The sequence below is a fragment of the Suncus etruscus genome, chromosome 3 (assembly GCF_024139225.1).
Source record: "Suncus etruscus isolate mSunEtr1 chromosome 3, mSunEtr1.pri.cur, whole genome shotgun sequence".
Classification (NCBI taxonomy): Eukaryota; Metazoa; Chordata; class Mammalia; order Eulipotyphla; family Soricidae; genus Suncus; species Suncus etruscus.
In genome coordinates this window covers 64,063,864-64,208,042 of record NC_064850.1, presented here as the reverse complement: position 1 = coordinate 64,208,042, position 144,179 = coordinate 64,063,864, and the positions used below count along the sequence as shown (strand labels likewise).

General features: G+C 43.7%; 2 protein-coding genes and 1 non-coding gene across 3 annotated transcripts in view; 2 read left to right on the top strand and 1 right to left on the bottom strand.

Moving 5' to 3' along the window:
- DDX59 (DEAD-box helicase 59) overlaps positions 1 to 12,571 on the top strand; it is a 205,875-nt gene extending 193,304 nt beyond the window's left edge. The window contains exons 5-9 of the mRNA XM_049770633.1: positions 1,684 to 1,773; positions 5,839 to 6,090; positions 7,968 to 8,120; positions 8,611 to 8,739; positions 12,156 to 12,571. Of these exons, the coding sequence (XP_049626590.1) occupies positions 1,684 to 1,773; positions 5,839 to 6,090; positions 7,968 to 8,120; positions 8,611 to 8,739; positions 12,156 to 12,419 (888 nt within the window). The 3' untranslated portion in view covers positions 12,420 to 12,571. The remainder of the gene's footprint in view (positions 1 to 1,683; positions 1,774 to 5,838; positions 6,091 to 7,967; positions 8,121 to 8,610; positions 8,740 to 12,155) is intronic.
- Positions 12,572 to 31,683: 19,112 nt separating this feature from the next.
- LOC126005331 (small nucleolar RNA U13) lies at positions 31,684 to 31,788 on the bottom strand. The gene has a single exon (XR_007494465.1). It is a non-coding gene; the product is annotated as a small nucleolar RNA U13 (small nucleolar RNA).
- A 10,546-nt stretch (positions 31,789 to 42,334) lies between these two features.
- Positions 42,335 to 92,888, top strand: KIF14 (kinesin family member 14). Its single transcript, XM_049770786.1, has 29 exons — positions 42,335 to 43,359; positions 45,093 to 45,347; positions 47,138 to 47,225; positions 49,334 to 49,432; positions 50,642 to 50,694; positions 52,085 to 52,115; positions 53,154 to 53,261; positions 54,841 to 54,957; positions 55,159 to 55,274; positions 55,638 to 55,810; positions 57,250 to 57,397; positions 58,368 to 58,431; positions 60,991 to 61,175; positions 63,717 to 63,819; positions 64,563 to 64,723; positions 67,001 to 67,148; positions 69,007 to 69,159; positions 74,374 to 74,500; positions 76,291 to 76,384; positions 77,140 to 77,272; positions 80,084 to 80,184; positions 84,143 to 84,237; positions 84,383 to 84,607; positions 84,820 to 85,001; positions 87,564 to 87,719; positions 88,395 to 88,517; positions 90,339 to 90,413; positions 91,771 to 91,909; positions 92,482 to 92,888. The coding sequence occupies exons 1-29, from the start codon at positions 42,335 to 42,337 to the stop codon at positions 92,841 to 92,843; spliced, it is 4,839 nt and encodes a 1,612-aa protein (XP_049626743.1). The 3' UTR covers positions 92,844 to 92,888.
- Positions 92,889 to 144,179: the final 51,291 nt, after the last annotated feature.

Below are 144,179 nucleotides of genomic sequence, written 5' to 3'. Positions count from 1 at the left end.
GCAAGCACATTATGAGCTGCTAAGAGCCTCAAGCAGCTGTGGATGTCATTTGTGTCCAACATCTTCATTGAAAAAGAAACAGCCCAACTAGGAAGGAATTAGCAGGAGTTTGTAGAGCTGACTCTGGTCATATGGGCCCATCCTAGGTAGTTCAGCCTTGGGGATTCTCCCCGCAACTTCTCCCACTCACCAGCCTCAGTGGCCTCCCTAGTTTTATCTCTTCTTTTTGCTCGATCCCCTGCTCTGGACCCAGGTTTTTCTTTCTAAACTTTGGATTTGTTTCTGTTCTGTGAGTTCGCTGAGAGCTGAGACTTATCAAACACCAAGTACCTGACAGTGTCTGGCATAGATTAACCACTCACAAGTGTAGAACTAGAGGTGAGAGTTGGGCCCGGAGAGATAGCACAGCAGTGCTTGCCTTGCAAGCAGCCGATCCAGAACCTAAGGTGGTTGGTTCGAATCCCAGTGTCCCATATGATCTCCCGTGCCTGCCAGGAGCTATTTCTGAGCAGACAGCCAGGAGTAACCCCTGAGCACCGCCGGGTGTGACCCAAAAAACAAAAAAACAAAAAACAAAAAAAAAAGAACTAGAGGTGAGAGCGATAGCACAGCAGGTAGGGTGCTTGCCTTGCATATGCCGACCCAGGTTCGAATCCCAGCATCCCATATGGTTCTCTGAGCCTAATAGGAATGATCCCTGAGCACTGCCAGGTGTGGCCCGGAAACAAACAGGCTCAAGGGGCTGGAGAGATCTTATAAGGGTCGCAAACATGTCTTGCACATGGATGATCCCTGTTTGATCCCCAATTTACACAATCCCCTTACGGGCCCAGAACAACAACAGAGCGGTTTGGGTAAGGCCCAGCACTGCAGGCTTAAGAAGCATTGAACCCTTGGGCCCTTGCACTGAATGTCTGGCGTAGTGGCTGGTAATCACTGAGAGGGTCTCCTGAAGACTGCTTGGAAGACCACACCCCAATATTTATATACACAAAATGAATGTAAGTGAATAATATCTAAACTTTCCATCCCAATTTTATTTTAGTGCACATAACTTTTTAAAAAAATTTTTTTGTTTGTTTTGGGTCACACCCGGCAGTGCTCGGGTTCCTCCTGGCTCTATGCTCAGAAATTGCCCCTGGCAGGCACAGGGGACCATATGGGATGCCAGGATTGAACCACCGTCCTTCTTCATGCAAGGCAAACACCTTACCTCCATGCTATCTCTCCGGCCCCTTATATTATTTAAGTGTTTTTGTCCTTCCCTATGTTGTTGAGTGACCAGGATCTCATATACTCAGTTGCAATGCTCTGAGCATCACATACAATTGTGTGTTTGGGGATCCCCACAATAGAGTGCCCCCAATTGGAGCCTCATCTGTCGGCTGGTAGTCTGACAGGCACTCTGTGAACTTTTTTAACTCCTGCTAACTCTGTTTTTTTTTTTTTTTTTTGGTTTTTTTTTTTTTTTTTGGTTTTTGGGCCACACCCGTTTGATGCTCAGGGGTTACTCCTGGCTATGTGCTCAGAAGTTGCCCCTGGCTTGGGGGACCATATGGGACACCGGGGGATCGAACCGCGGTCCTTCCTTGGCTAGCGCTTGCAAGGCAGACACCTTACCTCCAGCGCCACCTACCCGGCCCCCTTAACTCTGGTTTTATTTCCTTTTTCTTTGTTCCTCAGGTCATCATCGCCACGCCCGGGCGGCTCTTGGACATCATCAAACAGAGCTCCGTGGAACTCAGCAGCATAAGAATTGTAGTGGTAGATGAAGTAAGTATAAAGTTCAGAAGTGCTACTCATACATTGTAAGTCATTTATAAAGCATGTGTTACAGTGCCATAGTTCCACTGTGTATTTTCCTTAAGGGGGAAGAATTATGTTGGGGGGGCTTATTTTTTTTTGGTTTTTGGACCACACCTGGCGATGCTTAGGGGTTACCCCTGACTCTGCTTTCAGAAATCACTCCTGGTGGTGCTTAGGGGACTGTATGGGATGCTGGAGATTAAACTCATGTAAGTCCGTGCAAGGCAAATGCCCTACCTTCTATGCTATAGCTTCAGCCCTGGGTGCTTACCTTTCTGTTTGGTTTTGTTTTGTTTGCTGGTTTCAGCCAGCAGTATTCCGGACTACTCCAGGTACCGTTCTCTGTAGACCAGGCCCTGCTGAAGTAAAACCCAGTTCTCCTAGCTCCAATACATGCACTTAATCCTGCAAGCTCTCTTTTACTGCTCAGGTCATATTTTTGGAGAGGGTGGTTTGGGGATCACAACCAGTGGTGCTCAGGGGCTACTCTCAACTCTGTGCATAGGGATCATGCCTGTGGTGCTCTGGAGACCATGCAGTACCAGGGAAGGAACATGGGCCTCCCACATACAGAGCACACATTCAGCCTACTGCACCATCTCTCCAGCTTATGGGTGATTTTCTTGATCATAGTGTGGTTCTAAAGCTGGCTCTTGTGTTGTTTATAGCTCCTAGACACAAGTATAATTTACCAAAACCTAAAACCATGGTTTTAAGTTCCCCCATGGCAGAAACACCAGATACATCAGGTACTGCTATGTTTGTTTTCTAAAGTGATGCTCGCTATTAACCATCTAGAACTAGAGAACTAGGTGGTAGGTGCTTGTTAGCAGGAATTAGGAAGGTGGCACTTTTGTATTGGCCTCTGGGCTTGTGATTTGCTGCATTGCACAGAGTGGGCTGTCCTTGTCTTCACACCTGCCTCAGGAGGTAACATGAATGTGTTAATATTTTTTTGTTTGGTTTTTGTATGGGTGCCATATCCAGCAATGCTCAAGGCTTATTCCTGTCTCTGCATTCAGGTAGTGCTTGGTGGACCATATGGGATGCTGAGGGTTGAACCAAGGTGGGTCTTGTTTAAGGCAAGTGCTCTGCCCTCTGTGGTATTGCTCTGGCCCCCAAATGTGTTAATATCTGATGCTGCAACATCCTGTGGGCATTGAGCTAGCATCCAGTGGTGATTCAGTCCAGACCAGGCTGTTCCAAACTGTATGCTCAGTTGTAGGACCATGTAGACCGTCTGGTCTTCAGACTAAGTGGGCCCTTAGAAAGGCCATGAGCTGCATCATCAAGGTGGGGTCAGATGCTAGGGATCTGGGTTTGATGTGAGAGACCCAGAGACTTCCCAGCAATCAGGTATAGAAGACTGTGACCTGTCTGAGTGAGTTTTTTTTCTGCTGCTCCAGGCAGGAGAGATGAAGGAGGAAGGAGTCAGAGCCAGTCCCCCAGTCAAGAGGTGAGGATGGCCAAGATTAGGCTGGAGACAGGAGGAACCAGTCTGGGTAACCCTAAAAGCAAAAGAGCCTTCAGAGGAGTGCTGCCCAGAATTGGTACAGATCTCCTGAATTTTGGCTGTGCTTTGAACTTGTGAGAAGAACAATGAATATGGCTTGGGTTTGGTTTTAGAAATGCCATGGAGGTAGGACATTTGCCTTGCATACAGAAGGATGGTTCAAATCCCGGTAACCCATATGGTCTCCAAGCTTGCCAGGAATGATTTCTGAGCATAGAGCCAGGAGTAAGCCCTGAGCACTGCTGGGTGTGACCCAAAAACAAAACAAACAAACAAACAAAAGAAATGCCACTTTCATGTGGGTGGTGGTGAGGGCAGCAGGAGTGCTTGTGAGAAGTCAGAGACTCAGTTGCAGAGGAAGGCTTGAAAGTTGAGGGACAGGGGCAGGAAACCAAAGAAGTAAGGGATGGAAAGACAACAGGGCTCCATGCCCTTGATCTGTGTATAGCCAATTGCAGTTCCTTGCCCAGCACTGCATAGGGTCCCCAGCACTGCATAATGTCCCCTGAGCCCTGCCAGGAGTGGCCCTTAGATCACACCCTGCTTTTACCCAAAACAAAGGTGTTCCCCCAATTTATTCTTTTTTCACCAATTTCTTTGATATGTAAATGTCCACCTATACTGGAATAGCTTGATATAGGCACCTTTATCACTCACTCTACCCTCACCCTCCTGGTTTGAGTAATTAAAGAGGTTTTGGTTTGGCTTAGCATGTAGAGAAGGACCACAAGGCTAGAAACCAGCTGACGCCATGATTTGACTGGTTTGGTTAATTAATTCTTCACCACTACCCTGCTTCAGACCCATTCACCCAGGGTTGGAAATACGATGTGTGGGGTGATTTCACAACCTGGGTATGGCCCAAAATCAAAGAAAGAAAACCAAGGTGTGATTTGAGAGGCCAGAGGGATGCTGAGATCCAATCAGTCAGTCAGAGGTACTAGAGGAAGCAGGCACTGGAGGAAAAAGTATGGAAGGAATCATGGAGTAACTGCAGTGGGAGCAGGTGGCTGGAATACAGAGATTTCTAGGCAGCAGAGAAAAGACCTTCTGTTCACAGAGTAAAAGTTTAGTTCTATATTAAAAATCAGGAATGCTGACTAAAATACAAAAGGAGAAGGCATTTTATATATATTTTCTGTGATATCAGGCATTGAATCCAGGTCTCAGGTATGCATTTGACTGAACCCCATCCCTATAACCTCCAACCCCAAGCATTCAGATTTTACATTTAAGATAATATCTTATTGGAGCTGGAGCAGTGGCACAAGCAGTAAGGTGTCTGCCTTGCCCGTGCTAGCTTAGGACGGACCACGGTTTGATCCCCCGGCATCCCATATGGTCCCCGAAGCCAGGAGCATTTTCTGAGCACATAGCCAGGAGTAACTCCTGAGTGTCACCAGGTGTGGCAAAATAATAATAATAATAATAATAATAATAATATCTTAGTATAGGGGCCAGAGTAATAGCACAGCAGGCAGAGCATTTGCCATGCATGAGGCTGACCTGGGTTTGATTCCTGGCATCCCAAATGGTCCTGTGAGCCTGCCAGGAGTACCATTTGAGCACAGAACCAGGAGAAACCCCTGACCACCACTGGATATGACTCAACCACTCTCCTTCCCCCCCCCAAAATACCCCAAAACATAATATCTTATAAATATTTCTCCTGCCCTAGTGATTACATGTCTTGAATATGGACACAAATAGTGTCATGTTTTATTATATCCTCAGCCTGTACTACTACCAGAGATTTATTATCATACAGTCAATATGAACATTTTTATACTCTACTCACCAAGTCCCCATTTATAGATGGGCTGTATATATTTTTGTCCCTATAAATAATGCTGTAATAAAAAAAACTCTGTTATTCTTCCTTATGTCGTTGCACAATGTATAATTCTATCTACCGTATTTTCTGGCATTTTGAAACGAAAAAAAGTCAACCAAAAATCGGGGGTCGTCTTATACACCAAGTATGTCCCAAAAAACTTTTTGATACGATCGTCTGGATATTGCCATGAAACGAATATTCCAACTTGATCCTGCACCAATCACTGCAAGGCTGCTTGGACCGCCTCTCTAACTTAGCCAATCCAAGCAGGTTTTTTATGCATGCAAATTAGACAATGTTCTATACCCGAATCTACACTGTCAAAAGCCTGCTCAGATGACCGGAGTCAGAGAGGAAGTCTATTATAGTATAGCCTTTGAACCTTTGCTTGTTGTGATTGGCTCACTCTGGTACATACAGTTGCAGCACAAAAACGTTCTGTCTTATACAGCGAATATAGGCCTAAACCTATGTTTTAACTGTAAAATTACGGAGTCGTCTTATATGCTGGAAAATATGGTAAATACATCTGTTTTTTTTTCCAACTGCTTCTCTCTCCTCAGATATGATAGACTTTTCTGTATAAAAGTTTATTGGTTTTAGAAGATTATATCATTTTTTCCTTAGGTGGCTGTTGGTTTCATTGTCAAGCAGAATTTACTTTCTGATGCTTTTGTTTCAGGTCGACACCATGCTAAAGATGGGATTTCAGCAGCAAGTACTTGACATTTTGGAAAATGTTCCCACGGACTCTCAGACCATTCTAGTTTCTGCTACGATTCCAGCCAGCATAGAGCAGCTGGCAGGCCGGCTCCTGAATAACCCCTTGAGAATCATCACCGGAGAGAAGAACCTGCCTTGTGCCAGTGTGCGGCAAATTGTTCTGTGGGTAGAGGAGCCAGCCAAAAAGAGAAAATTATTTGAAATCTTAAATGTGAGTGGTCCTCTGTTTATGGATTGTCATCATTTTACAAATGGTCTTAAACAGGGGCCAGAGCAGTGATGCAAGCAGTAAGGCGTCTGCCTTGCCTTCGTGCTGACCTAGGATGGACTGCAGTTCAATCCCCTAGCGTTCTATATGGTCCTCCAAGCCAGGAAAAATTTCTGAGCACATAGCCAGGAGTAACCTCTGAGCATCACCTGGTGTGGCCCAACCCCCCCCAAATAATAATAATTAATAAAATAAAATAAAATAAAATGGGGGCCAGAGAGATAGCACAGTGGTAGGGCATTCGCCTTGCATGTGGCTGACCCAGGATAGACATGGGTTTGATTTCCGGCATCCCATATGGTCCTCCCTAGCCTGTCAGGAGCGATTTCTGAGCACAGAGCCAGGAGAAACTCTGAGTGCTGCTAGGTGTGGCCCCCCAAAAAATATGCAATAACAACAAAATTAAATAAAATAAAATAAAAAATGGTCTTAAAGAGAATTAGTCTTAAATTTAGCTTTTGGGGAGTTTGAGTATCTTTTAATAACAGTTTGAAGTACCTAAGAATTCACTGAGGATTAATAGATTTTTATCTGTGATAGTATATTGTATAGATACAAGGTTTTTATTTTCCTTTCTTTGTTATGGAGAGATTGTCAAATGTCAAGGTCATTCCTAAAGAATATTTTCTGGGGGCCGGAGAGATAGCATGGAGGTAAGGCGTTTGCCTTTCATGCAGGAGGTCATCAGTTCGAATCCCGGCGTCCCATATGGTCCCCTGTGCCTGCCTGGAGCCAGGAATAACCCCTGAGCACTGCCGGGTGTGACCCAAAAACCACAAAAAAAAAAAAAAAAAAGAATATTTTCTGGTTTAAAGACATTTGAATTTGATATGTGAGTTTGATTTTATTTATAAGTTGAAGACACTTTTTTTTTTTAACTAGTCTGTTTTGAAATAGAATTTCTTTGCTTTTTCTTTTTTTTCTTTTTTTCTTTCTGCTTTTGCTCCACACCCTGTGGTATACAGAAATCACTCCTGGCAAGCTCAGGGGATGATATGGAATGCCATGGATAAAACTCAGGTATGCCACATATAAGGCAAGAACCTTATCTGCTGTATGATCTCTTTCTTGGGCTCCTGAAATAGAATTTCTTTCAACAGTAGTTAGCTTTAAGGCAGGGAAATATGGCTTAGTACTAAAGAACTTATCTTGAATATGTGAACCTGTGGGTTTGATCCCAGCACTGCAGAGAGAGAAAAAAGTAAAAAATAACTAGCTTTTTTTTTGGGGGGGGGGTGGGTCCACACCCGGCAGTGCTCAAGGGTTACTACTGGTTCTATGCTTAGAAATTGTTCCTGACAGACTCAGGAGACCATATGGGATACCAGGAATCAAATCCAGGTTCGTCCTGGATCTGCCGAGTACAAGGCAAACGCCCTACCGACGTGCTATCACTCTGGCCCCAAAATAACTAGCTTTAACAGAAATTTGTGAAATGGATTATATATACATAGTTGCTTAAAACTTCAGCACTATGTTAAATAATCTTGTATTGACTTAAGAGCAGCATTTAAAATTGCATTTAAATTTTCTACTATTATTGTGTAGTGAAAGTAGGAGAAAGGTGAAAGATTTTCGAATGCCCCCTGATGGTGCACAGGGGTTACTCTTGGTTCTGCACTCAGAAGTCGCTTCTGGCAGACTTGGGGAACCATAAGGGATGCCAGGGATTGAACCTGGGTTTGTCCCAGGTTGGCTGCATGCAAGTCTAATACCCTACCACTGTGCTATTTCTTTGGCCCTGATTGCCAATTTTATTCAGAACCCTCATGTTAAAATTCTGCAGTGATCTATGAGTCATTTCAAATTAATGTTTTTAGGATAGGAAGCTCTTTAAACCTCCAGTCTTAGTATTCGTGGACTACAAACTCGGAGCAGATCTGCTGAGCGAAGCTGTGAAGACAATCACTGGTCTCAGAAGCACACCCATACACTCTGAGAAGTCACAGACACAAAGGATGAAGATCTTGGAGGTTTGACTCACTACATTCTCTTCTCTTTTCCTTCCTGCCAATCTGTTTTGCCTCATTTTCAAAAGGCACCATAGCTTCAGTGGGTCTGTGAGCAGGTCACTTCCCAGCGCCTTTGAACTCAGCAAGGCAGAGACCCTGCCATGAAATTGTTCCTGTTGCTTGGGTCCTGTGTTTGTGAAGCAGCAAAGCTCCTCTGTCTCTGTTTAGTATTAAGTAGGTTTGTGTGTGTGTGTGTGTGTGTGTGTGTGTGTGTGTGTGTGTGTGTGTGTGTGTGTGTGTATGGGTGTGGGTGTGTGTGCTCGTGTGTGCATGTTCGTATGCCTTGTGTTTGTGTGTGGGGTGTGTGTGTATGGGTGTGTGTGTGTGTGCATGCGCTTCCAAGGCATGCCTTGTGTTTGTGTCCAGAGTACTGGGTAAAGCAGCAAACAAAGGTTGTCTAAAATCACCCAAGATCACTTCTGAGTGACCCTTTGTTTCTTTTCTTGTCAAGGGTCTTCTGGAAGGAGACTATGACGTGGTGGTGAGTACCGGCATGCTGGGAAGAGGCCTGGACTTGATCAATATCAAGCTGGTGGTGAATTTTGATATGCCCTCCAGCATGGATGAATATGTGCACCAGGTGAGTTTCGATGTGCCCCCAGCATAGAGAGTACATGCACCAGGTAGAGCTATGCTTCCCAGCATGGAAGATACGTGCACTGGGTAAAGATATATTCCCCAGCATGGAGAATATTTGCATCAGGTAGAGATATGCACCACTGTGATATCAGGCTTGACAGTTAACATCAAATTTGAAACATTTTTGCTTTGTGTGGGGAGGAGGCATACCTGGAAGTCCTCAGGGCTTACTCCTTGCACCGTGCTTAGGGATCACTCCAGGCCATGCTCAGGGGACCCAAAGCAGTGCTGGGGATTGAACCCAGGTCAGTTGTGTGCCCAGCAGGTGTCCTACCCATTATAATCTTGTTCCAACCCTATAATTTTGCTTTTAAAATCTAGCCATAGGGGCAAAAGCATAAATAATTCAGTGGGGGCCCGGAGAGATAGCACAGTGGTGTTTGCCTTGCAAGCAGCTGATCCAGGACCAAAGGTGGTTGGTTCAAATCCCGGTGTGTCCCATATGGTCCCCCGTGCCTGCCAGGAGCTATTTCTGAGCAGACAGCCAGGAGTAACCCCTGAGCACCGCCGGGTGTGACCCAAAAACCAAAAAAAAAAAACAAAAAAAAAAAACTCAGTGGGCTGAGGGCCTGTTCAGTGTGAGTTGTGTTCTTCAATCTCCCATACCTCATGGTGGAGTGGGTTTCCTTCCCCACATACTTAGGAATATAACACAGAAATGAAAAAGAGTTTTTTGGGTGCAGGGAGCTGGTTCTGTGGGCTGGAGTACATGTAGGAGGCCCTGCATTCAATCTCTGGCACCACACAGCCCCCTAAGCACTACCAGGATTGAACCTCAAGCACCGTTGAGTATGGCCCCAGGCCAAGTTAAAAATATCCACTGGTATAACAATATAATTATATTTTATAGTAATAATAATAAAATATGAGACCAGGGAGGGTAGTTCAAGTGGTCAGTTAATTATAGGCATGTGCAAGGATCTGGCATTTATATCCAGCACATACAGCCCCCAGCATCACTGACATATCCCTAAGTACTCTAGAGGTGGCCCCTATGGAAAACAAAACAATAAATAAACAAATAAACCATATACGCACCTAAAATATATTTAAGAGAACCAGAGCAATAACTTCAGATGTTGATTTAAAAACTGAAGCATTTTGGTTTTGGTTTACTTTTGTTTCTTTTGTATTTCTTGCTTTCTTCAATGAGCACATTAAATAAGTGTCTTTTATTATTGAGGGAAGAAGGAGACTTTGTTTTCAAAGATTGTTTTAAGTTGTTACAGCGGGCCAAAATAAAATCTATCCGTTTAAGTATTCGTTTTTCAGGAATCTTGTCTTCATCGCCTCTTCCTATCCTTGTTTGTTCTAGTCTTTCACCGTTTCAGATTTTGTTCCTCCCCTTTGCTGCCTGAGAGAACAGAAGCTCCTTTTTCTAGCAGAGAAACAGAGCCTTGTATTCCACTCTGTTATCTCTCTGACCGCTGCCTGTCTGCCTCCTTCAGCATCACTTCCAACCTCTTCAAGGAGAGTCTTTCTCTGTGCTTAGAATTGCCTCTGGACCCAACACTGAAATGCTTTTCATGCCTTCTAAGCAGAGTCACTTTCATTTTCCTGAAAATGTCTCTCTGTCTTGTCCTTCTGTCTCTCTTTTTTTGGGGGGAGGCACACCCGGTGATGCTCAGGGGTTACTTCTGGCTATGCGCTCAGAAATTACCCCTAGCTTGGGGGACCATATGGGACACTGGGGATTGAATGCGGTCCATCCTAGGTTAGGGTCTGCAAGGCAAACGCCCTACTGCCTACGCTACTGCTCCAGCCCCAGTCACTTTCTTTCTAGGACCCCTCACTCATCTGTCCAGCAAGGGACCTGAATATTCCCAGGAGTTTTCAAATAATTTGACTTTCATTCAGGTTTTCCTTCTAATAGCTGGGTCAGAACACTTTCTAGAATAAATAAATCATAAAGATGCTTCTCTGATGCTCAGACCAGGCCCTTCTGCTGATAATTTTGATGGAGCCTTTCCTGCCCATTGCCTTGAAGACTGTGTGCTTACACAGTGTGTGAGGTTTTGGTCCAGCAGTACCCCAGTGAGTGGGATTCCTGAGCTCTACCCAGAATGGTCCCAGGTCCCTCTGTTTATCTCCTTCTGTATTGGGGTGTGTTTCTGTTCAGTGCAGTAATGAATACTTATTCCCAAGACCAATGCAAGTGACAAGAGATGTAAAATGAAAAGTGGTTTTTATTTTTCCCCTTGGAGTGGGACCACATCAGCAGTGCTCAGTGTTTAATCCTGTTACTCTTGGCTCTGTGCTCAAGAACACTAGGTAATTAATGTTCTAGGGACTATGTGTGGTACCAAGAATTGGGGTCAGCTGTGTGCAAGGTTAACACCTTAACCCCTGTGTTCTCTTGTGTGCTTTTTCTTCTCTTTCTCTCAGCACCAACTTTCATTTTCTTTCTTTTTCTTTCTCTTTCTTTCTTTCTTTCTTTCTTTCTTTCTTTCTTTCTTTCTTTCTTTCTTTCTTTCTTTCTTTCTTTCTTTCTTTCTTTCTTTCTTTCCTTCCTTCCTTCCTTCCTTCCTTCCTTCCTTCCTTCCTTCCTTCCTTCCTTCCTTCCTTCCTTCCTTCCTTCCTTCCTTCCTTCCTTCCTTCCTTCCTTCCTTCCTTCCTTCCTTCCTTCCTTCCTTCCTTCCTTCCTTTCTTTCTTTCTTTCTTTTTTTTTTAAATGTTTTTTTGTTTTTGGGCCACACCCAGCGGTGCTCCGGGGTTACTCCTGGCTGTCTGCTCAGAAATAGCTCCTGGCAGGCACGGGGGACCATATAGGACACCGGGATTCGAACCAACCACCTTTGGTCTTGGATCGACTGCTTGCAAGGCAAATGCCGCTGTGCTATCTCTCCGGGCCCCTTTCTTCCTTTCTTTTCTTTTTTTTTCTTTTTTTTTTGGTTTTTCTGCCACACCTGGTGACACTCAGGGGTTACTCCTGGTTATGCACTCAGAAATCGCTCCTGGCTTGAGGGACCGTATGGAACGCCAGGGGATCGAACTTCAGTCCATCCTAGGTCAGCACGTGCAAGACAAATGCCCTACCCCTTGCGCCAGGGTTCCGGCCCCAACTTTCATTTTCTTTCAAAAGACTTTGAAACAGGGGTCTCAAACTCAATTTACCTGGGGGCCGCAGGAGGCAAAGTCGGGGTTATCCTTGAGTGCAAAGTCAGTAGTAAGCCTTGAACATTGGGGAGGTGTGACCCAAACAACTAAAACAAAACAAAACAAAAAAAGATTCCTCTAGGGCAGGGCCACAAAATGTTGTACAGAGGGCCACAAATGGCCCGCAGGCCCCGAGTTTGAGACCCCTGCTTGGAGAGTTTTTGTCAACATTTTTCAAATGTCTTTTGCTTTGCATTTCAGGTTGGAAGAGTGGGGAGATTAGGTCAGAATGGAACTGCCATCACTTTCATCAACAACAGCTCAAGAAGTCTCTTCTGGGACATTACAAAAAGAGTGGCGCCCACTGGATCCCTTCTCCCCCCACAGCTGCTGCATTCTCCATATCTTCATGACCAAAAGAGGAAGGAGCAGCAGAAAAACAAACAGATACACAGTGATATGATCACCAGGGCTAATCTCATAGACATCATTAAAAAACATGAGAAAAGTCATTCTCAAAAATAATTTCTTAGGCCACTTTCATTTTTATTGTATATTACCAGTGAAAACATCTGTTGTTACTCTCTGGCTCGAATAAGCAGGACAGGTACATGAAATAAATGACATATAATTTTTAAAATAATAGAATATCACAGTTGTAATGGCAACATTGTATTATTTTCCTAATTTTTCTTTTTTTCCTGCTTTTTGGGTCACACCCAGCGCTCAGGGGTTACTCCTGGCTCTGTGCTCAGAAATTGCTCCTGGAAGGCAGGGGGGGGACCATATGGGACGCTGAGATTCAAACAACCATTTGTCCTGGATTGGCTGCTTGCAAGACAAGCGCCCTACTACTGTACTATTTCTCCAGCCCCTATTATCCTAATTTTTTTTTTTTTTTTGGTTTTTGGGCCACACCCAGCAGTGCTCAGAGGTTACTCCTGGCTGTCTGTTCAGAAATAGCTCCTGGCAGGCTCAAAGGACCATATGGGACACGGGGATTCGAACCAACCACCTTTGGTCCTGGATCGGCTGCTTGCAAGGCAAACGCCGCTGTGCTATCTTTCCGGGCCCTATTATCTTAATTTTTAAGGAATTAAAAAAAAAATCAGCGGCCGGAGAGGTAAGGCATTTGCCTTTCATGCAGGAAGTCATCGGTTCGAATCCCGAGGCTCCATATGGTCCCCCCGTGTCTGCCAGGAGCAATTTCTGAGCCTGGAGCCAGGAATAACCCCTGAGCACTGCTGGGTGTGACCCAAAAACCACACACACACACACAAAAAATCAGAAAATGCACTACTAAATACAATTTTCTTCTCTCCATTAAGGTTTTTTGTTTGTTTGTTTGTTTGTTTTTGGACCACACTTGGCAGCACTCAGGGATTACTGTTGGCTCTGCACTCAGGAGTTACTCTTGGGAACCGGGAACCAAACCCGGGTCTGACATAGGCAAATAATACCTTAACCAGTGTGCAGTGATGGAATAATAAACCAAGCCAGTTAGGAAAGAATCAAGAAGTCAGTTGCTTTTTTTCATGGTCTGGGATATCACATAGGGTGCCAGAAATCAAAGCAGGCTCGGTCAGGTACTACTCACTGTACTATCTATCCAGTTCCTTAAGTGCAGTTTTTAAACTGAGTTTTAGTGTTCTGAACATTTCCATATCTTCCTTTTTCTCACCACAGATCTAAACTTGGCAAAACTTTTTACAAATAACTGAATTTCTTATAGTTTTTAAGTGAGAGCAAATGTATTACTATTGCTAATCTTTAGCTTTGTTACTTGTAAAGTGGGAAGGTTTGCTTGCTGCTCTCTGAAGTCCTTCCTCTTAAATCTATTTTTATCTGTGCTTCCTACTTTGTCTTGGTTTTTTTGTTTGTTGGTTTTTCTTGTTTTTTCTCATCCAGAGGTGCTTACAGGTCACTCCAGGCTCTGTGCTCAGTAGTTGTTCATGCTGGTGTCCAGGGACAATACATTATGCTGTGGACAGAACCTTGGCCTGTGTGATCCACTGATCTCTCTCTCCAGCCCTTCTGTACTTCATACTTTAAATCTCCTTGTTTGGAATGCGCTTCAGGGTGGAAAGCCTAGATGAAACAAGATTGGCCAAGAGTTGATCATTATTGATGACAGGATATAGATGCATGAAAATACATTGCTACTTGGTCTACACCTGATGTATGTGAAACTCTCTATAATAACTCTGTTCTTTCTTTTTATTATTATTGAAACCACTGTGATTTACAAAGTCCTCCATAGTTGGATTTGAGACACATAGTGAATCAGGGCCACTCCTACCACCAGTGTCCACTTCCCTCCACCAATGCTCCCAGAGTGCATCCTATACCACTATTCTTTGACCACTGGCCTGCCAGTATAACAGACCCATTTTAAGTTTAGATTGTTATAGTTTGGGTCTCTTGATTCTATTGTTGACTTTGGCTTGGATATTTAGTTCTGTTCTTTTTGTTTATTTGTTTGTTTTGTTTTAGGGTCACACACGGCAGTGCTCAGGGGTTACTCCTCGTTCTACGCTCAGAAATCGCTCCTGGAAGGCTTGGGGGACCATATGGGATGCCAGGATTCGAACCATCACCCTTCTGCACGCAAGGCAAACTGCCTTACCTCCATGCTATCTCTCCGGCCCAGTTCTGTTCTTTTTTTTATATCTCTACCAATGAAACTACTTGGACCTAGCCCCCATCCTTTTTTCCTTCTTAATTTCATAGAAAAATGCATAAATAATGACAAAGTAATTCATGTCCCAAGGTTCTATGAAAAAGGTGGGTGTCTATATAAAAGGTTTAAATAAAAGGGGAGTGGGGACCTGAGAGATAGCACAGCTGCGGGGTGTTTGCCTTGCATGCTGCCGGCCTGGGAGGGACCCAGTTTGATTGTTGGCATCCCATATGGTCCCGCAGCCTGCTGGGGCCAATTTCTGAGTTCAGAAGCCAGCAGTGGCCCCTGAGCACTGCTGGGTGTGGCCCAAAAAACAACCAATAAATAAAGTTATAAAAAATAAAAAGAAGTGGCAATTTTTTGCATAGGTGCTGCAAAAGTTGGGGAAATAGAAAGGAAAAATCTTTGGTTTAAAAACAGGGTGTCCTTACCCATGAAGACCATAGGCTCAAAACTAAGTTGTCTAACCCCAAAGTCTTTCTTCATGGTCCCAGGAAAAGTTCTCCTCAACCATGGTTGTTACAGTCAGAGTGTCACAGAGCATCTTCTGGTTTTATCTCATCATTAGGTGACAAGTCAGGGAAACCTGTCCTGAAAGCAAGCTATTGCTGTTTCCAAGTCGTCAGAATGTCATATGAACACACCCTGGAACAAGTCAGTGCCAGGACAGCATTAGGGCCTTCCCTGGTACAAGTTTAATTCCTGGTGCTGGTGCAAAAAACCATGCCAGTTACAAAGATGGGATCCAAGTTCAGATCAATGGAAGCCTAAGTCACTATGACAGATGTTCAAGGTGAAAAGTCCCCCTGCAATATAAAATTTATGAGTTTCTATCCATGTTATATAAGAACTTCCTTCACATAAGATTTCCCCCATTTTAATATGCAAAAAGGAACAATGCCATGATGCTATTGGTACATATGGGGGTAAAAATAACAAGCAAAACATTCCTTATAACCTGGTTCAAACATGAACTCAGAACCCAAGAAAAACTTATCTACCAGAATTTTTACTAAACAAATCCAAAAAAGGATGGGGAAAACTATATTTACATAAGGACATACACAATAAGAATTATACCTATTAATGAAATACATCTAAAGAAATTAAATATATAAAGAAAATATAAATATCTCTTTTAAGTCTTTTGAATTATTCTGGTGGGGGAATAAAATCCAGAACGCAGCTTCAGCCTAGGCCATAGGCTTGTGGAGTCTGAAAAAATGACTCACATCAGTCATGAATCAGAAGATATACTCAAGCTGAGGTTCTTTCATAGCCGAATTTGTAGTTAGCAACAGTCCACAGTGAAGGTAGGTGGGAGAAAAGGGGCTGCTTATGGCAAATCAGCAGCAGTGGCAGTGGCAGTGGCAGCTTCTCTGGCTGAGGCAAGATGGGGTGGGAGACTGTCTTGCTCTGGGAGCCGGTTGGAAGCTGGTTGGAGTGGGGGAAACATTCCAGTTCCTAAAATGGGGCATGGAAGGCAGGACTGGTGGTGGAACTCCAGAAGAATAACTGTTCTTATGGGAAGACCTCCCCATTATGGTTGTACCTACTGGTGCTTGGAAGACTGTGAGGTGCTGGGAATTAGCCTGGGATCCTATGCATGCCAGGCCTTTGAGCAACACCTGACCCTAAAATCCTTCATGTATGATCTCATCCTCATGTATGATCTCATCCTTGCTCTAGTGTCTTTGGGCTTCAACACTACTGAATTTTTTGGGCTCAAATCCAACTGGTCTAAAGCTAAACTTAACATTTTTACTAAGAAAAATTCAGAGAGGCGATAGAAAGATAGTATAGGGGTCAAAGGCAGTTGCTTATATCCTTATGACCCAGGTTCAAATTCTGGTACCTCATCACTGAGCACTGCCAGGGATCAGTCCTGAGCACAAAGCCAGGAGTAACCTTGAGCACCACCAGACATGGGTCAAAACTAAAACAAAAATAAAAAGTGTAATTTTTTTTTCTTCATTTCCCACATAATGCAAATTCATGGGTTTGAACTCATTTCAACATCTATTTAGTCACTGATTATCTTTCAAAATACCTGCATGCTTATGTTCCTAAAAACATACTGGACCCCATTGTCTTGAATCTATAATCTATGAGCAGCCTCAGAACTGACATCCTAATTCTGGAACCATGGCCTCTTCTAGCCTCCACTGCAGAGCAGGAGAAAAGTCGGTGACTCTGTTCTTACCACTTCCCACCTATTTCCTTCAGCAGCTCTCTTCTGTGCTGTGTGTGTTAAGATGAATAGCCTTCCTGTTCAAACAGCTGTCACTAAAATAGTGGCCTGGCAATTTAACAGGAAAGTGGTCTCACTTGCTTATAAGAATGAGGACAGTGCTTTAGAAAACACCTCTGTTGGGGCCGGGCGGTGGCGCTAGAGGTAAGGTGCCTGCCTTGCCAGCACTAGCCTTGGACGGACCGTGGTTCGATCCCCCGGTGTCCCATATGGTCCCCCAAGCCAGGAGCGACTTCTGAGCGCATAGCCAGGAGTAACCCCTGAGCGTTACTGGGTGTGGCCCAAAAACCAAAAACCAAAAAAAAAAAAAAAAAAAAAGAAGAAAACACCTCTGTTAAAAACAAAACAAAAAAAAAAAAAAAAAAAGGGGGGCCGGGCGGTGGCGCTAAAGGTAAGGTGCCTGCCTTGCCTGCGCTAGCCTTGGACGGACCGCGGTTTGATCCCCCGGTGTCCCATATGGTCCCCCAAGCCAGGAGCAACTTCTGAGCACATAGCCAGGAGTAACCCCTGTGCATTACCGGGTGTGGCCCAAAAACCAAAAAACAAAACAAAAAAAAAAAAAAAAAAAGAAAACACCTCTGAGGAGAAGAACTGAACCAACCTGGAATGCCTTGGACATGTTTCATCCCAATCTACAGGGTCTCCCCAGCTTTCTTCAGGTCTCAGCAGCTGTGTGCCTGAATTTGCACTGTTTTCTTCCCGACTGGTGTCCTCAAGAGTTGATGTAATGGCGTTTGGTCTTAGACATGCCCTTTGGATTCCCCCCACTGAATGACATTTGAATCTGGAAATGCCCATGGACTCACTCCCTTGCCATGCTGGGTATAAAATGAGTATAAAAATGTGGACCTTTTTGGGGGGAGTCAGGATAGTGACCAGAGCAGTGCCTGCTGGCTCTTGTGGGGGCGGGGGAAGATAAAGCATCAGTGAGATTTTGCCTGCTTTGTATTTATCCCTTTTTTTTTTTCTTTCTTGTACCAGGGCCTTCCCCAGCCACCTCTGAATTTTCATCTATCTCTCCCTCTCTCTCAGAACCCCTCAGGCAGCGACAGCAGGCCCACCCAGCAGCTGGGTCCCCACGAGCCCCAGTGGGCCTTGCAGCACCAGCCCTGGCAGTCTTGGGCCTCTGCAGCATGCCCTGCAGCCCTGGCAGCCCTGGGCTACTGCACTTGAATCACTCCTGTCTCTGGCCCCTGTCACTGCCTTTGTCTGAAGTCTGGGAAGGTATTTTTGGTGGGGATGCATGAGAGAGAGAGAAAGACAGAGACAGAGACAGTGACAGAGAAACAGAAAGAGGAGAGAGAGAGAGAGAGAGAGAGAGAGAGAGAGAGAGAGAGAGAGAGAGAGAGAGAGAGAGAGAGAGAGAGAGAGAGAGAGAGAGAGAGAGAGAGAGAGAGAGAGAGAGAGAGAGAGAGAGAGAGAGAGAGAGAGAGAGAGAGAGAGAGAGAGAGAGAGAGAGAGAGAGAGAGACACCAAGTGACGCTCAGGGGTTACTCCTGGCTCTGCGCTCAGAAATCGCTCCTGGCTTGGGGACACTGGCGATCAAACCGAGGTTTGTCCCGAGTGAGCAAAAGTGCTATCGCTGTGCTATTGCTCCGGCCCGTTTCTGTTTTAAGAAAAAGAGATCATTGGAAATGATTCAATGAACATTCATAAAGATGTTTTAAGAAATAGCTAGATTAGATGTAAAGAAATATAATGGTGGAATAACAAATATGCAAAGAATCCAAGAACAAGAGAACTGGCCTTCTGTAGGAAGCATGCTACTTGGAGGGTTGGGGCTAAACAGGGAGGGGGCAAGGACAATGGTGGGGGGAAGCTCTCAACCAGGAGGAGGAGGAGCTGAAAAATAGTAAAGTGTATGTATGAGACCTATCAGCAACATTACTGGAAACCAAGTACAAAACCTTATTTTTAAAAGAAGCACCCTTGTAGAAGCAGATCCTTAAGAGGAAAATGTAGATGGAGGCATTAGTGGAGGGAAGTGAACACCGGGTGAGAGGATCAGTGTAAACATTGTATTCCAGAAACCCAACCATGAGTATTTGTAATTTCATAGTGACTAAATAAAGAAAATTATTTTAAAGAGAAATACTCAGATTAAACATGTGAAGGGCAGATAACCCAAGGACTAAGGAATCTCAAATGGCTCCAAAGTGAAGAATGACAGGCAATCTGACTTTCTCTACAATCTTTTTTTTTTTTTTTTTTTTTTTTGACTATATCCAGCCATGTTTAGGGATTACTCCTGGCTCTGCATTCAAGAATCACTTCTGGTTTTTTTTTTGTTTTTGTTTTTGTTTTTGTTCTGTTTTGGTTTGGTTTGGGTTTTGGGTCACACTCGGCAACACTCAGGGGCTACTCCTGGCTCTACGCTCAGTAATTGCCACCGGCAGGCTCGGGGGACTATATGGGATGCTGGGATTTGAACCACCATCCTTCTGCATGCAAGGCAAACACTTACCTCCATGCTATCTCTCCGGCCCAGGAATCACTTCTGTTGGTGCACTGAAGATCATGGAGGATACTGGGAATCGATCCCTGAGTGACCACATGCAACAAGTGCCCTCCCCAGTGTACTGTCATTCTGGTGCTCCCCTTTTTAACCTCTTATTCTTATTTCTTTTCAGAAGGGGAGGAATGCCCCTAAGTTACTTACTTCTTGTCTTCTAGTAGTGAAATAATTAGTTGGAAAGACACAAAGTTGTAGCAGCCCTGCACTTTTTACAGCCAAACAAATCCAGAGGAGAGAGAAGGAAGGTTATTTAAAGACGTGAGGTGCAGCAGGTATTTGCTCTGAGGAGTAAAAGACCCACTTTTCCACTTTTTCCAGGGTGATACTTTAGGTGATGTGAGTCCCTCTCCCCATTTGCAGTGCCTGGGGTATACTCCCAGCAATGCTCAGAGACCAAAAGTTGCCAGGGATCTGACTTCAGCCCTCTGAGCCATCTCCCAAGCTCCTCATAAAACTTTTATGGAGCATTTTGATCTTTATCTTATCATACTCAAAGTTTCTCAGTTGTAGACCTTTGGGGAGGTTTGAGGGCTCAATGTCCAGCATCTCAAATGGTCTCCTGGCACTGCAGGAGTAGCCCCTAAGCACTCCTCCAGGAGTATCCCCTGAGCACCACTGGGGGTGTTAAGAACCAAAACAAAGAAGTCTTTGGGACTTCTCTCCTTAGGAATCCTGCCTCTATATGCTTTTTCATATTCATGTTTATAATTATGAATATAAAATATTTTTAGCTCACTGCTTAGAATCCTATTTTCTGCTTCAATTCAGTGTTTACTAGAGATGATAATCAAATATGACTAAGTGGTATGCTTTCTCTAAAAAATACTAGGAAGGTTGGGATGTAGGTCAGTAGGAGAGCACCTCTTTGTATTTGTGAGATCCTGAGTTTGTTCCTTGGCACTGAAAAAAACAGTCATAAAATAGGGCTTTTAGGAATTTAATGTATAAATGAAATTCCCATAGTTTTGGCTGATTAATATGTGATGTTAATGTGACTTTCATCTTGGATACAACACACTTTTTTTTTGGGGGGGGTCACACCCGGCAGCGCTCAGGGGTTACTTCTGGCTCTATGCTCAGAAATCGCCCCTGGCAGGCACGGGGGACTATATGGGATGCCAGGATTCGAACCACCATCCTTCTGCTTGAAAGGCAAATGCCTTACCTCCATGCTATCTCTCCGGTCCCACAAAATACTCTTTTTTTATTTTTTTATTTTTTTTGGTTTTTGGGCCACACCCAGTGATGCTCAGGGGTTACTCCTGGCTATCTGCTCAGAAATAGCTCCTGGCAGGCACTGGGGACCATATGGGACACCGGGATTCAAACCAACCACCTTTGGTCCTGGATCTGCTGCTTGCAAGGCAAACGCCGCTGTGCTATCTCTCCGGGCCCAATATACTCTTTTTTTAAAAAAATTTTTTTAAACTTTATTAAAGAGCCATGATTTACAAAGATTTTGATAGTTGAGTTTTAGGCATATAATGTTTTTATATGCACCAGTCCCACCACCAGTGTTCCCATATTCTTCCTTCTCCCCACCCAAGCCTGCTACTTCGATCTCATGTTTTTAGTGTTGTTGAGTCTATGCTCTGGATGTATAGGTGTACCACTCTCACACATCTCAATATAACAGAAACTTGACCCTTGTATTCCCATTATTCTCTTTCTCATCTTCTTCCTTACTACCTTGATTTCTTTTGTTTGTTTGTTTGTTTTTGGGCCACATTTAGTGACGCTCAGGAGTTACTCATGGCTATGCTCTCAGAAATCGCTCCTGGCTTGGAGGACCATATGGGATGCTAGGGGATCGAATCGTGGTCCATCCTAGGTTAGCAAGGCAATACCATACTGGTTGCACCACCGCTCTGGCTCCACTACCTTGATTTCTCTCCTTCTTTGTCCACCCTACACTCTGGAATCAAGGATGATCTAGGATCTGGAATAAAGGAATAACCTTAACTAAATTACATTTCCTTATCCAGTTATTTGGTCTACCAAAGATTAAGTGAGATCATCCTGTATTTATCTTTCTTTTTCTGGCTTACTTCACTTAACATATCTTCCATTTTCAACTAGTTTACAACCAAGTGCATGCTTTCATCATCCCTTGCTTTTTTCCTGTTCATTTTATTTGTTTTATTTTGTTTTGTTTTGGGGGCCACACCTGGCAGCGCTCAGGGTTTACTCCTGGCTCTATGCTCAGAAATCATTCCTGGCTGGCTCGGGACACCACATGGGATACCAGGGATTGAACCCAGGTCTGTCTCAGATCAGCAGCATCCAAGGTAAACATCCTATCCTTTACTGTTAATTTTAAAAGGAGACAAAGCAACAGGCACATAACGTTTAATGTTTCTAAGATGCTTCATTATCTAAATTTTACTATTAAAATAGTGTAGGGAGGTGAAGAATCATTAAGACATTCCTGCTCTGCAGCCACTGAGAAACACATGCTTCATTGGACATCATCATACATGACTGGGTAGGTGTAGTACAGTGGGGAGGAAAGTTGCTTTGCACACAGCCTACTTGGCTTCCATTTCCTGCATCCTATGATGTTCTGAATCTACCAGAAGTGATCCCTGAGTGCAGAGCCAGGAGTAAGCCCTGAGCACTGCATGGTGTGGTCCCAAAACAAAGCAAAATAATTACTAAAATCTCATCCTCATACGTCTTCTTCCTCTACACTTCTGGGTTGATTTTCTTTTTGATCTCCTAAAATAGGACAATGGAAATTTTTTAAAATGTATTTAAAGAAAATGCATCACATAGACAACATAGTTGATCATAATAGTTAATCATAGTTCTAGATAAGTGAAAACAAAGTTATTAAAAAATAGAAAAAAAATAAAATGAAAGAGATGAAAAGAAAGAAAATCAAAAAAGCACAGTAGCAAGCTTATTTTTTTAAAACTATTGTATCTTTAATAAAGTCATTAATACTATGGCAGAAGGTTTAGTAAGCTCTTGTTAGCTGCTCATTCTGTTACATTGGTATGTTCCTTTAGGGTTGACAGCCTCAAACAAATGAAGTTGTATAGAAAGTCAAAGCACTATTACTGATACTATAACTTTTAGGGACATGTACTCAGCTGCCAGGCCATCTGGAAGAAGAAAGATATGGGGGAAAGATGCCTGTACTCACAAATAAACTTGCTACTGTACTTTTTCTTTTTTAATTTTTTTCTTTATCTCCCACTTAGAAATTTTTTTTATTTCTATTTTTATCAATAACTTTACTTTTACTTATCTGGAAACAATTTATTATGATTTGCTATGTCAACTATATGATGCATTTTCTTTTTTTTTATCTTTAAACACCATGATTACAAATGATTGTAGTTGTATAATTTCAGTCATGTAAAGAACACCCCCCTTCACCAGTGCAACATTCCCACCACCAATGTCCCAAATCTTCCTCCTCCCCACCCCACCCCCGCCTGTACTCTAGACAGGCTTTCTATTTCCCTCATTAATTCACCTTGTTAGGATAATTCTCAATGTAGTTATTTCTCTAACTGCACCTTCCAGTCCACATCTCTTTTGTCTCTGAAAATTATTGCAAAAATGCCTTTCATTTTTCTTAAAACCCATAGATGAGTGAGAGTATTCTGCATCTATCTCTCTCCCTCTGATTTATTTCACTCAGCCTAATAGATTCCAGGTACATCTATGTATAGGAAAATTTCATGACTTCATCTCTCCTGGTGGCTGCATAATATTCCGTTGTGTATTATGTACCACAGTTTCTTTAGCCATTCATCTGTTGAAGGGCATCTTGATTGTTTCCAGAGTCTGGCTATTGTAAATAGCGCTGCAATGAATATTGGTGTGAGGAAGGGATTTTTGTATTGTATTTTTGTGTTCCTGAGGTATATCCCTAGGAATGGTATAGCTGGATCGTATGGGAGCTCAATTTCCAGTTTTTGGAGGAATCTCCATATCGCTTTTCATAAAGGTTGGACTAGACGGCATTCCCACCAGCAGTGAAAAAGAGTTCCTTTCTCTCCACATCCCCACAAGCACTGCTTATTTTCCTTCTTTGTGATGTGTGCCAAATGATGCATTTTCTTTAAATAATTTTTAAATAAAAGGAAGGGAGGAAGAAAGAAAGGAAGGAATGAAGGATGAAATGAAGGGAGGGAGAGATGGAGGAAGGGAGGAAAGGAGGAAGGGAGAGAAAGAGTGGAACTAAGATCCCATTTAGTGTGTACCTAGGCCAGAGAGATCCACCTCAACAAAAATATCCATACTGAGACTTGGCCAGTGAGGCTCAAACCAGCAATCTTTGGGGTCTCTGGGCAGTGGGGCAGGAGAGGGAGACACTGAAGGGAGAAGGAAACAAGGTGAAGAGAAAGGGGATCCCCATATTTCTGAGTTAACAGAAAAATTCCACACCTGGAAGATTCTTGCCTTGTGACAGACTTGGCAAGGAAAATGCCTGTTTATTTGTCCATGTCAGAAAAACACAAACACTCTGTAGGGACCAGAAAGATAGAACAACAGGTAGGGTGCTTGTAGCTGACCTGGGTTCCAGTTCTGGAACTCCATATAGTTTTCTGATCAAAATCAGAATGATCCCTGAGCTCAGTTTAGAAGTAAGACCTGAGCACCCCTGGGTGTGACCCAAAATCCAAACCAAACCAAAACCAAAATAAAGTCCAAATATTTCAGTGGGAGAAACCAAGACCATTAGAATAGGCTCTTCGGTTCCCTTCCCATGCTCTTTCTGGGGTGGGGGGGATAAGGGGAAGGCAGTGAAATCAAGGTTTGGAATAGGTTTTTGCTTATTTGGGAGAAGTGTTTCTGAACTGGGGCAGGCAGAGTGCATAGCTGACCTGGGTTCAATCCCCAGCGGAAGGAAGGAAGGAAGGAAGGAAGGAAGGAAGGAAGGAAGGAAGGAAGGAAGGAAGGAAGGAAGGAAGGAAGGAAGGAAGGAAGGAAGGAAGGAAGGAAGGAAGGAAGGAAGGAAGGAGCTCTAACAGAGACCAAGAGATGTTTCTCAACAAAACGTGTTTTCTACCTAGAAATATAAACAGAAACCGTGCCAAGGGTTCAGCCAGGCAAGAAGATTGGAATTCAGAAAAAATCTCTCTCTGTAACATGAAAACTAAAGTTCCTTCCTTCAAACTCAAAGTACACAGTGGGGTATATAGGGAGCACCCCTCAGAGAGGCCAGGATGAGACACCTCAAGTTCAGAGGCACCCCTGTTACCCCCCAAAACAGGACCCCCCACTTCAGTCTTTCTAATCAAATCATGCTAAGGTACCTTTACTACAAAGGGAGAATAGACTTCATTGTGTCTTCAGGTAAAAGGGTAAGTTTACGGATGAGCCTGGGATGAAGTATCAATTGTACATTCCAGGAATGGGCCAGATTACTAAAGATTTAAACTGTTTAAAGAAATGGGCAGAAACGAGGCTAATGAAATTCTGTTTTACAAAGCTGGAAGGTCATGCATTAAACTAGAATCCATAGAACATTTAAATAGAGCCTTAATAGTTAGAATGGCACAAAATAATGAGGAAAGCACCCTCGGGCCAGATAACAGCATCATTAAGAGTCTAGTTGCAAACAGGATTTTCTTATAGGGCACAGGAAGTGAAGGTTCCTCTGGGTAAATAAGTTTCTCAGAGCTCATTTACGATTCTCAGTGTAATCCTGGGTCTGTAGCTACCCAGAAGCAAAGCTTTGTGTTTGAAAAAGGAACAAGAGAGATCAAAGAAAAGATTGGTCTGGGATATAGGAATGTGCTAGGCTCTTTATAAAGTACTATTTGATCCTTTTCCTGAACGAAGTAAAAGTAGAATCTCTAAACTGAATAGAGATTCCTACAATTCTTTTCAGGTTTTTGTCCTCACTCTTTTGCTGACTTGGTACTTTCCTTTATTATGTACAAAGGTTCCTAACATAGAATGTGAGAGCAAGGGATTTTGATCTGAGCAAAAGAAAATGGAACAATCTTGAAGTTAGCAGTAAGTGGGCACAGGAAGATGTATGAGCTCAAGCTGGGCTCATGACATCAAGAGCAGAAGGTTAGAACCCATAAGATTTGTTTGTGGGAGCTCCAGGTTTGATCCCTGACATTGCTGCTTATCCCTCAGACGCTACCCAATAAAAACTCCCAAACACAGCTTCGGGCCAGAGCTCTACCATCAGCAGATGCCAACAAGAGGCCAGATGGACGGCGTGTGTCACCAACTCGTGAACAGCTGCACAATTTTCATCAAGCTAGAAAGTGACTCTGTCCATGGGCAAGCCCTCAGGTTTGGCAGACTTGAGCCTCCTGGTAGGAGATTCGTGAAACTGGCTGGCTGAGCCCAGAGCATGTTTGTTTCTCCAACCACACAGGACATTTACATGGGGAACTGGGAGCATGAGGGCAAGACCCCGGCAGCGGACACGTGTGGTCCAGATGGGTTTAGAACCTCCTGGCTTCAGGCAGACCAGGCTGTGCCATGGATCCCCAGCTGGTGCTCATTCCTTACTGGGTGAAGTGCAGAGAGAGATGATCAGGATTTAGGAGCCTTCATTGGGGCCAGTGTCAGGTATTGCTGTAGCTAAGGGAAGGGCCAGGATCCCAGAGTGGGGGTGGGGGGGGGAGAGAGGCGGCCACAGAGGTCCCTAAGTGTTTAAACCGCATGCCCAGAAGTGCAACACCAAGATTAGATTAACAAGCATGAGAAAAAGGCCCCCAGCTATACACCCTCCCCAAGGTCTCTGCTTTGTTACAACAAACTGACAAGCCTAGGTCAGCCCAGGTAGCCACTGAGTACATGCTAGCCCATTTTAATGATTATGACAATGTCACTGTAACACATTAAAATCTCGCCCAGGAGCTCTGTGATAGTTCCTAGTTATCATGTCAAACTGTGAGCTTGACTGGGCATGGTTAGGAGCTCAGATTCTGGGTTCTCCTCCTGTTTGGGAAGGGAACAGGAGAGATAGAAGAGATGGATATATTTGAAGCCATAAAAGAGGTGAAATAGAGACAGTGTGGGGTCTCTTTTGAATTTTCCACTTCCTACACTTGGGCAAGTGTCTGCTATTTTCTCTGAACATTTTTTGGGAGACTACATCTCCCGGTGCTCAGTGGTCACTCCTGGCTCTGCACTATGGAATCACTCCTGGTGGGCTCTAGGAATCATATGAGATACTGGGGATCAAACCCAGGTCAGCTGTGTGCAACGCAAATGTCCTACCCATTGTACAATCTCTCCGGCCCCCATATTTTCTCTAACATTTTACTTCAACCCCAGAAAAAAAGTTCTTCCTCACATTCTTAAATAAATGCTTGCTTTCAATGTTTTGTGTACATTATGACATCCTTCCTGGGGAAAAACAAGAATCGGTGAAGGGGGTTGCGGGGCTCTTCATGACCGTGCCTGGCTTCCTCTGCTTTATCACTCAGGAGAGGACTTAAGGTGCCCTGGGTTTAAACTCTACGTTCTCTCCTTGAACCATGGGAGTATTCTCTTAGCACCACCAAGTGTGGCATAAAAACAAGCAAGTTTCTGCTTTGTTGGTAGGAGGTAGTATGTGTGGGGTGGGAGGAGAAGAGCTTTTCTTGCCTGCAAATATGCACCCACCCCCAACTCCACCCCCAACCCCTGCTCTTAGATCCAAGCACAAGTCATTGTCTTGCAAGAATTTCTGTACTGACTTGATAAGCAATGAGTAATATTAATAACTAGCTACAAAAAAAATAAAAACAAATAGCTACAGTCCTACACCAACACATCATAATAGAATAAAATTTGAAAGCGCAATCTGAAATAAAAGAGAGGGGGCAACCTCCTCATACCTGCACTCTAGAAGAAAGAACCAACATGGCTGAGAAGGTGTCCTGTGAAATGGCCTGGATGCAACTGGCTACAGCACATAGAAATGACCTCAGGGTCCTCCCCTTGTGTGACTCCACCGAGCATGTGCATATATTGCAAGGAGCAACTAGCTCATGGCAAGTTTTTTGCTAGAGGAACCTTGTAGCAATCAACCTTGAGTCATCAAGGCCCAGACAGAGCAAGCAAAGGTACAGGAAACACAGCGTCTGAAAACCACTGTTGCTTGCTTAGTCTAGCAGGAGTGTGAGCCTGAGCCAGGTAGGGTCCAGGCCAGGGCTAGGTCGAGGGAAGGAGGAGAGCCTGCAGCGTTCAATCTGCGCAGGTGGGCAGGTAGATGCAGGAACTGTGGAGAAACAGACTCAAGAGTTGAGCCCAGGACAGGGAAGCTGGCTCGGTTGTGTGGGGTCCTCCTGTCTCAAGGACTGTGATGGATAGTTTGTCCCACAGTTTCAGGTTGGCCAGAGGCACAGAAATCCAGCCCAAAGCTCTGATGAGTAAAAAGCCCAAACTTTAAAGAGGTAGAGCCTCACTTCAGTGCTGAGTATTAGACTCGGTGAAGAAGCTAAGAACCCCAGCAAAATGGCCAGCAGCCAAGAAGTTGCTAATCTTTTAGATGGAAACTTAAAAGTGACAAAGAGAGTTCAAGGAATCATGTGGGAACAATCTAGCAAACACACACACACACACACACACACACACACACACACACACTAACAGAGACAGAGAGAGACAGAAAGACAGAGAGAGACAGGGAATATCAGTCAGCTTTGATCAGAAGTCACTTGAGTGAAGAACATGGCAGGGAAACTATAAAGCTGAGCTGTGGAGGAATGGGAGCAGGGAGAAGATGCTTGTATCTACTTCTTCTCTAACTTCTTTTTAATCTACTTTTTATTGCCGAAGAATGGAAGAAATTTCCAGAGTCTGGCAATCCCTTATGAAATTTCAGGAGAAGGGTGCAGACTGATCAATTAGGGACTTGTTTTTATTTTTTATTTAAGGTCTCTATTTTTGAGTAGATGTTTGGGGCCAGTGAAAGATTGTGTGGCACAGAAATTTAATTAGTATTATTTAAGAATTGCAGCTGCGGGAAATAAAAGACATTGAACACAACTAGCCTTTGGACATAATTTCATTTTAATTAAGCTCCTAAATGCATGCAAACCTACATCGTGGATTATGAAAACACTGTTTTTCACAGAAGACACTAAATGTCATCATTTATTCATATCTGCATAGTAGAGGAAATGAATAAAATGTTCATAAAAAAAAAAAAGAGCACTCATCTCTCAGTTTAGTGCCCCAGAAAGTTGTATCAAAAAAAAAAAAAGGAAGAAGGGCCAGAGAGATAGCATAGCCTGCGGCCGACCTAGACAGATCCCAGTTCAATTCCCAGCATCCCATATGATGCCCAGAGCATGCCAGGAACAATTTCTTTTGTTTGTTGTTTTTGGGTTTTTTGGGCCACACCCAGCAATGCTTAGGGGTTACTCTTGGCTCTGTGCTCAGAAATTGCTCCTTGCTTGGGGGACCATATGGGATACTGAGGATCAAACCCATGTCCGTCCTGGATCAGCCTTGTGCAAGGCAAACTCCCTACTGCTGTGCTACCACTATGGCCCCATCCAGGAGCGATTTCTAAGCACAGAGCCAGGAGTAACCCCTGAGTGCTGCTGGGTGTGGCCCAAAAAGCAAAAGCAAAAAAAGAAAGGGAGGAAGGATGGAAGAGGAGAAATCTTTCTGATGGTAAGTTTCTGTTTTTTATGAGTGAATCAGAGAATAAACTATGGTCTAAACCTAAAAGAAAAGTCAAGCCTTATGTGAACAGGTAAAGACATGTAGATGGGTGTGGAATTATTCATAATTTTTCAAAAGGCTGCCAATGTACAGTGACACTCCTTCCCTCTCTCTGAAAAAAACTGAGAGGATGGGTAGTTCTTGTACCCAAATGGTTTCCAGCTGCCATTTTAAATGTAATTTTTAAGTAAAAAAATCAAGTGACTTGATCTTTTTAATTTAATTTTATGTTTTGTTTGTTTCTGGGCCACAACCCGCAGTACTCAGGGGTACTCTTGGCTCTGTGCTTTGAAATCACTCCTGGTAGACTCACAGAGTCATATGGGATGTCAGGGAATTAACACATGCAAGGCAAACACCCATCTCATGTGTTATCACTCCGACCCTAACACAATATTTTTCATACTACTTTATTTTTTGGGGTGATACAGTGGTGCTCAAGGCTAACTCCTGACTATGCTTTCAATAATCATCCTTTGAAGTGCTCAGAGGGCATATGACCTTATGTGGTACCTGAAATTGAACCTGGGTCAGCACTGTGCAAAGCAAGTCTCCTGCCTACTGTACTATCCCCTAGCTCCTATGCTATTTTACCTTTTTCAAAAAGAGTGGGCCACACCAATACTGATACAATATTGATATTTTCCCAGAAAAGAATGACTTTAGAAATTATTTGTAGAGTTAACAAGTGATTTATATACATTCTCACATTCAAATTTATTACTGAGACCATCTAATACCTCTGTTGAAACTTGTTGAAAGCTAAGTGAGTTTAAACTCTTTCAACTGCCACTTGAGGAAATAATCACAATTCTTCAGCAGAATTATTTTCAACAGGATATCAAAAGTGTCCCTGGGCCATGCTGCCAAAGTATTATAGGGAGAAAAAAATGATGGAAGGAGAAATTTGGCCCACTTGTAAAATTATTCGTTCTACTTGAACCCTTAAAAGATCCCTTATGCATAAGTTACCCAAAAGACTGTGGGCTGACTGCAGATTTTCAATGTTATTAATCCCTGGAATGAAATCATCATGAGTCAAAGAGAAAATTGCTCTGGAATGCCTCCTAATCCCTGAGTTCCTTTCTTTTTATATTAAAATAGGATTACTAGTTTAATATAATCATATCTTTCAAAATTACTGGCAGTATGGCTAAAGTATTTATGATGTATCACTCTGTAATCACAACTGAATTCTCTAGATTATTAAGCAGATAAAAAAATACAAGCAAATTATAATGCACATTTCAAAATCTTTTGGTCTATCATATAGTAGAATCTAAGGCTAGGGACATAGCTCAGAAGTTGAGTTTTTGTGTTGTATGTGTGAGGACCTAAGTTTTGGCATTACACCCAAAGCAAACAATGTGACTGATTTAGAACTACCTTTATATTAATTTAATTTGTGTTTCTCATAAAGTAGTAGAAATTCAGGAACTGGAGAAAATCTTCGTGAATATAGTAAAATAGAATATAGGTGCCTAGTTATCTGAGTTTTGAGCCTTGTTTTGGTAAATTAATAGCATATAATACCAAATAAGTTATTTAATCTCCTGGAAACGTGGTTCTCTTCTCTTTAAAATAGCAATCATTGTAATCATACAATCTACCTCCTAGAGGTCTGAGAACTTCTTAAGGAATCACCGATGTTTGGTGCACAGGAAAGATATAATCACATTTGAGGATTGAATCCAGTAATTGCACTTTACAGAAAGGAAATAAGCACAGCTGGGATTCAAGACTTTTCCCTCATTTTTTCTCCCCAATGCCCACTTTATCCTTTTGAGTTTGAAAATTATTAATTTCCAAAATCCTACTGCATTTGGTTGCTATGAACATCAACTGCAACAAAATGCAATGTCCAAGCAGAGTACTCTCTCCTTTAACATAAGGGAGTTGTCTAGGCCTTCCCTGGGTGCCAGCTCAGGTGGCCTGAAGTGGGTTCCAGGTGGACTCTTTTAGGGGTCCTCAGGCTTCTCCCCTCCCTACTCTAGGGGGGGGAAGAGCAAGGGGAGGGGTCGGGCAGATATCTGGCTTCCGGTTCCTTGATCCTGGAGGCCAGCTCTTCTCAGGTATGGGATTAGGGGAAACCCCATGCCGGAGGCCTACTCCCTAGCTTGGGGGTTGCTGGGAGGTTTGGCAGGCCTCCAGCCATTCCCCTATTTATCCCCTTTACTCCAGGCTTTCCCTAGTTGCCGGCTCAGGTGGACTCTATAGTGGTCCTCAGGCTTTCCCCCTTTCTCTCCCTACACTAAGGGGGGGGGGGGTGTATGGGGTGGAGGGCAGGCCGATGCAGCACTGGCGTATGTCGCGACATTCACTGGTATTTTTTTCTCATTGATCTCCATTTTAAAAACCTCACGGGGGCTAGTGCCCCCACACGTTCCATATATATTCAAAATAAAAATGGGAGGATGGACTCTCAGGCTGGGAAGAGACCAGTTCGCATGGGGGTACCATATATATTCAAAATAAAAATGAGAGGATGGACTCTCAGGCTGGGAAGAGGCCAGTACTCTTTACCTACTTGTTTACTCTTAGTGGCCTCTTGGCCTCTTCCTTCTTTCATTGTGTAACTGTGGTTGCTACCATACTAGGTTTCTGATTAGTTCCCACAAACGGTGACAACTGAGTCCACTGTCTTAAGTTGATTGTTTATTTTTCCCACTTTTTATCTTTTCTCCTCTTTTTTTTTTCATCTCAGAAGGGTGATGTGCCGACATCGTAACAAGGTTGAAAGGGAGGCACATACCACACAGGCGTGTGAAAACCCGATCATCATACTTATGAACCGGAAAAGGATCCTATCTTTTCTCCTCTTTGTGATCTGTTCAATAAAGTATTTTGGTGAAAGAGTACCTCTTTATCTTTCCTTCCTTTTGTTATTTGTTAAATAAGGAAGTTTGTAGAAGTGTCCCTCCATTTTGCTGTGCTTCTTTGACTCATTCTTAATGAATTATTGTATTATGATCAATTGTGTCAACAATACTACAGCTTTTTTTGTTTTGGTTTTTTTTTTTTTGTTTTTTGGGGCCACACCCGGCAGTGCTCAGGGGTTACTCCTGGCTGTCTGCTCAGAAATAGCTCCTGGCAGGCATGGGGGACCATATGGGACACTGGGATTCGAACCAACCACCTTTGGTCCTGGATCGGCTGCTTGCAAGGCAAACGCCTCTGTGCTATCTCTCCGGGCCCAATACTACAGCTTTTAATGTTAAGGGAGTTGCATAAATTTTGTGGCTTTGTGCTTTGTGTAAGAAATATTATAATGTATTACAATCTGGGGGCTCGAGGGACAAAGTAAATGTACATGTTAAAATAAAAAAAAACATAAGGGAGTTGTTATGGAATTGACCAAATTGTAATATCTTTGTATACTAAGAGACCATTAATTGACCCAAGATCATATTTTTCTTTCACTGTACATAATCTAAACACCTTTAGGTATGCTTGTCTTTATTTACTTAAGCATTCCTTCTACTGTTTTTATTCTGTCTCCCTCTGGTGGAATTTCTTAAATGCTTGCTTTTATTTTCACACCACCTATTGTATGGGTTATTTGGGAGAGCTTTTTGTTCATGGATAGATAATATGGGGGTTAAGACTTTGATGAGGCTGGGGCCAGAGCAATAGCACAATGGTAAAGCATTTGCCTTCCACACGACCAACACAGGACGGACCCTGGTCCGAATCCTGGCATCCCCAGTGCCTGCCAGAAGTAAGAATTCTGAGCACAGAGCCAGGAGTAATTCCTGAATGCTGTTGGGTGTGACCCAAAAACAAACAAACAAACAAACAAACAAAAAAGACTTTGATGAGGCTGATCCTGATTCCATACCTAGCACTGCCTAGAACCTGCCAAGCACCACCAGGAGTAAGCTCAGAGCAAAACCAGAACCAATGCCAGAAACACCAAAAAAAACACACAAGAATATCAGTTCATCTGTTGTTAGTCTGGTCCGTGCTGTGAAAATTCTAGAAGGCTGTGTTGTCGCCTAGATGAGGGTCTTTGCTGAGACTCCAGATGCCAACAAGAGCTCTAAGAAGCAAATAGGCATTATTGTCATCCTCAGACAACTCTGAAGGTTTAAAATTCTTGAGGGGGCCAGAATGGTGGTGCAATGGTAGGGCATTTGCCTTGCATGTAGCTAACTTAGGATGTACCACAGTTCGATCCCTCAGTGTCCATATGGTCCCCCAAGCCAGGAGTGATTTCTGAGCGCATAGCCAGGAGTAACCCCTGAGCGTCACCACGTGTGGCCCAAAAACCAAAAATAAATAAATAAATAAAATTATTGAGGATTAAATATAAGAGAAGGGGAAAGGCTGTGAAAGAGATGAAGTGGAGGTGAAGTGGGACCCAGGTAGAGAGTAGAGGGATTAAGACCTTGTCATGTATGAAACCAGCCCTGGTTTGTCCCGGGAACCACATCTGGTTCCTTGAGCACCACAAATTTCAGGGGCTTTTTATTCATCTGTTTTGACTTTGTGTTGTAGGTAATTAGAGCTATACTGGTTATTATTAGACTCCAAAAATAATAATAATAACCCCACTAAATCCAAATAAGAAGTGATCAGTTCTGGCTTTGATATGGAATTTTCTGTTATCACTAATCCAGTTTCCTTCTAATTTCTCCTCCTCCACTCCTGTGGTATGGCTTTGTTCTCTTCATGAGAATGACTTTTACAGGGCTGACCTGGTTTTGATGTTCAGCACCTCAGATAGTCCCCTGAGCCTTTTCCAGAAGTGATCCCTGAGTGGAGAACCAAGAGTAACCCCTGAGCACCACTGTCTTTGGCCCCAAACAAACCAAACCAAGACAAAACACAAAATGACCACCAGGGCTCCAGCCATCACATTCATTTCACCAACATTATCACATTTATCAACATTAGCACTTCAGCTTAAATTTCCTGAGAAATCCACCAACTCCTGAATGTAACAATTCTTTTCCCTTTGCTCTCTAGCTCTCCATTTCACTGGGAACAAGATCAATAAGCAGACTCTGAGAAGGAGATAGAGAAGACAATGGTGCCAGGAAGGAGAAGAGAAAATCCTGGCAAAGAAATTTAGGAGGAGGGGCCGGAGAGATAGCATGAAGGTAGGGCATTTGCCTTGCATGCAGAAGGACGCTGGTTCAAATTCTGGCATCCATATGGACCCCCCCAGCCTGCCAGGAGCGATTTCTGAGCGCAGAGCTAGGAGGAACTCCTGAGCACTGCCAGGTGTGACCCAAAAACAAACAAACGAACAAAATAAATAAATAAATAAATAAACAAGAAAAAATTTAGGAGGAGTGATGAGCAGTCATTGTAGTGCTCAGAGAGGTCACCTCATCTACATCCTGAAGTTCAGTGTGATCTTGGTGATCATGTTAACAGTGGAAAAATGGGGGCACAAGCTAACTACAGATGGCAGTAGGCACAAGGTAGCAGAGAAAGAGCTGTCACTCATAAATCTTCTATGAAAGGCAAATGTCCTTTGTTTTGTCCCTGTGGCTCTGAGTCAACCTCCTACCTCCAGGTCATTTGCTATGTGAATGCATAAAGACCACTACTCTCCTCCCTATTCCTACTGTGGCTTTTCCTTAGCTCTATCTCTGTGCTTACAGGAAATCCGATTGTTTGGGCCCCTATGGTCCTTGTGTTCCTTGTCTTGGTTATAATAATGATCTGGATGTTTCAGTCTGGGAACTTACAATCCTGGTGGAGATATTATCCTATGCCATAGGAATTAAGGAACTTCCCACTCCGCTATTTCTGGAGGACCTGGCCAAGAAGGATGGAGATCTAGAGACCAGGAAGAGGAGCTGTTTGGGGCTATAGCACCTTTCTTCATTTCCCCATTACAGAGTGTTGAAGGTACAGGCAAGAGGGATTTGATGTAGTGAAGTACCTAGGGGAAATAAAGCCGCAGCCAGGAAACAGGAGTAGAACTAACCATAAGTAGCAGGGGGCCCCCTCCTAGTGTTCTGAGATCAGAGCTACCAAGGACTTCAAGGAAGGAAAGCTTCAAGCTGGTAGGGAATTAAATCAGAAACTAAGACCAAAATATTAGGGTAGGGGGGCTGGAGTGATAACATAGCGGGTAGGGTGCTTGTCTTGCATTCTGCTGATCCTTGGCATCCCATATGGTCTTCTGAGGTCTCCAGGAGTGATTCCTGACTGAAGAACCAGTAGTAACTTCTGAGCACTTCCAAGTGTGGTCTAAAAACAAACAAATAAATAATAATAGAAAGGTAGAAAAGATAGTACAGTGGTAAGGCATTTGTCTGGCATGTATCTGACAGACCCTGTCTGGTTTGAATACCTGGTACTGCTTAAGGTTCCCTCAGCACCACTAGGAGTGATCCCTGGTGCGATCCAAAGCCCCTCCGCCTATGAATATTAATAGAGTTATATTAGAAAACTGAATATAGGGGCTGGAGAAATAGCACAGCGGTAAGGCGTTTGCCTTGCATGCGACTGACCTGGGACGAACCCAGTTAGATTCCTGACATCCCATATGGTCCCCCGAACTTGCCAGGAGCAATTTTTGAGCACAGAGCCAGGAGTAACTCCTGAGCATCGCCGGGAGTGGCCCAAAGAACAACCAACCAGTCAATCAATCAATCAATAAACTGCTTTAAAAATATGAATATATTTATATATATATATATATCTCAGACTATTGAAAATACACCTAATTTTCACATTTATGCAGTCCTTATATTTTATGTAGTATGCTTGTAATTTTCAAATTCTTTATTTTAATTCTCACAAATTTCTGGCTTCAAGTCTTTAAAGCATATATCAACTTCAAATTTTCTTTTTGGGAGCCACACCTGGCTGTTCTCAGGGCTTACTCCTATCTCTATACTCAGGGAATATTTTTTTCTAGTGCTTGGGCAACCCAATGCAGTTCCAGGGATCAAACCCCAGTTCAACTTCAACTTATAACCAGTCACATGACACCATTTTCAAAACATCTCACATTATCATATAATAGGATTTTCCTGGCAATCGCTAAGTATTATCTTCTCACTTGGCAGATGAAAAAGGCCAAGCTCAGAAAGCTAATTTGAGAAGCAGGCAGGTTTTATGACTTTCTAATCCCAGAGGAACTATTATTTAGAATCAAATTTGAAAACAGGTTTAAAAATAAAGGGCATTTTTGAAAGCCTCTGTGTTCCTGGTAACAGAGTGTCCCCGTGCCTGCACGATAGAGTTTTTAATACTGCCAGCTGATTTGGGAAACAGAGAAGGGCCATGTTCTCCATGCCAGAAATGGGGTGCTGCCCCCCTCAGAGTCATTCAACAGAAAATAAAATGAGCTTCGTTTCAGTGGCTCAGTCATGGACCTGGCACAGAGTAATTTCTAGATCTCCTGTCCTTGTCTTCTTTCAAACAACAGACAAGGTCTGATGGTATAGAAGCTATTCATTGCACTGAAGCAAAATTGAGATGAGCACTTTCCCCTTTCACGATTGCTTTTCACCCAGCTCTATATTTCTAGGTTTGGGGATACCATGTTCATGATAAAAACAACAACAACAAAAAAAAAAAAACAACTTTTTACCTTGTGCTTATTCCTAGAGTTTAAATCCCAATCCTCATCCTTCATAAAGGCAGATGTGTCATTACAGTAATAGCTGTGAACCCATGAAATGCACAAACAATCCCCATTCTTTTTTTTTTTTTTTTGGTTTTTGGGCCACACCCGGTGACGCTCAGGGGTTACTCCTGGCTATGCGCTCAGAAGTTGCTCCTGGCTTGGGGGACCATATGGGACACCAGGGGATCGAACCACGGTCCGTCCAAGGCTAGCGCAAGGAAGGCAGGCACCTTACCTTTAGCGCCACCGCCCGGCCCCAAACAATCCCCATTCTTTAGCAATGTCGCTGAAAAGGGGTTTTTAAAGCCATAGTGAGAATACAGCAGGAAGGGTATTTGTTGCATGTGACCAACCTGGATTCGATCTCAGGCTTCCCATATGGTCCCCTGAGCACTCCACGAGAAGTGGTTTCTGAGTGCAGAGCTAGGAGTAGCTACTAAGTATTGCTGGGCATGCTCCTCCGAAAAACCAAAACACACTTGCAGTCACTAGGTCAAAGGATATGAGCACATTTGTGTTTCTTTTTTATATATCATTATACATGCTTTCTAAAACAACTATTTGTATTATTTACTTGACAAATTGTAAATAACTCCACACACTATAACCCCACAAGAAAAGGGGAAAGCAGGTCTGGAGCAGGGCTACCATAGGAAATAATCCAAACCAGGCTAAAGAGAGAACAAACACATTTCTGGGGTCTTTTCCACCATGTGGAACAAGAGGAAGAGGCTAGCTGGGACTGGACCACAGTATTTATTGGGTAGTTAAGACCACTCCAATGGTTGGGGAAACTGAGGTAAAGGACCTATCTAGAACTTCTTCCCACTAGGTGAGTCTTTGACATGTAAAAGAGGAAGCCATAATTGTTTAGGGTGAATGCTGGATAACCCCACAACAAAAGCTCTTTTTTTTTCTAAACTATTCAAATTCTATAGTTTGATAAATACTATATTCCATCTTCCTTTTTCAATCTCTTCCCACCCTAACCTATTTGCTAGTGGTTTCTTTATAACTTGGTTTTAATTATATTTTAGAATTTTTTTTTTTTAATTTGGGAGAGAGATTGGGCCACATCCAGCCATGTTCAAGGGCTGACACTGCACTCAAGAATCACTCCTGTTTGTGCTCGGGCAAACCACATTTGGTGCTGGGAATTGAAAGCAGGTCAGCTGCTTGCAGGGCAAGTACCTTACACTCATCACCTCTGGCCCCTAGCATAAATCTTTAGAGTGAATTTTAGATGAGCATTTTATCGTTCATGCAATTTTTCTATGTAGTTGATTTTCCTTACTTTCCTATTTTCCTATTGAAAATATTTTTTTTGGGGGGGGCCCACACCCGGCAGTGCTCAGGGGTTACTCCTGGCTGTCTGCTCAGAAATAGCTCCTGGCAGGCACGGGGGACCATATGGGACGCTGGGATTCGAACCAACCACCTTAAGTCCTGGATCGGCTGCTTGCAAGGCAAACACCACTGTGCTATCTCTCCGGGCCCTGAAAATATTTTGATTATCTGCATGTGTTGCTATTTAAAAAGTTTTATTGATGGCTGGAGAGACAGAATAGGAAATAAGGTGCTCACCTTGCCTGCAACCCACCCTAGGGGTTGCAATCTTTAATTGCAGGCTTGCTCACCTGCAGGGGATCCCAGAGGGCAGTAAGGTGGAGATTATTGGAGAGCAGGCACTCTGCTATAGCACTAAACTGGTCTGGCAGATTGTATGCTGGGGTAGTGAGGCACTTGCTTTAAGGATGATTCAATTCCTCTCTCCCCCTCCCCCACCACAGCAAAAACATTTTCTTTCATGTTTCAAAAAATTTTTTTTGCCTCTAATCTCATGTTTCAAAATATTTTTGAACCAACACTTTGATAGGAGGGACCGGAGAGATATCAAAGCTGTAGGGTGTTTGCCTTGTACGAAGCCAGCCCGGGACAAAAGGTGGTTCGAATCCCGGCATCCCATATGGTCCCCTGAGCCTGCAAGGAGCAATTTTTGAGCACAGAGCCAGGAATAACCCCTGAGCACTGACCAGGTGTGGCCCCCCAAACCAAATCAAACAAAAACAAACAAACAAAAACAAACAAATAAACCAAAAAAAAAAACTGTAGTTAGGGGTCGGAGTGATAGCACAGTGGGTAGGACATTTGCCTTGCACGCAAACAACCACGGTTTGATTCCTGGCATCCCATATGGTGTCCTACGCATGTCAGGAGTGATTCTTGAGTGCAGAGCCAGGAGTAACCTCTGAAGACATGCTTGGTGTGGCCCCAAAACCAAAACAAAACCGAAACAAAACAAAACAAAACCATGGTAAGTAAAGGGCTGCAGAAACAGATGATGGCAGAAGAGCAGCTTTGCCTGTAGGAGATCCTGGTCCCTGCACCCATGTTCTGCTGAAATTGACAGAACCCCACCACCTATGCACTGCTGAGATCAGGTTCAGGTGACCCAAAACAACCAACCAAACAATCCATTAACAACCAAAAATCACACACCAAAAATCAAAACAAAATCAGAAAACTCCAAACAGCAGCAGCACTGGGTTTAAATCACATGACATTGGCTTCTAATTCTAGTCACACCTCTTATTAGTTGTGCTAGTTAGATCTTTCACAAGCTTATCAACTCTCTCATCTTCGAACCTGAAATAACACTCTTAGAAGATTTTTTTCAGGGTTAAAGGAAAATAAACTTTTTATTTTTTATTTATGTATTGTACATATATTGTGTTCCATGCTTTATTTACACCCAAAGCACTAGAAAATGTGTGATAAACTTGTAGAAAAATTATAATTTTTATGTCTTTGATGTGATGAGCATCATGCTTCCTTAATATTGGGGAATCAATGGGAATGTCACTGTCTCTCTTCACACTTAAAATCCTTTATAGGATTCCATCAGTAACCCACCCTCCTCGAGGATTTATTCTTATTTATTTATTTATTTATTTATTTATTTATTTATTTATTTATTTATTTAGTTTGGCTTTTGTTTTGGGGTAGGATGGCCGTCCCAGCCAAGCATTGCTCTTAAGTCCATCCTACCCAAAACAAAAGCCAAACTAACTAAATAAATAAATAAATAAACAAGAATAAACCCGCAAGGAAGGGTTGAAACACAAGGACTTTTTATTTATTTATTTATTTATTTATTTATTTATTTATTTATTTATTTATTTATTTATTTATTTTGGGGTCACACCCAACTGTGCTCAGAGGGTATTACTCCTGGCTCTACACTCAGAAATCGCTCCCTGGTAGGCTCGGGGGACCATATGAGATGCCTGGATTCGAACCACTGACCTTCTACATGCAAGGCAAACGCCCTACCTCCACGCTACCTCTCCAACCCGGGAACACAAAGATTTCAAAGGAAACTCCAGCATTCCCTCACTGAACAGTGAGACCGCCCACCTGTCGCCTAGGAGACGAAGGCGGGGCGGCGAGTCTGTTGAGCGTCTCAGCTGTCCAATCACCGGCGCTTCCGGGGGCGGGCAACCTCAGCAGCCAATCAGAAGGCGGCGTCCCCGTTCAAATTGCGGTGGCCGCGGAATTGGGCCGGATGGTTTGGCATCTTCCTGGACGGCCACCCTGGGGCGAGTTGCTGCTGCTTGCTTTTGGGGCTTTGTAGGCTGTTTTTCTAAGAGCGACCGCTGATTCGGTTTCCCTTCCAGTTCCGGCTCGCCGAGGAGGAGGAGGGTGGTCTCCGGAGACAGGCGGAGCCTTCAACACCGAATTTCAGGGCCGCTGGGCCACACACCTTTCACCTGGTGCTGTGTCTCGCCCTGGCAAGTGGCATTTGGAGGTATGTTAGGTTGTCACTGCCCAGGGAGTCTGGCCAGGGAGATTTTGGTTGGGGTGTCCTGTTTTCCTCGTATTCCTGCAGCCCCCTTTAAAATCAGACAGTTAGGTTTTCCCCAACAAAGACCCCCGACTCTGTCCAGCATCTTCTGTGATCTTAACATTTAGTCCCATTATTAGGGAGATGCTCTACTTCCCCTCCCTGGGTTTGTGGGAGGAACTTAAAATTCAAGGAAAGTTGTATAAGGACCATGATGTTTATGTAGATCTTTAAGAGATTGACTTACAAAAGAAACCAAAAACAATAAACCCAACAGCTTGTGTTAATCAATTCCTTAGTAAGAGTAAGGAAATAGTTTGAGCAAGCATCATTTTTCCAGGGTAGACCCTGGCCTGCAAACGTCAAGGCCACAAATACAACCAAATTGGGTGCAGTTGCGTGATAAAAGGAGCATGACCCCTGTCCCACTGCTGCTGTCACTTTAAACTTTAGTGTAATTTTGGTGATGTGGTTTGCAGACACACACCTGTGTGGGCTTTGCTGGCTGGGTGCCCGAAGACAGGCAGGCTGTGAACTTTGCGCCTTTTTTTCTTAGTACAATTGGACTCTGGTTCTTTTTGGGAATAATATGTCTTGTGATACCACTTATATCTCCACCAGATGGGTTTTTTCCCCCCCAGTAAGGGTTAGAAAAACGCCTGCGGGGCCGGAGAGATAACACAGCGGTAGGGCTTTTGCCTTGCACACAGCCGATCCAGGACAGACTTAAGTTCAAATCCCGGCATTCCACATGGTCCCCCGTGCCTACCAGGACCGATTTCTGAGCACAGAACCAGGAGTAAACCCTGAGCGCCATCAGGTGTGATCCAAAAAGCCAAGAAAAAAGAAAAAATGCCTGACTCTTGCAGGGGTCCTCAAACTTTTTAAACAGGGGGCCAGTTCACTGTCCCTCAGACCATTGGAGGGTCTGACTATAGTAAAAACAAAATTTATGAACGAATTCTTATGCACACTGCATATATCTTATTTTGCAATGAAGAAACAAAACAGATACAAATACAATATGTGGCCCACGGGCCATAGTTTGAGGACCACTGCTTAGGCTTCTTTTGGTCTCTCTTCCCAAGCTGGGGGTGCTTTAAAAAAAAGGGGTCAGAGTCTGGGACTGGTGAGTACAGTGGGTAGGGTGCTTGCCTTATGTGTATCTGATAAGAGTTTCCAAACACCTTCAAAAGTGATCTCTGCACAGAGTCAGGAATAAGCCCTGAGCACCATCAGGTGTGGCACTAAATTAACTCTAAAAAGGGAAGGGGCGGTGAAGATAAGGCCTGAAGGGCTGCATTGCATGCTCTTCATGTGGGAGCTTGAGTTCAATCTCTGGTTTTGATCAGGTGCTGCAGATCTCCACAGCACCACCTGCACTGAGCCTTCCTGTCTCCTATTTTCCCTGATATATACTTTATATCCTTTTAGTTGCTTGGTGTATTTGATATCCTTGTATGGGTTTCTGAGAGAATAAAATGGTGGTCTTGTCTTTGAAATTCCTAGTATCAGAGGGCCTACCCCATAACAAGGGTCTTCTTTATTATTAATATTTATTCTATATATTTAATATATAAAAAGAATACAAGTATTATTTGTAATATTTGTTGGGCATAAGCGCTAAGGTAGATGCTTGTCTGTATAGAGATAATGGGTTTTTGGTAGAAAGTGTGACTGATTTTAAGATATCCTCTGGGAACTTAGGTTTAATTGGAAGTTTCTTGTATTTTTCTCTTAATTTTGAAACCTGTGGGTAGTCTATGCATTCTAATTTTTTAAATATATGATTTTTGTCACTTAGAAAATATTTTTGCAAAGTGGCACAAGAGGCCGTGAATCCAGTGAACATCCAAAGAAGATTTTGAAGTGTTGCACCCACATTTTCCAGAAAAGCAACTTCCTACCACCATGCCAGTTTCTTGGACAAAGGCAAGAGACAGCACCCACGTCCTCAGTACTCCCTCTTCCCAGAAGACTCCGTATCTACATGGCCTCACCCACAGCAACAGACTTAAGCCACATTTGAAGTCTTCTATGTCAGAGCAGGCAAAGGCTGAGCCGTCACGGAGGTTGGCAAATCATATCAGAGACACTTACGTTATTTCCGCCTGTAAGAAACCCAGAAGTGCTCCTCTTCTCCCGGACTCTGGAGAGAAACTGACACTTCGGAGGCGGACTACCAGGAGCAAAGACTCACTTTTGCCAGATGAACAGCTGGGAGACACCACTGAAAACCCCCCAGAAATTCAGCTTCCCTTAGGTCACACTAAAACAGGGCAGGAAGAAAAGCAAAAAACAGCACAGGAGGGGGAAGGAGAACACACAAATGTTCTAAGCACAAATGTGAAGCTTGTGATGGCTGATAAAGACTCTCTCACAACAGCTCTCGGGCCGTTAGCTGATGACCCCAAAGACAGGCTGGTTGATAAAAAATGCGAAGGAACATTTTTAGTGCCCAGCAGGGCAAATGAACCTGGTTCTCCCAAGGGTTTGAGTAACAGAGCACCTGGTGGATCCCAGCGTCAGAATCTCCCCAAAGCAGCTGAGAGCAAGGGAGTCGGCCAAGTGCCTGGAACAGGAAACTTCCAACCTGCAAGAGTCAGGAAGGATGTAAAACAAGCAGACAAATTGGGAAGCTTTGAAAAAACAACACCTGCAAAATGTGCTTCGGAGTGCAGGTGGACGCCAAAGTGCAGCACCCCGAAGCCTAAGAGTCCCGCTGTCTCCATACTGAGAGATAGGATTTCCGGCCCACAAGGCAGACCTAAATCACAATGTGCCCATCCTTCAGACAGACCTGAGAGGGCCCAGGAAGTCACACTCAGGTCCACAGAGGAAACCATGGCTCAGAGCTTTCTGGCAGACTTGGACTCCTTAAAGGTAGAGAACAGTCAAGTGACAGTTGCAGTTCGTGTCCGCCCCTTCAGCACAAGGTATTCACACCTGTTTGTTTATTTAGAAAAAAACGAGGGTGGATTTTGGTCACACCCAGTGGTGCTCAGGGCTTACTCCTAGCTCTGTACTCAGGGATCAATCAATCCTGGTGGTGCTCATTGCAAGGAGTTGAGCCAGGGTCAGCTATATGCAAGACAGGTACTTGGACACAAGACCTATGATTTTTAGGCAGATAATTTAGGGCAGAGAAGTGTAATTAATTTATAATGCTGAATTAATAGGGTTGGATTAATAGTGCCAACAGCAAGTAACCAAGAGATTTAGGATTTAGTTTCAGAGTTTGTTAAAACTGTATTTTTTTTTTATTCTCTCCCTCTCTTTTTTTTTTTTTTGGGGGGGGGCACACCCAGCAGCGCTCAGGGGTTACTCCTGGCTCTGTACTCAGAAATCCCTCCTGGCAGGCTTGAGACCCTATAGGATGGCGGGAATCAAATCCAGGTCCATCAGGGACGTGCAAGGCAAACACTCTACCTCTACTGCTGTGCTGTCACTCTTTATGTAGATTTGTGCTTTCAAAGGTTTTTTTGTTTTATTTTGGGGCCACACTCATTGGTGCTCAGCAGTTACTCCTAGCTTTGCTTTCTGGAGTCACTCCTGGCAAACTATAGGGGATGTCGGGATTGCACCCAGATGGTCTCCGATAAAGCAAAACCCTACTCACTGTGCTATTGCTCGGTCTTGCTAAAGTTTCTATATATTTTAGCAAGTTTTTTAGATTTAAACTGGAATAGCACAGAAAAGTGACAGAAGTTGCACTTGAAATAGGCAGTGATCAAGAGAAAAAGAAAAAGTTGGAAAATTCTATAAAAGTAGCATAGCTGGGGCCGGGCGGTGGCGCTAAAGGTAAGGTGCCTGCCTTGCCTGCGCTAACCTTGGACGGACCGCGGTTCGATCCCCCGGTGTCCCATATGGTCCCCCAAGCCAGGAGCAACTTCTGAGCACATAGCCAGGAGTAACCCCTGAGCGTTACTGGGTGTGGCCCAAAAAACCAAAAAAAAAAAAAAAAAAAAAAAAGTAGCATAGCTTTTCTGGGTAAGAAATCTGGAGTTCTGGAGTTTGGGAATGTGGCTAAATGAAGTGAATGCCTTACAGGCATGAAATTTTGACAGCCCCCCCAAACACAAATAAAAATAAAGAAGATAGGCCGGAGAGATAGCACAGCTGTAGGGTGTTTGCCTGGCACGCAGCTGATTCGAACAGATGGTGGTTCGGATCCCAGCATCCCATATGGTCCCCCATGCCTGCCAAGAGCGACTTCTGCGTGCAGAGCCAGGAGTAACCCCTGAGCGTTGCTGAGTGTGACCCAAACACCAAAAATAAAATAAGAAAGAAAAGGGGCCGGAGAGAGAGCATGGAGGTAGTGTTTGCTTTGCCTGCAGAAGGACAGTGGTTTGAATCCTGGCAGCCTATATGGTCCCCCGAGCCTGCCAGGAGTAATCCCTGAGTGCTGCTGGGTGTGACCCAAAAACCAAAAAAAAAAAAAATTAGGGAGAAAAAATCTGGAACTCGGTTTTCTTTTGTGGGGGTCACATGGAATTAGAGGAAGTATATTCTTAAAACTGTCTAACATTCTTTTTGCTGTCCTATATTTTCCATTTGAAGCTGAAACATTCTCTTGCTTAGTTTTGTGTTACTTCTTGAATTCTGTGAGATAATTCTCCAGATAATTACAATAATGTGCTATGTTTTCTCTGTGCTTTTTTTTTTAAAGAGAGAAAATGGAAAAAGCATCCCAAGTGGTCTTCCAGAAGGGGAAAGAAATAGCTGTGGAGCATCTGGACATGAAACAAGTTTATCATTTTGCTTATGATGTTTCCTTTTGGTCCTTTGATGAAAGCCAGGCTGACTATGCCAGTCAGAGCACTGTGTACACGACACTGGCGGCCCCTCTCCTCCAACGGGCCTTCGATGGCTATAATACCTGTCTGTTTGCTTATGGTCAAACAGGTTCTGGGAAATCATACACGTGAGTTTGTTGCCAAATGTTTATCCAGAACGTTTCGATCATCTTCTGGGAGAATATATGGTTCGAATGGGAAGAGCTGAGCTCATTTATTTTACATAGTTTTTGCAAAATTGGGCTAGTGACAGGCCTCTGAGGTTCTGATTTTGTGTAAGATATTTATATGTGTGTGTATAATAAATTTTATTATAGATTATATTTCTAGTGTCAACAGAAACCCAGAAATGTAGTCTTGTAAATATTGTTGTGAGAATTGAAACTAAGTCATCTTGGGCCGAAGAGATAGCATGGAGGTAGGGCGTTTGCCTTCATGCAGAAGGACGGTTGGTTTGAATCCCGGCATCTCATACGGTCCCCCGAGCCTGCCAGGAGCGATTTCTGAGTGTAGAGCCAGAGTAACCCCTGAGTGCTGCCAGTGTGACCCAAAAAACAAACAAAAAAAAGCCATCTTATAAGTGGCTTGATAAGAGCACCTCTCCTATCGTTTCAGCCCGATCACAAGTGTATGGAACAGAATAAGATCAGTAAAGTTCCCTACTACTATGACATGTCTACCTTGCATGGGATCTGGGTTTGATCTCTACTATCCCATCTGGCTCCCTGGGCACAGAGCCAGGAATAGCTCCTGAGCACCATTAAGTGTTGCCCCTAAAAGCATAACTGTGTGGATAGCCTGCTTAGACATTCTGAGTTACCCAGTTCTATTTATTACCATTTTACAGACCAAAAAATAGAAGTTGACCAATGGTAAATTTCTTGTCCAAGGTCACAGAGCCAATAATAAAATCAAAATTTTAACTCTGGCAGATTTGACTTCAGAACCTAGTTTGACAATGAGTCTTTGATTTTTTTTAAATTTCTTATTTTTAATTATGATATTAATTATTCAAAGAAAGAGGATAAGGAGGATAAGGAAAAGTTACAGGGGAAGGACAATCACCCATATACAGAGTTATCAGAAGAAATTCCCTTGCTGACGCCTAAATTTTGAACTTACAGTCAAAGAACATTAAGAAAGATAAAACAGGGGCCGGGTAGGTGGCGCTGGAGGTAAGGTGTCTGCCTTGCAAGCGCTTGCCAAGGAACGGACTGCGGTTCGATCCCCTGGCGTCCCATATGGTCCCCTCCAAGCCAGGGGCGATTTCTGAGCGCTTAGCCAGGAGTAACCCCTGAGCGTCAAACGGGTGTGGCCCAAAAACCAAAAAAAAAAAAAAAGAAAAAACAGAACTCATGTACAATTACTTTGTCCACAAGTCTCCAGATTGCAGTACATTATAACATTTTATAGCAGTACACAAAGCAATCTCCTTAAACATTGAAGGCATAGTATTTTTTTTATATTTTCATGCACATGCATATTAGTTTGAGTTAACATCAAAAGTTTAAGTGGTTTTTTTTTTTTTAAGGTTTAGAGTCAAAGGAGCACAATAAATGGTGTTAGAGTGGCAAATATTGTTTGCATAGGCCCACCAAAATATGGGGGACATGGAAAGGAAAAGCCTTGGCCTAAATACCAGGAGACCTACCCCTGAAATTTCCTGGCATAAGACCAACTCTAGGATCCAGGCAAACTAGTTTGTTCAATCCAAGTTGTTGTCTGTAGTGTCAATACAGTTTTATTTTTTACGCAGTCTCTATTGTTGGCATCAGGTTTCTGTATTGAATATCCTGGAATATGCATATCCTACGACAATAAGTCTTTGTTATTTTGCTCCCTCTGTCTCTTCAATCTATCCAGAAAGGGAAAAAAATGTTTTTTTTTTCCTCTTCTTTATTCATAATGTATTTTCCAGGATGATGGGATTTAGTGAAGAACCAGGAATAATTCCAAGATTTTGTGAAGATCTTTTTGCTCAAGTAGCCAAAAAACAAAGCCAAGAGGTATGTTCTCATTGTACCTACAGGTATTCATAGTAATTGGGTTGGTATGTAAATTTGCTTATTTTGGAGTGCTGCAACTGTTGGTATTCACGGTTATTCCTGGCTCTGTACTCAGGGATCACTTGTGACGACTTGGAGGGCCATAGGTGGTTTTGGGGATTGAGCCAGTGTTAGTTGTGTGCAAGGCAAGTGCCATCAGCTACCTTACAATCTTCAGTTTCACTTGATACAATCAAGTTTAACTTGATACCAATAGACAACTCTTTTGGGAAGCTAGAACTGAAATTGCTATATATATTTTTCATTACTAGAACAACTATCCCTCCTATTATTGCTGTTTTGGGGAATGTCTTCTGAGCAGTGCTCAGAGGTCTGGTGATCCCCTTGGTGATACTAGATTTGTGTTGGCTACCCTGGTGATGAGGTTACTGGAATCAAACCCAGGCCCTGAGCTTCAGCCCTCTGGTTCACCTCTCAGCCCCTAGACTAGTATATTTAAAATGCCATTTTGATTGTCTCCTGTCCTCTTCCTTCTGCTGCTGTTGCTGTTGTGATGACTGGGATGGTTCACACGCATAAGTACACACACTTGTGCAACTTGCCCACGCACACTTACATGCGCACACCCAGCTGTGCTGCTCCTTGGAGGTGCTCACTAAACCTGACTGTGGGATGCACACACCTGCTCATGGGAGCTCAGAGTTGAGGCACACAGTGTGGGGGTGTCACTTGTGAGGGGTCATGCCGTCTTTAGGGGTGTTCTTGCCAGGGGTTGCAGATCTTTTTTTTTTTTTTTTTTTTTTTTTTGGTTTTTGGGCCACACCCGTTTGACGCTCAGGGGTTACTCCTGGCTATGTGCTCAGAAATCGCCCCTGGCTTGGGGGGACCATATGGGACGCCGGGGGATCGAACCGCGGTCGTTCCTTGGCTAGCGCTTGTAAGGCTTACCTCTAGCGCCACCTTCCCGGCCCCTGCAGATCTTTTTAGTTCCCTGAGAGTCACACCCCTTCTGTGGTCCGCCTCACATGTCCAGTTACAGCATAGCCAGAAATCACTTTCAGCATTGGGGATTGCAGACAGCAGATTTGCCATGATAGAGCTTGGTGCATGTGGAATACTGGGGATGGAAACTTCATATTTTTTTGGTGGGGGGGATTGAAACTCTTGACCCTGGACTCAAGCAGGCCACTCTAAGCCACAGCAATGTTCTTTTGAGCCAAACATTTAACTTTTTGATGAATTAGAGTGTTTTCTACAGTGGCTACACTGTTTTATTTTTCCACTAGCAGTGCAGTATCTCTGCATTTGCATTAACATTTGTTATTTTTCTTTCTTTTTTTTTTTTTTTTTTTTGGTTTTTGGGCCACACCCGGTAACGCTCAGGGGTTACTCCTGGCTATGCGCTCAGAAGTTGCTCCTGGCTTGGGGGACCATATGGGACACCGGGGGATCGAACCGCAGTCCGTCCAAGGCTAGCGCAGGCAAGGCAGGCACCTTACCTTTAGCGCCACCGCCCGGCCCCTATTTTTCTTTCTTTGCATTTATCATCACCTCTAATCCTCTGGCATTAGTGGTTTCTTTTTGTAGCTTTTGGTTTGCATTTTTCTGCGATGATGCAGTGATACACTGATCCTGCAATGATCCATTTTCCTTTAGTGATGCTGAGTCCCTTTCCACATGCTTGGTCTCTTGTACATCTTTATACAAATGTCTGCTCTAAAGTTCTTTGAGATTTTCAGTTTTCTTTAATGAATGTTAGAGTTTTTTTGTTTGTTTGTTTTGTTTTTGGGGCCACACCCATTTGATGCTCAGGGATTACTCCTGGCTAAGCGCTCAGAAATTGTCCCTGGCTCGGGGGGACCATACGGGACACCGGGGAATTGAACCGCAGTCCTTCCTTGGCTAGCGCTTGCAAGGCAGACACCTTACCTCTAGCGCCATCTCACTGGCCCGGAGTATTTTTTCTTTTTCTTCTTCTTTTTTTTTTTTTGCCCCGCCCCCCGACTCCGAGTTTTGTTTTTTTAATATGTTTTGGGTCAGATATATGGTTTGCAAAAACTGGCAAGGACTTTCAAATACGTATCATGTTGTGTTTCTGTTTCTGCCAGGTCATCTATCAACTTGAAATGAGTTTCTTTGAAGTATATAATGAAAAAATTCATGACCTCCTGGTTGGTAAAGGTGAAAATAGGCAGAGAAAGCAACCAGTAAGACTAAAGCAATTTATTGTTTATTTTGAGTTTTTTATATGTACTCATTGTTAGTTCTTAACATGATATATGTAGCTAAAATTGTTACTAAAATATGATTATATCATAGAATCCTGGGATTTGCATTGTTATCACATTGTTGTTTAAAGTATGCTGATACTGTTTTTTAGAGAATAGTTAATTTAACCTCACTTAATTTTTTTTATCAATTTTTGATAAAATTTTTGAGAACTTGAGATTAAAATATTTATTTCAAGATTCAGTTGGACCATTTAAGGCAAACATTAAATCCCCTGTAGACTACAAATCCTCAAAGCAGTAAAATAAAATTACCTTGTTAGTACTAAATAAATATGTCACTGGTATATTTATATATAAATATATATAATCTTGGGGCCGGGCGGTGGCGCTGAAGGTAAGGTGCCTGCCTTGCCTGCGCTAGCCTTGGACGGACCGCGGTTCGATCTCCCGGTGTCCCATATGGTCCCCCAAGCCAGGAGCAACTTCTGAGCACATAGCCAGGAGTAACCCCTGAGCGTTACCGGGTGTGGCCCAAAAACCCAAAAAAAAAAAATATATATATATATATATAATCTTACATATAACTTAACCTATTTATATCTTTCAAAGTTTCTTTCTGATCCCAAGGTAGAAAATGTACAGTGTAAAGTTGGGGGGCATTTTAAATGCCAGATAATTTTTTGAAAAGTTTTTTTCAACAATATTAAAATAAATAAGTTACCGCAAGATTTAACTTAAGAGTAAAAACTAAGGACGGGGGCTGTTGTACAGCAGGTAGGGCACTGTACTCTGAGCACTAGGTATTATTTTGGGTGTGAGCCCAAAACTAAAACTGAAGAGTAAGAACTAGTCACTTAGTTGATTGTTCAGTGAGCTGTTGTGTACTGTGCATATATAATCAAATTGTAGTATTGTTATTGTTAATTTTATTATTATTATTATTATTATTATTATTTGATTTTGGGTGTAAGACAAGTGCCTTATCTGCTCTGGCCTCAGTCTGTGGTATTATCAAAGCATTATTTTGATGCTTTCATATTTCTTTTATGGAACCTGTATATCTAATTTAAGAATAGTATTGGCAAGTCTTACACTAAATATATAGGGGAAATTGCTATTTAAAATAAACTGTCAAATGTTGGTGGTGGTGTTCCTGGTGCTGATGTTGGTCTTGGTCTCTTCTAGCTGAGAGTGAGGGAGCACCCTGTTTCCGGACCCTATGTGGAAGCGCTGTCAATGTAAGTGGCTCAGCTGCAGGTGGCTGCAGTAAAGCGGTGAAAGTGCAGTTAGGCCCCTTCTGGCCTTTGTGTGCACCTATCACACATTTTCCTTCTTTCCCCAGGACAGTGTGAAATAACTGTGTGATGACTGTTGAGTTGAGTCTTAAGAGTTTGGGGGCTGGGGGGCCGGGCGGTGGCGCTAAAGGTAAGGTGCCTGCCTTGCCTGCGCTAGCCTTGGACGGACCTCGGTTCGATCCCCCGGTGTCCCATATGGTCCCCCAAGCCAGGAGCAACTTCTGAGCACATAGCCAGGAGTAACCCCTGAGCGTTACCGGGTGTGGCCCAAAAACCAAAAAAAAAAAAAAAAGAGTTTGGGGGCTGGGACCGAAGAGATAACATGGAGGTAGAGCATTTGCCTTGCATGCAGGAGGATGGTGATTCAAATCCTGGCATCCCATATGGTCCCCCAAGCTTGCCAGGAGCGATTTCTGAGCATAGAGCCAGGAGTAACCCCTGAGCATTGCCAGGTTTGACCCAAAACCAAAGAAAAAAATAAAAAGAGTTTGGGGCTGGAGATAATAGTGAGGAGAGTGCTTGGTTTTCTGCTAACTGACCCGGGTTTGATCCCCAGCTTCCCAGGGGCACTACCTGGATTGTTCCCTGAATGCAGAGCCAGGAATAAGCCCTGAACATTGCTTGGTGTAGCCCCAAACCAACCAAACTAACAAATAAAAGAGTTTGGTCTATCCTAGGAGTCATTTCTTGACTTTCAGTGCTTTTACAATAATTCCAATGTGTACCTTTGGTGGCTCACTTGTGGTCTGTGAACAAAATGACATCAATGCATTAAAAAAAAATGCTTTTGTGAGAGGGATGAGGAGCAGTGTTTTTCTGGTGTCAGGAGGAGCTTGGATGGTGGAGTGGTGTAATGTCACACAGTGGTATAAAGCCATAGCCTTGAAATTCCGTAATAGGGTAATTAATTACAAGTCAGTGAAAAAAGAGACGTTAGAAAAGAAGAAATGCTCTTCATAAAGGCAAAGTATTTGAATATGATTTCAGCTCCCTTTATGAGGTCTGAGATTATGTTGAGATCTATGTCATGTAATCAGGGCATATACATATGTATGAAATTATATCTTCTGGGGTTGAGTTTGTGATTTAGACTTGAATTAAGGTTAAAATTCTAAAGTAATTTATAGTATATAAGAAAAATCATTAATGTTGGCAAAATTAAAGTTTTATTTAAGTTGAAAAAATAGATTTTGTGAAAATCAGTACCATAATGCTGTGAATTTTTATTGTGATTTTTAGAGACGAATTATTTAATTGAAAGTTCTTTTTTTATGGGGACAAGAATGTATTCCTCAGTAAAATCATTATTTTCTCTCTCTTTTTTTTTAAATAGGAATGTTGTCAGTTCTTATGCTGATATCCAGGTAAGATTGATTATATTTAGTCTTATGCTAGATGGATCATGATCATACATTTAAGAATATTTTTATTGCTATTTGAAGAAATCAAAAGCTTATCTTGATTTGCCATATACCAATTTAATTTTTAAAAACATTTTGTTCGTTTTTGGGTCATACCTGGCAGCCTTCAGGCATTACTCCTTGCTCTGTGCTCAGAAACTACACCTGGCAGGCTTGGGGAATCATATGGGATCGAACCTGGGTTGGCCATGTGCAAGGCAAATGTGCTACCTCCAGTGCTACACACCAGTTCCTGTTAAAAATGTTTAACAAAAGACTTATAATTGAAAATAAATATTGATCATCATGTCAGCTTAGAGTTATAGTAGATGGGGATTTTGCGGGGGGGGGGGGTATTGGAGATCAAATCCCAGGTATCCTATATGATGGGCTGTGTTCTGCTATTGAATTATATTCCTGGCCTAGAAACTAGATTTCTAGGGCTCTGTTTTCTATTTGTATTTCTGAGACAAAAACAAAGCAGACAATGAGAATACAAATGTTTTGCTTGTTTTGTTAGGCCACACCTGGCAGTGTTCAGGGATTACTTCTGGCTCTGAGCTCAGGGATCTCTTCTGGCAGACCTATGGGGATCAGAAGTGGTGCCAGGGACTAGACTGAGTTGACATTGTGCAAGGCAAAGGCCCTACCTGCTACACTCATTCCACCTCCAAGGAAATACAAACTATTAAGTAATAAATGAATGAATTGTACTTTATAAGCTAATGATAAATGTGTATAGTACTTATTAACTTATGTGGCATTTTTATGATAGGAGTGGTGATTAGGGGACCACCTAGGCCTAGCAGCTCAAAAAGATGCTGGGGGACCCCGAGGCATTTCACAGAGTGGTGCTGGGGCCTTGCAAGGCCAGGATGGGGTTGGGGATGGGCAGGACATATGGGGCCAGGGACTGAACCCGGCCTGCTCCCTAACTGCTGTCTCCTGTCCCCTACTTGTCCGGTCAGTTGCATTGATTAAGCTTCTCCTGTTTCACTGTAGAGCTGGTTAGAGCTTGGAAATAAGCAGAGGGCGACTGCTGCTACTGGCATGAATGACAAAAGTTCCCGGTCTCATTCCGTGTTTACGCTGGTGATGACCCAGACCAGGGTAGGTTTGTATTGTCAGGTATTTCTTTAGGTAACATAGTGGGATGGGCTCAAGATCCATATTTTTTTTAACTTTATTTATTGATTGGTTTTGGTGCCATACCTGGCAATGCTCAGGGGCTACTCCTGGCTCTGTACTCAGAAATTGCCCCTGGCAGGCTGGAGACCATGTGGGATGCCAGGAATCAAACTGGGTCCCTCCTGGGTTGGCCTCATGCAAGGCAAATGCCCTACCACTGTACTTATCTCTCCAGCCCAAGATCATATTTTTCTTGTTCTTTATTTTGTTTTAATTTTGGACCACTCAGGGAAGCATGTGGTGCTGGTGATTGAACCCAGAGTCCCGTTCCCCCCCCCCCCCCCCCATATATAACAAGTGCTCCAATCTTTTGACTTCTCTCTATTTTTTTTGTTTGCTTGCTTTTGGGCCACACTCATCAGTGCTCAGGGGTTACTCCTGGTTCTGTGTTCAGAAATCGCTCCTGAAAGGCTCTGAGGACCATATGGGATGCTGGGGATCGAACCCGGGACTGTCTCGGATTGGCCATGTGCAAATATCACTCCTGCCTGACTTCTCTGTTTTTCTTATTCCTTCCACTAGTGATTAAAGGTACAGTTAGATAAATAAAGATCATTGGATATCAGGAAGTCATACAATAACTGACTTTTGGTATATGTGACTTTTGCCTCATTGTTTAAACATAAATAATATGTGGTTATTATGTTTCTCATCAATATATGATATATTATCAATAATAAATGAGAATTGTTGAGTATTTGAATAAATACCAGAGTGTGAATTTTTTAAAATTATATTTGTTTAAAAACATTTTTTAAGAAAGTGAAAGACAAAACAATTTTTAATCATAGTTGAATTGAATTGAACCATAATTCCAGTACTCAAATCCCTGTGAGCATTTTGGTATATAATCTTTCTGTTGTTTTAGAATCACAATTCAAATATCTGTAAAAAAATATCTGTAATGTGGGGCCGGAGAGATAGCATGGAGGTAAAGTGTTTGCCTTGCATGCAGAAGGTCAGTAGTTCTAATCCCGGCATCTCATATGGTCCCCTGAGCCTGCCAGGAGCGACTTCTGAGCACAGAGCCAGGAGTAACCCCTGAGCGCGGCCGGGTGTGACCCCCCCCCAAAAAAAATCTGTAATTCAAATATTGTAAAAATGTCATACTATTATTCTCTACAAAATGTCATTTTTTGCAGCTATGTAATAGTCCATTGACTTACAGTACCTTTAGTTTTTCTCTTGTTTGAGCAATTGTATTGTTTTTTATGCTGTACTATTTTTCTGCTGGAATAATTAGAACCTCTGTACTTTGGTTATTTCCTTAATGAAATCAAGAGCAGTTGTCAGGTTTTCTCTCCTTAAAGTCTTTTTAAATAATGTAAGCCCTTCACAGTGCATTCTGGAATATTTATGCATTGTCACTTATCATCGATTAAAGAAGAGATAGTTCCAGAAATAAACGAATGGTTTGTATCTTGCATAACTTTTTTTTTTACCGAAGACGGCTGTTGATGGCAAGCAAGTCACAGAATGATTTCGTATCATCTTATTACAGACAGAGCTTGTGGAAGGGGAAGAACACGATCACAGGATAACCAGCCGCATCAACCTCATCGATCTGGCCGGCAGTGAGCGTTGCTCCACAGCGCACACTAGTGGAGATCGCATGAAGGTGCGTGTGAGGCTCTTCCCTTGTATTTTCAGGACATTTATAATTCTCCAAAGAAAGGAGCAGATATTAAGGCATACGAAAGTTGTTACTTTAGGAAAGTGTTTACTTAGTAACTATATATGGGGAAATACATTTTGTGGGAGAAGTTGACTGATCAGCAGTTGTTTAATATTAAGAACACTTTGAACAAATTTTCTACAGGAAGGTGTGAGTATAAACAAGTCCTTGCTAACACTGGGAAAGGTCATATCTGCACTCTCAGAACAAGCCAATCGGAAGAAGGTTTTTATCCCATATCGCGAGTCTGTTCTCACCTGGTAAGTATCTTTCAATAATAATGATGTAAGATGCACTTCGGGGGTAAGGGTGGGGTTGGTTTTGTTTAACTTTAGTATATGTGAAATACAGTACAGTTATGCTATTTGTACATTTATATATGCTACATACATTTGTAATTTATATGCTACTGTATATGAGTATCGTAGTATATCTGTACTGAGCCCCTGGAAGTCTCTCTCTAGCCTTACTACTCCAAGCAATTGAGGGTATTTGCTGGATAGAGGCTACAGCTTAGACCTGTGGTCTGTGTTTTTGTGCCCTGTGCTATTTTTTCCCAGATATCTGCTGTAATAGAAACAATGTCTGTCTAACTGGAATTTAAATTTTTTCTCTCCTTGCAGGCTGTTGAAAGAAAGCCTAGGTGGAAATTCAAAGACAGCCATGATCGCCACTATTAGCCCTGCAGCCAGCAGCATGGAGGAGACGCTGAGCACCCTCAGATATGCCAGCCAGGCCCGCATGATAGTCAACGTCGCTAAAGTTAATGAGGATGTGAATGCCAGGTTAATTCGAGGTGACCATTGTTTGGAAATTTTAGTTTGCACCATTCTATTCTCAAATACCTGCCATAAAAATGTGCAATTTCAACTAGTTTTCCATAAAACAGTATAGATTTTTCTAATAGATGTCAGTCATCAGCCTATAAGGATGGAGAAGGATAGAGAGAGTTAGCAAGAAAGAGTAAGGGGTGGCGGTGGGGGGTACTATGAGAATAAGGTCTTAGAACGTGTCAACTAGACATATTTATTTTTTCCTTTTATTGGGGCAATGTCGTGGTGCCTGGAGCTTTTCTTGGTCCAGTGCTCAGGAGTTGCTCCCCATCATCTTAGAGGAACCAGATGGCATGAGGCATTAAATCTGGACACCTGCATGCTAGACATGGACTCTAGTGTGCTCAACTTCCTCTGACCCTGTGGGCATTACTGTTTAAATGGAGTCTTCTGTGACAGAAGAATAATTCGTGTCATTGATCTTCCCATTATGACCTTGCCTTAGTTTACATTTACCATACTATAAACGAAGTAACATTTGTTTGGTTCGTTCATCTGCAATTTACTGGACCTTAAATCCTGAAGTAGGACTAACTCTTGGCAGATCCTATTTTTAATCTCTTAGTCATCATCCACTTAGGGTAGATGTGTGAATACTTAGGAGAAATTCTGATTTGTATAGCTTTCTCTTTGCTGATGTAGAACCAAAGCCCTTTGTTTTATGACCCTTTCTTTTTTTTTTTTTTTAATGATTGTGGGGGCAGGGACCACAGGTGTTCTTGGCTTCTGTGCTCTGGGTTTGCTTCTGGTGGTACTAGAGCAAGTGTCTTTAACGCTGGACTATCGCTATATACATCTGGCCCTTTACTGCAATGGGGATAAGTAGACACTTCAGAGGTCCCGAGAAGCATGAGTTTGCTGTATCACAGTCTCTCTTCCCTTATGGGATCCATCCAGTTTTACACATTAGACCATTTTTATTATAAATGAATACTGTGAATTTCAGTTTGAAAAACCTCACATTTTTTACCAATATATACCTGTGTGTGTGTATATATATATATATATGGTATATATATATATATATGGTATATATATATATACCATATATATATATACCATATATATATATACCATATATATATATATATGTATATGTTACCTGTGTAACTGGCCCAGTGCCACCTCATGTCTGCTGCTGCCCCAATGTTATTATCATTGACTCCTTTCCATCTCAGAATATATGCGGCCATCTTACTGAAAAGGGGGATCATTTCCTTGACACAAAACACAGTCCTGGTAAAGCCTTAGGTAGAGCGTGAGAGGCAATGGAGGTCTAAGTGCCATCTGTGAGTACTTGATAAGAATTTAGAATTTCAAATCAAATGGATAGTTGGAAGACTAGGACCTCTGGGACAAGTATTCATGTTCCTCATTGTATATCTGTTCTGTACATACTTAGAGCTGAAAGCAGAGATTGAGAAGCTAAAGGCTGCCCAGAGAAACCACCGGAATATTGACCCTGAACGGTACAGAATGTGCCAGCAGGAAATCACATCTCTGAGAATTAAGCTACACCAGCAGGAGTGGGACATGGTGCAGCTGCAAAGGTGAGTCTGACCGCCAAACCTGGGCAAATAGTCAGGACTTGGCCACCGCTGGCACAGCTGCATGGGGACCCAGGCTGGGATGGACTCCAGAGGAATCAGTCTTTTCTAGTCAGTGGCATCTTGCCATTTGTCTAGAGCAGCCCAGACCCAATGTTTGTTTGTTTGTTTGGTTGGTTGGTTTTTGGGCCACACCTGGCGATGGCTCAGGGGTTACTCAGAAATAGCTTAGAAATAGCTCCTGGCAGGCACGGGGGACCATATGGGACACCGGGATTCGAACCAACCACCTTTGATTCTCTATCGGCTGCTTGCAGGCAAACACCGCTGTGCTATCTCTCTGGGCCCTAATGTTTGTTTTTTTAATTTTCTTCCTGGCTTAGTCTCCATCTTGGGAATCCCACATCTTATTCTGGGATGTGTGTGCTCTTGGCCTATGTCCTCTCCCTCTCTCTGACTTTTTCTCTCTCTTTCTCCTTCTTATTCTCTCTTTCTCTCCTTTCTCCCCTCACCACTTCTCCATCTCCTTTACCCCACCTCATATTACTCTCAATAAAACTATTTTACTTCACTGTTCATCTTTTAAATTCTTTCCTACAAAGGAAGACAACAGAGCCAGGAGATGGATGGTGGGAACTGGTCCCCATACCTTGTATATTCCAGTGCAGTAACAGCTGTCTTGTGGGCCTATTGGGATTTGAGTGTTGCTGCCATGTGGGAGTTCTTGGCTGACTTTACCTGTCCTGCCATTGTCATGCATTTCTGCAGGTGGTCCTGGTGGACCCAGAGGGGAGCAGCCATGCTTCTCTTTAGGTTTTCTCTTTTGCTCCCCATTTCACTAAGTCACCTACAAATATATTAAAATATTTAACAAATGTTAAATGTCACTAAGTTTTCCAGTCTCTATTGACTTAAGACTTTCAATCTTACTTCTCTGGATACATCTAACTATTATTTTGTTTCTTTTGGAAAGGATGTGGAAAGAAAAATTTGAAAAGGCTGAAAAAAGGAAGCTTCAGGAAACAAAGGAATTACAGGTATTAGCTAAACTTTCTAGCCTGACATGAGCTGAACGTTAAAGAAGCTGGTAAATCTAATTTTACTTTTGGGTAAAACTTTCCAAGCAGTGCTTAGAATCCCCTGTCAGTCCCTTCTTGTAATGAAACACTTGCCTTACTGTGTGAGGTTCTGGACTACATGCTTGGTGCACACAAAATTAACAAACAATACTTTCTTTAATCCAGATATTTTCAAAGCAATACCATAAAGGGAATTAGGATTTAAGAATCTTTCTGTTTGTTGTTGGGCCATACCCAGTGGTGGTTAGGGCTTGCTTCAGGGCTTACTTTCTAGGGTGCCAGAGATTGAACTCAGGTTGGTCAATGCAAGGCAAGCACCTATCTGCTGTACTATTTTACTGACCCTCAGGGATTTAAAAGTCTTGAGAGTGGTCCCAGAGATGGCTCAAAGGGCTCACCTACATGCTTTGCATGCAGAGGCCTCACTTCAGTCTCTTGGCTGCACAGTCCCCTGCACACCACTAAATAACGATTCCAAGCACCTCCACCTCAACAACAACAAAAAACCATACGATCAATATCAATACTGTGATTGCTAAGGGTCTGAGAGCTAGTTAGAAAGTTAATGGGACCAGAATATAGCACAGTAGTAGGGCGTTTGCCTTGCATGTAGACCTGGGTTCCATTCCTGCCACCATATATGGTCCCCTGAGCCTGCCAGGAGAGATTCCTGAGTGCAGAGCAAGGGGTAACCCCTGAGTGCCTCTGGTGTGGCCTAAAAACAAAAAAACAAAACAAAAAAAGAAAAAGAAAAGAAAGACGTTAAATACAGGTGAGTTAGCTCTATTCTGTGGTTAAGCAAATTATTTCCTTAGTGCTAAGGTGTTGCCAGGCTTGGGGAAGACCACAATGAGTGGAACATAATATTTACTCTCAGATCGCATGGGATCTGACTTTCATATATGAATTGGCAACTCGGTTGAGCACTATAATTATAGGCAAAAAGTGGTTGGATTCTAGTGATTTTTGATGACTTGGCTTAATGCAGAGGATGTAGAAGGCAGAGCTATATAGGAAGGGGAATAGTGATTCTCATTCACTGAGGGTAGTTCCTAGGAAGAAATGGGACAGCTAAGTAAGTCAGTGCCATGGACAAGAATTTACCAGACAAATAGCGAGTTTGGGGACCACACCTGGCAGTGTCCAGGGCTTACTTTTGGCTCTGTGCTCAGGAATCACTTCTGGTGAGCTAGATTTTAAAGGATGTCTCAAATAGAATCTTGGTTGGCTGCATGCAAGGCAATACCTTACCTGCTCTACTATCACTCAAGCCTGAATCTGAAAATGTTTAGTGAGAAAGGATTTTGTGGGACTCATAGAGGGTTGCTGTGAGGATATAGGGAAGGTGTTTTTTTTTTTTTCTTCCCATAAAGGATGAAAGAGCCAATTTTCGTATTGAAATCAGAACTCCACAATGGCAGAGTTTCTAAAGAATATTGGAGTGACTGAGTACAGGGCAAATGTTTTGACAGTAAAGGAAATACTTAAAATGATTCACAGACGAGTCATATAAGAGTTTAATAAATCCTATAAAAGGAAGGAGTAAAGGTCTTGGGAATGGCCTATCTAGTGTCATAAAGGAGCTGAGAGTTGAATTGTGTTTGGAGCGTTTGAAAAGATTCAAATATATGAGAAAAGGAAGCATAGCCGTAGGAAGGTAGAGCCGCAGAGTCAGGAAGAACAGGCTGAGGAGTGCTTGAAGAGGGCAGTGGTCTGGCTTATGGGAAAAAATAGTCTTTTACGTCACAAGGAGATAAATTAGGCTATGCTGTTGTCAGTTTGCTCAGAGCTTGCTCTCTAAGTTATTCGAAATGAGCCGAGAATTGACAGTTGGAGAATCCCTGTTTAGGAGAATGGTCTAGGAAGAATATAGGAGCTGGAATGGAAGAAGGGATTGTTGACAGGGCAAAGGGGTAGCTGCTTCCTCCACACTTTAGATCACAGGGAAGGAAGGTGAGGACAGTGAAAGTGCAACAAAAGGAGCCCATCATACACCCAAGACAGTAAGAATAGGCCCCATCTGATGGTTGTTGGGGAGGTTCAAGGGTCAACATTAGAGTCAACATCATGCTTTTAAATCCCAGAGGAGTGAAAAGTCTGTTTAAGTCTGGAAACTTGATTTGTTCAAGGGCTGGGACGATAGTTCAGGGTCAGAGGTGAAGTGCTTGGCATGTTCCAGGACTGAAATTTGATCCCTACACTCCCAGACCCCTTGAGCACTGTTGGGTTTAACTGTGGTGACTCTTGAGCATCGCTGCCTCACTGTGCCCAACCATTGACCCATTGGGCCTGTTGGCTGAGGATCACCAGGACTGGCCCCTGGGACTGAACTCTGCTCTGGATACACCTCTCCTTCACCCCAAATAGAGGCTCATTGGGGAGGGAGTCTAAGAAGTCTTTGACTTAAACTGAAAAGTGACCTCCAGATATCTCTAATGTTTGACATTTCCCCTTTGTTTCAGATGAGTTTAAAAGTTTCATGCTTGTGGTATGATTTCCCCAATCTGATTTTTTCAGAAAGCAGGAATCACATTTCAGATGGACAATCACTTGCCAAATCTTGTCAACCTCAACGAGGATCCCCAGCTCTCTGAGATGCTGCTGTATATGATCAAGGAAGGAACAACCACGGTGGGGAAGTATCAACCCGACTCCACTCACGACATCCAGTTGTCTGGGGTGCTGATTGCTGATGACCACTGGTATGTCTCTTTTTAAAAATGGCCCCTGTCCACCTTTTAGCCGATGTTCATACTGTATGACTCCTTTGCTTGGAGCTTTCATTTATACCAATTCTTTGGTATAATTCATCACCTGTGTCTTTAAGGCAGGAAAATTGCCGGTTTCAGGTATTTTGTTAAGATGGTGGGTAGGGACCGGAGAGATAGCACAGCGGTGTTTGCCTTCAAGCAGCCGATCCAGGACCTAAGGTGGTTGGTTCGAATCCCGGTGTCCCATATGGTCCCCCATGCCTGCCAGGAGCTATTTCTGAGCAGACAGCCAGGAGTAACCCCTGATCACCGCCGGGTGTGGCCCAAAAACCAAAAAAAAAAAAAGAAAAAAAAAGATGGTGGGTAGATTCCCTCTCCATATGAGGTACAAAGTAATGATGCTTCTGGTTTTGTGTGTGTATGTGACATGTTGACTAATGGGTGATGTCACGTCTTGAAATGATCATTATGGATGAAATTAAACTTTTATCTGCCTTCATGGCAGGAGTTGTGGTTGTGTTTCAGTAAATTTTGCTCAGCTGAGTTGAATGTTTACAAACGGTTGGGATGGCCAGAAACTGTCTTGGCTCCATGCTGTGTTTTTTTTTTTTTTTTTTTTTGGATTTTGGGCCACACCCAGTAACGCTCAGGGGTTACTCCTGGCTATGCGCTCAGAAGTTGCTCCTGGCTTGGGGGACCATATGGGACGCCAGGGATCGAACTGTGGTCCGTCTAAGGCTAGTGCAGGCAAGGCAGGTACCTTACCTCTTGCGCCACCGTCCAGCCCCCCATGCTGTGTTTTTGAGCTTTGTCCACACTGATGTGCTCAGCTTTGCTGTGGTGAAGTATGATATGCTCACCTGTCCTAATGACTGCAGCCTGCTTACTTCACACATAAACATTTGGGTTGTGTCCTTTGGTGGGGGAGTGTTGCACACCTGTTGGTGCTCAAGGGTTATTCCCAGCTCTGCACTTAGAAATTGCTCCTGTTGAAATTGCTCCTGTCAGGCTCGGGGGACCATATCGGAACCAGGGATTGAATCTGGATCAGCCACATATAAGACAAATGCTTTACCTGCTGGGCTATCACTCTGGCCCCGTCTTCTTTTTTTGCCATATTGTTGTGTTTGGGTCCATGATTTTTGGTAGAGGAAGTGTTTCTTTTTTCTTTTTTTTTCACTTTGAGGAGTTCTCACTTGGTAACTGTGATGTGAGACCCGAGGGAAACCAGTAGAAAGTTGGAGGCCTGTCTGGCTATGAGAGTTGGGCTTGTGTGAGTCAGAACCTCACCTTTCCTGCACAGTATAAAACACAGCCACTTGTAAGTCCTGAGAATAGCTGTAGCTGGGTATTGTCCAAACCTCCTCTCACCCCAAACTAAACAAAACAAGAAAGGCCAAAAAACATGAGCATTCAAGTCCCAGAAGAACAAAGAAAATGACCAATGACTACACATAAAGGCTTTTTAGTCAAAGAAATGCAAAATGAATCCACATGAGATACTGTTTTATACTTTGCTGACCAGCATAAATTAAAGTCTGACAGCATCTAGGTTGTTGAGTGAAATGGAATATGCATACACACCCTAGTGTCTCAGTTCTTAGACAGTGGGGGTGATTTCCAAGCTGAAAAATACTTTCAGTACAATATAAAAAAAACATAGCATTTATAGCTATGTTTTTGTTTTCGTTTTGTGTTTTTTTGGGCCACATCTGGCGGTGCTCAGGGGTTACTCCTGAGTCTGTGCTCAGAAATCTCTCCTGGCAGGCTCGGGGGACCATATAGGATGCTGGAATCGAGCTGGGTCGGCAGCATACAAGGCAAATGCCCTACCACTGTTTTATCACTCTGGCCCCAAGCTGGGACTTTTGAAAAGTAAAATAATGAAACACTTAAAGTGTTTTTTGGGAGAAGCTGGAGAGTACAGCGGGGAGAACACTTCCCTGCATGTGGACATCTTGGGTCTGATCTCCAGCATCCCAGATAATCCCCTGAACCCCTCCAGGTATGATCCTTGAGTGCAAAGCCAGGAGCAAGCCCTGAACACTGCCAGGTGTGGCCCCAAAACAAAAAAAATGTTGAGGGATGGGATAACACTGGGACAGATAGTAGAGAGAAGCAGACACGCTGTTGGGGGGGTGAGGGTTCCCATTGTTTTATGCATGAAACCCTGCCATCATCAAAGTTATGAATAAACTTACTTTAGGCATCAGAGTTCCTAAAATAAAATTTTAGAAAATATTTTCTTTTTGTAGGTAAAACATTGGCAATACCAAGAGAAGTTGGTATTTAGTTATAATTAATATGTATTATAGAAATTCTTTTCATTATAGATGGAGAATTGATAGAGGTCAAACTGTTTCCCGCTCCCCAAAACTTTAAAATCTAGTTGGAGAAAATGAAAGAACGTCATTATCATAAGTTATCAGGAGCCTTCATACCATTAAGAGTCACCCCAGCAGTATTCTTCCATATGTTCTTTTCTTTAGTTCTACAATTTTCACAATGTGCTTTTGTTTTTTCTCTTAACAGTTCTATCAGAAACATTGGTGGCACTGTCAGTATCACCCCCACTGGGGACGCGAAGACTTATGTGAATGGAAAACACATTTTATTACCCACTGTCTTACATCATGTAAGTTGGCTGGTGCTAAAACATAAACAGCTGTTTGATTTGGGGGCAAGTTGCACGATTCGTTCTGGTTCTAGTTTTCTCCACTGTAAGAGGACCAGGTTGAGGACTGTATGTTCTGAAGTTCTCTTTCCTCAGCATTAACTAACTGCCTTCGTGCAAAGGAAGCAGTTTCACCCTCAGGACCTGTCAGGAGTTGGGCTCTGACCTCATACTGTCCTGCCATTGCTATGTGACCTTTATAAAAATGATTTAAGCAAGGGTGATAGAACTCAAGTGGGGCACTTCTTTTGCATAGTTCTTAATACAGGGTCTGCTAATATTGGTCTCGTTGGATGTTTTTTTATTTTTATTATGAAGCTCTATACTGTTTAATTTATTTTAATTCCTAAAGTCAGGCTAATAATATTTTAGCTGGATATGTGTCAGGTATAAAATGATGTGAAATGCTTAGTGCTGGGAAAATATTGAATATATATTAGTGACTATAACTTTTGGGGGGGAATGGAATAGTCACACCCAGCAATGCTCAGGGGTTACTCCTGGTTCTGAACTCAGGAATCTTGCCTGGTGGTATTAAGGGGACCAGATTTGAATCTGGGTTAGCTGCTTGCAAGGCAAATGCCCTATCATTCTGGCTCCCATGACTTATTAATGCCAAATCAGTGAGCATAATGACAGGTCTCAAGATTTTATTTTTGCTTTAAACTTCTCTTATACAGTACATTCTCTTGGTGTGCTTTTAGGGTGATCGAGTGATTCTTGGTGGAGATCATTATTTCCGGTTTAACCATCCTGGAGAAGTTCAAAAAGAGAAAAGACCTTCCTGCAGAGAAACTTCCGTGACTGAGGGCCCAAAAGACTTTGAATTTGCCAAAAACGAGTTGCTCGTGGCTCTGAGATCACAGTGAGTATTGTTGCCCATACCACATAGTGAGGTCCTGCAGACTGTGAAAAACGGAGAGAGTCATCGTGTCCCTGTTTCTGGTTCCCTCTCTGCTGGTTCCAATGAGCTCACCTCGGCACAGCAAACACTTACTGAGCAGCTATTAGAGATGTCCTTGATCATTGGATTATACATAGAGTAACCGGAATGTGGCCCCTATTCTGGAGTATCATCATCTGTTGGGGTACCCTGTTGGAATATTCACCATCTGGAGCTCAAGGGATACCCAACAGTAAGTGCTCTGATGGTGCTCCATCAGAGCACCCACACTCTGGGCAACTTAGATGGGGTCCTGCGGTTCTGGGCAGCTGGAAAGAGATGCCTTAGGACAGAGTCTATAAAGTTTATAACCAGCTGTCGAAGGTGGGTCTCCTTTCTCTCTGGGCTGCCCTTGCCTTGCTTAGCTGGTGGCTGTTGTCTCTTCCATGGAAGCGGTATCTTTGCCCACTCAATGGAAACATATCAGGGAACTCCTCATCATTCTGAAACTCTGCCCAGTAAACAGCATCTCCTTGTTTCTCATGCTCCCAGTTTCTTTTCCTCCTTCTCCTCTCTCATTCTGTTTTCATTCATTTTTGAAATTTTTACTCTTTTCAGTAGAATACTAGTACTATGACTACAATTTGGTTGCTAAAGCAACCACATTTTATTGAAAAGAGAAAAAAATTATTTTGTATAATAATTAAGGCATTTTCCTCTGAATATTAAAAGATATAAACTAATCTAATCTGGTATAAGCTGTTATAAATATAAATCTGATATAAAACTAATCATCTGTTTTAAGCTATCAAAATATTAATTTTGTTTTGTTTTGTTTTGTTTGGGACCATACCCGGTGGTGCTCAGGAGTTACTCCTGGCTCTGCACCCAGAAAGACTCCTGGCAGGCTCAGGAGACCATATGGGATGCTGGGGATTGAACCCGGGTTGGCACCTTGCAAGACAAATGCCGTATCTGCTGTGCTATCACTCTAGCCCAAAATAATAAATTTTTGTAGATGGTTGAAAATATATGGCATGGCCTTTACTCTATTAGCCCTTGCTTTTTGAGAGGTAGGGCCATTTCTGGTGGTGCTTAGGGTTTATTCCAGACTCTGCCTGAGATATCACTCCTAGCAGGTTTGGGGGAGCCATGGGGAGTGCTGGGGATTGGACCTGGGGTGATTATGTTGTGGACAAACCCCTTACCCACTATAATGTCTCTCAGACCCCATATCATCCATCTACTTTTAGTGTCATTTCAGTAACCTCTCCTATGACTTATACCTGAATTGAAAGATAATTGATATGAAATGTACTTTTTACTTTAATCATTGTTTAATGTAAAATGCACTAGTTTGTATTTATTGTATCAATTATACTATTATATATATTATACTTGCATTTGCTGGTGGCTGTTGTTGGCTCTTTAGTGGAAGCAGCATTCTTGCCCACTCGATGGAAACACACCTAAAGGCAGCTCCTAACTTCGGACTCTGAAAGGCTAGTTCCTTCCTTCGGGATGGAAGGAACTATAACTTTGTTTTTGTTTTTGGGTCACATCCGACGGCTCTCGGGTTACTCCTGGTTCTGTGCTCAGAAATCACTTCCAGCAGACATGGGGGACCATATGAGATGACAGGATTTGAACCATCATCTGTCCTGGATCTGCTGTGTACAAGGCAAACATCCTACCACTGTGCTATCTCTCTGGCCTCAGCAACTATAACATTTTTATAAAATGTTTTTCTTGAGTGCCAGAAGAATGAAAATATCTGCTTTAATAACTAACTTATATTTAGGCACACTTTTAAATTTATTTGTTTTGGTTTGGGGCCACTGGATGTAGTCCAGTGGCTACTCCCCGCTCAGTGCTTGGGGATCACTCCAGGATGTTCAGGGGAACAGGTTATACTAAGACTTGAAACTAGGCTCCCTGCACCTAAGACATGTGCTCCTTTCTGTTGAGTTATTTATTTAACTCAAATTTTGGTGCCACAAATCAAATCCAGAGTCTTACACATGCAAGGCATATTCTCTGCTAATGGGCTACATCTTCTCCAAAAGTTGGGTTTATATTTTCAATGTGTAAAGCATGTAACATTTAAGAATGCTGTTGACAGAATGTCAGAAATTGAGTTCTGAGGTTTAGCATTATGTTTGAGAGAAAACAAAGCATTTATTTTCACCCAATTAATAACAAGTATGGCATGTGAGGAATTCTGGACAATGTTGCCTGAAATATTTTGCTGCTTTGTAGACTGGAAGAAGAAATAAAAGAGGCCCAGCTGAAAGCAAAGGAAGAAATGACACAAGGAATCCAGATTGCCAAAGAGATGGCTCAGCAGGAGCTTTCATCTCAGAAAGCTGCCTACGAAAGCAAAATCAGAGCCTTGGAAATAGAACTGGTAAGAGGCATAGTTCATTGTTTTTTGTGATGTATACCCTGAGGGATGTACTATCTGCTAATTGTTAGGGCTCAGAATAAGTGAGGAAGGTCAGTCTGTCTGTAGATCTGTCTGTCGGTCTGTCTCTCTCACATCAAAACCACAGGTATGGGGCCGGAGAGATAGCATGGAAGTAAGGCGTTTGCCTTTCATGCAGAAGGTCGATGGTTTGAATCCCATATGGTCCCTGAGCCTGCCAGGAGTGATTTCTGAGTGTAGAGCCAGGAGTAACCCCTGAGCGCTGCCGGGTGTGACCCAAAAACAAACAAACAATAAAACAAAAATAAACCACACAGGTATTTTGGTCAGCTTTAGTTTTTTTATTTTGTTTTGTTTTGTTGTTTGTTTGGGGGCCACACCTGGTGGCCCTCAGGGGTTACTTCTGGCTCTGCACTCAGGAATCACTCCTGGCACTGCTCGGGAAACCATATGGGATGCCAGGGAATTGAATGTGGGTTGGTTGCATATGAGGCAAGTGCCTTCCCTGTTGTACTATCTCTCTGGCCCCAAATTAATTATTTTATATGGGCCCCATGAAATGATGAACTTCTTCCTGACTGGATTTCAGGCACATATCTCTTCAGTGCCCCGCCTCCATTTTCCTCCCATGTTCTAGTCCCAGTGGTCCTCAAACTATGGCCCGTGGGCCACATATTGTATTTGTATCTGTTTTGTTTCTTCATTGCAAAATAAGATATATGCAGTGTGCATAAGAATTTGTTCATAAGTTTTGTTTTTACTATAGTCAGACCCTCCAATGGTCTGAGGGACAGTGAACTGGCCCCTCGTTTAAAAAGTTTAAGGACCCCTGCTAGTCTGTTTCTCCAAGAGAGACTTTTTCTTTTCTTTCTTTTTTTTTTTTTTTTCTATTTTGGGTCACATCCAGCAATGCTTAGGGGTTACTACTGGCTCTGTGCTCAGAAATTCCTCCTGGCAGGCATGGGGGACCATATGGGATGCTGAGATTTGAACCACTGTCCATCCTGGATCGGCTGCATGCAAAGCAAATGCCCTACCGCTGTGCTATCTCTCTGGCCCCAAGAGGGACTTTCTTAAAAAATACAAATGTTTGCACTGTGGTTTCTAGTACTATTCCTGATAAGGGTTTCATACATGACACTTCACTGAAGTGGAAGTCTCATGCTCCAAGACCAGGACATTAGAGAGACTCAGATCTGGAAGCAAAGGCAACACAAGAAATAACCCACACATGGTTAAGGGGATAAAACAGATTCAGGAACTCCACAGCAAGCTTTCCACTCCTAAGAAGCAGATAGCTCAGTGGAGGAAAACTGGAAATGCAAGTGAGCTTTGTCCTGACACTCGAGATCTTATTAGGAAGTTCCAGACACACCTCGGGGTGGAGAACAAGTGGTCTAAAGCACCAATCCAAAAGGTGCTTCATCCAAACGTGTTTCCAACAAATGAGTCTCAAGCATATACTGAATAGGGCGGGAACCACCTTTCAGCATCATCTCCTCCCAGTTGAACACTTCCCTCCACTATCAGCCTTTTCCATCCTGCTTTAGTTTTAAGTCCAAAAGCACATTGGCAATGGGAAAATGGGTGAAGAAAAGCTGGCTAAAATAGCTTCGTCTTTCAGCTATTGGGCCAAGGCTCTCTATTTGGATTCTTTCAGAAGAACTATCAGGATTCATGATTATTGGCTGATGATCAGTTGACCTGAAAAAAAGCAGAAAAGCCCTAGGATGAGTTTTCCTTTTCTGGTATATTGAATAAAGAAAGGAATTTGGGTTCTTAAAAGCATTTAAAAAATACTTTGTGCTTTTTTTGTCTTCATTATTTTTGTTCTTGAAAGCAAGAAGAAATTAAGAGTAAGAAAATGCAGGAAATAAATCACCAGAAGGCTAGTCACAAGATTGAAGAATTGGAAATGGCAAAGCAGCGACTTGAACAAGAAGTGGATGTCAACAATAAGCGCCTAAAAATGGAGGCTTTGGCTGCAAAACAGGTAACTCGTTTTTTGGGCTTGTTTCCCGTTGGGGAAACTTTATCCTTTAGCAGCTACTAGCCTCCTGGCCATCCCCATTACATACGTTTAAGTTTGTTTTTGGTTTTGGGGCCCACTCAGTGGTGCTCAGGGCTTACTCTTGGCTCTGAACTCAGGAGTCCCTCCTATCAGCCCCTACTTGGGGGACAATATGTCATGCCAAGATTTAAACCCAGGTCAGACACATGCAGAACAAGTGCACAGGGCACTAAGTTTCCAGGCGCCCCCCCCCCTTTTCTTTATAAGAATTTGTTGTTTATTGACCGCAAATGTTGGCGGTCAGGTCCAGGCTGCAACAGAGAAAGGAAGGTTCTCTTGGCTAAGTGCTCAGGTCCTGGTACTCCTATGCTAGGTGCTCAGGTTCTTTGCCTCAGACTTGTCAGTTTAGACTTTCTTTTTGTTGTTGGTTTGTTTTGGGGAGGCAACACTCAGTGGTTCTCAGGGATTACTTCTGGCAGCCTCAGAAGATCATATAGGATCCTAGGGATTGAACCCAGGTGGGCCGTTTGCAAGGCAAGTGCCCAACCCATTAATTATCTTTCTGGACTCACACTAGATTTTCCAGCTCATTCATTCGATCCAGTTTTCCCTTTGTGCCTTCCACACTGACCCAAGGTCAGGTGTGCAATGTGCTGGCACAGCTGTGAGGGGACACAGGTGCTCCCTCAATCCTCACCTCTGGCTAGCATCAACACCTATAGGGAGGAAGCGAGCAGGCAGCTGGTTACCTCCTGAAGAACTCCAAATTCGCACTGTCCACTGGTTTCATCATTTTACTGGGTGTGCTCTCTAGAATCTCATGTTTGTTCAGCAACTTTACCAGAGTGGCTGAGACTGATAACATCTTCCTGTCACCTGTACTTTCTCCATTATTGATTTCAGGACCCTAGACTATAGCACCTGGTAAAGGTACAGGTTCAAAAGCCCACTTATGAGTAAGCTACTGAGCCAGGATCTGTGGGGACAGGACCCAGAAACAAACTTTTGTTTGTTCTTTTGGTTTGGGGAATTTGGCCACACTCAGCAGGGGCTACTCCTGGTGTTCAGGGCTCCATGTGCTGCTGGCAATCAGTGATGGGCCTCCTATATGCAGAGCACATGCTTGTCTCTGAACTATCTCCCTCAAAAGAGATTTCACTGAAAATGATGTCCTGCCTTCCTCTCTCCGTTAGTCCCTCTCTTCTCTCTTTTCTTTTTCCTTCTTTTCCTCCCCCCCCCCCCCTTTTTTTTTTTGGTTTTTCGGGCCACACCCGGTGGTGCTCAGGGGTTACTCCTGGCTATTTGCTCAGAAATAGCTCCTGGCAGGCACGGGGGACCATATGGGACACCTGGATTCGAACCAACCACCTTTGGTCCTGGATTGGCTGCTTGCAAGGCAAACACCACTGTGCTATCTCTCCGGGCCCCTCTTCCTTCCTTTTGTCCCTTCCTTCATACTTCTCTCCTTTCTCCCTCTACCTTCTTTTTTTCCTTTTCACTCTTCTCCCTTCCTCCCTATTCCTTTCATTTATCCCCCACCTCTTATGCCTTCACTGTTCTGCTGAGCACTAGTTGAGTGCCTCTGCTTTAGTCTTCAGTTACTTTCTTCTATTTTGTTTTGTTTCCTTTTGAGGTGCTGTGTCTGAAAGCCAGGCCCTCACACCTGCCTTAGAGCACATAGACACACATTTTGCCTCTGAGCAGCATCCCCATTCATAAGTACTTTTATCTTTATTGTAAGGTTTCACATAGAAATTTTATTCCATTTCCAAACCATCCCAGGTTTGCAGTGAAAAGAAAGTGGAAGAATCTGTTACTTTAGTAAGCCCAAAATACTGAAGCTTCCTTCTGCACTATATATGCTAAGCACTATGCACCATCTTATCCTATGATAATACATGGACTATCCAATTCTAGGAAACAAATGGCTAGGGGAACTTTAGGAGAAAACTGTTAAAAATCCCTCAAACCATTATTGCTAATGGTTTAGCATATGACTTTAGTGTCATATGGTGTCATATATGTGTCATAAAAACTCTTGGTACCTTTAATTTTTTTTAATTTTTTTATTTTTAATTATGAGAACAATGATGCAAAGAGGAGAAAGTAAAGTTACAGTGGAAGGACAATCACCCATAAACAGAGTTCTCAAAAGAAATCCCCTTGCTGACGCCTAAATATTGAACTTACAGTCAAAGAACATTAAGAAAAATAAGGCAGAACCCATGTACAATTACTTTGTCCACAAGTCCCCTGAATGTAGTACATTATAACATTTCTTAGCAGTACACAAAGCAATCTAAAGCCATGAGATTTATGTGACTCCTTAAACATTGAAGGCATAGTATTTTTTTATATTTTCATGCACATGCATATTAGTTTAAGTGAACATCAAAAGTTTAAGGTTTTTTTTTAAGGGTTAGAGTCAAAAGAACACAGTAAAAACAGTGTTAGAGTGGCAAATATTGTTTGCATAGGCCCACCAAAATATGGGGGACATGGAAAGAAAAAGTCTTGGTCTAAATACAAGGAGACCCTACCCCTGAAGTTTCCTGGCATAAGACCAATTCTAGGCTCCAGACAAACTAGTTTATTCAATCCAAGTCATTGTCTGTAGTGCCAATACAGTTTTATTTTTCATGCAATCTCTATTGTTGGCATCCGGTTTCTGTATTAAAGATCCTGGAATCTGCACATCCTACATTGAAGTCAGGCTGGTGTGGAGTATCCTCTAGTTTCACCTCACAATTAAGGGGCAATACAGAAAGACCTGTCCCGTAAGCAGGTCATTGTTGTTGTTAAGTCTTCTCAGTGTTAAGGGAAGTCTCTTTTGAGTAGGTTGATGTCAGAGCAGTGATAGGTCTTCCCTAGTAGAGGATTGCCTCCAAGTGATGTTATAGATAACCTTGGATGTTTTGTAGATGTCTTCCCTAGATCAGGGGTGGATGGAGAATGCACATTCTTCTGAGGCTTGTGCCAGGTCTTTATGTCAATATTCAGGGTGTAAGGTTCCATTGCACTACAAGATTTGTGTGTTCCCATCTCTATTAGATAAGAACTTATTTGTATGTATAGTATTTTCCCATTTTAATGTGCCTATGCAAACAAGAAATAAAGCCACGTGGCATATCAGAGTATATGGGGGCATAAGAACACATCCAACAATACCCATGACTTGGTTCAAACATAAGCATTAAATTGTGGGACTCTTTCACCAAATTCCCCATTGAACAGTTCACAAAGAGAAGAAAAGATAAAAAAAAAAGGGGGGGGGGGGAATCATCACTGTATAAGAAAATATTCAGCAAGAGTTATAGCTGTCAAGGAAAACACACATAAAATGCTGAAGACATACGTGTCCTTTTTATACTTTTTGGAATAGTTGGGGGGGGGGGTGTTAAATCCAGGGCACCACTTGGTCTGTGACTTAGAACTCTACAGTACTTAAGTTTAAAAGGGTAAATGTGGAGTAATGATGATAGGGGGTGAGAGAGTTAAAGAGAAAAATGATTTTTGTAGGTGTGTGTGAAAGGGCAGAGTACAAAATGGACATTCTGTATACATAAAAACATAATTTAATGATAATGAGTACTATTAATGGATCTTGTGTGTGCATGGGCGCGTGCCCCCGCACGGTTTTGAAAATATAAAATGGTAAGATTATCAGTGACTGCTTCAAGAACCTGAGAGGCCGGAAGTTCAGGCCCCCACCCAGCCCCTCCCTAAGGAGCCGAGTGGGGAATGGGGGAAAGCCTAGGGTACCTTCAAGCTCCGCCAAAGGACCCACCTCGATGGCTTACCCAGGCTTGTGACCCGGGAAAGCCCTGGAGATCTGGAGCAAGGTGGTAGAGGAGTGCTGGGGTCACCCAAGTCCCGCACCCCAGGGGTACCTTTTATTTTTTTATTTTTGGGTTTTCTTGGGCCACACCCATTTGATGCTCAGGGGTTACTCCTGGTTAAGCACTCAGAAATTGCCCCTGCTTTGGGGGGACCATATGGGACGACGGGGCATCGAACCACAGTCCTTCCTTGGCTAGCGCTTGCAAGGCAGACACCTTACCTCTAGCGCCACCTCACCGGTCCCTCTTGGTACCTTTTAAATTGCGATGGAAACATTTCTTATTTTATGTTATTTATTTTATTGAATCATTGTGAGATAAACAGTTACAAAGTTATTCATGTTCCAATACCCATCCCTTCACAGTGTCCACTTCCCTCCACCCATGCCCTCAGTTTCCCTCTCTCTACCCCTACACCTCCCAGTGATTAAAACTTTGTATGTAACCAAAAATTGGTTTTGGATATAGATTTTTTTTTTGAGCAGTTTACCTTTTTTTCCTAAAGAGCTTTCAGTTTCCTATTAATGGAAGATAAAGGACTCATTCTTGACACTAAAACTTCCCAATGATTTTTGTTGGTGACTTGGAAAAATCATTTTATAAATTTATTTTATAATTACCTTTTTTTTTTTTTTTTGGTTTTTGGGCCACACCCATTTGATGCTCAGGGATTACTCCTGGCTATGCGCTCAGAAATCGCCCCTGGCTTGGGGGGAATATATGGGACGCCAGGGGATCGAACCACGGTCCGTCCTAGGCTAGCACTTGCAAGGCACCTCTAGCATCACCTTACCGGCCTCTTATAATTACCTTTTAAAAAACCTTGTATTTGGGGCTGGAGTGATAGATAGCAGGAGGGTATTTGCCTTGCACGCAGCTAATTTAGGATGGATAGTGGTTCGAATCCTGGCATCCCATATAGTACCCCGAGCCTGCCAGGAGCAATTTCTGAGCTCAGAGCTAGGAGTAATCCCTGAGCATCACCGGTTGTGACCCCAAAACAAAAATAAAATAAAATAAAATAAAAAACAAATCTTGTATTTGAGGCAGTAGCAATAGTAAAGTGGAAGGGTACTTGCATTGCATGCGGCCAGTTCATTTTTGATCCTCAGCATCCCATATGGTCCCATGAGCACTGGGTTCCTGGGTGCAAAGACAGGAGTAATCCCTAAGCATAGCTGGGTGTGGTCCAAAAGGAAGTGGAAAACAAAGCTTTATATGCCTAAAGAAATGTGCTTTCTAAGCTCTGCACTGGAAAGGAGGCTTCATTACAGTGCTGCCATCATCACTTGAGTTAATAACATCTCTATCTATACACACCCTGATTTCTGGGTTTATGTGAATTACCATCAACTAGGCTTTAGAAGACCACAGAATTCGTCATGCAAGAATTCTGGAAGCTTTAGAGTTGGAGAAGGAAAAAATTGCTAACGAAGTACAAATTCTGCAGCAAAATCAGAGTAACAGGGATAAAAGATTTACAAGTGAGTATATAAATTTTGGCGTGCATTTTCTACAGTTATGTATGTGGTTCCTGTAATTACTGACTTAACTAGTACTGGTTACTTTATATATTTCAGATGGCCTCAGTGTTTTTGACTTGGGCATAATTAAATTTTTGTGATTATTTTTAGACCATTTAGTTACGTTTTATTACATAACACAAAAATAATCTAAAAGTGTATCTTTTTCTAACCCTTAATTCCTTTTTATATCATTAATTATGATTAATCATTGGGTAATTTGCTTTCTTTCTCAGTAGAAAATTTTAGTTTTTCTATTTTTGTTTTGTTGTTTTGGGGCTGTATCTGGCAGTGTTAAGGTTTACTCCAGACTTTGTGCTCAGGGATCACTTCTGTAGAGACCAGGGAACTTACATGGGGTCCTGGGGATCAAACCCTGATCAGCCATGCTCATAGCACACACCCTACCCTACACATTGTGTTATTATTCTGGCCTCACATTTCTATATTTCTATGTAGAATTTTTTTGTTGTTGGCTCTGTGTATGCAAGTGCTTTACTACTAAGCTATATCAACCTCCCCGCATGTTTTTGTTTTTGAAGGGGAGGGTAATGCTTAAGGCTTACTCCTGGCTTTATACACAGGAATCACTCCTGGCAGTGCTCAGGGAGCCATCTGGGATGCCTGGATCAAAGCCAACTTGGTCGCATACAAGCATCCTCCATTCGGTGCTATCACTCTGGCTCTTAGTCTTAAATTTTTGATTAAAAATTTTAATTATTTTAAATACTAAAGGAAGAAAATAAAACATCTGGAGAGAGAAAAATATAAATTCAGACCAGAATATTTAGTTTGATTTTACGTTTTGCTTTAAAAATATTTTTCTTTTAAGTTGCCTACTTAGCACAGTAGACAGCACTTCAGTCTCATAATATATATATATATATTTTTTTGTTTTGTTTTGTTTTGTTTTGTTTTGTTTTTTGTTTTTGGGTCACACCTGGCAGCACTCAGGGTTTACTCCTGGCTCTTCACTCAGAAAACACTCCTGGCAGGCTCGGGGGACCAGATGGGATGCCAGTTTTTGAACCACCGACCGTCTTCATGCAAGGCCTTACCTCCATGCTATCTCTCCGGCCCCCACATTTTTTTCTTTTAATTTTTTTTTCTTTTTAAAAAATTGATTGAAGTTCTGTGGTTCACAATTGGTATTTTATTAATGATGGTTTGACATGCATATAATCCTAACACTGCACCCCTCCCTACTCCCAAGACCCCAGCACCCATTTTTCCACCAGCCTAGTCAGGTGGCTCAGTTCTCCTCCTCTTCTTTCTCTTCTTTCTCCTCAGGATTTAAACCCAGGACTCCCAGTTGCAGACCATTTACTTCAGCCCTTTAACCATCCTCCCTGATCTTCCTTGGGGCTCCGGGAGTTTGGGCCACTGCCCAACCAACAGTGCTTAGTGCTTACTCTGTTTTTGTTTTTTGTTTTTTGTTTTTGGGCCACACCCGGTGACGCTCAGGGGTTACTCCTGGCTATGCGCTCAGAAGTTGCTCCTGGCTTGGGGGACCATATGGGAAGCCGGGGGATCGAACCGCCGTCTGTCCAAGGCTAGTGCAGACAAGGCAGGCACCTTACCTCTAGCGCCACCTGCCGGCCCCGCTTAGTGCTTACTCTGGACTCTGCTCAAGGACCACGTGGGTGCTGAGGAATTGAGATCTTTGGAGTGCAGGGCATACCTCAGCCACTGTGCTTTCTGTCTGGTCCCTCATGGCTGTATTTGAAACCTGCTCTGTGTGTTTTTTATAGTTCAGCCCAATTGGAGCTCCTTGAAACTCTCCATGATGATTCAGGAAGCCAATACCATTAGCAACAGACTTAAAAAATATTATGTCTTCAGCAGGTGAGTATTAATTATACAAATGACCAAGTGGCTCTTGACCCACTGGTTCATGTGGGAGAGGGGCCGGGAGAATTGCTTCAGTTCTGTGTCTCTGTCTCTCAGACTTGGTGTCCTGCACCTTCTCCCAGGATGGCAGCAATGTGCCTCCTCAAGACTACCCCAGGGTTTTTGTAAATCAGTAGCTTTATGTTTGTTTGTTGTTTTTTAACTGAAACCTTAAGAAGATTGAGGAGAGAAAAAGGGGAAATGTGTCCAAGAGAGAGCCAGAACATGGTGACAAGCGGGTCCACGTTCACAGGAGAATCTGGGCTGGAAGAGTAGGCCTGGGCTGGGCTTTCAGTGGGCTTTCAGCTGGATTTCAGCTAGGCTTACACTCCTTCTAGCTCAAGATATTCTCTTATTAGCATTTCATTTACTACTTGGTTTGGGTTATTTTAAATATAAACAACTATAGTATTTCTATCTTATAATATTAGATTTAAAAGAATGAATCTACAAATTGCTGTTATATACAATAGTTTTAATTTCTGCATTAGTATTAGCTTATGAATGTTTTTTCTTTCTCATTTTTTGTTTTTGACTCTTTTTCAGCATGGGAGGGGCAGATGAGAGGGGAGGGTCTTTGACATGCTCAAGGGACCATATCATTGCCCAGTATTGAACCTGGATTAGCCACATGCTAGCCAAGCACCTTCCCTCCTGTACTGTCTCTCCAGCCCTTAGAATGAATTTCTTTATTTCTCTCTGATTTTCAGACATTACGTATCTGATAAAGGAAGTCGTCCTAATACTTCTATTCAGGTTCGCAACCTACAACTAGGGATCTCAACTTTTTGGAGTCTGGAAAAATTTGAGTCTAAGCTTGCTGCCCTGAAGGAACTTTATGAGGTTTGGAACATTATTAAAATACCTATCAACTCGTTATTTAAATAATCTAAGTTAATTTAGGAGAAGTATCTCTGGTGGTGCTCAGGACAATGTGCTGACAGGGATAGAATGTAGGGCTCGTTCACTCCAGCCTTGGAGTCATCACCCAGTACCATTAAAAAGTATAAGAACTGGGACCAGTAGTACTAGAGTAGTCCCTTAGCACTTCTGGGTGTCGCCCCATTCCCTTCCTCAAATCAGCATGTTTTCTCAGTGAGAAAAATTTGGTTTATATGATATGGTAAGTGAGAGAGTACCTGTCTGTCACATATCAGCCCCTGGGTTCCTGTCCTAGTGCCACAGAGAAAAAGAAGCATTGGCGAATAAAAAATGATCACATATAGGGCTGGAGAGATAGCACAGCGGTGGGGCATTTGCCTTGCATGTGGCCAGTCCGAGAAGGACCTGGTTCAATTCCTTGGCATCCCATATGATCCCCTGAGCTTGCCAGGTGTGGCCCAAAAACCAATCAATCAATCAATCAATCAATCAATAAATAAACTGCTTTTTAAAAAAATGATCACATAGTTTGTTTTTGTTTTTTGTTTGTTTGTTTTTTTGGTTTTGGGGGGCCACATCCAACTACAGTCGGGTTATTCCTGGCTATCTGCTCAGAAATCACTCCTGGCTTAGGGAACCATATGGGATGCTGGGGATTGAACCCAGGTTCATCCTGGGTCAGCCATATGCAGGGAAAACACCTTACTGCTGTGCTATCACTCAGGCCCTTGTTCATGGTTTTCAATTACTAGTATGCAATAAACAATCATGTATACTAACCTAATTTTTTTTGGTTTTTGGTCACACCCAGTGACACTCAGGGATCATGCCTAGCTAGTGTTCAGAAATTGCTCCTGGCTCGGGGGACTTGGGATACCGGGGATTGAACCCAGTTCCATCCTGGATCAGCCACATGCAAGCAAATGCCCTACCGCTGTGCTATATCACTCAAGTCCATATGCTAACTTAATTTTTGCAGTAAATGGGTAGGATTTTTTTTTTTCTGTGGGTTTTGGTTTTGGTTTTTGAGCCACACCAGCCCTACTCTGGGGTTATTCCTGGCTCTGCTCTCAGTAATCACCCCTGGTGGGGCTTGAGTGACCATAGGGGGTGCCGGGGATTGGACCTGGGTTGGCCAAATACAAGGCAAATGCCCTACCTGCTGGAGGGAGTATCAATAGACCCAAGCTTGAGAACTTCTGGCCTAGATTCAGTAAAAACTATGGTGGTCACTGGAGGGAGGGTTGGGTGAGAAATGGATCAAGGGGTTCACTATGTGGTGGGTAACTGCTCCTGGAACTTGATGGGGATGTGGGTAGTGCATTAGACCCATACATATAATGAAGGGTTAAGCACTATTCCTGAAATTCTGGAGGATTCTAAAACATTCATAAATCTGTTTTGGAGCCACATTTGGCAGTGGTCAGAGGTTACTCCTAGCTCTGCACTCAGGGATCACTCCTGATTGGGCTCATGGAACCATATGGAAGATACATAGTATAAATATTTTTGATGTTCTATGTGTATTTATATTTTCTAAATTTTCTACAAAGAATATTAATTGCTTCTGTTAGAATAATGGAAGCTCTTGTGAGATTATTTGGTCATTCTTGCCTTGACATTCTTTGGCCGTTCTTGTGGGCGAGTTTGCAATATTGGACTATACTTGTTTCTGTTGAATGCAGTGGTTTTTATTTTCCCACCACTAATACTATTTCTGAATCAAATTCTATCTAGTATTTGAGAGAACATATTTTTTTAATTTTTACTCTTTAATGAATATTAATTATGTCTGGAAAGATAACTGAGGGGTATATCCTTGGAAAGAAAGTTTGGGGATAGATGTTTATCTTTTTTTTAAATATATAATTTTATTTTGATCATAGTGACTTACATATCTTTCACAGTAATATTTTGGTACATATTAATATTGAATAAGGCGAATTCCCATCACCAAACCTATCCTCCCTCACCCTCACCTCCGGGCCACTAGAATGAGAGGTTCCCTCTGTGTCTAGTTTACTTCTTAGTGATCATACAGCTGTTTGGTCTTGGTACCCTTCATTATTTCCCCCTCTATTTGAGAGGGGGAACTAGACAGTTCAAGTTATGTGGTTTTGGTTGAAGAAAGGAAAAGCAATAAAATGGGATAAAACTCGAATAAGCCGAAAATAGGCTGAGTCCTTCTAGAAGCTCTTCACCTCAGTTTGAGAGAGGGAAGGGAAAAAGGAATTGGGACAATACATCAATACAAAGAGAAATATCAAATAAAATAGCCAGCGTTGCTAAAACATTTTAAGCGGAAGATTATTATCACAAGCAGTATATTCTACCAGGATGTGACATTTGAATCTTAATATCTAGCCTTTTATTTCTCTTCTAAGGATTTATCTTTTGATCTTTATTATTTCTAAAGCCATTTTTAATAATTTATGAATTATTTAGTGTTTTCTGTTGCTTTTATTAGATCTCTGGATGTATTTTCTAACATTGTATAACTGTTTTTCCATTTTATCTGGATTTTTTTTCTTTTGTAGATCTCCCAGAGAGCCTATAATTCTGTTTTTTTGTTTTTTTGTTTTTTAATTTTTGGGCCATACCCTGGTTTGATCCATGTGTGCCTGGATCAAACCCCAGAGCACAGACTCCAACCTCAGAGCATTCTTTGTGGACTGAGTTGAGGCTTGAATTATAACAGACTAGAAGCATTTTCTTAGTTGCGATAGAGCTCTTAACCCAGATTGAATAGAATGTGTCTTTTCTCTTACTCAGAGTGACAGTAACAGCAAGTATGAAGATGTCTTTTGTGACCCTGAGGATGAATGGGAGCCAGACATCACAAGTGTTCCAGTTTCTCTCTTTTCTAGGAGGAGGTAAAGGCATTTTTGTTATTGGGTTTTCTGTTTCTGGTTATACATGCAAATCATCTCAGGGTTTGAAAGATCTATTCTTGTGATGGTTATGTCCATGTGGGAGCCCAGTAAATAAGAAAAGTAGTGTGGAGCTGCTCAAATTACAGCCTGGAGGGCATGAGATTGTATTTTGGTCTTTTCGAATACAACAAAAATGTTCGGTGTTTCACTATTTAACGCTGTGCTTCTCAATTATTTTCTGTCATGCTCCCCTAGGAAGAAGAAAACATTTTTTGCGTGCCCCCCACAACTGTAAATAGTATCTTTATTAAAAAAAAAACTTTGACCTGCAAAACAAAAATATATAAAATAATTTGAGCTGATTTTTTAATCAGAGGTGATGTCTGGATTAATGGCTATATTGAGCACGTTTTGCAATGCATAGCTTTTCAAAGCAGGGTTTGAAGCAGGACACAGCAACTTTCAGCTCCAGAGACATACAGAGACATAAACTCAGGGCTTAGCTTGTTATGACAGTGTTTGCTGAGGTCAAACACTCCCCATTTTAAGGAGCCCCGAGCCCCATTATTTGAGAAACACTGATTTAACGTAAAGCAGCTTATTAGAATATGAATCTCATTTCTTTAAAAATGTTTTTTATTTTTGTTTGTTTTGGTTTTTGGGTCACACCTGACAGCATTCAGGGGTTCCTCCTGGCTTTATGCTCAGAAGTTACTCCTAGCAGGCTCAGGGGACCATATGGGATTTCAGGATTCGAATCGGTGTCCTTCCTGTGTTGGCCGCATGCAAGGCAAACACTTTACTGCTGTGCTATAGCTCCAGCCCCTTATTTCTCTAAAAATGGACAGTGTTTATTACTGACTTCTCAAGAACTTGGTATGGTTTGTGATGTTTTATTATAAGCTATACAATTTGAAATGCTCAGTGAAGTTCATACAAGCCCCTCAGAAGAGTAAATCATGGTGGCAGAGATTTGTCTGTGACAAACGCTGCTTTTTAAAGGGATGCATAAAAGCCTTCCCTGGATGAATAGAGGCCTTTCAGGGAGTCCTAGTACCGGTTAGACAGAGACGTAAGAGTTCCAGGAATGGTGAAGTAGAGCCTGGGTAGAACTGGGCTTTGAAACAAACACTTCTTTTTTTTTTTTTTTTTTTTGGTTTTTGGGCCACACCCTGTGACGATCAGGGGTTACTCCTGGCTATGCGCTCAGAAGTTGCTCCTGGCTTCTTGGGGGACCATATGGGACGCCGGGGGATCGAACCGTGGTCCGTCCTAGGCTAGCGCAGGCAAGGTAGGCACCTTACCTCCAGCGCCACCGCCCGGCCCCCAAACACTTCTTTTAACCTAAATACTTCTTAGTTTAGGTTTTAAACATGACTCTCTGCTGTGACCCAATAATACAAAGATGAATGAAAAATAAATACCTCCCTGTCTTTATGGATTTGGACCCAAGAAGCTGGAATCAGGGGCTGAAGAGGTGCTGGGTGGTTTTACCCACTCAGGAAGCCACCTGGGCAGGACCTGGTAGCTGTTGGGGGCCATGTGGGGTAGCAGGAGGGTCCTGGTCATGACTTGGGTTACTAACCAGAGCCACATGGTGCTTGCTGAGATGGGAGGGTTAGCCTGCATTTCAGTTTTGAGCACAATGAAGTTTTGGGGTATTTATATTTGGGGAATGGGCTCAGCGGCCAGTCAAAGTGTATTTGGCTTGGCTATACAGTACTGATGGTTCACATCTCAGGCCCAGTAGTAGTTCGGAGGGGTTCTCTGGCACAGCAGTACTGGGGATCCCTAGGACCATTGGGGCAAATGGTGGCAGAGCTCAGACTGGGGCATTGTAAGATGAAGCGCCCAGTCCTTTGAATTGCCTGCCTGACCCTGAACTCATGAGGTTCCTGGGGACATCTCCTGGTGTGCAGTCCAAGGCAGGACTTTTTGTTTGTTTGGGGTGCCTAGGGTTTACTCCTGACTCTATGTTTAGGGATTGAGGATGTGGATAATAATGATAAGATGGCAGAGCTGATCCAGGGGCTAGAGATAATGTCTGCCAAGTGCATAGTACAGTGGCTGAGTGTTGGTCATTAGGTGCTTGAATAAGAGGAAATCTCAACGTTCACAGAAGATGTGATTTCTCATCTAAAAATCACAAGTGGATGGAGATATCTATGGGTGATTTAGCCCAAAATTGAATAGGGCTCTGGCACTGACATGAGGAGTTGAGCATCATTTTCCCACTGTGAAAGTTGATAGTTAGGGCTTGGAACCCTCAAATCAGTTTAAAGTAACATAAGCCTTCAAAAGCAGAAGTGCAGATTCCTTGAGGAGCAGGTGGAGGGGTCCATAAATTGCTTTAGACTTTAGAATTTTTGGATTCTTATTTTTATTATTAACAGATGTACAACACTGTGTGTGCTTAGAAACTTATTCACAAGATGAGCATTAATCATGAATGAACATTTATAGATGCATTTAAATGCATATCATTTTATAAAATTAATTTTTTTATAAATGATTTTATAAATGCAGCTTTTTCCTGTTGACTTCAGGGGAACAATTAGGGAACAAAAGTTTTGTTATTGAAACATTGAAACTTCTCAGTATTTTTCAAGTTTTTGAAATGAGGCATTTCTAACTTGGCAGAGATGTTTTTGAGAATTTCTGTAATTTAAAAGTATCATAATTTGTAAAAAAAAAATGACTTTCTCTTGAGACCTTGTATATGAAGTTTCAGCCTTGTAAGAATGTTTATGACAGAATTGCCAACTCTGGGTAGGCCTGCCAGTAATAGAAATGCTGACAGATTCTTAATTATGAACAGCTACTGGGCAATGAGATGCCACAGTTGTTCCGCAATAAAATAGACTGTTTGGGCTGCCTATAAATCCCAAGATGCGCTGTGGACAGTTAATAGTAACATTTCCCCTGAGGTTAGGTGAAACTTATCTGACAGGACTGTGACAAGCTTTTTTTTTTTTTTTTTTTTTTTTTTTGCATTTAAGCTGGGGTCGGCTACTGTGGGCTTGAAGATGAGGTTTTCTTGATTGGATTTGTTGTGAAATGTGCCCTTTCCTTTCACACCTCACTGTGAATATCTGTAACAACCTCTGAGTATCGACATTTTCTTTCTCTGTTATCCATCATGTTCCCATCTTCCTTCTTGGAATTCGGGGGTGGAGGTTGATGTGTGAACCCCTTTGGAAAAAATTGCCCATAGTGGGGAGTGGTTCATTAGAAAACATACTTCTGGGGTCCCTGCAGTTTAGATCTTGGCCATAGCTCGGGTGGTTTCGTGGACTTGGCTGCCCGCAGAGTTAGACCTGAGGACAGTGATAGGGAGAGTCTGAGCATTGCTGGCTTTTTCCAGGAATAAAGATAAGAGCCTCTGCTTTCTCTCCAAAGACTAGATAGCCAATCATACTCAAGGAAAAGGCCTGGAGGCTTTTCTATGCTGAGGGGAAAAGCATTTGGAACTTGGTTTTCCTCGGTCAGCACTGGTACCACTTTCATGGTCTACAATAGTTACTGAGATTTCCCTTCCCAGGACCAAATCTATGCTTTGCACACTGATCCTGCTCTCTCCTCCCTCACACACACTTCAGGGGTTTCACTGTGGCTTCTGACCCTATTCCTGAGCAGGGCGCAAGTACTAACTACTGCTCTCTCTGTTCTCCTGCTGTACATTGCTTCTGAACAGTTGCTTGCCCATGTCTCTCCTTCCCTCTGCACCTGAAGCTCAGCGAGTCCGGAATCCTTCCTACCACACTCTCCCCATAGTCATGGAGCCTTGGAAATGCTCATCCCAGTTCATCAGCTGCATGATTAGAAAATGCCAGTAAACGTCAAGATATCCCATCCCAAGCAAGTGGATTTAGCCTATTATGCAATTTTCAGTGGTCTTAGAGAATGGAGGGAATTTCTACTTCCTACTGTACTGTCTGTAACTACTGTCTTTCTCTAGGAGTCGGAGTCTGATGAAGAACAGAAGAATTTCTGGCTGTTTACATGATGTCCAAGACCACCCTGTTCAGAACTTAAGTTCTTCACATTCGTCAGGTATTTTTGGCATTTTTGGCATTGGATTTTCTTGTGTGCTATATTGACCAATTATGCATTTGTTTGAATGTATTATAGCAAATGATAGAAATCTCTTACAACATTAAGTATGATAGGCTTAAATGGCTTCATTCTATTGATACAGGAATGATGGAGAAATCAAGCATCATTTATCCAAACACAGCAGAGTCAGTTATTCCTGGAATTTGCAAAGAATTGATATGCTCATCCTTAGATGTTTTTGAACAGAGTTACAATGAAGAAAAAACCATGGCAGATAGCCTGTTGAGTAATTTTCTTAAAATTTATAATGGGCTCTATGCCATTTTGAAAGTTTATGAAGAACAAGATGAAGAAAGCCAAGATAACTGTAAGCACTCTTACAACTTTTTTTTTTTTAACAAGTACTAAGTGGTCATTCTCTGCACTTTGATGTGATTTCTACTGTTTTGTCCCACTTGCCCCATCCATCCATTTGTTCTTTTCATTTATTTTCTGATTGTGTTACAGTGGTTTAGTTGTGATCATGTGTAAGTTCTTTTATTTGGAGATTATTTCTTCCAATCATTTTTCTTCTTTCAGTGTTTTCTGATCGGGGAACCCAGTCACTCACTCTCCAAGTCACATTTGCTTTTGGGCATCTTGCGATGCTGATGCAACACTGGCTGGCTGGCATCCCTCCCTGTTATAATTCACCGAGACTGGAAGACGAGTTGAGACAGGAAGTAAAACAAATAGGAGGCTACTTACAATTGTTTTTGCAGGTAATTTGACTCATTGACATCACCGGAAAAACTCATTTATTCAGGAAGGAATTATGAGTTTTTCTACCCCCAAAATTAGATCTGTGCATTTCCCAAAATGAGTTCTGCTTTAAAATCCTAAGGCTGAATGTCTAGACTGAATTACTGAGTCAGGACTTGACTTGGCTGTCACTAGCATAGCAGTCTCAGCAGGGTAAGTGTGAAAAGCCTGACAGAACTAGTGGGTGAGGGGCTGGAAGCTGGATCTTGAGTTTGTTCTTGTAACTTGTCCCGACTTCCGAAGAAGCACTGGAAGAGGCTGAGTGCAGCTCGATTTATAGTCTTGTGGGTTCCTACCACATTAGTCATTCTCATGACGACCTAGAAGCCAGCAGTGGAGATGTTTTGGCTAACATCAGGCCTTAATAGGAAAAATCTTTCCACCTGTCCCACAGATCTGCAGGCCAGTGTGGTTGCTCTGTTTCGCATAGTGCCTACACCAAGCTCTGTAAGTCATCTCTCCCAGAGCCCTGCCCTAGCTGACTGTGGGAGCAACTGGGAGAAGGCATAAAGGAAAGGCCAGTGGGCTTTTCTTTTTTTTTTTTCTTTTTTTTGGTTTTAAGATTATACCCAGCAGTGCTCAGGGTTATTCTTGGCTCCAAACTCAGGAATCAGTCCTGGTGAGATTGTAGGAACTCTATGGGATTCTGGGGCTTGAATATGGGTTGACTGCATACAATGCAAGTGCCCTCCCCACTGAACTATCATTTCAGCCCTCCAGTGAGCTTTTATTCATGGCTCAGTGTTGCCCCAAATATATCCGATTTATTCTCTTCTTTGTTTATTCCCTTATCTTTCTGTGCTGGGAATCAAAGCCTAGTCTCACTTCGACACTTTGCTGCATCCCAGGTCAAAAGTATGTCTTTTTGAAAAGGAAGTTTCTGGAAATTGCCATATAACATTTCTGTTTCAGTATCTGTGGCCAGAACTTCATGACTCAAAGTCATCACAAGTTATATTGGGAAATTATTTTTTTCTTTTTTGCGGGGGAGGATGGGCAGGATTTGTGGCCATAACACATGGTGCTGGGGTAACTGCTCCTGACTCTGTGCTCAGGAGTAAGCCCTGGCAGTGCTCAGGGGATTCCGAAATGTTGGAATTCACCACGTGTAAGGCAAATAAAATACCTCGGCCTCTTTGGGAATGTGTTTTTGTTGCTGAGGTGGGGATGTCTGTGTTGGAATTTGTGGGGGTGTTTGGGGCTTGCACACTTGGTTGAGGTGTCACATGCTTGTGGTTGCCCATATACTGAGTACCACAAGTTTGTGTTACTCTGGGGTGGCCTGTGGATGGTGCCTTGGAGTAAACATGTGCCTTTGTGCAAGTGGGGCAGGTGCTTTCCCTGGGGGATCAAACCTCGGTCCTTCCTTGGCTAGCGCCTGTAATCCAGACATCTTACCTCTAGCGCCACCTCGCCGGCCCTGTTTTGTTTTGTTTTTGGGCCACACTGGCACTCAGGGGTTACTCCTGGCTCTGAGCTCAGAAATCGCTCCTGGTAGCTCAAAGGACCATATGGGATGTGGGGAATTGAACCCAGTTGTCCCAGGTTGACAGCATGCAAGGCAAATGCCCTACTGCTGCGCTATCGCTCTGACCCCTTACAACAGGTTCTGAGCACTGAGAACTGATGACTTGGTGGAACTCAGGCTGTACTCACGTGAGACTGGGTTGGTGATGCCAGGACTAGAATGGTTGTCACAGTATCAGGGACAGTCTTAGTTGGTAGCAGGCAGCTAGCCTGTTCTAGAAACATACTCCAAGAGTTTTCCTAAGAAAGAGAAGGAGAGGCCAAGACTCCCTTGTTCCCCACCAATACTGGATACATGTCCTTTTGGTGCCCTTTTCCCTATCCTTGGACTTTCTCCCTAATAAAGTGTCTTTCCTTGTGATGGAGATTCAGACCATACCTGGCAGTGCTCAAAGGCTTCTGGTGCTCAGGAGTGACCCCTAGTGGGGGCTGATCCAAGGATGGCCTCGTGAAAGACAGATACCTTGTCAAGCTGTCCTATGGCTCTGACCCCCAAAGAAAAGACCATGAGCCTCCATGGACAGCTGCTGTGAAATAAGGGAAGCCTATGGACAGAGACAATTTGTCTCTGTCAATTGTGTTGCAGGTGAATCTGACCAACCTGACTTTTGCTTCTAGCGCCGGGTCCCATGCACAGGGACCATGTCTGAGGTATTGTGTGGCTGTCAGTCAGTGTGAGGCTCTATGCTCTCTGGTTCTGGTGCAAACTTCTTAGTCCTTAGTCACCATGTCAAGGGGCGCAGAATGGGCTATTTCAGGTCATTTCTCTTCTTTGCCTCTGCTGGTAATCACATAGTTCTTTATTTTTTTGTTGTTGTTGTTGTTGGATTTTGGGTCATTCCTTAAAGCTGTGCTTAGGGCTTCCTCCTGACTCTGCACTCAGAAATCACTCCTGATGGTTTTCAGGGACTGAACCTGAGTTGAACGGAAGCCCTGGTTGGATCTTTCTGCTGTGCTATTGCTCGCACCCCTCAGAGTCCCTTTTTATTTTACAGGGCTGCTCCTCAGAGATTTCGTCGATGGTAAAGGAGGCACATGGTAAAGTCACCCAGACTGTGCAGCAAGCTGTCAAGTCAGTGGGGCAGTTGGCAGTTCTGACGGGGAGCAAGCTGCACTTTCTAGAAAACATCAGCAAGGCCACCAGTGTCCAGGTGACTGGGCAAGTCTGGTTTGGAGACTCTCTGGGGGACAGAGTTATAAAACAGCATCATGGAGCAGCATGGTTTTTTAAAATTTGAAAATTGCTCCTGCATTTAAGTTTAGCAAGATATTTCCCCCCTTTGGTTTTTGGGCAATATCTGGCATTGCTCAGGGGTTGCTCTAAGTTCAGGAATTACTCCTGGTGGGCTCAGGGGCTGTATGGGATACTGGGGATTGAACCCAAGTCAATTGTGCGAGATAATGCCCTACCTGCTGTGCTATTGCTCCATCCCTAGCAATATTTGGACTTGTTTCCATCTCAGCTCTTTGAGATAACTAGCTCCTTTGGAACCTTCCCTGCCCTTTTGTGTCCTCAGGCTGCTGAGCACCAATGCTCTCAACTGAACGAATACTCTGTAATGCTGAAACACTCGCATTAACTAGCATGATTTTTTTTGTGCTCTTGAAATGGGCTTGTTCTGACATGCTTTGTTTCAGCAAACAGAGCTTGGCCGAGTAGCACTTTACAAGAAAACCCAGTAAGGAGTGGTCCATTTTCTTTTCTCAGACTCCTAGTTCTTATTCTATGTTTGCTGGATTTTAATAAACTCAAGAGTTTATTGTCCCTGAAATAAGCAGAGAGTATAACTTAATATTTGATCCTGTTTTCTGTAAACACTTTTTAGAAGGAGTTCTTAGATGCTATCTATGATGGTGTCAATATAGGAATGAAGATCCTTTTCAATTCTGGACTAGAACAAGCAAAAGAACTTCAGCTTTCTCTCTCAAGGCAGGATGCCCACTGTGAGGTAAGAGCATAGCAGGGAAAAAATTTTTTTTTCTTTTTCAATAGCTCAAAGAACCGGAGAGTTTTTGTTTGTTGTTTTGGGGAATATCTCCCTGCTCAGCGATGCTGGTGATCCAACCAGGTTGGCTTTGTATAAGGCAAGAATCCTACCTGCTGTACTATCACTCAGGCTGCAGAGCTGGAGTTTTATGCGTTTGTATAATTTAATCTGTGCTGGCTTGTTCTATTATCAGGGATGACAGAACAAAACTCAACAGGTGGGAGGAGGGCTTTGGAGGGGAAATTAGGAAGGGACTTTGAGATGATGGAGGGAAGCAGACACTGGTATAATATGTGGTGCTGGAATGTTGTCTACAGAAACCCTACCACTAATGTTATTGGAGTCACAGTGCTTCAGATAAAAACAGTAATTAAACAAAAAAGAAATCTTACAGGGGGAAATGTTTTGCAATTCTGTGAGATAATAAATGTTAACTAACTTTGTTCAGCTAACACATGTGAAATATCCATTATAGGTCAAACTAGGAAAATGCATATGATAGACTCAAATAAAAATATTTGCTTGAGATATTAATTATTTTGCTCACTTCCAAAGGAAGCTTTAGAACATTTCATTAATAAAAATATTTTAAGCGGGCCCGGAGAGATAGCACAGTGGCATTTGCCTTGCAAGCAGCCGATCCAGGACCAAAGGTGGTTGGTTCGAATCCCGGTGTCCCATATGGTCCCCCGTGCCTGCCAGGAGCTATTTCTGAGCAGATAGCCAGGAGTAACCCCAGAGCAAAGCCGGGTGTGGCCCAAAAACCAAAAAAAAAAAAAAATTTTTTTAAGCAAATACTATTGTTGTAGCATATATTAGAGAGTAACCATAGTAAATACAGAAATCACTACCAGGCAGTTTGTCCAGAGAGAAGCTTGGCTTACTGAACTCAGGTGCTTTTATTGTTGAGCTGAGTTTCAAGAAAGGAACCTAGAGCTCAGTCCTCCAAGTTAGAGGCTAGATTTCATTTCTTCCTTAAAAAATTTGTATTAGGGGGCCAGAGAAATAGCATGGAGGGTAGGATGTTTGCCTTGCTTGCAGAAGGACCATGGTTCGAATTCCAGCATCCCATATGGTCCCCCAAGCTTGCCAGGAGCTATTTCTGAGTGTAGAGCCAGGAGTAACTTCTGAGCGCTGCCGGGTGTGACTCAAAAAAAAAAAATTGTATTAGGCCAAGGAGATAGTATAGCAGGAAGGGTGCTTGACTTGCATGCAGCCAACCTGGGTTTGTTTCCTTGTACCTCATATGATCCCTGAGTACCACTAGAAGTGATTCCTGAGTGCAAAGCCAGGAGTAACCCCTGAGCATAGCCAGGTATAGCCCCCAAACAATAAATAACTAAATAATTGCATTATAGTTTAGGTGGACTGGCTACAATAGTGTTCATGTTTATGGGTGAGTTTTCTTTTGGGGGGGGGCACAGTTGGCAGTGCTCAGAGCTTAGTCTTGTCCCTATTGCTTAGGGATCATTCCTGATTGGGCTCAGGAACGTTATGGGGTGCAGGGTTTCAAATCTGGATCAGCTACATGCCAGGCAACCTCCTTCTTTGCTATATTATTGTCCTGGTTGCCATTTTTAGGGTTGATATATGTAGCTTTACTCCGCCATTGTCCAGGTGTTCCAAACACACCACCTCGTCCTCTAGCCAGATTAGAACTTACCCTGTCCCTTTATAGTCCTCAGATAGTGTCTTTCTGAATATTGCTCAAATGATAGCATTTTAATATCCTCATACAATAAGATATTTGTAGAATAATTGATTAAACAACATCTTTTTCAGGTTTCCAGGCAGATGAAAGCTCATATCATGGAACTGATCGTTTCTCTGGAAAACTTCTTTACTGAATGGAAAACAGTAAGAGGAACAATGTTCTGAAAATATTCACTTTCTTTTTCACATTTGGTTCAAGTATAGCTGTTTGAATTTTTTTTATGGGGTAGGAGCTGTGTCAGGACTCTGACTCAGGCCTTTCGGGTTCCTGTATCCTTCCCTGCTAAGCTCATGCAGCCTCTTTCTTAGAGTTGAGTGGTTGGGAGACCTCCTGTGTACACACTTGTTCAGGTCCTTTTTTTCAGTGTCCCAGCCTGCTAGTTTTAGCAGTAGCTAAGCTAGTGTACAGAGGTTGGTTCATAACAAAATATTTTATCTGTCTTACTAAGTGGCTTAGTAACTGTCATTTTTGCTGAAATTCTCATGATAGTCCCTAAAACTGTTTAACAACTGCACAAAGTTGTAAAACATAGGTGAACTGTACAACAAATTATTTAATTTGTTGATGGACAAAACCAGTGAGGCTTGGGTTCTGCTCCTGACTCCTTTGATTCCATGCTCAGGCTGTTCCTAGCAGTGCTCAGCAGTTCATGCAGTGCCAGGCTTGAAGCTGGGCCTCCTGCATACCAAACCAGTACAGCACAAATAAGGAAGTAAATATAGATTAGGTGTGACATCAGCCCATTGAAACGGAGGGATGTTTCACTTAAATATAGTAGAAGGGCCAGAGGTTGTAGCTCCTGGAGCCTGACTGAAGGCCAGGAGGCAGCCAGTTAGTTTCTGCTCAGTCACTCATGAGTGTGACCCTGGGTGGTGTGTGTGTGTGTGAACTCTGACACATTGCAGCCTGGGGTGATTCCTGGGGCTTTGTAGCACCACCAAAAACTGTAGGAGAAAGGGGAAACCTTCAAGTATAAATGAGAGGTACAAGGTTGGACTCCTAAAATTGAAATAAAATTTGTGACTTATAGTACTGAGTAAAGAGTGATGCTATAAAAATAAAGTAAAATGTATCTCCTGTGCTATTAGATAGCAAGTGGCACTATTTTTCTTTATCCTTATATACTTAGATGAATGGACATTGATTCAGAATCAATGAAAAATTCTTTATTTCTCTAGAAACTTAATCCTTGTAGTTTGTTACAGCTTGTAAAAATATACAACAGGTATGCTTGCCTTGTATGTGGTAGACTGTGGTCCAGTCCCCAGCTCCACATATGGTCCCCTGAGTCCATTCTGGAGTGATCCCTGAGTGCAGAAATAGGAGCATTGCCAGGTATGACTCCAAATCCACCCTACAAATAAAATAGAATGATGGGGAGCTGGAGCTCCATCTTTCTTGAAGGTGACATTCTGGCAATAATTAAGATCATCGGCCAACCCTCACTGCCATTGGATCCCATCACATGCATTGAGAGAAGATTTAATTTTGTTTCCACAGAAAAGTTGCAGCACTCAAGGACAAGAAGAAAATCCCGAGTACCACAATTTGAAAACGATGGCTAATCTCGCCTCCAAATTCTTGAAGTTAAATCAGTGCTTAGAACAAACTCTTCAAATGACTATTTCTGCACTAAGAGGTATGTACTCCAAGTGGGATTTGGAGTTAGTCAGAATTTTAGAGTTGAGGAGCTGGAGAGAGAGGACAGTGAGGAGGGCATTTGCCTTATAATACATGGCCAACCCAGGTTCTATCTCCGACATCTAATATGGCCCCCTGAGCACCAATAGGAGTGATTCTTTTTGTTGTTGTTGTTCTTGGATCTGAGCTCAGAAATCGCTCCTGGCAGGCTCGAGGGACCATATGGGATGCCAGGAATCGAACCGGGATTCATCCTGTGTTGGCTGCATGCAAGGCAAATGCCTACCATTGTGCTTTCTCTCTGGCAGGAGTGATTCTTGAGTTCAGAGCCAGGAATAAATAGAGTTTTAAAGTGGAAGGACTCAGAGATACTTTGTTACTAATCTAATCAATGCCACTTCATGGGCATTAGTGACCAATCCAGAAATGTGTGTCTTCGAGCTTCCATTTATTACATCTAAGCACTTTTGCCTAAAGAGTTAGACTCTTCTAGAGTTGCCTTGTAAGCTGACTGTCTTAGAGTGATGGGGGCAGTGAATGGTCAGTGACTTATTCTTCTCCCCTATACAGGACTCCCCACTGATAAGAATGTCTTCAAGAACAGCATCGAAAATCTCTGTAGCTTGGTTGGGGGCCTACAAGCAGGCCTTGCAGTCCACACGACCTCTACTGATGGTGGTGGCAAGAGAGGCCCTGGCTTTGGGCTCCAGGAACTGGCATCTGCTGCTAGGTCTCTCCTGCTCTGTTTGGATCCTGACACAAGCCCGGATATTCAAAGGCTTTGGGTGGCTTGTTCCGAGAGCAGAAGAGGCGGCTCTGAAAGTAGTAACAACACATCTGGGCCCGAGCCTGAGCAAGTCTGGGAACCCTTTACCACTGCCCCGACCATAAACTCAGGGGACTATACGCACAGGAGGATTCAGTGGGTGTGAGCACGGGAAAGCACCGTATGTGAGAAAGACAGAGCGTGAATCCACAGTCCTGACGGGGAAGATAGTGAGCAGGAGTAAGCAAGCGCAGGCCTGCCGGCTACAGAAGCTCTGTGTCCCCAGTTTCCAAGGGCTTTATTTTTCTCCCTGCAAGTTTTTCTGCACAGTTTCCCTGAGGCCGACAAGACTGAATCGCGGTGGCAACAGAACAAAATTAGGAGTCAGGAATCAAGCCTAGCCATGGGTCTTCCTTACTTTCTTGTTGCTTTACATGTCCCTCATTTCTCTCTGACTCAGCTCTACTGCAAGGTTGACTCTTTAGGACTCTGGTAAGTCCTTCTTTTTCTCTGGAAAATTGAAACATCTTTGTACCTGTTTCTTCCTCTGCAAAGAGCAAAGACGAGGCTTCTGGTGAAACAACCAGCCCAGTGTCAATTAAACTTCGACAGTGAATCTGCATTGTAAAACTCTGAATTCTCTTCTTGAAGGTCCAACCCCTTGCCATTTTGTTCATGGGGATGGTTTCCAAATTATCGTTACGTTTACATTGTAACTTGGAAAAAGTTTTTATTTCCAAGCGACAACTAGTTGTCTTAACTTCATTATGCATTAATAATAAAGCTTACCGCCTGATTGGTGCTATGTTATCTATGCTCCCAGGTGACTGTGTAAATATGATTTCAAACCTAAGAAGTACTCCCAGGGCCACACTCAGCTTTTAAATGGGATGGAGAGGTGGAGAGAGATAGGTCTTTCCTAGACGATGCTTGTTATGTTAAGGTGAAATGAAAAGGTGTGGACTTATCTGGTAAAGGTGAAAGGCCCTGATTATTATCCTGTCCCCTAATTTGAACAGTTCCTGTTAGACCAGAGAGTTGCTGAGATCAACCTCTGTATGTGGGAGGCCTGGCTTTGAGCATGGGCACTTCAGGTTTCTCCCAAGTGCTGCTGGAGAAGCCCCTTGAGCATCACCAAGTAAGCCCACTCCCCATAAAAGCAAAAATAAGAAAATCTTTGTGATCAAGTATCAAGAGTAATATCTACTTAAGGGCTCTTACAGCAAGAAGGTGATAGAATGGTTTTTATTGCAAACATAAAAGGAATTTAGAAGACACTTATAATTGATGGGTGACATTCAGCAGTCCCTAGAAGTAATTCTTTTTTTTTTGGGGGGGGGGGGCCCACACCCGGTGGTGCTCATGGGTTACTCCTGGCTGTCTGCTCAGAAGTAGCAGACACAGGGGACCATATGGGACACCGGGATTCGAACCAACCACCTTAGGTCCTGGATCGGCTGCTTGCAAGGCAAACACCGCTGTGCTATCTCTCCGGCCCTCCCTAGAAGTAATTCTTTAACTGTCCTGCTCCTTGTCACTTCTAGTGGAGACTGGCTGTGAGTATTATGAATAAATTTGATGATTTTTATGTTAGGGAGAGATGACAAATATTAGTCACTGTAGCATGACCGCCATTTACTGTGCTTTCAAATGGTATAATGAAGCAAATTTGTTTTCATTTTCCTTTTGGCATTTGAGTTTGTATTCTTTCTGGGTTTTTTTTGTTTTTTTTTTTTTAAATATCTATGTATTTATAGCCAGTGCTCTGTCAAGTTGTATTTTTGCTACCAAGTTTTATCCATTGTATATGTCTACAAGAATTTTCCTGAAGGTCCTTCTTGGAAGAACTTTCTAGGGTATTGGTATGGAAGTTTTTATCTTGATGTTCATTATTTTATACAAACTCATGATATCCTCATGAGAAAACTTTCAGTCTTTGTAAAACTATATACATACATCCATATTTATACTTTTTTGTTGTTGTTTTGTTTTTTTTGGGCCACACTTGGTGGCACTAGGGGTTACTCCTGGCTCTGCACCCAGAAATCACTCCTTCAAGCTCGGTGGACCATATGGGATGCCGGTGATTGAATCTGGGTCAGCCACGTTCAAGGCTAACTCCCTACCCAGTGCTATCACTCTGGCCCCTATATTTATACTCTTAAGTACATCAATATTTGTTATTTGAATGAATGATTAAAATCATATTATAACCATATGTAGCATTACAAATATTACAAAGGGGAAGTATCATTAATAAATTTTGTCAGCTTCAGAATTGAAGTTTGGTCTAAGCTTTTGAATTTATTTATTTATTTATTTATTTTGGTTTTTGGGCCACACTCGGCTGTGCTCAGGGGTTACTCCTGGATATCTGCTCAGAAATAGCTCCTGGCAGGCACGGGGAACCATGTGGGACGCCGGGATTCGAACCAACCACCTTAGGTCCTGGATCGGCTGCTTGCAAGGCAAATGCCTCTGGGCTATTTCTCCGGCTAAGCTTTTGAATTTTACCAAGTATTTTATTCTCGACCTGAACATTGTGCCACAACTCTGCTTCAAAACTGTTGCCCTTCTCACAGTGTAAATGAAATCAGTAGGAAACAACCAGTAATTGAGTATTAGCCAGTAATTGAGATGGTGCATTACAGTGCCCCGTTAAGTCTAAAACAGACTTGTCCCTGTTGTTGATCAGTGTCTAACACACTTTTCGCTCTTTCAGGGAGATTCCCAGATAGGCTGTTCAGTAGCTCTAGGTCTGAGATATGCCTTTACATTGACATCGTCATATCCACCTCCTCATGAACCATCTGCTACTCAGAACAGGTCAAAATAACTTGGTAAAGTTGGGGTCCAGCCTTTCCAACTGGGGTTAAGCCACAGCCCACACTGGTAGTGGAGAGATTGTGGGTGGCGGGGAAATAAAGTTCAAAACATTGTCAATTGCCTTGCATGAAGGAGGCCCCAAGTTGATCCCCAGTACTCCGTGGGGTGACTCGTGATCCCCGTCTCTCCTGTCATTGCTGGCCTTGAGTGCCTGCCAGGCCCAGCCTGTCAGGCTAAGTACAGTAAACCCTGAACACCACCTCCAAAAGTAAATTGTTTCAAAGACCATTGTACCTGAAGTTCTGTGGTATCTCTTGCATTCTCTATGGTTCCCCAAGTCCTTCAGGAGTGAATCCTGAGCACAGAGCCAGGAGTAAAATCTGAGCATCTCTGGATGTGATCCTCCAAACAGTCTCAGGCCAAGACCCAACTCTACCATAATATAATTTCTATTTTGGAAAGGATGGAGCATTTCTTATAATGGCACAGTGTGTCTGCAAGGACGAAGAGGACAAGAGACTCCTGGGAAGCCAGCGCCCCTCACTGGCTTACTGAGTCTCTGCCAATGCCCAAGATGAACAGACTGTTCTGGAAGGAGGAGGAGAGGGGCTGAGATCAGCAGCTGAAGACCCCTAAACTAAAGAAAGGCCTTTGCTCATCTAATAAAAGGTTAATTAACATCCAAGATAGATGAGGCACTGGGAGGACTTTACAAGGAAAAACAATCCAACCCCATTAAAAAATCAACAGAAACTTCATCAAAGAAGAGAAACAAAAAGGGGCATCTGAAAAAATATGCTTTCTCACTGAAGTGAGAAATCCAACAGTGAGCCACCACACTGGCCCACCAAGACAGTCACTCAGCAGAAGAGCAACAACTAGTGGTGGTGTGGATGGACGTGGGGAAAAGGAACCCTCATTCTCTGCAGGTGGGAATGTTGACTTGTGCAGAACAGAAAAAAGAAACTGAGCTTCCATATGACCCAGAAATTCCACTCCTGGGAATGTTCCCCAAGGACCCAATAGCACAATCCAGAAAAAACATTTGCACTCCTATGTTCACAGCTGCACTACTCACAATGGCCCAAATCTGGAAACTACCACATGCCCAAGAACTGATGACTAGATAAAGAAACAGTGGCACATCTACTCAATGAAATACTATTTGTTCATAAGAAACTTTGAGATCATGCAAATTGCTGCTATGTGGTTGGATCTGGAGAATATCAAGTTGAGTGAAGTTAGAGGGAGAGGAACAGACAGAATCTCTCTGTGAAATAGAAAGAGTCATAGTAGGGGAATAACTTATGTCCCAGGGCAATAGAAACAAAGAACATGAGAATTGGTCCTCACCAGGAAGCTTGTTGCTGGGGTGGGCAGAGAAGGAAGTGATACATATGATGCCTGGTTGGTGTCAGTACTCTGAATCACAGAGTCTAAAACAAAAAGGGAAAAAGTGCCTATAGAGACAGGCAGAGGTGTGGGAAGGAAACTGAGGACAATAATGGAAGAAAGTAGGCACTGGTGAAGGATTAATGTTGGAACATTGTATGCCTAAAACTCAATCATGAGTAACTAGTAATTCACAGTGACTCAATAGCAAGTATTTTTTTTCTTTTTTTTTTTTTTATTTTTTTATTATTTTAATTATGACAACAAAGATGCAAAGAAAGAGGACAGGGTAAAGTTACAGTGGAAGCCCAATCACCCATAAACAGGATTCTCAGTAGTTCCATCGATGATATCCCAGCCTTGAACTTTCAGCCAAAGAACATTAAGAAAAACAAAACTGAACCCATGTACAATACAATTACTTTGTCCCTCAAATCCCCAGTTGTAGTACATATTGTTTCTTAGCAGCACACCATATAATCTAAAGATATTAGACTTATGTAACTCTTTAAACATTGAGGGCAAAGTACATTTATCTAGTTCCATGCACATGCTTACTAGTTTAAGTTAACCTCAAAAGTTTTAATGGGTTGTTTTTCTTAAGGATTGGAGTCAAGAGAACATAGTAAAAAACGATATTAAAGTGGCATTTGTTTGCATAGGCCCACCAAAACATAAGGGACATGGAAAGACAAATTATGGTTTAAATACATGGAGACCCTACCCCTGAAGTTTCCTGGCACAGGACTGACTCTAGGCTCCAGGCAAACTAGTTTGTCCAATTCAAGTCATCGTCTGTAGTGGCAATACACCTCCATTCCTCACATAGTCTCTGTTGTTGGTATCATTCTTCTGTATTAAAGATCATGGAGTCTGCATATCCCATATTGCAGTCAGGATGGTGCAGAGTATCCTCTCGTTTCACCTCACACTTAAGGGGCAATAGAGAGAACCATGTCCTGTAGAGCAGGTCATCGTTGTTGTCATGTCTTCTCGCAGGTCATTGTTGTTGTCACGTCTTCTCAGTGTAAACGGAAGTGTCTTATTAGGAGGTCGATGTCACACCCTTGGTAGTGTCTTTCCTGGTAGAGGACTGCTTCCAACTGTTGCTATAAAAGACCTTGGATGTTTCGTAGATAGCTTGCCTGGTTCCAGCGTGAATTTTTAAAAGGAAGGAAAGGCCTTTGCTGGTTGCTTTGGAGACTGTGTGGGCAAGCAGTAATGATGCTCCATTTAGTCCTGTCACACTGTCACACTGTGTCCAGGGGATGCATGTCTATGTGGCACCTCATTTTGGTAACCATAATTACAATAGATGTGAACTCTCTTGAAAACATCTTTTTTTCACACAAATCCAAATTGCCTAGTTTTCATTTCATTTTTTACAAAAACAAATGGGGCTGGAGTGGGGAGGGTGCTTGCCTTGCACACAGCCGACCTGGGTTCGATTCCCAGCATCCCTCCAAGATGATCCCCGCTGAGCCTGCCAGGAGTAATTTCTGAGCACAGAGAACCTCAGAGCCCAAACCCCCCCCCAAAAAAAAAAAAAAGAAAAAAGAATGGCAGGTGAAGGAAATAGTAGAGTGTTCAGGTTGCTGATCTTGCACACAGCCAGCCCTGTTTAATGGGGTCACCACATGAGCAAACTGGGGTGATCCCTAAGCATTGCTGGGTGGACTAAACACCACACACCACACACCACACACACACACACACACACACACACACAAACAAAAAACAGAAAATTTGAAGAAAAGTGCTTACACTTTTACAATCTCTTTTAACAAATACAGAAGGAAATAGACCACTCTGAAGTAAGAATATGTTGAGGCCTTTGCTTTTTATCCACACGAGTTCTGGTGCAGTGGGAATAGGGCCACAGAGGTCAGCAGGCTTCTCTTGGCTTCAACATGCTGAACCAAAACACCTGTATTTATGTTCTCCCAGCTGGTGTCATTGTCAGAGAAATGGATCATGGTGCCCTTCCCCTGTGACCTGTCCCCTCTCTGTCAACATGGGGCCTTCCTAAAGCAACATTCTTTTTTTGTTTGTTTGTTTTTGGGTCACACCTGGCATCACTCAGAAGTTACTCCTGGCTCTATGCTCAGAAATCGATCCTGGCAGGCTCAGAGGACCATATGGGATGCTGGGATTCAAACCACCGACCTTCTGCACGCAAGGCAAACGCCTTATATCTAAGCTATCTCTCCGGTCCCATAAAGCAACATTCTTATACACCAAGCAAACAGGTGGGACTTGGGTCATCTATTAGGGTAACACACCATTATGTGTGGCACATTGATAGACCAAAGCTGGTGCACTGATTCCTAGGAGTTCAGGAAAGTTGGAAGGATGCAGGTCTGAATGGCAGTTTAAGACATGAAGTGCCTCTGATGTAGAAAGTAATTTAAAGTGGATGACAGCTCAGGTTCAGGCCAAGAGAGGCCGACGAGGTAGATATCTGTAGTCTTGGAATAAATTACTCTTTCGAATAATTTTATTTTATTTGGCAGTATGTTACTGCTGGCATCAAAAAAGTGGCCTGGAAGAAAAGTTTTGCACATAAAGCAAAAAACGGACTAATCTACACCTGCCAGGTCAATAAATTGAAGGGCATGGAGGCTTCTGGAGAGCGAGATTGCCCTGTTTGGACTGGAGAGTGCTGCATTCTCAGTTAGTGCTGAATGCTTTTGACATTGTTTGACTTAACAGAGCCTGGGAGGCAGAGCTCTTAGAGGATCAGGGGAACAGATCATGTTGAGGCAGAATTGGGGTATAGCAAGTACAATGAGAGAGCACAGAAGAGTTAAAGCTCTTGCCTTGCACATGGCCAACTCAGGTTTGATCCTTGGCATCACAAACAGTCCCCCAACTCCTGCCAGGGAATTCTGAGTAGAGAACCAGAAGTAAGCACTGCCAGTTGTGGGCCCTCAAATATTTTAATAAAGAAAATCAGGGCCGGAGAGATAGTGAAGCAGTAAAGCGTTTGCCTTAGATGCTGAAAGACGGTGGTTTGAATCCCGGCTTCCCATATGGTCCCCCAAGCCTGCCAAGAGCGATTTCTGAGCATAGAGCCAGGAGTAACCCCTGATCGCTGCCGGGTGTAACCCACCCCCCCCCCAAAATAAAAAAAATAAAAACTCGGTTCAAATTAGTAAAATAGGATCATCAGAGACAAGCTGCCACCTATTTTTATGATCCCCAGATAGCTGTTCCTACAGTTTCTGACATGGAAAGAATTTTTTGGTGACTCCCCAAAATGGGTCACAGCTTCATCAAATGTGAAGACAAAAGGTTTTAAAAGAAAATCTTCTGCGGATATTTTCCTCAAAGGGTTGTGTGCATCCTGCTAACAGGATGTATGTGCCCTGCAAGCAGTAGGCCTGGACTGAATCTTCAGGCACATTACATGGACCCTTGGACACAACCAGGAGTGACCTTTCTAGATCTATTGGATGTGGTCACCCCCGAAGATAGTGACAGCAATAATTCAGTGACACATTTCTGCTGTCTTCTCAGAGCAACCTCACAAGGCTGGTTTTGTTATTACCTCTGAACATTGAGACAAGAGAAGCACAGAGAGGCTGAGAGACTGGCCCTGGGCCACAGCTGGCAAGTGTTGAGGCTTGACTGAGCACGTGATCCAGACGCAGTCGTTCTGCTCCTGGTCCAGGAAGTGATCCAGCACAACTTCTCTGACTCCTGGAGATCCTGATTGTTTGTTTGTTTTGTGGGGGCTACACCCATTTGATGCTCAGGGGTTACTCCTGGATATGCACTCAGAAATCACTCCTGGCTTGGGGGGACCATATGGGACACCGGGGGGTCGAACTGCAGTCTGTCCTAGGCTAATGCTTGCAAGGCAGACACCTTAACTCTAGCACCACCGCTCCAGATCTGGAGATCCTGATTTTATTGATCTGGGTGGGAATGGCACATAAAAGTGTGCTAGGATGGGAGGCACACCTGGGGGTGTTGAGGCTCACATCTGGATGCTCAGAGTTCAGGTGCTTTTCTGCAGTGCTGCATGTGAGGCAAGCGCTCTTCCCTCTCATTCTGACCCGATACATGTTTTATGAAAGCTCCCCAATCTTTTCTATCTTGTAGGCAAAGATGAGATGCACCAACTCAGCATCTTAAATAAATGTTTATTACCTTTATTGATTTACATTTGAACATTTATTTTTTTTCAGAGTCACATCCCCCTCCCCCAGCTCACTTCTGGTGATGCTTAGAGGATCATGTATGTGGTGACAGTAACTGAGAAGGGTCCCACACATAGCACATGAACTCCAGCGCTTTGAGCCACTCACCCACCTGCCCCAATGGGAGTTTTTCATCGTGATTCAGCAGATACTTCCATAAAACCCTTTTGTTCCATTTCCAAGTAGGTTTTAAGCTCTCCCAGGGTCTGTGCATCTTTTCCAGCAACTGGGGCTCCTTCTGCACCCCAAAGATACAACTTCACTGGTCTGACTCTCTGGTACCAGAACTAGCTAGTTCTCCTCACTCTCCCCAATCCTGGAGAGCAGGAACCGGGATATTGGAAAATGAACCAATGTACTTAATTAAAAAAAATTCAAGAGATTGCTTATTAGTAGACGAGTTTGGAGGTTTTTACGGAAAGGTTTGGTGTTATATCTATGACCAGATGTAGCTTGGGACTTAAACTCCTGTTTTGCATTCAGAACCCTCTAGTCAGATTGATATGATCCTATTGTTTTCTTGCAGTTTCTAATAATATATAAACAACATTATGGGAAGCCTCACTGTGTTTTAATGCAAATATATGCCAGAAGAGCAGAAAATCTTTTTTTGTTGTTGTTTTTGTTTTTGGGTCACACCTGGCAGCACTCAGGGGTTACTCCTGGCTCTACGCTCAGAAACCGCCCCCGGCAGGCTCGGGGGATCATATGGATTTCAACCACCGTCCTTCTGCATGCAACGCAAATGCCTTACCTCCATGCTATCTCACCGGCCCCAGAAAATCTCTTTTTTAATCAGTGCTGCAGAGACCAGGCATTTAAACAACCCTGGATTCACAGGCAGTGGGCAACTTGGTAGCTCAATGGCGACACAAGCAGGTAAAAAAAAGAAGTGTGGCTCCCTGCAGCGGTCCACGTCTAATCCACAGCCCCGTCTCAAATTCTTAAAAATTATTTGTTTGGAGCTGGAACGGTGGCGCAAGCGGTAGGGCATTTTCTTTGCATGCGCTAACCTAGGACAGACTCAGTTCTATCTCAGCGTTCCATATGGTCCCCCAAACCAGGAGTGATTTCTGAGCGCATAGCCAGGAGTAACTGCTGAGTATCAATGGGTGTGGCCCAAAAACAAAACAAACAAAAAATATGTTTGTTTATGGGTCACATCCAACACATCCAGGGGTTATTCCTAGCTCTGCATTCAGGGATCCTGGTGAGCTCTGGGGACCATATAGAGAGGCTCTGAGTGTGAAATCCTGCATGGCCTCCAGGAGGCAGCACGGGAGTAGTCAGGGCTTCACTACACATGGAGGGTGGAGAGAAAAGCAGAGGGACGAGACCTCAAAGTCTCAGAAGCTTCCCAGGTAACAAGGAGCTTTTTCTTCTTCCTTTTCCGCCTGTGCCACATCCTTGAAGCCTTGATGAGCCGTTTCCCTGAGTCTCGAGGTCAGGATTCGGGGTCACATGGTGCATTCACCCTCAGCCTGGAACCCTCATGGGCCCCAGACTGGACCCCAGCAGGGAGCAGAGGCAGAGGACTCCCATGTTCCCCTGCCTGAAATGGTCACTGCACTGCCATATCCTGTGACATCCTGGAAACAGCAGCCAGGGGTGCGAGTAAGAGTCAGCCCAGCTGATTGTAGGAGACGGGCAGAGATGGGCAAAGATGATCAGAAATGGGTCAAAGAGGGCAAAGTGCCAACGAGGGTCTCTGAAGCCCCAGCATATGGGAATGGCAGGTTGGGGGGCTTGTTCTCTGTCCCTCAGGAAAAGTAAGTGTCTGTCCAGGCTCAGGCCTCAAATTTGGTGACCAACAAAGGACAAAGCAAAGGTGAGGGTCAGGGTCGAGGGTCCTAGGGCTCATCATCTGCCTCAGTTGCATCAGAGCCAGAACTGGACACTTCCACAATGCGGGATGGAGTCATTCAGGGTCAATCCCGATAGACTCCACCAGCCCATTGAAAATCACTGGACTCTTACTGCGGTACAGGGAATTGCTTCCAGGTTAAAATCCAAACCCCACAGATAGATAATGCATTATTTCATAACTCCAAGGAGAATTTCTCTCCTGAGCTCTGCTTCCTGCACAACTCCCTGTAGACGGCCCTGGAGAGCGCTTGTACTCATGATCTTCTGAGAAGGTTTCTCTGGATTTATTTCCATTATTGCTGCTGTTTTCCTGGGTTAAGAGGAATCACTTCTAATTCTCTGTTAAGTCTGAGAGCCTGGGATAATCCCAGCATCAGCCAGGGGAGCCATGCTGCTCTTCCCTTCTATTAATTTGGAATAGGAAGAATGAGGAGAAATGCATTTTCTGGAAGACCCTCCCTTTTAGTGGAGCTTCAGCCTGGTGCGGCTCCCTTGTTCTGATCTCTGAACAAAGGCAAAGCTGGGGCCTTGAGAGTCAGAAGTAATTCCCAGGCTCTGTTTTACTGAGTTCCTTTTTGGCGTGTTTGGGCCACACCTGGCAACGCTTAGGAGTTACTCCTGGCAGGCTCAGGGACTATATGGGATGCCGAGAATCAAATGCGGGTTGGCCACATGCTATTGCTCTGGACCCTGGATTGATTTGATTCGATTTTTTAAAGCAAGTGTATATTTACGCTGAGGCACATGAGTGTGAGTGTTTGTAAAACAAAGAGGAAAGTGCACCTACCCCTTGTCAGACTTGGTGGACCTGCCCTGCTCCAGGGGCTCTTTCCAGGATTCCTACCTAAGTCCACAGCCTCGGTTTTATCTTGGCTATCTGCACCCAATCGTTATTGTGACTTTGGAGCATCAGGGATCAGACCCAGGGTCTTATTCATTTGAGGTATGCACTCCACATTCCAATTCTTTATTTTCTTTTTATATATGAGGAAGCTGAGGCTCAAGCCATGAGCCTCGAACATTCTCAGCAGAGGTGCATGCCTGGCAGAAGACCCAGAAGCTTCTTCCATAGGCTAAAGGATTAGAGTAGAAGGTGAAACGGGAGAGTGGAGTGCTGGTTCTTTCTGAGAGAATTTCGGTTCCTTCTCTCTATTCCTGCCCTTCTCCTCCACCCACCCTGATTTCACCTACATTCCTCTGCTGAAATGGACTTGAAAGGAGCAAAAACTTCCTGTCCATTTGCAAAAGGCCCCACTTAACAGCTGTCACTTTTCACCCCAAGGGGGATCATGTATTCCCAGCCTGTAATTTATCTCTCTGTGTACAAAGCACTTTAAGGTCCTGGGGGAACACAGAGCTGTGTAAAGATCTATTTATTATTCATCAGCTCTGTCCCCCTAAGGTCGCCCCTGACAAGTCTGGGTCCACTGAGATGCGCAGGTGACCGGAAGTATCACAAGCCTCCTTTCTTGGGGAGCAGCTAACCCCCACACCCACATTTTCTGTGACAGGCTGTGTGCTGGTGGGCAGTGCTCAGGAAATCCTACAGCTGTGAACCATATTCCCCAAAGTGTTCAAAGTCCCCCAAACACCCTACTCAGGGAATAATGGACGGAGCAAATTGAACGACAGTTTCAGCCCTTGGCTTTGCCCAGAATCTCATTAAACAGTATTTCTCTTCTGGATGGAAGGACTTGGTGAATGCACCAAATGCACCAAATGCAAATCTGGTTTCCCAATCTGATCTTGGGACACTTTATGAATATACTTGCTCATTTCCTAAAACATAAGAAAAGAGAAATTAAAGAATAAAATAAATATCACCAGCAGTCCTTGACACTACAAAAACAATAGCTGTTTAAGATTATTTTATAGGGACCACACCTAGTAGACTTGAGGGATATTCCAGGTGACAGTTGGCCACATGGTATGGGAGAGCAAATGCAGGGCCTCCACATGTTAGACACATTGAATTATGAATTCTGGCCATGTTTTAACATTTTCATTTCCTTCCATCTTTATACACACACTTAAGCACATACAGATATAAAAATATGGCACATAGTAAGGGCCGGGGATATAGCACAATGAGTAGGGTACTTGTCTTGCAGCAGTCAATTCTGTTTTGATCCCAGCACCATATAATGTCCCTGAACCCTGTCAGGAGTGATCTGTGAACACAAAGTCAGAACTAAGCCCTGAGGACTATTGGGTATGGCTCCCAAACCAAAAAAAGAACAAGAACAACATTCCACAAAGCATATGCAGCATGTACTAACACATACACACATACATAAACAAACACACATACACATACATAAATCACATACATACATATAAATACATTTACACAAGCACTATTCTACACACATTACCCATAAGCACACACACAAACATACACAGAGGCTGTGTCTGACTTGTCCCATCTAATGTTTCTGTGCCAGGCATGTTTTCCTGCTGCTGATTTTCCAGTACATGGTAGAAAGGCTTTTCCAAGGTGCATCCAAGCAGTCTCCTCAGGCCTACTCATCAGGTGGTCGTCACCTGTTGACCAGGACTTCACAGTGTCTAAGAACGAATTTCTCCCCCTCTTTGCCATTCATTTTCCAGATGGGTGAGGACAGGAGATCCAGAGGGCCAAGAGCAGATGGGACACTCACTAGTAGATGTCCTGAACCATCCAAGCCTCAAAAGCTCTGCACCTCTGTGCTTCCATTCACATTTTTGGGAAGGGAATGACCGTCTGATTCCTCGAACGCATCTGTGTTTGGCCCTTTAGCTCAGGAGAAACAAGTCTGCACCTCGGTATCCAGCCAGCAGGGCACAATGCAGGACAGTGGACAGAGAAGGAACACGGTCTTCTCATGGGTTCTAGAGAAGCACAGCAGCCTAGGCCAAAGTCTTTTCTTGACTCTGTTGGCCCCTTCAAGCTTCACCCAGTCCCAGCTCCTTGTATTTTGGAAGGCTTGAGTGTGGGTACCAGGCAGGAACCTGAGAACAGAGGGTGGGCGCTTGGCAAAGGCTAAGCGTTGGGGCAGGGTTGGAACAAGAGTGGAGACCAGGGTGGGCAGGGATGGGGACAGAAGTGGGCACTTAAAGAGAAGCAGCACAGAGAAAGGTTTAGCCCCTGTGCCTTCTCTTGGGTCCCAGAGATAATTTGTTTTTGTTTTGGGGATACACTCAGCAATACTCAGGGCTTGCTCTTAGCCCTGCACTCCAGGGTCACTCCGAGCAGGATTCAGGGGATCTTATGGGATAGCAGGATTAAATCAGGATTTGCTACCTGCAAGGCCAAGAGCCCTACCTGTCATATTCTCTCTCTCTCTCTCTCTCTCTCTCTCTCTCTCTCTCTCTCTCTCTCTCTCTCTCTCTCTCTCTCTCTCTCTCTCTCTCTCTCTGTCATTCCCTCTCTTTCCCATAAAAGTCACATTGAAAAGGAAGAGGAAGAGGAGGAATTGCATTTTTCTGAGCTAAGCTGGAGTTGGAAGAGACTTGGGAGAAGTGGGAAAGAGGGTGGGAGGCAGGTCCACGGATGGCCCAGGAGAGAGAGAGAGGACTGTCCGGGATCTGTTGCCTGAGTTGGTGGCCAGCACTGTTGGCCTCATGTGGTTCTTGGACTTCCCTTGGCTCCTGTTTTGCTCTGGCTCATGGCTCATGGCTCATGGCTGCATACTCATGGCCTCCCGCAGACCTTGTTTGGGTTCCTCCACATCTCTATGTGCTTCACTATCACCTTCCAATGGCACTGAGACGAATATAGAATGCTGATGGTGCTAGAACAACGTGTCCTACTCTGTATAATACACAGCATATGCTAAAGTACAAACTGTACCAATGAGGAGTGCACTTGCACTCCCTTGACAGTCAGAAGACATGGGTTTGATCCCTGGCACCAATAGTGTCTCCTGAGCCCTGCCAGAAGTGATTCCTAAGCACAGAGCTAGGAGTAAATCTGACTCCCTCCAACAAATTCTAAAACTTGATGATGAACATGCACCGGGAGGCAGACCCCCAGGGTTTGCACAGGGCACTCGTGCACCCCCACTGTGTCCCCCCAAAAGCACAAAAACACTGATCAGATTCTGGTGACTTCACCTTCCTTCCCTGGCCTTTTATCTGCCACCATACCACTCACTGTGGCATCAGGCCATCACAGCCTGCCTACTCCCCCTGGAAGGCCCCGTTCAACTGCATTTCTGGCTCTCCTTTTTGCAAGTGGGTCCCTGGACTGTGCTCACTTTCTCCTCATCTTGTTGCCTTTCTGTATCCTGGGAAGGAAAAAGAGATAACAAAAGATATTGGACAATTTATTTTAAAATGTAAAAATTTGTTTTAGTCACAGTGTTTTACAGTTTTGCAATAGTGACATTGCCAGGAGCTCAGACATACAACATCCCAACAACACATTTACTCAGACAACTGGAAAGGGTGAAATAAGGCATAGCAGATTTTTCTTGCATTCGGCCATCTGGGTACCACATGTGGTCCATAGAGTCCCTCCGGGGGTAATTCCTGAGCACAGATTCAGGAGTAAGCACTGAGCATCTACAGGTGAGGTCTCCCCTCCCAACAATCAAAACCTAAGTGGATAATTACAGACATGTTACACACGTGTGGGTATTAAAGGGTCAAAGGCACTTCAGTGATATTGAGCACATTGATATTGAGGGAAAGAGAGAAACAGAGACAGAGAGAGGTAGAGAAAGACAGAGAGGCAGAGACTCGACAAGTCCCTACTTTCGACTTTTCATCAGCATAAACTTGCCTCCTGCAGCCATTGTTTTGCCGCCTCCCCCAGGCGCTGGCGAGTCATCAAAGGAATTAGAATGATTCACTCAGCTGACTCACGTCAGACTCTGGGGAGCTTAAAAATAGATGCAGTCGAGACTCATTCCTTAAAAACGCCATCCTACGGGCATTCTTACAGGCTGTGGGATGCCAAGTGTTTTCAAGGCACTTCAGGCCAAAAAAACTGCCCCAAAGTTCTTCCTCCTTCCTGTTAGCTCAGCTTCAGTAGAAACCCCAAAAAACAGAGAAAATAAACCCTCTTTCTTTCTTTCTCTCTGAATGTTAAAAGCTTCTCTGCAAGAGCTATGAACTAATATAAATGCAAATAAAAAATAAAGCTTGAGTGCTTTTTACAATTTTTCTAATTGTATGTTGACACAGCAGCAACGTAGGATTGTCTAGCTCAGTGTTGATGCTTTTCCTGTTTTTCCATACTTTTTTTTATTTCAATAAGTCAGAAGTTTAATAGAGGAATTTCCTCTTGATCCCACGTTAAGGACAATTTTAAAGAGAGAGGGGTGAGAGAGAGAGAGTTCTGAATATTTTTACATGAAAAAAGTCTAATTTTAGGCACTGTGGCTTCCAATACTATTAGTGGTGGGTTTCCTGCATCAAAAAGTCGACCACCACATCCACCATCAGAATGTCCACTCCTCACCCCCATTGTCCCAGTGCCTTTCATTCTGTTTCCTCTCTGCCCGCCCCCCAGCTTCCTACTGAAGACCAGTTCTCAGTTTCTGTTGCCTTTTAGCATCTGTTATTTCATTTCCATTTTTCTTTATATTGCGAAGATCATTCTGTCTTTTCCTTTCCTTTTGACTAACTTCACTCACCACAATCCTCTCCACATGCATCATGTAGCAGCAAATTGCATGATTTTGTCTTTTCTAATAGTTGTCTTTTTGGGGAGCCAGAGAGATAGCACAGCAGTAGGGCATTTGCCTTGTATGCAGCCAAACCAGGATGGACTGTGGTTCGAATCCCAGTATCCCATATGGTCCCTCGAGCCTGCCAGGAGCGATTTCTGAGTACAGAGCCAGGAGTAACCCCTGAGCATGCCAGGTGTGGCCCAAATATTAAAAAGAAAGCTGTCTTTTCTGATACACTCAACTATTCCATTGCATTTCTTTTCTTTTTTTTTTTTTTTTTGGTTTTTGGGCCACACCCGGCTTTGCTCAGGGGTTACTCCTGTCTGCTCAGAAATAGCTCCTGACAGGCACGGGGAACCATATGGGACACCGGGATTCGAACCAACCACCTTTGGTCCTGGATCGACTGCTTGCAAGGCAAACGCTGCTGTGCTATATCTCCAGGCCCATTCCATTGCATTTCTATACCATGGTTTCTTTATCCAATCATCTGTTCTTGGACACTTAGGTTGTTTCCAGATTTTGAAAATGATAAATAATGCTAGAATAGATGTAGGAGTGCAAATGTCTTTTCTGAATTGTTTTTTGGGCCCTTGGGGTAGGTGGCAAGAAGAGGAATTACTGAGTAAAACAACCTGGGTCAGCTGTATGCAAATCAAGTGCTCTACCCACTGTATTATTACCCTGGCCCCTGTCAATTACTAGGTGGTTTTTTTTTTTTCTTTCTTGGTTTTTTTTTGTTTGTTTGTTTGGGTCACACTTGGCAGCACTCTGGGGTTGGTTAATCCTGGCTCTACGCTCAGAAATTGCTCATGGCAGGCTCTGGGACCATATGGGATGCTGGGATTTGAATTGCTGTCCTTCTGCATGCAAGGCAAATGCCCTACCTCCACTCTATCTCTCATTACTAGTTTTTTTGAGACATGTCCATATGGCCTTATAAGAAGGTTGGATCAGTCAACATTCCCCCAGCAATGAATGAGGGTCCCTTACCCTTATATCCTTGCCAACACTGGATGTTTTTGCTCCTTATGATGTGATCCCACTGATATGAGATGATCTTTCACTGTTGTTCTGATATGCATTTTCCTGATGATGAATGATACAGAGCACTTTTTACATACCTGTGGCCTCTGAGAAAGTTTTTGCTCATCTCTCCACTTTTTGAAGGGATTGTTCTTTCTTGTAAAGTTCTACCAGCACTTTATATGTCTCAGATATTGTTAGAGATTATTCTTTTGTCAGATGTGTTCTGGACAAATCGTTTCTCCCAATCTGTGCATGTCTTTTTATTCTGCTCATTTATTTCTTTTGCAGCTCAGAAGCTTCTTACTTGGATATAGTCCTTTTAGTTTATCTTTGCTTCTGTTTGCTTGGCCATCGATGGATGTTAAATCCTTGAAGATTCCTCTAGGAGGTTCAATGTCATGAATAGATCTGCCTATATTTTCCTCTGTATAGTTTATGGATCAGGTCTGATATTGAGGTTTTTAATCCATTCTGATCTGACTTTTGTGCATGGTGTTAGAAAAGGGCCTTGATTTACTATTTTGCATGTAACCGACAATTTTTTCTAGCATTTGTTGCAAACAATTTTCTTGCTCCAATAAGGGCTGCCTGGGGGCCTGATGTACAGTACTGGGTTAAGACACTTACTTGCCTTGCATGAGGCCAAGCCTGTTTCGATCCCTGGCACCACGTAATGTGAGCATAGTGCTCACCTGAGCACAGAGCACAGAGCAACACTGGAAGTCCCATATATGTTGCCACCCCAGCTCTGTCTGCTGTATACGGCTTGGCTTCCAATCTTCAACTTCTTGGAGACTTTCAAGATGGCAGATGGAGAAGGTACACATAAGACTTTTTCACAGGGCTTGAATAAAGACTCCCAGAGGTCACATTCATCCTTATGCCACAGAAAACTAGAAAGACTAGAAAGACAGTGTAGGATGCCCCTAGAAGAGAGAAGCAGATAGGGGAGTGCTGGCCTTGTCAAGAACTTGCTCTATGTGGTCACTCACTCTCGGCTCTTTAGTGAGTAGCCTGCATGTGGCAGATGCCAGCTGCAGCCAGTCCATGAACTCCTGAGCTCTGCTCTCTGGAGGCTTTGATCTAACCATATGAATTTTAATAGAAGGGTTTCAAAAGTATGAAGAAGGTATGCGGGGCTCCATGAAGGCTCAATGAGGTGTGTGGAAGGCCCCAATTGGGTTTTACATGCATGTAGCCAATTTTTGCTATTGTTGATTGCATGATTGTCCATTGAAGCTGATTACTAGCAAGCACAGCACCTCATTAATATCCCAAGAATGGATTGGTACTTCTGTGTTCAATGTTGATAAAGGAAGTGCTGAATTTTCTTGCTACCCAAAAATTATTTGTCCAAATGGAAAAAACCCAGCCCCAAACTTAATATTTTTTATTTTTAAATTACTTTATTTAAATACTATGGTTTACAAGGTTGTTCATAATACAGTTGTTTTTCTCCCACACAGTTACAGAGTTGTTCATGATTGAGTTTCAGCCATACAAAGTTCAATACCTTCACCAGTGCACATTTCTCACCACCAATGTTCCCTGTTTCCCTCTTACCCTCCCCCTGCTCTCTCTTCTACCTGCCTCTGTGGTAAACATATTTCTTTTCTCTCGCTCCCTCTCTATCTATCTTCTCTCTCTCCTCTTTCTTCTTCTCTCTCTTCCTCTCTCTCTCCCTCTCCTCTCTCTCTTTATTAGACACTGGTTTGAAATATTGTTACTGAAGTGGTATCATGCATATCCCTTTACTTCCTTTCAGTACCTCATCCAAACATAAGTTTTCTTTTTTTTCTTTTTTTTTTTTTTTTGGTTTTTGGGCCACACCCAGTGACGCTCAGAGGTTACTCCTGGCTATGCGCTTAGAAATCGCTTCCGGCTTGGGGGGACCATATGGGACGCCGGGGGATTGAACTGTGGTCTGTCCTAGGGACTAGCGTGGGCAAAACAGATGTCTTACCGCTTACGCCACCGTTCCAGCCCCCAAACTTAATTTTTCAACATAACTAGTTTATGTCTTTTATTTGTTTCTTGTTTGTTTTGTTGGTCACACCCAGAGATGCTTAAGGCTTCCTCCTGGCTCTGTGCTGGGGTGACCCTGCTGGTTGGGTCTGGCTGATCATATGGGGTGTCAGGGATGAAACCCAGTTCAGTGGCATGTAAGTTCAGCATCCTTACTTACTACCTCTCCTCCCAATTTATACCATATATCATGGTACATTTGTACTTTTATATTGAGGCAGGAAAAACATTCCTTGGAAAGTCTAGAAGTGACAGCAGGTAGAATTAGCGGATCAACCCTGGCATCCGAAGGACACAGGGAAGGCGCCCAGCCACCACTAGATGGCAGCGTCGCACCGAAAGAGGCGACCTCAGGAGCTGCGGGCTCGGGCTTAAACCCTGACTCACAAAATGAGTTCACAGGTTTGGGCTCTTTAATATTGCGTAAAGAAAAGCACGCTCAGAAAGCTCTTTTGTGACTCTTTTTACCCGTTTTTTAAATACCGACGAGCCAACAGCAATAACGTCGTTTGTGCAGTGAATGAGCTCTGAAATGTGGGTACACGCGACACATGGGGGTTCTGAGTCATTTTTGCATGCTTTGAGCTAAGTTTCTATTCCTGGCTTTTCCTGCACATTTGAGAATTGGCCTTGATTGGGGGTGTTGAATAACATATCTCTCTCTCTCTCTTTCTGTGTCTCTGTCTCTCTCTGTCTCTCTGTCTCTCTCTCTCTCTCTCAAAAGTCAAACAAACAAACAAACAACAACAACAAAAACCAGAGTAGCATCCAGAGCCTGTCCAGATGGACGGAGAGCTGGGTAATATTTTCTTGTTTAGGTTTAATCTGCTCCCATGGGTGGGGATTGATCATTGCCTTGCATGTAGCTGACCCTGGTTTGAACCCCTCCACCCATATGGTCCTGCAAGCCTCACCAACTGTATTCCCTGAGCACAGAGCCAGGAGTAAACCCTGAGCACTGCCAGGCACGGTTGGAAAACAATCACCACCGAAGTCACGGCTGCTGCTGATGTGGATGATAAAAAAATCACTAATGATGATATGATCACAGGGGCTGTTGGATGCGGCCCTGAAGCTGTGGATGACTAGTGAGTTCTGTGATCTAGTGAATGTAGGGACCTATCTGGATCCACTGTGCTCTGTCTGTGGATCACTCCAGATCACGGAGTCATCTTAGTTCATCCTCACCTGAGCCTGGTGTGGGAGATGTTGTTATTGCCCATCTGCAGGTGAGTAAATGCTAGCTGGGGCTGCTCAAAGTTTTCCTGGAAACCTACACACGAAACCTACACGCTGTTCGGGATTGGACTGTGGGTTTCTTTGACTTAAAGCCAATTTTGTCTGTATATTTGTATTTCCCTTATCAGCTGTATTTTTGGAGCTCAGACTCGCCCATACCCTTCCACTGCTAAGGAAACACTCCTGGTGGTTCTGAGGGGAATTTGGGCCAGGGCAGGGATTTGAGCGGAGTCAGCTGCTTGCAAGACCACATGCAAGGCCACTCTTAACTGCTGTTCTATCTCCCAGTCCTGATTTTCTTGTTTTATTGAAAAGTGTTTATGAGGGCCCGGAGAGATAGCACAGCGGTGTTTGCCTTGCAAGCAGCCAATCCAGGACCGAAGGTGGTTGGTTCAAATCCCGGTGTCCCATATGGTCCCCCGTGCCTGCCAGGAGCTATTTCTGAGCAGACAGCCAGGAGTAACCCCTGAGCAACGCCGGGTGTGGCCCAAAAACCAAAAAAAAAAAAAAAAAAGAAAAAAAAAAAAGAAAAGAAGAGTGTTTATGGAGGCTCTGTTGGTTCAAGCCTCTGCAGAAGTTCCAGGAGCTATTCCCACATCTCTCAGAGCGGTCCAGACACACCACGCCCAGCCCAAAGGGCTGCTCCACCCATGGGCCCCACTGCTGTTCTCCATCTCTCCCTACCTTGGACCCCCAGGACATTGGTTTGTCTAGTTTGCTAGTCCCATAGGTGATGGAGGTCAGGCCAGGCAGTCTGGATTCAACACTTTACTTCTGGCCTCCTGCTGTGCGCAGACACCTACTACAGGGACAGTGAGAAAGTTATGTGGGTAATAGGGCTCCCCTAACCCCAAGCTCAGCTCTCCCAGCTCGTGTTTTCCCAGTTTTAGCTGCTTTGCCCTCCTCCCCCCCATAGACACACATGGTCCTCTGGGAGGTCCTGGCCACTGACCCTGGCTGGGCCAGGCTGTGCGTCCGTCAGGCAGGCCTTTGGCAACTTTTATGCCCGTTACACATACATGCTCCAAAATAATTTCTTCCTTCATTTCCCTGGCACATTGCTCTAGGGATTGTACAGTGCAGGAATCGAACCCGGGGCCTCTGTATTTGATGCTCCAGCCCTTTAAGCTATTTCCCTGACCTGGAATAATAATTTGTGAAGCAAGGATAGTTCCTGCAATCATATCTTCAGAATCAAACCAAAGCATGTGATCTGGACAAACTTTATACCCGGCTTGTATCTCTAAAGTCAGATGAAACTATTTGACCAATTTCTTTCTTCACAGTCTTAGGAAATAAACATAATGGGACTGGGGTGATGGCTCAAAGGGCTGGACCTAACACCTGTGGGAACTCTGGTTTGAATTCCCTAACTTTTCCAGGAAGTGGCCCCTCCAAAAATAAGAAATCAGCAGAAACAGTGAGGACAGGAAGGACATGCCTTGTCACCCAACAGGGACCCCTGAGAATGACCAAAATATTGTGCTTGAAGATAAAAGGCCTAGAAAGATGCTCAACAGGCTTTGCATGCAGGAGATCCTGGCTCAACTCCTCGCACTGCATGGTTTTTAATGTATCCTGTTGGCCAGGAGTGACACGACCAGCCAGAAGTAGCAGTAGGCACTGTTAAGTACCTCCCTAAAAACCTGCTCTCAGGAAGAGAGCAATAGCATAGCGGTAGGGTGTTTGCTTGCATGCGTCCAGTCCCAGACGGACCTTGGTTCGATTCCCGGCATCCCATATGGTCCTTTGAGTCTTCCAGGAGTGATTTCTGAGCAAAGAGCCAGGAGTGACAACCCCCCCCCCCCAAAAAAAAAAAACCAAAACCCTGCTCTCAGAGGGAAGAGAGCAAGCTTGGAGGGTGTGGCACTGGAATGTGCTGCCTCAGTAGTCCAGAGGACAGGCAGGAAAGACAGCGTGTACTTGGGTCAGTGAGGACAGGTTTGGAGGCTCCTCCTCACCTCATGCATTTTCTTGGCTAGTGAGCAGCTACCCCAGAATCCACGGCCTTGTCTATTGGTAATCCCTCCGCTAAATTTTCTACACGAGGGGGCCGGAACCATAACACAGTGGGCAGGGAACTTGCCAGGTTCGATCCCTGGTATCCCATATGGGCTCCTGAGCTCTGCCAGGAGTGATCATTGAGCTCAGAACTAGGAGTAACCCAAGTTCTGCAGGGTGTGGCCCCCAAAACAAAATAGTCAAATAAATGAATGTTTGCATGAGATTTTGGCTTGAACAAGCAGCAGATTCCGTTTGCTGCCTTGAATCCTTTGGGGGGCTCCTGCGCTGCTGTCAGTGCTGAGATATGAGTGAGTGAGTGAGTGAGTGAGTGAGTGAGTGTGTGTGTGTGTGTGTGTGTGTGTGTGTGTGTGTGTGTGTGTGTGTGTGTGTGTGTGTGTGTGTGACTGGAAAAGTCCTTTGTGACACAGGGAAAGAATCACATAGTTCTGGGTGTGACGGGGTGGGGGGGGGGGAACTGTGCTGCTGGAAGCAAAGGCCATTATGGTCAGGCTGGTTCACTGTGCAGCGTAGAACATTGGTCTTTATTTTGTCCTGTTAGAGGTGAAGATACACAGGCTAGATGAAACTGCGGTGGGATCCACAAAACACAACGATGACACTGTAGGAGGGCAGTAGTGGGGGGGACAGTCACACTTAGTGGTACTCAGGGCTTACTCCTGGCTCTGCACTTAGTAATCACTCCTGGCCGTGCTTAGGGAACTATATGAGATGCTGGTGATCAAACCCAGGTCAGCTGCATGCAAAGCAAGTGTCAAGCCACTGTACTGTTGTTCTGGCCCCTGGGGTACTCTGGTTCAGTGCTCAGAAGTGACACCTGACAATGCTCAAAGGGACAGATATTGTGGCAGAGATCTGAACCAGGCTCAGCTAGAAAAAAGCTAGATAGTAGCTCTCTGCTCCTAGTCAAGACATCTAGACTTTTTTTTTTTTTTTTTTTTTTTTTTTTGAGGGAGCAGGGTTTGGATCTATATCCAGCAGGGGTTATTTCTGGCTCTGTACTCAGAACTCAATCCTTGTGGGTCTCAAGGGACCATATGTGGTATCAGGGATCTAACTTAAGGGGAGCTGTGTACAAATTAGCATTGAATGCTTCCATGATGGAGTATCATGGGTGAATAAGAAGCTGGCCCCCAAGTCCTAATGTGAAAATCCAGCAGGTTTGCTTATTAAGCTGTGAAACATCCGGCTGGCACCCTCAGCCTGTGTCTGCCACACGCCGGCTCTGAGTCCAGGCACTATCACTTCAGCCCAGAGCCTCACTAAAGGGAAACTGCCCGTGGGTCTCTGTGTGTGACCCTCTTTGTCACCAATCTCCTGCCCTCCTGTCTCTAAATTCCTCAGATCTTTGGGGTTCATATCGAATAGTCTCGTGTTGTGTAAATCAAGACCTATAAACCACTCACTTGAGAGCCGCCTGGAGATGGTTGGTTTTTATGACCCAAAGGGCAGTAAAGATCCTCCATCTCGGACAGCTGTGAGGATTGGGGCTGAGTTATGAAGTCCTGTTACTTCTATCCCAGCCTGGCATGCTGAACCCAATGAAGTCTCCAGGAAAAAAGGAGTGAAAAGAGAAGCAACAGGCCCAGAAGTACCCTAAATCTTACTGCAGTGCTAAACCATCATTTCAGCTGGGGCTTTTTGGAAGGGCCAGAATGGAATTTAGGGGTGAATTTCAACGATTTTACCTACATTGAGTTCTGGTGACACCAGACATTCCTGAGCAGGGCCTCAGAGACAGAACAGGAGCATGTGGCTGAAACCTGTGCAATCCCACATTGTACCCTGAGAGTCTCCTAGGACTAACCTCCAAACCCAGAGCTGGACGTAGCCTACTGCAATGCTGAATGTGCCTTCCAGGCCTCCAAACAGAGAACAAACAAAACTAACCCATGACCAGCTTTTGTCTGTTCCTGAGCTGGTTTCTTGCTATCTTCTGGAGCAGGTTAGCAGCAACTGGCCAGCATTGGCTGAAGGGAATTTTTATATAGCCCCCAACTAAGAAGAGTTATTATTATTATTATTATTATTATTATTATTATTATTATTATTATTATTCTTTGCAGTGTGGCAACTTGGTAGTAATCAAAGCTTATGCCTAGTGCTATGCTAAGGTATGACTTTTAGAGGTTCTTGGGGAACCTTATGTGGTACCAGCATGGAACCCCGGTCAGCAGCACTCAAGTTGGAGTCATTTGGCTGCTGTTTGGAATTTTTCAGTGGTGGGAAGGATGTCATGATTTTGTGGTATTGAATCACAATCAGTGTCCATAACCAAAGCACTGGCTCCAAACTCTGAACCCCACTGGTTCCTCTGGGATCATCTCTGACTGTTTGAAGAACTGCCTGAGAAGACAGGGCTGCAAAGTCTCAATATTTCCCCTATGGCTCTGAAAAATAGATTGAAGAGCTTGATTGGTAAATAATTTCTCTCTATGTCTAGTAGGTCTCATCTGTGATCACACCCAGAAGCTAAGCTAAGGCCAACTCTGAGCTAAGACCCCTCAACATTTATTGTCAGGACCCTGCCAATGAGGTTCTGATCTGATTCTTACAAGATGTGGATCAGATTCTACCTAGAAAAAAATCTTTTCTCATGTCACCAGCCACCAGTATTTTTATTCAAAGCCTAGAAAATAGTGTTTTTCTTCCTGTCTGCCCAGACAGTTTAAAAATAGTTGAAGTCCAGGTTCTATACTAGACCCATTCAACAAGAATATCCAAGCATGGGGTCCAGGTATCAGCATTTCTGAAAGTTCTCTCAGGGGGTAAATCCCTGTGTATGTGGGCCAGGCTCTCTTGCTATGAAAATCTTGTCTTGAAAGGGAGTGCCCCCCCCCCGCATTTGGAAATGGGCATTTGAATGGCAATAATCAATCCTATTGGAAGGTCCCTTCCTTTCCACTTCTCTGTTGATTGGCCCAAATGCTAATTGCTCTAGAAGGAGCAGCTCATGAAGGTCCAGCTTCTCTCTTGTTGGTTCAGCCTCATAGCTTGTCAACATGGCTCAGAGGCCCCAGTTCCCTGTAGGTGAGGAGCTAAGTCCTATTTCCAAAAATAAGTTCGGAATGTGTGTGGACTTGGGTACATAGAGACAATGAAACCAGAGAGGATTAGAGAGTTTTAAAGGCATCTCAAAGGCAGTTTGGAGAACAATTTGGGTGGGAGTGGGGCATCTATAAACTCTGAGAAGGGAAGTCCTCTAATTGTTTATCATCGGAAGCAGCAGCAGCAGCAGCATCTGAGCCCCTTCATTTACCAGCAACAACTTTAACTGTGTCTCTCGACCTGTTCTGGATTTACTTCCCTCTCTGTGATTTGGAGGCAGTGAGAATGCCCATTGTGCACTGTGCAGAGCTGCCAGGAGTAGGCAAGTTAGTAGACGAACAATCTGAGCAGCTCCCACTAGGGCAGCGGTTCTACCCTTCTAAGGCTGAGCTGCTCTGAACTCACTTTTTTTGCTGTGTCCCACAGAGTGGAGGATCAGACATTTGTCACTCAGCATGGCCTCCTTAATTCAATCCACTTTTTCTTAGGACTGTGTTTAAAAACCATCTTTTCTTTTTCTCTTGTTGTTGGGCGCTTGGCTTTTTTCATATCTGATGTATTGTCAATTATGCTGCAATCAACTTTGTGTACAGTTGGTGTGTTTCTTTTGAGGGGGGTGTTTAGGGATAGATTCCTAGTTGGAATTGCTGAATCATTCAGTACATATATTGTTAGTATTTGGAGGAATCTCCATTCTGTTTTGATGGGATGGATTGGGCTGCACCCTGGTGGTGCTTAGGGACTATTCCCAGGTTTGTTTTCAGGGCACAGCAGAATCAAACCAGAGTTGACTGCAGGTTAGGTATGCTCCTTAACCCCTCTCCTGTCTCTCTGGCCTGAGAATTCTCCAGACTGTTTTCCATGGGGAATGGACTAATTTACATTTCAACTGACAGTTTCTTTCTCCCATACTACTCTTGTTTGTGCTTTTTTTTTTATTGCAGCTATTCTTACAGATGGCAGATAATTCCTTTTTTTTTTTTTTTTTTTTTTTTTTTTTTTAGTGAAAGGGACCAAACTGCCTGTAGGCAAGACACACAGTTTATCATGAAACTACATCCCAGCCTCAGGGGACCATATGGGATGCTGGTCAGCTATGTGCAAGGCAAATGCCCTACCTTTGTGCTATTGCACATGAAGGCATTTTTGATTGTGCCAAAGCACCTCATTACTCTCCAATGAATTCCTCCTTCCCTAAGTGCTGGAACTAAGCAAAGACAGGAGGAGGTAGCACTAAGCATCAGAAACTTATGCACATAATTTTATTTTATCTCTCTAATACCAGGAAACAGTGACTCCAGACTGAGGCAGCTGCCCCAAATCACACAGTGATGTCTGGGCCTTGTCTAGCTACTTTCCAACATCAGGCATCTTCTTGCTACTGATGTAGCTTCAGGGCAGCCTGGGGACTATTACAGACCACCAAGAAGAAGGATCCCGGGACTTCTCTAGAAAATTCCCGATCCATGGGGCCAGAGCTGTGATGCAGTGGTAGGGGCGGCACACAGCTAACCCAGGACGGACCTCGGTTTGATCCCCCAGCGTCCCATATGGTCCCAGTGCCTGTCAGAAGCGATTTCTTAATGCAGAGCCAAGTGTAACCCCTGAGCATCACCAGTGTGGCCCCCCAAAACAAAAACAAAACCAAAACAAATTCCGGATCCTTTCTGAGCTCTAGAGGGTTGAATGAAGACTCCAAGGAATGAGTTGGGAACTCTCAAGGCTCACGTGCTTGCAAGCGTGCGTGTGTGTGCATGCGTATGTCTATGTGTATGTATGTATAAGTCCATGAAAAATGGGTCTCATTAGCTGTAAAACTCTCTTGAGTTTTTTCAGAATATTTATTCTAGCTAGAATATTTATTCTTCAAAGTGCTGAGTAAAAGACCTGAGGCAAACACTGATAGAACAGCTCCAGAAATGGCTCTACCCTCTCTGTTTTGATGCCATCAGACCCCCAATTTGAAGATGGAGAATGAATCTAGTTACCCATGTTCCCCTTTTTTGGCTCTGGGGCTCAGGACTCAAGGACTCAACTGAGACATTTGTGAAGCTCAGGGTCAGAGCAGCCCCTGAGCTAGTCTTGCTTCTGTCCTTCATCTTTGTTCCAATGCTATAACCTTGTTCAGTTTGGAGCCACACCTGGTGGTGCTCAGGGCTTACTCCTAGCTCTGTACTCAGGAATCACTTCTGGTGTTGCTCGGGGGATATGGGATGCTTGATCAAACACAGGCAAGGCAAGTGCCCTTCATGCTGGACTCTTTCTCTGGCCCTCTGATTGCCATGTCTTTTGCTCAGAAAATCCAAGTCCAAGTCCTAGCATTTCCTAAGCATCTGACTGGTTTGGCCCCTGACCAACTTCCCTTCACACACCCACACTCACTCTGACCATGACCCACTTTGTACTAGGCACCCTGTTCATCACTCTGGGATCTGTGCATGGCCAGCTGGGCTAGTTTCAGCTCTCACCACCACCACGCCCTCCCAGAGGCTCATAGCAGGTGCAGGACAGGCTCTCCCTGACCTCCCCTACCAGCACCGGTCACTCTGTCCTGGTCACCATGCTCTTTTCCCACAGATCCAGGAATCTCGTGCTAACTGCCCACTCACATCTCTGTGGAAAGGTCAGGAGCAGGGCCTGATGTCTGCCTTCCTTCCACATTCCCCTGAGCACGACCCACGGGGGTGGGGGCACTTGGCACAGCTGAATGGTATTTCCGAGAGTCGATGAATCCCTCTGGGCCCATCAGGACAAGAGGTTCCAGGCCCTGAGATGTTCCAGGAGCAGCACAGCTGAGTTGCTGTGCCAGTGAGTCCTTGTTTGCTGGGGAAGGGGAACTACCTGCCTGAGAGAAACCCTCCAGTGCTGCCTGACCTGGACTCCACCTTAGAAACTGTCTGTGGGACCTGACACCCTACAACCAGGCTTCCTCATCTCCTCCCAGTCTTCAGTCCGCACCAGGTCTGGCTCTCTGTGACACCTGGGTAACTCAGGGGTGATCAGCCCTTGGTATGTGTGTGCACGCAAGTGAATGCATGCATTTTACACATGGGTATGCATACATCTCTGCAAGTGTGTTTTTGCCCACAAGTGTGCCTGTGTGCATGTGTACCCCTGTATACCTATATGCAATTCTAGCACTGCCAGCAGACATACCGCACACATGTCTCTGTGTGCATGTGTGTATATGCATATGTGTATACATGTGCATGTATATGCAGGTATGTATATGTGCACATGCACTGTTCTCTCATGCATTCTCATCTTTCTCTTATTCTCATCTCGTCTCAAGGATGTTATCAGGCCCAGGAGACTCAGAGCCTGTGTTTCGCCACTGAGGCATCTCTCACTGCCACAACCCGAGTAGACAGATACCAGATAAGGAGGAGCCAGTGCCACTCAGCCCTGTCACCAACAGGTAAGTGAACTGACTTCACCTGTTATCAATGTTGTTTCCAGATACTGTCATTTGGTGACATGCCCAAAGGGGACATGCCAAGACACTTACCTTTCATCTTGTCTTCCATCTGGGTTGTACCACTGGGTATTGTGAGGGTCACTCTTTTTTTTTTTGTTTTGTTTTTTGGGCCACACCCAGCGATGCTCAGGGATTACTCCTGGCTGTCTGCTCAGAAATAGCTCCTTCCAGGCATGGGGGACCATATGGGACACCAGGATTCGAACCAACCACCTTAGGTCCTGGGTCGGCTGCTTGCAAGGCAAACAACGCTGTGCTTTCTCTCTGTGGCCTGCACAGAGGCAGGAGCAGTCTTTGAGCACTACTGGGTTGGGGGGCAAACCCAAAGGGCCAGGAAGATGTCTTAGAGTGTGCAGCTCATTCTCTGCACCCACAGAAAACCTCAGGTCAGTTTAACCCTGGGTCCTCTGGGGAGGCCCAGTCTCTCTTGAGCATAGGGGCACCTTACCCCAGCCAAATAAAGCAAACTCTGAAGTCATCATCAATAGGACCATAAGAAGCAACAAAGAGAGCCCAGCTTTTGGGGGAGGGGATGAGAGAAACGAAGAGAAGGAATTAGGGCTGGGATTTTAGAGCAGAGTTGGATAGGAACAGACAGTGGAGTTTCTGCAGAAGTGACTAATCCTAGGGTAAGATCTGGCACAGGGGGAGCTTTCCCCAGAACTGATGCATTTCTCTGATTCATTTGACTATAACAAATAACGCAACCAGAGATCTAAGGGGCCATGCTGGCTTGGGTGGAGACAACAAATGTCATACACAACTTCCCACTGCACAAAACAGATGCTGACATTCAGCTGAGGGCTGAGGTTTCTTCCTGTCTTTTAAGGTCTGGGTGGAGTAGTAAAGGTCATACTCAGCTGGTTGGGTGCAGGGAGAAGGGCTGGAATCAAGAGCCCTTGATTAGCACTGATGGGGGATCTTCACGTGTAAGTGAAGGGTGTGGAGCTCTGAAAAGGCCAGCCCCAGATTTGTTCAAAGGTCAAGAGGATGCGAGAGACAGCACAGGTAGGCGACTGAGCGGACACAAACAGCAGCATCAGCCTTAGTCAAGACAGAAGGGCTGAGCCATAGCTCTTGCCTTCCACTCAGCCGACTCCTACTTGACCCCAACATCACCTTTGTTCCCTTTTGAACCACCAAGAGGGATCTCTAAGCTCAGAACCAGGAGTAAGCCCGAACACCTACGGGTGACAACAAACCCCCAATCAAAAGAGGAATAAATTAAGACAGGAGACTAACTCATGAATTGCAGATAAAATGTTTTATTGTTCAGTCAAGGAAAGAACTGGGGGGTCAGGCCACCACATATCTTATGCATGCAAGGGGCCTGAGGGGGATCCTGACATGGCAAGGCCTCCGCAGACCCCCCCCCCCATACAGTCTTGTGGCCCCAGCACCACTGGGACTGACACTGGACCCCACAATCAGGTTGGCTGAAATCTACCAAGGGCCTCTTGAGTGTTGCTTGCGAGGCCCCAGGATTGTATGTGTGTATATATACATATACATATATACATATATATAATTTATTTTGTTTTCTGGGCCATACCTGGCAGCGCTCAGCGGTTACTCATGGCTCTGTGCTCAGAAATTACTCCTGGCAGGCTCAGGGGGCCATATGGAATGCCAGGAATAGAACCCGGGCTGGCTACATGCAAGGCAAACACCCTACCTCGCAGTGCTATTGCTCAAGTCCTAGGAGTATCTTTTTTAATTTCAATTAATTAATATTTTTAATTCCATATATTTTATCACTTCTAAGAAAGACGTGACTTAACATTTTAGTGTATCCACAGAGATAACGCATCACCCACGAAGGAGGCTGCAGTCTGGCTCTGTGGTCAGGGCTGGGCTCTCTCATGAGACATCTCATGGGCCAAGAAGGCCTGAAACAGGATATTGTAAGGTCTTTATCTTTTGCTTTTGTTGTTAAGGGGGTAACATTTGGCACTCAGGGCTGCATAGTACCAGGGATGAACCCATAAACTCCCACATGCAAAGCCCCACCCCCCATAACTCCCTCTCTCCTCCCCAGCCCCCTTCCCCAGGAATCATACCCCCTGGGCCTTATTTGTAAGATTTCATTTAGGTTTTTCTGTTTGGGCAGTCTTCTCACTTTTGAGTCCTAGTGGTCTGGAAACTCTTCCTGTCCTGGAAATTCTGGAGTCGCCAGGAAGGTGTATGAGCAGCAACTGGTTTGGGGAACGTGACTTGTGTGTGCCTGTGGGCCTATTGCAGAGTGTGGGGGCATGTGGTTTATAGGCAACTGACTGCTGTCCAGCTACTCTTCAAAGTGCAGGCTTTTGTCTTTTGGTTTGGTTTTTAGTTGTTTGTTTGTTTTTTAGTCTTGGGGTTACATCCATCAGTGCTCAGGGCTTATTCATTCCTGCACTCAGGAATTACTCTTGGCAGTGCTCAGAAGACCATATGAGATGCTGGGGATCGAACCTGGGTAGGCCACATGCACAGCAAGGACTTGCTCTGCTGTACCTTGGCTCCAGCCCCTCTAGGGGTATCTTCTGACCAGGGACCTTCAGTTGTGCCTTCCAGGTACCCACAAGACAGCTGCTCAGCAGGTGGCTCCGTCCTATGTTACCTCCCACGCTGTATCTATTCGTCATCATTTCCAGGAACCACTGGGAGGCCTGTTGCTGGGTAACAGCAGCGAGTCAGCTTAGCTTTCTTCTTTAGTATCAGCAGGACACCCAGTTATTTTCTAAAATAATGAGTCACATTTTCAGAAACGGATGCCAGGGTCAAATCCTGTAAGCTGACTCTGCGTTCATCCCAAAGTGTGGTGGGGCTTGAAGGTCAATGATGACCTGGGCCCATTACCCAGGCCTCAGAAAGGCACTGCAACTCCCATTTTACAGATGGAGACACTGATGCTGCAGAGGCTTAGGAGTTTCAGAATTAGAAAAGACCCAACCCAGGGGCCGGGCGGTGGCGCTAGAGGTAAGGTGCCTGCCTTGCCTGTGCTAGCCTAGGATGGACCACGGTTCGATCTCCCGGCGTCCCATATGGTCCCCCAAGCGAGGAGCGACTTCTGAGCACATAGCCAGGAGTAACCCCTGAGCGTCACCGGGTGTGGCCCAAAAACTAAAAAAAAAAAAAAAAAAAAAAAGACTCAACCCCATCATGGGTCTCTTACTCCCTCCCACCACCTCTCCCTCCCTCCCTCTCTTCCTTCTTCCCTCTCTCTTCCTTTTCTCCCTCTTCCTCCCTCCTTCCCTCATCCTCCTTCCTTCCTTCCTTCCTTCCTTCCTTCCTTCCTTCCTTCCTTCCTTCCTTCCTTCCGTCCTTCCTTCCTTTCTTCCTTACTTCCTTCCTTCCTTCCTTCCTTCCTTCCTTCCTTCCTTCCTTCCTTCCTCCCCCCCCCCCCACTTTCTTACCCAGCAATGCTCATGGCTTATTCCTGCCTCTGTGATTAGGAATCACTTCTAGCATTATTCAGGGGACCATATGGGATGCTAAGGATTAAATCCAGGTGGCCACATTGCAAGGCAAGTACCCTACCCACTGTGCTATCACTCTGGCCCTGGAATTGTTCATTTTAAATGACATTTTCTTACATATGGGAGAAAATGTGGTATATTTTTCAATGTATCGTCCTGAAGACTATACAACATGACTTGGAACTTTTATCCTAAACATTGACTATTTATTTATTTTGCCATTATCTGGTCCGTCAACAGTGTCTCCTAATGCCTTGTGTCACACGAAAGCAAACACAGTCATGTTACATTAATGGCTGGACTGAGATCGTATAACTGACTGGCTATAATTCCATGCCCCCTTGCTATAAAAAACATGACCCTAAATCCCAATCAGCTTTAGAATAAAAGACCCCACAATTATGATATAGTAACAAAGTTCATGTTGTATACAATCAATGGTTCTGATGCCCCATGTTCATCCATTTTCATTTTACCTACTATTTATATAGGGTAATAAAGTAAAAAAAGGAAATTTTCCTCTTTGATATTTTAAACACAATATTCATTTCCCCCAACATATTTGGCAGGATAAAACAAAGTATGGCGGAACCCTCTTTTATAATCCTGGTGTTTGAAATTTGAACTAAACTCTGTTTCAGAGTAATTGTAATCACAGACCTTTTCCATATGTACCCCTGTTTTCTGGAATGAAACCAGGGTAATGCTCTACAGTTAGGTCTAAGATCAATGGGCCCCGACATCACATGATTTTGAGTCAAAATCATCCAATAGAAGGTACCCCACCAGGGTACCCCATAGAAGGGACCCCACCAGGACTGGAGGTGGAGCTGAAAGAAATGGGGCTGGAAGAAATCTTCCATTTGGGCTCTTATTTATCCAAGAACTCAGTAAAAATTTTAAGTAAAGCAGTTGCACGCCTAATAGATTATTAAGCAAAAGAACACCCTTGAAGGAGGTCTGTCTAATTTGTCTCTCCCGCCAACAGTCCACAGCCTAAGAGTTCTCCATGCACTTTATCCTTCCTGTGAATCAGGCAGGGGGGTCTGGGGGGCTTGGAGGTGAAACAGAGCGAGCTCCCCACAACGTGTGATTTCCTTCAGTGCCAGCAGCTTTTATTCTTTTCAACAAGTGTTTAGAGGAAAGTGTTGCTGCTTATTAATCTGTTTCTTGTCTCCCAAATGTGCTTACGCATGATTGGTGGCACAATTGGGCTTCTGACAGATCTAATGTGATCTACACAGCAGGACAAGAGGGTTACACTGAACAGAGCTGTTTGGAGTTGTTATTCTTTGTAATTACATTCATTAAGTGAAAGCATGTGTCAATCAACTTTGTACTTAAAACATACCAGTAATTTGCAAGGGAAAAAAAGACTTTTTATTTCCTATTGGCACATGTGTGCTTAGAGATGTGTATCTAGGGAATTTTTTCTGTGATTTTTTTTTTTTTTTTTTTTTTTTTTTTTGGTTTTTGGGTCACACCCGGCGGTGCTCAGGGGTTACTCCTGGCTGTCTGCTCAGAAATAGCTCCTGGCAGGCACGGGGGACCATATGGGACACTGGGATTCGAACCAACCACCTTTGGTCCTGGATCAGCTGCTTGCAAGACAAACGCCACTGTGCTATCTCTCCGGGCCCCTCTGTGATTTTCTAAGTTTGTAATTTCTCCAGGTTTTGTGTTGGGATTTTAATTTTATTTTGGGGGTTCCAGGAATCATATCCACCCTTTATATGCATGAAGAATGCACACTATACTAAATTATACTTCCATCACACCTTGATGTGTTATTATTTAACTTATTTTGCTTATTTAAGTATTATTTAACTTTAATAACATTTTTTCTATTTATTTTTGAGTATGGGCTACATCCAAATGTGCTCTTGGCTCAGGGAATACTCCTGCTGGTGCTTGTGGAGCCAGAGGCAGTGCTGAAGATTCAAGAAGTGGCTGTATTCAAGAGAAACGCAAACCCCTCACTCACCCTTTGAATGACATATCTCTCTGGCCCTCTCTCTGCCCCCCCCAAATGTGGTCATTTTAAACAAAAAGTGCACAAGTGTCGAGAAAATTATATTAGCCACATTTAATGAAACAAGGGAAGAAATAGTCCTTGAAATAAAGCCCAGGCAACCCAAATTTCTGCAAGAAATGGCCACACACATACACCTTCCTATGTCACATGGGCAATGGGGCTAGAACTTTCTGGGTTTTCTCTCCAGGGGAGAGAGGATTCTGTGACCCATGCAGAAAAAGATTCCCTACAAGTGTCCTGGCCCAGGCACCAGGTTTATTCTTGTCACTGGCATGCATGCAATGGTCCTCTTTCCTCTTCCCCCAAAACACTCCGACTTGTATCCATGCAGTGAACCAACCAACCCGTGTTCATGGAATCTCTGTGGCATAGGCAGGGGAGACTGAGGAAGGAACTCAGAGAAGTGGAGGCAAGGCAAGGGGAGAATTCATGGCTCAGTGGCATTTCCAGGGCAGCCAATGCTTCCCTTGGCTTCTCTCTGCCTCCTTCAGGCACAGAAAGAAAAGTTCCCATGGAGCGGGGTTGCTGACTGATGGAGAGGTTTGGAGCTTCATTTTAGCCTTTTGAAGGTCACTCTTCAACTTAAAACCCTCTGGCAATCCCCAGGAAGAGATGTGCTGTGCCCCCTTGTTATCCTCTGCCCCCACCTGCTCCTTCTCTTTGGCACATGCCTTAGTTCTCCAGTAATCTCCCACCCCCACCTCTCTCCTGACTCTTCTTCCTGTATCCAGGTCCCCTCACCCAAGCCTACACTGTGTTCCTTTCTCCTTGATCCATGCACCCTACCCACTCCCACAGCTCTATCCCCTCTATGTTGAAGTATCCCCTAACATATGCTTCTAACCTTCTAGAGGGTTTTTTATTATTTGTCTCTCCTGGCCAGCTGGCACGTTCTCTGGAGTGGAGGTTTCTGTCAAAGAGTTTGATTCTCTGGTCCATCAGGTCTTCCCTCTTCTGAAAGCTGGAAGGGAACAAGCGTTCACTGTTTAGATGCTTTGAATAAAGGACTCAAGAGCAAGAACAAGAGGGAGGGCTTTGTCAGAATGTCCATCAGGCTGATTTCTGACAGAAATACCTGAGGTAAGTGGACATACATGAGTAGTAAAGGACAGTCCAGGCCTGAGGTGGTCTCAGCCAACTGGCCTATAGTGATGGTGTCCTTGAGCCTGGTAGAGGGGGATCCGGTTGTGGCCTTATCCTCCTGTGGAGAGGAGGCTTTGGGGAGTGACTCTCGCTCCTCATTCTACCTCACCACACAGCTGATGCTAACAGGAACTGCTTCATTGGCCAAGGTGAAGTTTCATGAGGAGTTGGAAGAAAGCCCCCAAAAAATCCTCAGGTTGGCTAGGTAGGAGGGAGGTCTCATGAAAAAGAAACCTATAAAGAAAGTGTGGTTGCTCTTGGTTCCAGGACTACTTGGAAATGAGTGACTGAGGGAGATCATGAAGTTTTGGAGACATTTTAAGAAACTCGCCCCAGAGAAGTGACTAACTGAAGAATGACGGATGGGGGAGGTTGAATGCTGCTGAATCCTGGCTCTGCACTTCTCCTGGACATGCTCAGGAGACTACAAGGGATATTGAGGATTGAACCCCAGTTGGACAGCTGGTGTGTAATGCAAGTGCTCTTCCTGCCTGTACTATTGTTCCAGCACTAGAATATTTTTTATCTATCTATCTATCTATCTATCTATCTATCTATCTATCTATCTATCTATCTATCTATCTATCTATCTTTTTTTTTGGAGGGGAGCCATACCTGGCAATGCTCAGAGCTATTTTCTTTTCAATAATCAGGGGCTACTCGGGCAAAGGTCCACATGACTCTGGGGATCAAACTCTGGCCTTTCTTATGGAAAGCATATAGTTCATCCTTTGGAATATTATTCCAAGAGTCCCCTTTGCTATAACTCCCCATGCTTTCCTCCTCGTGGCATTTTATGTATATTTTCTTCTTTAGAAATTTTATAGCAATGAAATTATATAATGTGTAAATACTTGTGGTGAAATTCTTTAAGGTCTGCCCACGTTGGAGCATGATTTAGTATGAAATTTCTTTTCAGGGGTCTGTAATATTCCCTGGTTGATTAATACACCTTTTATTTATTCACCTTATCAGCTGATGGGCAATAGATGTTTTTCACCTTGAGCTATACTGATTATTGCTGGTTACAAATGTCTGCATAGATACATGTTTTTATTTCTCTTAGTTATAGATGTAGGAATGAGAATTGCTAATCAAGTGGGAATTCCACATTTTTCTGTTTAAAGAACAGCCCTATGTCTTTTTGTTTGTTTGTTTGTTTGTTTGTTTGGTTGGTTGGTTGGTTTTTTGGGCCACATCCGGTGACACTCAGGAGTTAGTCCTGGCTATGCACACATAAATTGCTCCTAACTTGGGGGACCCCCCGCCAATACTGGAATTGCTCGCTTCCTGTGTGCAGGTAAAGATGAAAGTAATTCACTATTTTCTACACTGGCACACATTCTAGAATCATCCAGGAGCTTTAAAAACCCTCTGTTGGGGCCTCAAGTCCAGGTTCTGAGGGTGATGGTGTGGGTGAACCTGGTATGGGGATGGTATAAAGGCTCCTTCTGTGGTTTCCATGTACCACCAGGGTTGAGAACCACTTACAAACACACAGTTTTGGTTTTTATTTCAATATTCTTTTCCTTTTAAAAAATACTTTTTAGCTTCCTGGAGCAGGATTTTTGGCCGGCACAGGTGGGCAGCTGGCAGGCCTCCGCATGTGCCAGCGGCCTGTTGGCCCGGCCTAGGGTAGGGGGGCCCGGACCTGGGTCACCTGATCCCCCTCTCCCCCATTCCTCCGGATCTCCAGGTGGGTTCCTGGAAGGAGTTGACGGGGCACCCTGGGTTTTCCCCACTCCCAGGCCGGGTCTGTCCGGAGACTGGCCTAGGGTGGGGCTGAGGGGTTGGAGTTTGATCTGGTGGGTGGCAGATAGCTGCTCAGCTATACTCAGGCTGTCACTGGCAATTTCATACCAGTCTACATTTTGCAAACCGCGAGGGGGCGCTATGCTCCTCCCAACCATCAGTACCCCAGATTTACCCTTCTTAACTTCAGTAACACAAAGTTCTAATCTCTGACCTAAGACATACAGTAGATCTAACAAACCCTAGAACTATTTAGAAGGACACAAATTGAACACATATTGAACACATATATCTTTTGTATATTTTATGGGTATTTTCTTTAACTGATATAACTCTCTCTATATTCTTCTACCATGATGTTTCTATCCACTTTCCATCTTGTCTTTTCTTTGTAAGCTGTTCAGTAAGGATTGTTGTTGGAACTGTCCCTCAGTTTGATGCCTATGATTGAACTATGTCATGGAAATTGCTGGTCTTGTTCCTATTGCCTCCAGATGCACCAATAACACTTCATGGCATTGATTCTTGTTTGCATAGACACATTAAAATGGGAAGACACCATATACAGATAAGTTCTTATCTAATAAATCTCAGTACAATGTACCTTACACCCTGAACATTGATATAATGACCTGGCACAGGCCTCAGAAGAATGGGCATCCTCCATTCACGCCAGAACCAGGCAAGCTATCTACGAAACATCCAAGGTCTTATATAGCAACAGCTGGAAGCAGTCCTCTACCAGGAAAGACACTACCAAGGGTCTGACATCGACCTCCTAAAAAGAGACTTCCGTTTACACTGAGAAGACTTGACAACAACAATGACCTGCTCTACAGGACATGGTTCTCTCTATTGCCCCTTAAGTGTGAGGTGAAACGAGAGGATGCTCTGCATCATCCTGACTGCAATATGGGATATGCAGACTCCAGGATCTTTTTTTTTTTTTTTTTTTTTCTGGTTTTTGGGCCACACCCTGTGATGCTCAGGGGTTACTCCTGGCTATGCGCTCAGAAGTTGCTCCTGGCTTCTTGGGGGACCATATGGGACGCCGGGGGATCGAACCGTGATCCGTCCTAGGCTAGCGCAGGCACCTTACCTCCAGCGCCACCGCCCGGCCCCTCCAGGATCTTTAATACAGAAGCATGATACCAACAACAGAGACTATGTGAGGAATGGAGGTGTACTGCCACTACAGACGATGACTTGAATTGGACAAACTAGTTTGCCTGGAGCCTAGAGTCAGTCCTGTGCCAGGAAACTTCAGGGGTAGGGTCTCCTTGTATTTAGACCATAATTTGTCTTTCCATGTCCCTTATGTTTTGGTGGGCCTATGCAAACAAATGCCACTTTAATACCGTTTTTTACTATGTTCCCTTGACTCCAATCCTTAAGAAAAACAACCCACTAAAACTTTTGAGGTTAACTTAAACTAGTAAGCATGTGCATAGAACTAGAGAAATGTACTTTGTCCTCAATGTTTAAGGAGTTACATAAGTCTAATGTCTTTAGATTATATTGTGTGCTGCTAAGAAATAGTATGTACTACAACTGGGGATTTGAGGGACAAAGTAATTGTATTGTACATGGGTTCAGTTTTGTTTTTCTTAAAGTTCTTTGGCTGAAAGTTCAAGGCTGGGATATCATCGATGGGACTACCGAGAATTCTGTTTATGGGTGATTGGGCTTCCACTGTAACTTTACCCTGTCCTCTTTCTTTGCATCTTTGTTGTCATAATTAAAATAAAAAAATAACTCGAAAAAAAATACTTTTTATTGTACAGACTTTCAGGGACTGGATTTCAATATTGATCTTTGTGCAATTGTTCCAACTCCCTCCACCAAAGTTTCAGAACATTCTATCACTAAAACCCCCTTCTCCTCATTCCTCCCACCTCCCACCATGTTCCTCTGGGAACCTTCCTGGTCCTCATGGAATCTTGGATTTTTTAATGCTTGTTGCTGGTTCATTTGCTTTAATAATTCATGTCCTATATGTAAGTGAGATCACACAATAATTGTCTTTTCCTTCCTTACATATTGCATTTAGCATAATTACCTCAATATCCATCCACTGTGTCCCCAAGGGCTCAATTCCATCTTTTTAATGGCAGAGTAGTATTCCACTGGGCATGTCCCCTCACAGCTTGAGTCAGTTGAAGGGCTGCTAGGTTGACTTGAGGTTTGGGATATGTGAATGAAGTTTCTGTGGACAGAGTATTTAGTATGTTCAGCCTCTCCTGGTTATTGTCAAGAAGCTCTACCACAGGGGGAGATGCATTTTCCAATTCTATGTTTGGAGGGGGTGTGCATACCAGTTTTTTCAGGATGTTACCAATTTAGACTCCCACTAATAGTGTAGCAGCGTTTCTTGGGGTTGGAGGCTAATTTCTGGGACCCATCTCCACTCAGTGTTTGGGGAATATTCCCAGCTTTGGGCATTGAATCAGGGTCTCCTACGTGTACTGACAATCTCAGGAACTTGAGGTAGCAGCTCATTTTTTTTAATTGTTGGGGCCACACTTGACTGTATACAGAGGTAACTCTTGGCTCTACACTCAGGAATTATTCTAATGGGCTCTGGGTAGGATGCTGAAGATCGAACCAGGTTGGCCATATGCAAGACAAATGCTCTACTCACTGTGCTGTGCTCCAGTTCCCACATTTCATATGGTTCTGACTTGTGTTTTCTTTACTTTTTTGGACTTTAGATTTAGTGTTGGGGGCTATTCCTGGCTCTGTGCTCAGGAGAGTACCCTTGTGTGGTACTGGGGTTAATTCCAGATTCAAGTGCCTTAATCTTGTATTATCTCTCTGGCCCCTAAATTTTCTCTATAGTAAGCTGGGCATTTTTCTTATATGTCTAAAAACTAGTCATCCATATATTTTTAAATGGTCTGTGTCAATCTTTTATTTATTTTATTTATTTATTTATTTATTTATTTATTTATTTATTTATTTATTTTGATTTTTGGATCACACCTAGTGCTCAGGGGTTACTCCTGGCTCTGTGCTCAGAAATTGCTCCTGGCAGGAATGGGGGACCATATGGGATGCCTGGATTCGGATCCATCCTGGATCAGTTGCTTGCAAAGCAAATGCCCTATTGCTGTGCTATCTCCCCAGCCCCTATATTAACAGTTTTAGAACCAGATTGCTAAAAGAAAGAGCTGCTTATGCTCCATTCTTTTTCTCAGCACTCTTGAATAGCTTCTCCTCACAGCACTCAGAGAGAAACTCATTAAGGCTTTCAAGGCCCCCCAAACCTTCCCATAGACCCACATCTTCACTTTCATCTCCGTTCTTTATTGTTCTCATCTTCTTACTCATCACATCTGTCCCAAGCTTCAGTGGTACCTTGTCCTAAACTTGGCTCACAAAATTCTTCCCCTAAGGGGCCACCTCCAGCAGCTTGTCTGTTGTATTCCCCATGACACTTTGCTCTGCAGCAAATACCCCATGCTGGTCAACCATAAGGCCCCTTGGAGCCTTTAGAAGCAAATGTGCAATAAATGATAAGTCTCCAACAAGGGTTCTCTGGACAAGGTGACCCCAGTAAGCCCCATAAGTGTATCAAAGGCTGCTGTGGCATGCTGACTGCTCAGAGAGCTGCAAAGATTTCCCACTGGTGCCAGCAGATTCTCTAAAAGAAGCAATTTTCTCTGGAGGAAGCAGCAGTCCTCTGGCTCTACAGTAAACCCCCATGTTTCACAGAGAGATGCAGAGTAAAAAGCATATGAAGAGCAGCTGTGGAGCATGGCACAGCCAAGCTCTGGGAGCAAGTGTGGCCTCATGGAAGCACGGTTCCTTTCTCCCTTTCTAAGCACAATGAGGCCAGAGAGTAGAGGGGGTAAGGCAAGCACTGCATGGGGCAGACCCTGATTCAATTGGTCCCCTGAGACTCCCAGGAATAATCCCTGAGCAAACCTGGGACACTGAAAAAAAAAAAAAAAAAAGGAAATAAAGGTAATCTCCAGGTGTGTTCTCTGCTGCCAATATTGCAATATTGTTCTTGTTCTCTCTCTCTCTCTCCCTTTCTCTCTCCTTACATTAAAATTAACAGTAATAATAATAAGGGCCAAAGTATTAGTCCAGTGTTAAGGCACTAGACTTTGCAAGCAGCTGACTTGGGTTTGATCCCTAGTACCACGTATAATCGCCCAAGAACCTCTAGGAGTGATCCCTGAGCAAGGGACCAGGAGTAAGCTCCAAGCACAACTGATTGTGCCCCCCCCCCCCAAAAAAAAAACCCAAATAAATAGAATTTAAGCAAACCACTTCATGGCCTGTCTACACAGCACAAAATACACTAGCAGGGTGAGGCATGCAGCATGCTGACATAACTCAGCTTTGTTTCCTGCTTTGGGCCAACTCTGTCAAAGCGGACTTTGCTCTGTCCTGCAATGCTGATGGGATGTGGGCCTCATAGGCCTCATAGGCCCTGCTGGCCAATGGCTCTGTGGGTGACATATCTCAGCTGCAGGAGACTGCTGGGGGCTGATTGTCCCATCTTCTCTAGCTTGCTGGGCTTGGCAGCACCTCCAGTTCGATAGAGCATTTGTTCTGCATAAGCTTGGATTTGCTGCTCATCATTTATAAACTGTTCTTGGTTTTTGTGCCACTGGGCATCCAATCGAGGCCCCCTTCCCCTGAGGATGGCAAAGACCCTGGTTAGTTCTAGATCATCTGGAAAGACACTGAGTGAAGGAAAAGTCAGTGGGGGCCAGAGCAATAGCACAGCAGGTACGGTGTTTGCCTTGCAAGTGGCCGGCATCCTATATGATCCTCTGAGCCTTCAGGAGTAATTTTTGAATGCAAAGTCAGGAATGCCTGAGTATAGCTAGGTGTGGCCCCCAAACCCAAACCAAACTAAACCAAAGAAAAGAAACAAAAATGAAAAATGTCGGAGCAATAGCACAGCAGTAGGGTGTTTACTTTGTATGCAGCTGACCCAGGACAGACCTGGGTTCAATCCCTGGCATCCGATATGATCCCCCCAAACCAGGAGTGATTTCTGAGCGCATAGCCAGGAGTAACCCCTAAGTGTCACTGGGTATGGCCCCAAAACAAAACAAAACAAAAACAAAAAAGAAAAACTCACCAAGTCCAACCCCCAGATAAAAACTGAAAAAAAAAATTTTTTTTTTTATTTTGGGGCCACACCTGGTGAGTCTCAGCTCCTGGCTATGCACTCAGAAATCGCTCCTGGCTTGGGGGACCATATGGGACACCAGGGAATCAAACTGAGATTCTTCCTGGGTCAGCCTTGTGCAAGGCAAAAGCCCTACTGCTGCACCATTGCTTCGGCCCCTGAAAATATTTTTATTCCTATGCAGGAATACATGAAACATTTATAACGTTTTTACATGGCTATGAAAGCAATAGGTCTTGTAACATTTTAGAAAACACAGAATACTGAGTCAAAGAGAGAAACTAAAAGTCAGTTTGAGAATGATTATTTCTCCATGACAAACACACAAACACCAAAATGAAATCAGGGTGACAGGTTGGAAAACCCCAATTTTAAAGAAAATACAAAACAAAATATTCCCCTGCCTGAAAGAATGAGATACATTCATTGTCTCTCCCTGGACTATGTTTGCTTGTTTCTAGAAACTCTAGGAAACTTGGATGCAGAGGAATAGCTGCAGTGAATGGTTTGTGTCATCAAGAGGAGTGAAAAACAGGGACAGGTTGAGAGCATTAAGCATGTTTGTGCCTGCATATACATATTCTTTTTTTTTTATTTTTGGTCACACCCAGAGGTGCTCAGGGGTTACTCCTGAATCTATGCTCAGAAATCGCTCCTGGCAGGCTCAGGGGACCATATGGGATGCCGGGAATAGAACCAGGAACTGTCCTGGGTTGGCTACGTGCAAGGCAAATGCCCTACCATTACGCTATTGCTCTAGCCCCTCTGCTTATACTTATGCACATGTGTGTGCTTGTTAGTGTTCCTGTGTGTGCCTCTTATGAGGATGCACACACGTGTGCCTGTGTGCCTATACATGTCTGTATGTGTACATATGTATGCCTGCATATTTGGACATGTGTATCTCTACCTACATGCCAGTGTGTGTGTTAGAGGCATAAAAGGGAAATGAGTGGCTGATTCATGCTTAGAGGAATGAATGAGAAGGAGAAGGGAGCACTGACAAGGGCTACAGTCTCACTTTCATGTCTTGGGGCTCCTTCCAAAGCTCCTGCAGGACCTGACTCTGCCGCCCACTTTGGGACCTTCAAAGATGAGGGAAGACATTCTGCCCACTAGCAGAGCCTTCTGGTTCATGCTTTATGGTCCCTTTAGCAAGCAGAATGAGGCTTCGAGTGGACTGGAATGTGAGAGTAGGACTCCTGGGCCAGGGCTGCACCTTTAGCTACTGACCTCCTGAGCTTTTCGGAAAAAACAGTTCAAGGAAAGAGCACTCTCTGAGGAGTTCATCAGGGGTCATTTTGGGCAGGAAACAGGGGACTACCAAGAGGCCTAAGGAGGCCTGGGGTCATCCTGGCAACCCTCAACCATGTGGGCTGGGCTGGCTGGTGCCCAGGACAGAGATTGTTCAGTTCCTGAGATGTCAGAAGCCACCATGGCAATACCTGGCGATACCCTGGAGGCTCTTTAGTGCTAGGGATCAAGCCCAGTTTTAGCACATTCTAGGTATGTGTTATTTTCCAACCCGCAGGCATTGGGGCTTGAACCCTGCTCTAATATCAGCCAGACTTTAGCCTAGTACTGTTTGCCCTGGGCTTTCTTTGACTTTTTCATGATGCCAGAGCCATCCCACCTGGCTCTGGGGTAACATCCCTGCGAACAGAATGAGGTGGTGAATGCAGACAGGCAGCACACTTGTTCAGTCTCCTGCAGCCAGTTCCCAGGCACCCTTCAGATCTGTGTGCCCAAGAGGCCTCCCTTGGTTCCCAGTCTGGGTTAGGTGCCCCCCACAACCCATGAGCTTCTCTAACCGTGACAGATTTGGGTGAGTTTCTTTCTCTTGCTAAACTAGCAGTCGTCTTTGATTCTATCAGTATTAGCATAGTTTAGGCACAGGGATCTGGCCAGCCTAAATGGGTGATTTTTGTAGCCGAGCTCATAAACCATAGGGACTGGGCTACTTTGAAACATCAGATATTCGAAACATCAAAATCAGAAACTCAGGGACAAAGACAGAGGAGAATTCAGTAGAGTCTGAGAGTCTAATGCTTACTCCTGTACTGGGGGGAAATACCAGCTATTCATCACTGCATGCGCTATTTTTACCCGTGGAAGAAAAGTTCAGAAAATGCCATGATGCCATGACCACTGGTCTGACCCAGACCAATCCTTGGATCCAGGGGTTGGTACAGCCAGGATAAAGCAGGAGACATGGCCTGGGCGGGAGAGCCTGGTACATTAGGACATACCTGGGGTGGGAAGGTGGCTCAGAGCTCAAGTTCCTGCCTTGCATTTGTGAAAAACTGGATTTGGTTCCTGATGTTGCAAAAACAAATAAAAAGAAAAAATAAAAAGTGAAAATATTCAAGCAAAATACCAGTGTGTGTTGTGTGCGTGCGTGCGCACACGTGCACACATGTGGGTATGTGTATTCACAGGAAATGATGGGTAAGGCTTTTAGGAAAACCATTTATCCAATATATGTATTCTCAGTAATTTTCTGAGGATACAAAGCATTTTTCATGGTAGCGTGATGGATTGACATTGGCTCCATCCTCACCATCTCATAGTTCTGAGCTCAAGGACATTCGTAGTAACATTTTTAACAGTTTTTTTTTTTCAGGCCACACCTGTTTGATGCTCAGGGGTTACTCCTGGCTAAGCGCTCAAAAATTGCCCCTGGCTTGGGGGGACCATATGGGATGCCGGGGGATTGAACCTCGGTCCTAATCCTTGGCTAGCGCTTGCAAGGCAGACACCTTACCTCTAGCGCCACCTCGCCAGCCCCTACATTTTTAACAGTCTTCAAGCACCTTGTGCTATTTGGTTATGGAGCTCTTGGCCTTAGTCCCTTTTAAAAGTCCTAATTAAGTACTGCAAATGCTTAACTATTAAATAGGTAGGATTTTAATAGTACCCTAGTTGCATTAGGGTACTATTAACATCATAACATGAAAATGTTGATAACTTTACATGATAGAATGAGTATTCTCAAACAAATAGTGTGCCTTATGGAATTGTCTAAGGACTACTTATAGGAAGGAAGAAATTGTTTAAAATTTGGATGGGTGGGTAAACTCTGTTGCCTTCAGTTATGCTCATCCACATTTTGTCAAATGTGTCAAATTTGTCAAATTCATTTTGTCAAAACTCTAGTTCTTAATAAACTTGAAAAGAGATTTTTGTTCTTAGACAGTTACTGCAAGATGATCTTGTTGGTGATTCTTGCCATGTTCTTATTCCACATTCTCCCTGCTTCATCACTGAGAATTTACTCACTAGTTAAAATGAGTCTTCCATTGAGTGGAGTATGTCTCAGGTTAAAGGCTTCTCCTATAATAGAAAAGCTGCTTGCCTTTCCTTACTGTGCAGCCCTTAAAGACCAGGACTGAGTTTGAGATTGGAGACATCCATCACACATATAGAAACTCTTATTATTGCCCTACAAACTTAAAAAAAATGGATGCCCCATTTCAAAAAAGGACTAATAATCTCATCTGAGCATAAAGGAAGAAAACCATTCTACTTCCTTAGAACCACGTTGAAGATTGATATAGAAATAAGCTTTGCCCTTTGTTTGCAGAGAACAATAGCGGGGCATCTTGTATGAGGATGATTGATCTCTTCCTAAAGCTCCCTAACTGTTTATGACAGTGAAAAGACAGGTCTCATTAACCTTAGGTGTTGACAATTTAGAATTCATGGGAATGAGTTAGAAAAACCAGAGATGGGTCCCACCCCTGAGTTTGTGCGGAACAGATGAATCCTGTGAACCGTTGCAATGATTCCTGAGGTTCCTAGTAAACAGGTTCCTGGAATTTTCATGGGGCTGGGGGAAAGGGGAGGCGTGAAGAGGATTTTATGTCCCTTCTCTTAAAAGTTGAAATTGTTTTTTTAGGAAAAATTTATCTTAACTCCAATCAGACTATTTTCCAAGGCCCTAGAATCAGGTTAATTTGAAAATCCATAATTTACTGAGCCATTTTACTTTCCTTCTAAGTGATTCATGTATAAATTAGTGGTGGGTTCCTGATTAATTAAAATTTTTTTTGCTCCTCTTCTTGGATTTTAAAAGCTTGCATTCTTCAAGATCACCCTCTTCATAAATACCCTCCATAAATTTCAGCACAGACACCTCAAGCTCTTCTCACTTTTCCAGGATGATATAATCGGCATTCTAAAGCAAATAAGAATGCAGTGACCCCAAAAATGTACCAGATTAAAACCGACTGATAAAAAATGAAGTGTTACCAGAACAGATATCTGCAGAAAGTCCTGGGCTTTCAACATGCATTACAGCAAGATGAATTTGAGGCGGACTAGCGCTCAGTGCGGCAAGTGCGCATTGGCATTTGAAGATCTTTTACATCTGTTCATCTTCTTCTGAGCTTGTGCTGGACATCAGATCTACTTAAAATCTATAGGGGATATTGATTTTTGTTTTCCCTTCAGAAAAAAATCAGCCCAGTAAGATGGTCTCTCTGCTCATAGAAAGCCCATTAGAGAAAGGTGGGATTGTGTTGACAGCAAGAGAGAGAATGCTTGCTAATGTACAGAACAGTCTTTGGAAGCACAAGATATCGTACCCCTCAAATCTAATGAACAAAAGTGCGCCCACTTAGACGCTCTGGACCCGTTTATGCGATGATCACAACCTATTAATATAAACGCTGCTACTTAGCAACTGGAAGTGGCTTCGAAAGGACTAATGAGAGCAGCGCTCTCCTGCTGTCTCAACGAGCGTGGCACTATCCCATCCAATCATTACACGAACAAGCCTGCATTTCATTTAGGCACTTACTGGAAAAGGTAATTTCCCACCACTATGAGATTGCAACAGGAGCGTGTATGATTTAACGGAAATGTTTCCGTTAAACGCAACAGATACATCACAGATCCTGAAGTCCCTTAATAACGTATAATTTTTTTCTCTCACCCACACCTTCTTGTTTTAAAGAAATGGCTGGAGTTTTGACAAAATGAATGTGGATGGGCATAATCGAAGGTGGCACTATGGTGGGGGGAGAGGCGAGAACGCTATATTTAGAATCAGCCACTGCCCTCCCACCCACCTACATATTCAGGTTAAATGTGCACACATCCTGGGAGCTGGAGCATCTGTTTCTGGCTTGTTGTTCCTCTTGGCTGCTTTTCAATTGGATTTCCTCGAGCAGGTCCCCAGCTTGTCACTGCAGCCAGGGTCTGTTAACCATCACTGGCCCTACATTAAGTAGGAGGTTCAGGGCTAAGCTAATAACTCGCCTGCCTTTCTGACTGATGCAGTGATACTCTCCCAGGCTACGTCTCATCGGGCTCTGCCTTAAGGGTGCTTGTCTTTGTCTGCACCTCTGGGGGGGGGGGGGCGGGGGGTGACAGGGCAACTGGTTTTATTTCCCCTTTCCTTTCTGGAGCTTCCTGTGAAAAGACAGAGCCAGCAGTGGCTTCTCCACAGTGGCTGTGCAATGCTTTTCAGTCTCCAAACCCAACTTCCTGGGTCCTTTCTGTGGAGCTTTTCTAGTCTTTGTGACTGTGATCATGTCCTTCTCTTCTCCATCCTTCATGGCACAATCTAGGAAAGGGGCTATCAGTGGAGAGGGTTTACAGAAGACTTCCAGAACCACACAGAGCACAATGCTTCTGAATAGGCGCTCTGATCTGGCATAAAATCACAAGTGAAAATGGTTGATGGGAACTGGAATAATAGTATAGTCAGGAGAGCATTTGCTTTGTACACAGCTGACCAGGGTTTGATCTCCGGCATCCCTTATGGTCCTCCCAGTAGTGCCAGGGGTGATTTCTGAGTGCAAAGCCAGGAGTAACCACTGAGCATTGTTGAGTGTGACCCAAACAAACAAACAAACAAGCAAACAAAAAATAAAAAAGGAAAAATGGCTGATGTTTATAGAGCAGTGAGCACAGCCCCCGGGAGGAAGGGCTGGAAGCAGATGGGCAATCCTGAAGATGCTGTATAGACCTCTATATAGTTGGGCAGCGTTCAGGCAGGCTTGATCCAGGGGTTGTCTGTCCACCTTCAAGAGTAGAGAAACGTACTTGGAAAGTTTGTGAACTGTAAGAGCAACTTGTTGAACATATTTACTGTTTCTTCTCTGGATTCTTCTGAGGTGCACATGCTGCCTGCCCAGCCTTTCTCTCCTAGGCAGAACAGGGCTGGGGTAATGTGCACAGCTTCTAAGCTTTAGGAACTTCTTTCCTGAGAAGTATTCCAGCCCTCAGGCAGGTATCTCTTGGTTTTTTGTTTGTTTGTTTTTGTTTTTGTTTTTTGGCCACACCCATTTGATGCTCAGGGGTTACTCCTGGCTAAGCGCTCAGAAATTGCCCCTGGCTTGGGGGGACCATATGGGACGCCGGAGGATCAAACCGTTGTCCTTGCTTGGCTAGCACTTGCAAGGCAGACACCTTACCTCTAGCGACACCTCGCCAGCCCCAGGCAGGTATCTCTTAAGGAATCTCCTCTCCTGCTAAAACGTTGCCCTGGTCTTGTGCATGAATCTATTACGAGATGAACATTCAGATGTTACATGGATACGCCTAGGAAGTAATAATCTCAGTGTGCTCTGGTCTTGTTATCACAGTATGGAAAATGTGATGAGAATGTGGAGTTGTTCCGATGAGATATGGGAGGATTCCTCTTTGGAGGACTGAGGTGGGGTAGCTATTGTCCAAATTTCTGGCTCTCGGAGCTTGAGTAACCTAGCATGGGGTCTTACCAAGTATGGAAATAATAAATATTTTCTTCTGATTTTAACTACCCTATCTCACTGCACAGACTTGATGCCAATCCCCCCCCCATAAAGTATGGTGCAACCATTATCTAAAACTTTAAAAAAATTATACTCTGATTACTGAAAAAAGAAAAAGAACAAAAAAAAAAAACAAAAACAAAAAAAACAAGCATTCTAAAGATTCCATGGTGGCAAAGATAATGCAGTGAAATAAAATCTCTGGTGAGCTCATGAATTTTATCAGTACTTCTGACCCAGGAATCAGCCTTAAGGAAAGAGTCATTAACATCAGCTTAAGACTTGGGTTCTGAAAGCACAGAAATGTGCAGCCATAGTGGCTGGGTGATCTCATCAAGACACCAGAACTTGAAGACCTCAGGCAGGAATGATTGCATTGGGGACTCAGCCTATAATTTCCTTTTAGTCCTCGTGGGAAGGAAAATAAATGCAGCTGCAGTTGCTCCTGACAATGAGACAGAGATGCCAGTTATCGTAGAGCCCAGCAAGGGCCCGGTGGCCAGCCTTGCACCCAGAGCTTCCGGCAGTCCCTGCACTATGCCTTCTCCCGCCTTTATTGACAGAACCCAGAAGCCTGGCTGTTCTCAAAATTCCTCAGCAAAGTAAGCTTCTACTTCTCCAGTTAAAGACAAACCTGGAACCCTCTGTGTCCTCCCCTCCCTCCCGCCTCCACACATGCACTAGCGACTTAGACGCTGAGGGTAACTTGTAGAGCAAGTACAGGGTGAACCCGAAAAAACCTTGAAAAAAGATGATGGAAGCTGAAAATCACCTGAGATGGCAATTTCAGTCCTGAGTTTTGCAGAAGAAGCAAAAGAAATCTGGGGGGTACTAAAGGGTAACTCAGTGAAAGCAACTGAAGAAAAATAAGATTTCATAGTCTTAGAATGAACAACTGAGAGGATCCTTATTACAATGCCTTGTAATGACATTTTAGTCATTTTCATTCTGAAGCAGATATAAACATCAACTAGAATAATCAAAGAACTCCCTGAAGAAGAGCACTCCGTAAATGACCTGAGTCCTGACTAGTTCCAAATACTGAAGATTTATGAGCCAGCAGTTAGAATTCAAACTCTTTATTTTCTTAGAACCATTTTTGCTTTTGAACCAGAGAGAGAGGTGCTCTGCTCAACAGGCTGAGTACAGATTTTGCATATGGGAGGCCTGGGGTCAATCCCCAGCATTGTGATCCTCAGAGCATCTGGGGGCGGGGGGGGGGGGGGGCCGCGGGGGAGGGGAGAAGCACAGAGTCGAGAGGAAACCCAAGCACCATTGGGTGTGAGCAACCCCCAAAAAACTTCAGTAATTTTTTTCATTGATGTAACAGTCCTAGAGTCACTGAGTTAAAGAATGTTTTGTTGGGGCCCGGAGAGATAGCACAGCGGTGTTTGCCTTGCAAGCAGTCGATCCAGGACCAAAGGTGGTTGGTTCGAATCCTGGTGTCCCACATAGTCCCCCGTGCCTGCCAGGAGCTATTTCTGAGCAGACAGCCAGGAGTAGCCCCTGAGTACCGCTGGGTGTGGCCCAAAAACCAAACCCCCCCCCAAAAAAAGAATGTTTAGTTGGAGATATATGAAATACTTTTATTTTTCAATAAACGAAAGCAAGTTCTTTGAAGAGCTTAGTTCATGAGAAGAGGAACCAAAACTCCAACCATAGTCAATATTGCTAATCTGTCTCATGTCTTAGGAAAATGAAGTGTGTCCTGGCATATTCAGCAGCTCTTAGGAGACAACCAGCAAAAGAATGTCAAACGAGACAAATGCCATTTCTCAGACCTGTTGTTCAATCTGAATAACATTCCAGGGTAAAAAAAAAAAAATAACAGATTTATCTTTCTATCTCCATAAATTTGGCTGTTGAATATATCTTAGGGAAGGAATATAGAATTAAGAGGATGCAAAGACAGCGAGGGTATATTAATAGGTCTGTAATGATAGAAAATTTATTCAGGGGGTGAGGTAAAAAAGCAATGGTTCATAAATATCAAATTCATTATATTTTTAATAGTCGGGTTATATGAACACCATATAACAACTTTATGGCACCATTAGTACCATTTAAATCCTTGAAAAACAAACATTTCTGAATGTTGGCCAGAAAATGATTAGCTAAGTAAAATGTTTTAATATGATTGGATTAACACACGTGGCGGGGTCATAAACTGTCTTATAAATGTTTTATGTCATCCGTTACACTGCATTTTTAAATGTTAACAAATTAATTTATTTTAAAGGCCATATCAAGGTGAAAACACCTTGTTTTCACTGGGGCGTTAGGTAGCAGGTCTATGCATCATGCGGCCATTTCTCACTCAGTCACATTGGTGACAGAAAAGATGTTAGAACATAAAATGTGGTATGGTTTGTTAAATACTCATTCATAATTTGCATTCACAATTGCAGGGTAGG

Excerpts from the sequence above, each read along its gene's own strand:
- KIF14 (XM_049770786.1), top strand. The coding sequence starts at position 42,335 with ATGCCAGTTTCTTGGACAAAGGCAAGAGACAGCACCCACGTCCTCAGT. Across the intron at positions 43,360-45,092 it reads GTCCGCCCCTTCAGCACAAG|AGAGAAAATGGAAAAAGCAT; the intron begins GTATTCACACCT and ends TTTTTTTTAAAG. Across the intron at positions 77,273-80,083 it reads CCCTGAAGGAACTTTATGAG|AGTGACAGTAACAGCAAGTA; the intron begins GTTTGGAACATT and ends TCTCTTACTCAG.